The 143,416-nt window shown below is 44.1% G+C and overlaps 7 protein-coding genes across 12 annotated transcripts; 3 read left to right on the forward strand and 4 right to left on the reverse strand.

Annotated features, from left to right (window-relative positions):
* Positions 1 to 16,587: 16,587 nt before the first annotated feature.
* LOC106640666 (apoptosis-resistant E3 ubiquitin protein ligase 1) lies at positions 16,588 to 39,027 on the forward strand. Of its 3 annotated transcripts, XM_014354761.2 has the most exons (15): positions 23,033 to 23,454; positions 30,274 to 30,515; positions 31,858 to 32,014; positions 32,973 to 33,178; positions 34,269 to 34,468; positions 35,142 to 35,379; positions 35,443 to 35,612; positions 35,674 to 35,854; positions 35,934 to 36,145; positions 36,220 to 36,486; positions 36,573 to 36,648; positions 36,714 to 37,132; positions 37,220 to 37,408; positions 37,475 to 37,737; positions 37,815 to 39,026. In XM_014354761.2, exons 2-15 carry the CDS (start codon positions 30,404 to 30,406, stop codon positions 37,915 to 37,917), a joined length of 2,793 nt encoding a protein of 930 aa, XP_014210247.1. In that variant the 5' UTR covers positions 23,033 to 23,454; positions 30,274 to 30,403; the 3' UTR covers positions 37,918 to 39,026. The 3 variants fall into 3 exon arrangements, with proteins under 3 accessions (XP_023246827.2, XP_014210245.2, XP_014210247.1); XM_023391059.2 differs by lacking the exons at positions 23,033 to 23,454; positions 30,274 to 30,515 and adding an exon at positions 16,588 to 16,843 and having other exon boundaries at positions 35,674 to 35,890; positions 37,815 to 39,027; XM_014354759.2 differs by lacking the exons at positions 23,033 to 23,454; positions 30,274 to 30,515 and adding an exon at positions 16,588 to 16,843 and having other exon boundaries at positions 37,815 to 39,027.
* Positions 39,028 to 39,211: 184 nt separating this feature from the next.
* LOC106640661 (uncharacterized) lies at positions 39,212 to 43,072 on the reverse strand. The gene is made up of 6 exons (XM_014354753.2): positions 42,759 to 43,072; positions 42,301 to 42,688; positions 42,046 to 42,237; positions 40,398 to 40,540; positions 40,119 to 40,325; positions 39,212 to 39,371 (listed from the first exon to the last, which is right to left on the reverse strand). Exons 1-6 carry the CDS (start codon positions 43,070 to 43,072, stop codon positions 39,212 to 39,214), a joined length of 1,404 nt encoding a protein of 467 aa, XP_014210239.2.
* A 3,466-nt stretch (positions 43,073 to 46,538) lies between these two features.
* On the forward strand, positions 46,539 to 57,383 carry Dl (dorsal). Of its 2 annotated transcripts, XM_089591109.1 has the most exons (12): positions 46,539 to 46,644; positions 47,616 to 47,745; positions 49,711 to 49,970; positions 50,090 to 50,351; positions 50,441 to 50,584; positions 50,672 to 50,862; positions 51,273 to 51,411; positions 53,822 to 53,914; positions 55,447 to 55,594; positions 55,727 to 55,917; positions 56,003 to 56,148; positions 56,231 to 57,383. In XM_089591109.1, the coding sequence occupies exons 2-12, from the start codon at positions 47,697 to 47,699 to the stop codon at positions 56,348 to 56,350; spliced, it is 1,743 nt and encodes a 580-aa protein (XP_089447235.1). In that variant the 5' UTR covers positions 46,539 to 46,644; positions 47,616 to 47,696; the 3' UTR covers positions 56,351 to 57,383. The 2 variants fall into 2 exon arrangements, with proteins under 2 accessions (XP_089447235.1, XP_089447234.1); XM_089591108.1 differs by lacking the exons at positions 55,447 to 55,594; positions 55,727 to 55,917; positions 56,003 to 56,148; positions 56,231 to 57,383 and having other exon boundaries at positions 51,273 to 53,889.
* A 1,185-nt stretch (positions 57,384 to 58,568) lies between these two features.
* LOC106640658 (NF-kappa-B inhibitor cactus-like) lies at positions 58,569 to 60,311 on the forward strand. The gene is made up of 3 exons (XM_089591506.1): positions 58,569 to 58,993; positions 59,500 to 59,858; positions 59,954 to 60,311. The coding sequence occupies exons 1-3, from the start codon at positions 58,848 to 58,850 to the stop codon at positions 60,298 to 60,300; spliced, it is 852 nt and encodes a 283-aa protein (XP_089447632.1). The 5' UTR covers positions 58,569 to 58,847; the 3' UTR covers positions 60,301 to 60,311.
* A 725-nt stretch (positions 60,312 to 61,036) lies between these two features.
* LOC106640657 (tubulin beta chain-like) lies at positions 61,037 to 62,894 on the reverse strand. The gene is made up of 4 exons (XM_089590784.1): positions 62,838 to 62,894; positions 62,001 to 62,673; positions 61,720 to 61,915; positions 61,037 to 61,490 (listed from the first exon to the last, which is right to left on the reverse strand). The coding sequence occupies exons 1-4, from the start codon at positions 62,892 to 62,894 to the stop codon at positions 61,037 to 61,039; spliced, it is 1,380 nt and encodes a 459-aa protein (XP_089446910.1).
* Positions 62,895 to 68,496: 5,602 nt separating this feature from the next.
* Positions 68,497 to 69,726, reverse strand: LOC149374989 (uncharacterized). The gene has a single exon (XM_089590785.1). The coding sequence runs from the start codon at positions 69,640 to 69,642 to the stop codon at positions 68,668 to 68,670; it is 975 nt and encodes a 324-aa protein (XP_089446911.1). The 5' UTR covers positions 69,643 to 69,726; the 3' UTR covers positions 68,497 to 68,667.
* Positions 69,727 to 69,735: 9 nt separating this feature from the next.
* Positions 69,736 to 103,621, reverse strand: ed (hemicentin protein echinoid). 3 transcript variants are annotated; one of them, XM_014354841.2, is made up of 9 exons: positions 103,551 to 103,621; positions 78,202 to 79,185; positions 77,537 to 78,017; positions 75,924 to 76,797; positions 75,466 to 75,826; positions 74,988 to 75,135; positions 71,912 to 72,102; positions 70,917 to 71,222; positions 69,736 to 69,896 (listed from the first exon to the last, which is right to left on the reverse strand). In XM_014354841.2, the coding sequence occupies exons 1-9, from the start codon at positions 103,606 to 103,608 to the stop codon at positions 69,736 to 69,738; spliced, it is 3,564 nt and encodes a 1,187-aa protein (XP_014210327.1). In that variant the 5' UTR covers positions 103,609 to 103,621. The 3 variants fall into 3 exon arrangements, with proteins under 3 accessions (XP_014210327.1, XP_014210326.1, XP_014210325.1); XM_014354840.2 differs by having other exon boundaries at positions 71,924 to 72,102; positions 74,988 to 75,153; XM_014354839.2 differs by having other exon boundaries at positions 74,988 to 75,153.
* Positions 103,622 to 143,416: the final 39,795 nt, after the last annotated feature.

Raw genomic sequence — 143,416 nt, forward strand, 5'->3', positions numbered from 1 at the left:
TATTTTTGTTTAAGTAATTCAAAGTTTATTTTTCAAAATAAAATTTTAATTTAATCTTATTTCTGCTTTTATATTTGAGGCCTAAAATTACTTTTTTTTTGAACGATCATTTGATATTTTTCCCCTGGACCCCGCACAACCTTCCTTGCGAATCATCAACGTACTTATTTTTTTTTCTTACACTTATTGTGAATAATCTTGTAGGCAACTCGTGCGGGACAATTTCTCACACTCGTGTGATATACTCGCACTCGTGATTGGTGACGGTAACTCGTGCCTTGCGATCACACTCATACTCATGCTACGCACTCGTGCGAGTCAATCATGACTCGTGCGGGGAATCGTCTTTTCCGCACTTGTTACGTGAATAACTATGTTACAAGAAGTTTCGTCGTAACAATTAATTGATAAATGTGTTTAAAATCCTTTATTTATCGCACTTAAAATGTAAATTAAAATGTTCAAAGTAATTGTATTTATTTAATTGAATATTTATAGCTTTTATCTAAGCGTCTAAAGCTTTCGATAATACGTAATTGTATACACAGGTGTCTAAGGGAAAAAAGTTATTCTTTACTATCTAATACAACGTATAGAATAGCAGTTTCTTCAAAGAATTTTCAAAACAGCAATTTTTGTCCTTACGTTCAGAGGATATTCATGCAGGCAACAGATAACACGGCAGGATCTCTCGATCACTGGACTTGGAGATTTTCAAAAACACGTGCGCGGGAAAGACGATGACGATGATTGACTCGTGAGCCGACCTGTTTTATTTTTTGAGTAAAAAAGAAAGAGAAAGGGCTTTCGCTCGCCACGCACGTGTATACCAAGCTAGGGGGGAGCAACAGGGAGAAGAGGGGCACGGTTAAACAGGTACACGCTTGATTTGCTTGCCTCTTCGTTCGTAAATAGGTTTTTCGCACAGCCAAGTTGATGGGGAACGCACATGCATGCACGGGCACCTTTTACCGCTGGATTGACAATTTAATGACGAACACGGGATACCCTACAAAACCGGATGGTTTTTCACGACCGTGCGCGCCCCTCAAAGTGACGGGAAAGTGCAATTTCAACTCGATTAGCAGTCTCGGCGATATGTTCAGTTTCTCTTAATTGAATCATCGCGGATAAATGGTCAGCCACCTCATTCAAATTGACATTTGCAATAATTATCTCGTACACAAAACCTTTTTCCATTTGCCAAGCGTTTTTTGTTTGCCAATCGAGGTGAACTTTATACAGATAAACCTTGATGTTCTTGATACCATCACAGCACCTGAATTAACTCGTTAATCTTTCGATATTACTTTTTTTTCTTCTAAACTGAAATTATACGTTCATTCATACAGATATTTTACGTGAACATCGATAATCTCGTTTTTATCGATTTCGATTTCCAACTTCTCGATAAAAGATCGTCTGTGTGTCCTATGTATTTATAGTCGATTCATCTCAAGTCCAAGTGCGAACGAAAAACAATGCTCGAAGGGCCTTCCATATCCTTGGCACACCAATCATGGCACGTCCTATAAATAGCAACTTTTTCATTAAAATTCATCCACACTTCCCTAAGTCTAGCGCACAGGCGCCAACACTATCTCTCTCTCTTTGGGAGCGCTGCGTCAAAGTGTCGACGGCGGGGCGCACTCAATATGTCCGTAAGGAGATAACGTCCGCAAACATTTACGCAGCTCCGCCATGGGCTTACGATAACGGGACGCATCTACTGGCGACCTTGCCACATGACAACTCTCGCATGACAAACTTCGACTGATTGCTCTCCCGCTTGCACTTATAAACGAGCACGCCTAGTTATTCAACGCCGTCAATTCCAGAGATCCTGGTATTTCCAAATGCGTTTCTTGGTAATTTTTTTTATTCTCCTCACGGTCGTGATGGTAGTGAAAACCATCGACGCGTGCAACGTGTCCTTGAGTTACACGCGGAATCGACGGAGCGCGAAGTGATTGCCAATTTGACATACATAATCCTCGATGAAACAGAGTGTATTTACATATAGGTCTTTCTTTTTCCTCGGGACTTTCCACCGCTTGAGAAAATTGAATTTGAATACGTTGTCCCTGTGCGCCCGACTGGTTAGGGAAACCCACCTACATCCCACCGGGGGAAACGTATGTTTATCGCGTTTGAGTCATTTACGATGGGAAAAAACGAGCGAGAGAGAATAACAAGAGCGAAATCCTCGTTATGCTCGAGCGAAATTACCGTTCACGCGTAATGAAACCCTTCGGACAAAAACGCTGGACTCGAGAGAAACTGTTACACAGAGAGAGAGAGAGAGAGAGAAATGCGAGCGTGTGTGCAAAGCGTGTCGTCGCACCATTGAAGAAAAAAAAAAAAAAAAAAAAAAAAAAGAGCCAGCCCCGGTAATTTTTGTACTTTCACCGGCGTGCCATAAAGTGGAGCCGTGCGAAAATACACCCAAACGAAACGTCCGCGCACGTATTACTTAATAAATGCGCGCATTCGCGCGAGTCGAAAGGCAGGTAATGTAACGCGGTGTTTAAGGACAAGCGTTTCCTCCTTAAAAATCGTCCGAAGGGGAACGAAGACGAGCCGTGCAATTACGGCTCTCCCTCCTCCCTTTTGTCCGTCACGCTGAGTGTATACCCTCTATAACACTCATGGCCCCGAAAACCCATTCGCAAGAGACAAACGAACGAAAAATTGCGAATAAATGATGAATGAACGAGGAAAGGGAGGAGGGAAGGAGAAATCTCTCGTTATACGGCCCACGCGCGTCAAGGCATCCTCCTTCGCTCCTCGATTTCCAATGAGCCAGGGGAAACTATCTCCTTTCTCCTCTCGAAGCGCTCAAAAATGCTTAGAAAGTGCGACCTGCAATCTAAAATAAACACGCGCGCACTCCGCAGAGATACATGCAGGTGCACACCGGCGTCGCCCCCGATTGAAACCCCTTTCGCCGGGGCCCACCGCGATCATCTGCGCGGGGAATCGCTCGTCAAGATCGAGAGCCCGTCGAGCACTCGCCATTAACCCACTTGCGCTGCAACCAAAAAGGACTCAGGGGGGGACCCCCGCATGTATACACAAGTGAGCTCCTTTACGTCGTCGTCGAGTTACATGCACTTGCATGCAGGCAACGTGCCATTTGTATCGAAATCTCCTCGGAAAGCGAAGAGAGAGAGTGAGCGGTCGAGTTCATTGTATTTTTTTTTTTTTTTTTTTTTTTTCCCTCTTTATTTGCCCTGGAATCGGTGCAGCCGCAAATTGTGCATGTTTGCGGTTAAAGCAGATGAGATTCTCCGGTATCGAAAAAATCGAGATGTGTGTTTGGATTTTTTAACGATTGGCTTACTCGTAAACGCGCGAAAGTATCGAGTATAAAATCAGATTGATTTCAGATAATCGAGGAACCATCAATTGACTTGGAAACTAAATTTTCGTACTTTTCAACCGGTCACATATTTGATCTGAAAAAAACAAAAAAAATCGGCATGTAATTCGCTTAGAATCTAATTGAATAACATAATGTTATGTGTATGCAACTCGAAGCTCGACTTTCATCGGTGTTTTCACAAATTAGAAACTGTACAGCGTCGCATCGTTGAAAATAAATTGCCCATTGACGCACTAACAAACAACCAATCATCATCATCGTTGACGAACCAACAGCTGCCCCATCGATTCGTAGAGTCGAGAGGAAAAGAAAATTATACGTGTACGTATCCCCCTTTCGAAATAATTAGTGACATCGTTATCGACAACGCGCCAGCCTAAAGTAGAGCGACCACTAGCGCTTGGCAACATTTTTTTTTCGAGATATACAACAAAATAAAATTGGAAAAAAAAAAACACGCCTGTGCTCCGCTAATGAAGAGTACAAAGCGAGCCACGGAGAGAAAGAGAGAGAAACGCGAAAGCCAGTAGCCGATGATAGTCGAGAGTCGTGCGCTAAAACTTTTGCTCGAATCTAATTAAGCTTATGCAAATCTGGCGCTCTTGTCTATACATTTATACACATATGTGTGTGCATTTGTGTGTGTACGATATATACGGACACATGTACAAACTGGAGCGCGCGTGCGTTAATCTAAAATTAGATCGACCGAGAGAGAGAGAGAAGGAGAGGAAAGACCCCTTTGACTATATCATATCGCTCGCGTTCGACTTGCCGGTGCTATAATTTGTGGCTATATGCACGGGGAGCACACGTCTGTTTCATCTGTGTGTTTATTATAAAATTTGTGTCACGTCTCAAACTGACGTGCGGGCCCTCGAAGTAATAATCGTGATGCTGATGGTTGCATCCCCCTCTCCCCCCTTTCACCTTCGATAATAATACTCATTGGATTATCTTGTGCTCTATATTTTTGGTACGGACGTTTTGTGGGTACTTGCACGTTGCTTGATTTTCTGCACGTGTGGGTCTCGTGCATTTTTTTTTTTTTTTTTAATGGATCGAAAGTGTGTCGAAACGTGCTTTCTTTCGCTCTAAAAGGCGTATTTTGCAAAGTGTTATTACTAAGACATCGGATATCGACGATTAACTTTATGCCTGAAACTATAATGATTGTGTTGTGAGCCTTATGCCTATCCAATGGGTTTTAAGGCAATAGCAATTTTATTTATTATTGGATGTATTACGAATGCATTTAACTCGAAATGTATATGTGCTGCTGGCTTGATATTCGCAAAAATGGTCCTTTTAGTTTTGAGCCCTTCCAAGATCAGCGACAAAATAGTAAATGGCACATGGCAAATTAGCAACAAATTATCGACAAATTGCCCATGGATATAGAAATAGGAGTTATTACTTGATGCTTCTAACTTGATATACGTGGAAAATTTTAGAAACGGCCACGTCAACCGCCACCCCTGACTCAAGCATAGGTAACGAAATCCCTTCCCGGAAACAATACCATCTCGTGTGCATGTAGGTATGAAAACAAAGTCAATCATTCCTATGGAAGAGTGCAAGACTCTTAAATTAAAAGTCACGATCGTCCGATCTATTGTTTACATTCCTGTCTGTATAATATACCAAAGACATTATTGGTTACCGCAGCAGTACGAACTTTTTTGGCCGGTGCAACGGTAGTTGTACGTTAAAAGAAATCGTTTTCACGCTGCATTCGTCCCTGCATCGAGATGCGTGTGTATTATAGCGCAGCTACCGGCGCTCGAGAAGCACACCATAGGTACATATATATATACATATACACCACGTGTACCCCTACAGCACCAGCACCGCAAGCTCGCGTGCGATTATCAAATAGCAACGCCAATACGAGAGCCAATAATTTTTTCCTTCCCCCCCCCCTCTTCTCTCGCCCATCCAACTGCTCGTTTTATATATTTATATACCCTCCGACTACAGGCTTGGCCAATGACCTCGCTCGCGATCCCTATCGACTTTCAATATCATTACGAAAAAAATCGGCCTCCGCTTCTCCCCAAGCTATATACATATGTATAAGTGCATACACACACACACGCGCACGGCTCGTGAGAAAAAGACACCGATGATCGTGTGAGATGAGAATATGCACCCGTGCAAATGTGTGTTTGTTTGCGCGCAGTATGTACGTGTGGTACCATAAGGAGCCGAGTCGGGCGCGCGTGCGAGGGATTAAGGATGCGAGAGTTATCACTTCTTTTGTTTCCTCCTACCTCGGGTGGGATCGAGTAGCATTCTTGGGTATTTATATACACTTCCTCTCTTTCTCTGCTACCCATATATGTATATACTCACCTATTTACATGCACGCGAAACTGGAAACAATTTATGAGCCATCTTTCTTGGGCGCGATAGAAACGAGTGCCGTATATTTCCTTTCTTCGGCAAACACGCGAATGGACGTATAATTGTCGTATTGATTGGAGGAGCGGTATCGGGGGGATCGAAAAATTGCCGGAGCTTGTATTTTCATTACTCGAGCGGAAGTAATCAACCACGGGGGGATTATATCACAGGTATATACGTGCGTATTCTCGATACAGTACATTGTACTTTTGGTAAACGTAAATCCAGAGTTGGAGCCGCGGGAAAGAGGGCCTTTCTCGGTCGAAGGAAGACGTGTTATAGAGGACTTTGATTGCTCGTGTACGAAGAATGAGGTAATTAGTCTGGAGAGCGATGGATCTGCAAGTATAAATTTTACGTTGCTTTTATTACATAAATAACGTAAATTCCTGTAAGGTGGCAAGAATATAATATATGCAGTCGTCGTCACAACACTTGGCATTTGCGTAAACAAAATTTACGACGGTCAAGTGGTGCGAAATCGCGTCACGGCGTTCAAAAGCGAGAGCTAGCCTCGTTTGCGAGGAGAAATTGAATTTGAACGAGCTTCCTCTCGCTAGATGTATACCGGAGGATTGGCTAACGAAGCATCCGCAGGAGCGTGCGCTTATCGTTAGGAGGCTCTTGTCGACGATGCGCGGAAAAACGTCCCAACTCGTCCTCGTAATATATATATATATCCTGCGGATCGAAAATACTTTTACCCGTAAATTCCCACCGTATGTTGCACGTGCAAGCTCGGAATTGCGTGTAACTCGATGTTATGATTTCAATTAGCTATGGTCTTTTGATTCCGATGCTTTTGATGTATCTTATTTGTTTTCATCGCGACACCGCGGCGTGTATTTTACTGCCGATGGGAATTGCGCGATTGAAAAGTAAAACTTTTATTGCGGACGAGCAGTTTACAGTTATCATCTTGGGTGGAGAGTAAAAAAAATAAAGGTCCGAGGCTGGCATTCTCTTCCAAGATAGCTTATCGTGAAGGCCATAAACTACATTCCCAATGGGATGCATAGGATTAGCCATTAGTCTGCTCGGGATATCGCGCGTACGTGTAAGCTTGTGCTCGCTGTGGTTTGCCGGTTTGGAAAAAAAAAAAAAAAAAAAAAATCACTAAAAAAAACTTGATACATGTACTACAGATAAGTTCGAACGATGATTATTAGCATGAATGAACTTTGGACGCACGAAAAGGCACAAAACGACGTTTCATAACGTAAGTTAAATATGATCCTTTGTGTTGGTGTGGTACAAAAGTATATCGTCGACACGTGCACGCATGGGTGGGTTGGGAGGAAGCATATTAAATGCGTACAATACAAGCCGATCACTTGCCGATAAAGACACACCTGAGCTCTTTTCTCTCGAGAGCTCGCGCGATTTTATTTTTACACGCGATAAAGCTGCCGAGACGCTCATTGGCGATGGTTAATAAAACCCGAGCAGTCCCTGTAATATATGCAGATGTTTTCTCCTTGGAAAGGAAAGTGTGCGCAGGAACGATCACTCACGGATGCAGTTTTCATCTTTGCAGTTGTATTTACCTGTACCAGCGTAGTGCAAGTAAAAGTCCATCAATTGGCATGGATCGTTGCTTCGGATAACTGTATACGATGTGTGTTATGATTCGCACAGATCTATATACCCGATCGCGTGGATCGAGATCGCAAAAGCTAAGGTTTTCCGTGTCGCGGACTCGCTCTCTCTCTATTCTAAAACTCTTTGCTCTTGGGAATAAAATATTCCCACTTTGAGTTCGTTGGCATCGGGTATACACAAAAATGTAATCCAAAGATTAGAAGACGAGCGAGATCAGCAATTTTATATTGGCATTTTACATTATAAAACTCTGATCGATTGATGTGTGTACAAGATAAAACACTCGGGTGAAATGTTATCCATCGTCTAGAGACACAAAGAAACGGAGCCAACCACATCAGAGGACAAAAGAAACAAATTGGTCTAGTTGGAAGTAAAAAAAAAAAAAAAAAAAAAAGAAAAGAAAAAAAAACCCCGCAATACATTTAACCTACATCGAAGGCTGCAGCACCGGTAGACGTATCACGCCGAGAGGGTGAGGGGGGAAGTGTATGGTTGGCAAGAAAAACCAACAAGCCCGGATTATTGAAACAGCTGCTCCGGCACGGGTGTACCATACGCGCGACGATAATGGCACATCACGTACAGGAACGCGGTTAAGTGCGTCGCGCTCGGGAATCCCGCGGCGCTTAGCGGTCCCGCGGAAATCTTTGGATGCCTTACGTACGCGCGAAACAAGAGACTCGAGGAGCAAGTTCTCTCCGTTGGAGCTCGAGAAATCTAGCTGCATGGCGGGGAGGGGAGCGGGAAAACGAGCGCTCCTGTGCACGCTCTTAATTTGATTGACACCTCTCTCTCTCTCTCGGGAAAGCAAGCCCCTGTGGCTTGCCGATCTCGGGGAGAAACGCCGTGACGAGTAAAATTGGCCCGATAGGACGCACCTCTCTTTTCGCTGCCGTACGCTTATCAACTGCAACGTGCCTCGTTAATTCTAACCGATGACGCGTACGTCTGAGCTGTCATTTGTCGTACACCACACTTGGCTGTGTTAATAACGTTTCAATAACAAACGATCGTACACAAAAATATGATGATGATGATGATGATGATGATGATGATAAATTGCCACGAGTGGTGGTTTTACCTGTAAATGTTGTGTACCATCTACATATACCTGTGTATCAAACGTACGTGCGGGTAAGATTATTATGTTTGAGAGAGACACCGCGAGCGTAAGGCGATACGGGATACGATCGAGTGATCAAACAACGCGGGCAAAATAATATGTCACGGCGGATGAAACAAATCCGTGGCAATTTGTTCGCTCGGACCTGAATTCAAAGCCCAAGCTTTTCCTCCTGCAGGTTTTTGCCCAAGTCCGTCCTGACCTACAACGGCATTTGTGTGTTTACTTACCTCGCGAGAGATGAGCGCGTACGTGTGCGCTTAGGTATATATATATATACTTGTACAGAAAAAGAAGAAGAAGAAGAAGAAGAAGAAGACGAGAGCTGGGGAAAAAGAGAGGAGAGAAGCCGAGTGTGCTCATACGTACGAGGCGTCATTGGGTGGTAGCAAATGAGGGTCTTTCCTTTTGAGCCGAGCCAATCTGTCAGAGAGCCGGTAGAAAGGAGAGAAAACATCGTCGCGCGTCTTTGACTTTGTGGGGCTCGGATGCGTGCACGTACAGCCAGCCGGGACATATTATTTATTATGTGTCAATCGAGCTCTTCCTTTTTTTTTTTTTTTTTTTTTTTGTACATTCCATACGTAGACGTTCAATTTTCACCGGTTAACATGATTGGGTATCCGCGCTCTTGCGCTCTTGTGCACGCATACCTGGTTATTTCCCGCTGGGGTATTTTCCGCTGATTTCACTGGCCAAGTGACCGTAAAAATTTGTTTCAGTTACCGTTTTTTTTTTTTTTTTTTTTTTTTTTCCAAGAGCTACCTGGGAAATTCTAAGGTTTCTGTTTTTTTGTACAACTGTTTCACCAACTCTATTAAATCCGGTAGTTTATTAACTTCTTATTTCGGAACACTAAACTGTATAAGGCCTAACACTTTCTGGATAATCAATGGCACCAATTTGTGACGCTCAACATAAGATTCGTAGACGTAGTTGTGTACCGATCATTAGTTTGATGAAAGTTTAAATTTAACAACCGAAAATATCAACCGTACGAGTATCGATGAAAAAAAAAGTGGAAAAGACGTAGATAGTACGATCTTGTTTTCATGTTCTCAATAACGTGAGCATCGACTTAAGTGTATCCTTTGTACCACAAGCCGATGAAAGTATACCTACACGCGATAGGGCGATCGATCGAATTTTATCGATGTGAAAGCGAGCCCGAGAAATAACGATGATCCGCGCGCGCAAGTGCACTCTCTCGCGCAGATCGGCCGAGATGTTTAATCCTTGGCCTGTCATTAGAGCTGTTCGCGGTACCGAGTATAGTAAATCGATATCGAGGCCTTACCAACTATGAAACAACAACCTTTGGTATTATGAAAAAAAAAAAAAAAAAAAATTATAAATTAAGTTATCTGGTAAGTCACGTTAGCAGACATGCGGCTGCGACAAATGTAGTATCAGTGGCACCCATCGTGACCCGTCTCCTCTTCCGTGACTCTATTAAAACAGAGACATCGGTAGGCGCACTTGGTTATTCCGCGGTCGCGCAAATATAAAAACATACAAGCCTCGGGTTTACGCGCGAAATACACGTAAATGTATATATACGTGCATTTCCACGCAGCAGAGCAAGAAAGCGAGAGAGGGGCATCAAGGTACGCGATCGAAATCTCTTCTTCGCGTATATGGTTGCCGGGAACCTGTGGCTGTGCAGCCGCGGGACCGTTAATGCAGCCTCCTTTGCTCGCACACACACGCACGCACGCGACCACGTCCACAGGTACACCTTTTTCGCATCCTTCTCTCCTCTTTGCTTATCTTGCGCCTTTTTTTTTTTTTCCTCCTCTATCGCGGCTCGACTCTCCAGCCTTGGATTTCCATTCTTTTCTTATCTACGAATTTTCGTTTATTTATCACTCGTGTATAGGGCACTGCACGGATATTTCGAATTCCCTTTTTTCTTCCTCCCTCCACTAAGTGTATCTCAATTTTCCGTTAGATAGTACTTGTGCGCGTGTGTGTAATGTGCGTGCTTGCCGTAAATCAATATATAGGCGAGCACTAATTTTTGAATTTGCAAAGCTTAACGGCAGCTTCGTGGATTATCTACGACTAATCCGGATCAAAGGCATTTTTCGATGATTATTACATGCCATGCATTCATCACTCTATAACCATACAACGCTGGACTCTGATCGTCATCACCATCATAAGTATACGGGAAAGTATTTCGCATAATGTAACATTGTTATCAATAATGATCCCCAACACGAGTAGTCCATTGGAGCTGCAGATTTTCCCACAAAGGCGCTTGATCGCTCCCGAGCTTATCACCTCCACTCCCCTGTATAGCGATCCACTCGATTTCCTCGGAATCCTTCTTCTTTCTCTTCCCATACATCACTCTCCTTACCACGGGTATCTCCTCCTTCCTCGCACTTTCAACCCTCTTTCCTCTCTCTCTCTCCCTTCCATCGGCATCTATTTCCATCCGAGAGGGAAAGAAAATATACGTGCACGAGACACGTACCTGCATATAATGCCCGTCAGAGCATATGGTACGAGACGTATCAGGAGACACAGAGCGAGAGAGAATAGGGCCAATCTTCATTATTCACCCGCGGCGAATTTACGTCTCCAGCATTCGCTCTGTTTGCTCCGCCGTGCGCAACTTTAGAGCGAGAGATTCGGAGCTGATGAGCGATGCGTTTCTCGCGCTCTCATATATAACGGTACACGTGCATCGTTAACATTTTATGATTATTAATTTTTTTTTTTTTTTTAGGGTTAAGGTACGGTCATAAGCCATACGAGTAAGTATACTGAGGGAAATCTTTTTACTTGGACCTTGGGACCATATTAATTTTAAGAGGATAAAGAAGACTGCACTTTTTTACTCATGCATGTAATTGTAACTTTAATGCAAATTTTCTTAAAAGACCTTTTGAAAGTTGATTGGAATTTTCTAATTTCTGTACATTAATTTATTTCTATACAAGATTTATTGTTTTACTTCGAAAGCAATAAATAAGCTTTTCAAATTTTATATGGATTTTTACAACTGTCAAGACACAACAGTATACATATATTTTGGAATGCAATGGTTTTCCTCTTGTCATTTATGACACGCATAATATATACTGTTTACTCTTTTTTTATTGTATCAATAACTAATTAGTTGGTACGTCGCTTTCTCATAATTTTGTATACAAACTATGTGTGTGTCTATTTCATTTTATAAGTTTGGGGTAATTTGTTTATTTTTTCTCTGGTGGGTGTCAAATCAAAAAGTCCCATTTAATAAGTTTTACAATCAGGAGTTAACATACGTTTTATTAGAATATAATTTACAGAACACTTAGTAATTTTTAGAAAATAATAATACACGGAAAAATTAGTCAGTTATCTCATTTTTTATTTTTACATCCATCCATTATATATTCTAATTATAGGCCAGCAACTAAAATGTAATATAGATTGAAGATTAAAGTTAGCAGCTAAATTCTTTTTAGTAATTTGAAAATATGTATGTATGTATATACACATATTAACTAGATGTTTTTTACTTTACCTCATTTATTATCTATTTATCACTTATATTTTCTGATGGTAGACCAACTGAAATGAAATATTTATTAGAAATTTAAATTGTTAGCTGATTTCTCTTTTAAATTAAAAAAAAAAATTTATTTTTTACTTTACCTCGTTTACCCTTGTAATAGCCTCTCATTCTTATTTTGGGAATTTCACTAGCAGCTAAATTGTAATATAAAAGATAAATTTAAACAAGCAGCTAAATTATATTTTTAAGCTTCGAAAAACAATTGTTTTTTTATTTTACCTTGTGTATTTTTGAGATAACCGCCCAGAAGATTTTCTGATTGTAGACCACCTGAAATGAAATATGCATTAGACATTTAAATAAATAGCTAAATTATATTTTTGAGTAAAAAAATAGTTTATTTTACTATTGTTCTTTTACTTGTAAAAGCTACCGATTATATTCTATGAATTCAAACCAGCAGTTGAAATATGATATGAATTAAAGATTAAAATTAGGAGCTAAATATTTTTTTATGATCCTTTAAAAAAAAGTTTATTTTTACTTTACCTCGTTTATTACTGGGATAACCACCCACAATATTTTCTGATTGTAGACCACCTGAAATAAAATATGCATTAGACATTTAAATAAATAGCTAAATTACATTTTGGAGTTAAAAAAATAGTTTATTTCACTTTAGTTCTTTTACTCGTAGTAGCTACTCTTTATATTCTATAAATTTAAGCCAGCAGTTGAATCATGATATGATTTAAAGATGAAAAACAGTAGCTAAATATTTTTTTATGATCTTTTAAAAAAAGTTTCTTTTTACTTTACCTCGTTTACCATTGTAATAGCCTCTCATTTTAATTATGGGAATTTCATCAGCAGCTAAATTGTAATATAAAAGATAAATTTAAACAAGCAGCTAAATTATATTTTTAAGCTTCGAAAAACAATTGCTTTTTTATTTTACCTTGTGTATTTTTGAGATAACCGCCCAGAATATTTTCTGATTGTAGACCACCTGAAATAAAATATGCATTAGACATTGAAATAAATAGCTAACTTATATTTTTGAGTAAAAAAAATATTTTATTTCACTTTTGTTCTTTTACTTGTAAAGCTACCCATTATATTCTATGAATTCAAACCAGCAGTTGAATCATGATATGATTTAAAGATTAAAATTAGGAGCTAAATATTTTTTTATGATCCTTTAAAAAAAAAGTTTCTTTTTACTTTACCTCGTTTACCATTGTAATAGCCTCTCATTTTAATTATGGGAATTTCACCAGCAGCTAAATTGTAATATAAAAGATAAATTTAAACAAGCAGCTAAATTATATTTTTAAGCTTCGAAAAACAATTGTTTTTTTATTTTACCTTGTGTATTTTTGAGATAACCGCCCAAAATATTTTCTGATTGTAGACTGCCTGAAATGAAATATAAATTAATAGCTTAAATTAATAGAAATATATAGCTACATTAAATTTTTGAGTAAAAAAAAATAAACTTTTTTCGCTTTAGTTAGTTTATTTGTAATAGCCACCCATTTTACTTTTCTAAATTTAATCAATCAGTTAAAATATGATTTGAATCAACAATACAAATCTATAGCCCAATTTTAATTTATGATTATTTAAAAAAAACTGTTTTTTTTTTTACTTTACCTCGTTTATTACTAATATTACCACCCACAATATTTTCTGATTGTAGACCAGCTGAAATACAGTATGAATTAGACACTAACATAAATACTTAAATTATATTTTGGAGTTGAAAAAAACAGTTTATTTTACTTTAGTTCTTTTACCTGTAGTAGCTACCCATTATATTCTATGAATTTAAACCAGCAGTTGAAGTATGATATAAATTAAAGATTAAAATTAGGAGCTAAATATTGTTTTATGATCCTTTAAAAAAAAAGTTTCTTTTTACTTTACCTCGTTTATTACTGGGATAACCACCCACAATATTTTCTGATTCTAGACCAGCTGAAATACAATATGAATTAGACATGTAATAAATAGCTAAAATTTTTTAGTTTTATTCTTACTTTTAACTTTACTTTGTTTACTATTGTAAAAGCCACCCATTATATTCTCTGAGTTTAGACCAGCAGCTTGAATACAAGATTAATGAGAGATTGAAGGAAACATCTTGAAATTTTTTTTAATTGTTAAAAAATACTGGATTTTTACCTCGTTTACCAGTGTAGTAGCCACCCATGATGTTGTCTGAATTTCGACCAGCAGTTGAAATTTGTTATACATAAGGGATTAAAATAGATTAGTTTAGTTTTATTTGTTTTATTAAAATAACGAGTGTCTCGTACAACCTTCGTTTTTTTTGCCATAACCACCCAGTATATTTTCTGGTTGTAGACCAGCAGCTGAAATATAATATTAATTAAGGATTCAAATTAACAGTTGATATATCTTTTTTAGTGGTATGATTAATCATTATTTTTCGTGTTAGATTCTTATATTAAATTTTATAGTAAAATAATTTTCATGTTATATCTTATAAATATATTTATAATAACTCACCAATGCTAATAAGTGCAAAAATAAATGCTAACAACGGTCGAAGAGCAGGCTTCATTTTGTAAATTTTTATTTCACAATTGTAACCTTATACTGTTCAGTTTTTCGTGCTCTCGTTGCTTTTATACTTCTAATCGATATCATTTAATTTATTCTTTCGTTACAATCTACGTAATTTCCAACCACCACTACCTTATTAGATCAAAAAACTAAAGATCTCTGTGTTAATCCAACCTATTCGAGAATGAAGATAACATTAATTTTTAACCGTTGTATCTTAGTAGAGTTATTTAATGTACTAGCAATGTAAATATGCCAGTAGTTCTTTACGTCAATTAAAGTGCTTAATAGTCTAGAAAGACGTACCATTATGAAGTAAAATTGTTTTGAGATATTATGTGCATTTTGAACCACGAAAATTTGATTAAAACGTATAAAACTGTTAGAAAACAATTTTGTTTTTTTACATTCGTTGTTACTACAATGTAGAAAAGTATAATAACATTCCTAGAAATATTTTTAGACTTATACATACACTGTATAGATTTCACTCATCAGCCGAAAGACTTGAAAAAAATAGAGTAATGAATTTTTAAATAATATTGAGCACTCAAAAAATTTAATCTATAAGTTCAATATTCAAACCGACCTATCAACTGTTCAAACAAATAAAAGTTTACACATTCAACTGAAATAAAGTGAACTCTTTTTCCTATAGCTAATAATACTTTCGGATATCGCGTAAAAAAATTTTTAAGTGACTATGGAACTAATGGCAAACTTAATATTTTAATTTGGCAACTAACAAAATAATGTAACATATTTTTAGCAGACATTACAATCGTAGTTTGCATTATCCATAAATGTAAAGATTTCATTGAAAACTTTTTACTTGAAAACACGTAATCATCGTTTAATATTATCTATTCGTAGCAGCTTTATAAAATATTATAATGTAATTAGTATGAACAAAGTATGAATTTAATTTTGTGTATAAAATAACTATAGTTGCTGGTTAGTAATCATTTTACTTCGTAACTGGATTGATTAGCCTCGATAAGAAGAATTCACGTTTACCCAAAGTTTTTGTCAGTAGAACAACAAGCTTATCGATAGAGTCGAGCGACTTTGATTGCTTTTCTATCCAGCCACTAGTTAGCGCTAGTAATACGATACATTTATGTACGGTGCATCAGCGTTGCACACATAATATAGGTATATAACAACTACACCCACACAGAAAGAGCGTCTGCTACTTTCTGTCATTGTATGGATGTAAAATATGATGTATCACGAGAGAAAAGGAGTTGCGAAGCTCATCGAAAAAATGTAATCGCATTTCTCCCGTGCGTTATTTTCTTTTGTCAATTAATAAACTGGTAAAGTGGCCTAATATTTAGTGCCAAAAATCGTAATTTATAATTATACAAGTATAATTAAAAAACTGATGGGATGACAAAAAGTACCGCCAGCGCAGTGGCGCTACAACTAAACATATCAAACAGTGCGTCTCAAGGTGCTATCATTATGAAAAGTGCGGTGCAGTGTAGCCAAAAAATAAGCAATTATTTTTAGTGGTTTTTCAGTGTCGGCATCAGATTTGTTTACATTCAAATCTCATAACCTTCTTATCTCGTCTTCACTGACCTAACCTAACATATTTCTGACGTCACACATATCAATGTCAAGTTATTATTTCTGACAAAGTAATTTAATGAGAGTCTACGTTGTAAAACCCAAGAACTATGACATAAAATTAACTTTGATTGTTTTATCGTATTAAATTTTTTCTGGCTGACCATTTCAAGAAGAGCCATGAAGATTCCTTGTGTAAATATAACAATGTGTTTTGTTTTAAGTGTTATGCATTAAATTCTGCATGCTGCTTCTTTTATTATCCAATGTATCGACAAATTTTAATTATTCTCACACGCAAATACAAGCCACAATTTTGTTGAGTTAAAACCAAATATTAAAAGTGATTTATGTTTTATTCAATGATGTTGAAATTTGGGTGTCTTTTGGTGCTTTTAACATAAACAAGCAAGAATAGATTTTCTTTTACTCAATCAAGGGAATTTATCCTCTACAGACAGCAAAATGACCAGATGGTCAACTGTGCTGTCAGGGGTCTGTCTGACCATATCAGTGGTCCTATCATTTAGCAAACTGTTAATGCTAGGCTCTGCTAATGGTAACAATGAAGATATCACAGAGGCAGACCAGTGGTTGTCTGAAAACGGACTCAAGCAGCTTAGGCCACTATTCAGAGAAAAAGGTATTTAAAACAATGTATTGAGATATCATATGTTTTGGAATAACATTTGTAATTAGATCCGAAAAACGATACATTGCCAATTTTTAATGGTTTAGCTACAAATGCAAACTTATTAATATTTCCTCTTGTGCATCAATAAATACTTATGAAATCGAATGCGGTGCGTTTAATGTATAATATTGTTTACACTTTTATAATATCTTTGCAAAAATAAATTTTTACAATCTCAATAGTTGAAATGATTGAAACCGTTGTGTAATAAAGATTTAGGTACTACAGTCTTATTAAATCTCAACCATTATCTTGGTCACAATTATATTCCACTAAACCTCTGGGAAAAGTTTCATCTACTGGCCTTTGTCCAAATTCTCACAAGACAAAGTACTCGTTGATTATACTATCTTACTTCTAGATTTTTATTCGCCACAGCAGTAGACTATAACTACTTTAGTAAGCATGATGTAGAGTTAACAATTTGAATGACAAACTATGCCAACTAATAATATCGTTTATTTTGATAATCCATACCTATTACCTAATAAATCTCGAATTCTTACAGTTATATCTTGTAGAACGACAATTTAATTGACAACCTTCAAAAATACATTTAAAAAACATACTTACCTAAAAAGTTGTATACATATAAACTTAAACCAATTATACATGCATGTATTTATATTTGGAAAACAAAATATGTATTTAACGTTTGTGGCATAACAAATAAAAGATCGTAAATGATGACTATTAAGAATTTTCGAATGGTTACTGTGTCCTTTCATTTTTAATAATTCAAAGAATGTTGCATCTTTAAACTAATTTCGGAAAAGTTTAAGGTTTTGAAAAATGTTCAGTGTCTATTCAACCATAAAGTACACACATTACAACTATTTTAATAGATATTATACCTCGTTGATAATGTATAAGAACTAAAATAAAAATAGGTGCAATTCCCGAGCCAGCTCCCCATAATTACTTTTTGTAAATCATTTGGTATACTTGAAGTAAATCAAGAGTTTACTTGAAAGCCAGTTTGATCAGAGGCTCAAAAGGGAATTTGTAACGAATTCAAACCTTTGGCAATACCGCCAGAATGTCACCAAGCCGGGCCCTTGCAGAGCTTAAAAGCTTATTCATTACAGGCCATGTAGTAAAGTGATTATATGTAAGTGTTATTACACAGTTGGATTATCCAGCTATGTTAGGTGAAATTAAAATAGCAGCTGCCAACACACGATCCAGGAGGAATTTTGATATTTTAATGAGATGTGACGAAATATTAGTGAATAAGGCACGTTATTCAACTATGGTATCTTGGTTTACGAACTGTCAGCATATATCCACGAACGGTGTAAGTAATCAATAAGCGATATTTGCTGGAGCTTTTAGCCGAGCTTCCTTTTTCCTACGTAATAAATGTCGTACCTCTAACCACATATACCTCTATGAAACATTTTTTTGAAGTCTTTCAAACAACGAACATACTAATAGACTTCTCGAAAACATATATGCGTCAGGTATAGGCCACATGTACGTGCTTCCTCGTGTATTTACATAATTTATAACTTGTACACTGATGTTCGAGTTTGCCTTGCGTCATAAGATGAGGTGTGAAAGTTCAAGTTACATATTACACCAATGATCGCTTAAGTATTTATTTCAATCTGATGGATGAAAGAAAATTGTTGAGAATCTTGATTTTCGAGATCTTGCTGAATAAATAATGCTTGTAAACAAAAGAGTGCATGTAATATGTATAAGCTGGTACTGATGAGAAAAGTCCTTTAATTCCAAGGTGTTGATCATAAAAAATGAAATCTGTCAAAGATTCCAATAAAAATCTAGCCCAACGAAATTTGGCATACTCAATGACGATCGATCCGCGCAAACGAGCCTATCCATCGCGTGTACAACAGTGAACGTATACAGGCCTACGATAGACGTGACGCAGAATCAGACGCGAGAGGAGCCTCGCAGTGGAGTGCACGTGTATAGGCGCATGAAGCATCAGCAAGACGGTGTATAGCGTACAATGGGTGTACAAGCGAGTTACATGCACACGTTCGTCCGACCAGCATAATGGAGCGCGTCCCTCGAGGGCTCATCCGAATAACGAATGCGCCCAGCGCGGCCTTTTGCGATCGGCCGATTTATTTATTTACTTAGTTACTTTGGCCACTGGCTTCCACAGTCTCTTTCACTACGTGTCCCGTAGCACTAATGATTTCCAACGTGGCTCTCCCTCGCTTGGTCCTTCACGTCATGCTTTTTTCATTGAAAATTACGGCTGATCGTGTCTAATGGAATTATGCGTCAAGTCAATGCAGGATTCATCGAGTCCAAGTTACGCTAGGGGTACAATTCAACGGTTCAATTTTGGTAAAAGACATTCGTTGATTGATAAAACGTGGCTACTATTTTCTTCGATAATTTCAATCAAAGAATGCTTTAACAAAATTCCTCGATTGTGTAGAGGGAGATATAAAACACTTGTAGTTGATATTCATAGGTAACAAAGTGACACAAACAGCGTGGATGAGTAGAAATCCCAAAACAGAAGGAAAAAAAAAAAACATTGTCGACCGACAGAGTTGGCAAAAGGGAGAGCGAGACGTAACAAGAGCACACACTTGACGTGCGGACACATGAAGTGTATGTGGACAGAAAGAGAAAAAAGAGACGAGGAACCAGGTCAAAGCACGAAAAGGGCGAGAGTCGAAATTAAAAACCTCGCGGGTGGTGGTAGGTGTGGAAGCCGAGCGAAGATGAAAAAAAAAGAAAAAAATATATGAAAGGAGAAGAAAATTAGGGAAGGAAGGTCAACCGCGTCGTATACGACGCAGCAATCGCACCCCACCGACCCTGCACGTGCCAGACTGCACTTCCGAATGAACGGAACGACCGAGAGGACGCTTTTGTACCGAGACAAAAAAGTGTGCTAGTCTGGAAGAATGGCTCGTTTTGGAACAGCCCTCACGCGTTGGCGAGCACTTTTTTTTGTCACTTTCTCAAGAATTGGGTTACGTCGTGTAAAAAAAAAAAAAAAAAAAAAAAAATACCCCAGCGGGTTAATGAGATTAGCCGTTCGGCTCGAATTGAGTTTTCTCCACGGGGTGCAGCTTTTAAGTATTACATGCGAAGCGAGTGTGAGCGGGATTTATTGGGTGATAAAATCTGTCGGATGGCTCGTAAAATGGAGTAACTTTTTCCCCCTTACTCCGGGCTCGTTACTCGCGCTGTAATTATACTCGTTGCGCCGATCTGTCGATCGCTCGATACCGCCTCGGTGCTTTCGTAGTATCCTGGAAAAGGAAAGTTTCGCTTCTTGCGGGAACTGCGGAGAGTAAAATTGAGTGATTCCTTTCGCTAATTGGGGACAAGCAAAGTTCATGCAAACAAAGAGTGCTATTGTTGAGTGAAGGAGTTACAAAAAGAGAGATGGTGCATGTACATTGTTTGTGAAGTCACCGTCGTTGCCAGAAAAAGTTATAATTGCATTCGAGAATTATACTTTCCAGTTTTTATTTTTATTACAGAGAGAAACAACATACAAATTTGTAAGCTGTAAAGCATTAAAAAAGCTCTTGGATAATATTTCCTCGAATATGAGAAATTTCGTATCGATTTGCGTTTTCTTGGTGAGTGCCAAAAAATGGAGTATAGACATCCATTGTTCTCGCATGAGGATGTTGTTAAATAAATTTCTGGTAAACACAGTGTAGGTAGTATATGATGAAATACGAATAAACGCCCCGGCTGGCAATAAAATACCGCAATAGCAAAATAAAAATTATGTTTTTCGCAAAGCGCATATTTAAAGCTCTTCCGCAACGGCAGGACGCGACGACTGCGTTATACAAAGAGAATGGCTCTTCATAAAAGTAAAATGCAATAAGTGCGGAGCAGAAACTTCTGGATGGCCAAGGGCTTTTCATGAAATGCGCGATATAAATTGTTTCCAGCGCTCGTAAAGTCTAATCACCGAAGAAATCGTCGAAAGAGAAGGAGCAGTGTGGGAACGTCGCAGACGATACAAATTCCGGCGCGGAGTGTGCGCCCTCGTGTATACGTCTCATGAAAAATCGATTACTCTTGGATAAGTAAAGTACCGGATGAGCCGTACATCTTGCGAGTGGACTCGAGAGTGAATTGGCTATAAACCTTCCGATACGCGGATAACACATTTGTCAAAGTTTTTTAATCAGTTGGATTATTTTTGGAGAAGATTTGCATAACATTACCGTAATTCATGAGGTGACTCAAGTTTTAATCTAATCGCGCTGTTAGTGTTTTCTGCATAAGCACAGCCTGACGTTTCGCGTACATTTTCAATTCGCCTTCAAAATCATTTTTTTTTTTTTTTTTAACAATTAATCGATTTTTTAAAATTTGTTTTTTTTAGCTTCCATTCTGAATCTCCAGATAATTTTCAATCACTATATTCAATTATTTAAAAAAATCATTGGTAGAAGTAGTTATTTCTAGCTGTGTGCAACGACTGAGGTCTTACCAAACTTTGACTGTATCTACTTAAAGTTGTTTGAAGTATACTTTTTGTATAAAAATATGAGGATTCCTAACGATTTCTACCAATAACATGGTATTAACGTACATATGTACGATGTTGTTTACGAAGCACAGCTATCTCATGTATGTTTTTATCATTTATCATCACGTTTTGTTATCTTTGTTGTTTGTGACGTTTTTTAAATAAACCGTGAGAATTTCGAATGTTTTGAAATAAAAATCTTTTTATATCAAATCAACGTTTTGTTTCGTTCGTAAGTTTCACAACTTTTCATCTGTACAATGTAAAAAAGTCAGATGTCTTGACAAGTTTTCCTTCATCATTTTCCAAATGACGAAAATTTATAACTTTCTCTTGAAAAACTGATTACTTTCGTACATATTTTATTTTATTTTTTTCTTGCTAATTCGAGCAAAAAGTACCCAATCCACTTAGGAGAAACACCCCATTTCAATATTGAAGTGAGATTTAGACGTGGTGTTTCCCTCTGTTTATGTGCGAGATGAGTGACTCGATAAAACAAGTAAGACGTGTATGTACCATTTATATTCCTGTCCATCTAACAAGATGAGAGAGAGAAGGAGGGATGAGCGCTCACGAGTAGCCAAGGGGACAAGCGATTCAGCAAGTAAATAAGAGCCACTTGGCAGTGGAAGAGCTACTTGACAACATCATACGTTTTTACATGCAAGTTTATTTGACAGCCATTACCTTTAAAAGGATTAAAAAACGCCTCTCAAAGTCGGCACCTAAAAAAATGCATAGTCAATAGATTCAACAATAACCCCTTATGATTAAACATGATAATTATGTTTAAACTTTTTTAAATGATTCGAATAAAGCAACAACAAAAAAAAACAACGGTAATGATGATAAAAACCCAAGTACTCCTCCGAAAGATTGGTAAAAGCCATGGGAAATCTCGGCCGGTATCCGAGACCCTTGGGAGCGCGAAACCTCGCCTAATCTTACGCTCAACTTTCCCACGTATCCTGTACAATCATTTTCCGAATGCCCCTCGAAAAGGTATAAATCATCCCCCGAGAGTCCTACACCCCTCGGCAAACTTTGTAGATACAAGCCCACACACACGCGTACGTACGAAACTCGGTTAACGACTCGGCCGCACCAGCCGTCCTCCTCGTCTCACCCGAAATATAAAACAGTCCATTACCCGCGCGGAACGAAGATTAATTTAAAGTCCCGGGTCGTGAGAGGGGCGCGCGGTTCATCGAAGAAACCTTATTGGTAATCCACCGGGCCACTCTGTTCCCGCGAACGGTTGACATTGGCTTTGTAAGGGGTGGGTGCAATGGCTATCCGGATTTCCGCTCTCGTGCCAAGTATCGCCGACCGTCATTTTTTTCTTTCGCTCTCTCGTGGTACATAAAGGGCATCCCTCGTGCCCTATACAGGAGATGCCAACATTTCGCGTACACGTATGGGTATATACACGAGTGCACCGGAGAAAGAGGTGCTGGCCAGGGGTTGGAGCCGATATATCGCTACTGTGTACGTGCGAGCTTCGGGCCATGGTGGGGTGGGTATCGTATGTGCCTCCCTTTTCAACACACTCACCCACATAGCCGAGGAAACGCGCGCATGCAAGCTTGCGATCCCAGCTGTGTACGACGGCAGTGGTAGTAGCAGTCGATTGCCGTGGCTCCGCACGGCCGGACCACAACGCGTCTGTATCTACTTGCCCGAGAAACACGGTGTATTTTACAACTATACTCGCGCTCCCGCTTTTTTTCACCGCGATCGTCACTCCCTTTGTAACCATTTTATTTATTTTTTGGTACTAGTTTCACCCTCTAATATTATTCTATGGTTTTTTTATTCTCAATCGCTGGAAACTCGAACAAGGAAGTTTGTTTTTTGCTACTTTAGTAACGATCAACACCAGAAAACTTGATCTAGTGATTGTTTTCGATATTGATAGAAATAAGGTTTTTCAACCTGCACCATAGGATGCCCATGAGATCGAGGGCATCGATCGTCACTGCGGGTGATCATCGAGAACTGCGTGTTGTCTCTGTTAATGCGGCCGAGACTGCAGCTGATTTATCGTCGCAAGTATAGATGCGTGGGTGTCTTTTTTAATTGGAAAATACGGTGCAAAGTATTGGGATTGATTGTCAATGCAAGAGCGTGTGTACGTACGTGTTTTTTTGCTGTAATGTGCTGTATAGGTCGTAAAGCGAGCGAGTGCATGCGAGTGGCGCTAGGGTGATTTAATGCGTGCGATTGGAAAGCGTGATGCGAATGATGAGTTATTGTTTGCTTTTGTACGTACGTGTGGGTGCGCATTTTTATTCTGTTGGGGGATTTTTAAAAAAAAATTATTTTCTTTGTTTTATTTATTTTGTTTTTGTATTATTATTTTTTTTTTTTTTTTTGATAGAGGGGGAGTGAAAAATTACATTATCACGTTTGAATGCGAACATGAATTGAATCTATCTTTACTTTTTATATTCAAATACTTTACGGTACAAACAAATTTGACGTTGCAAAAGTGATTTATTCCTCATCGCCACGTATTTAAAGATTCCTAATGATGAAAGCAGTGCGTTCAATCGGATTGAATAACCGCTCGTTTGTCAAAATTCAAATGCAATTAGGGTAAGTGCAGACAATAACATCCAATTTATTTCTTTGATTTCATCAACTTTCGCGTTATACATCGGAAACAATTATGCTAATACCGTGGGGTACACGAGTCGATAGAGAAGAATAAATGGGGCAGTCGTATTTCAAATTTTATTAACCGCCGTATGTTTGATATCTCAATCACGTCCAACCGAACGAATGAAGATTTATTTCCACAAATGGTACAAGCGTTATTACAAGTAAATTCAAAAGAGAGTTTGATCCACGCGTCCTTTCCATCCGCGGTTTGTTTGGTAAAAGGGGGAAAAAAATGAAATTGCTGGCCGTTTATTTCTGGACTTGTTGACATTAGTACGGTCTCTTTCACCGAGTGAAAAGCAGCTGCACTCGACTGTCAAAGCAAACGATTTATGGCGTCATCCACAGCCGGTAAGCCGATGGGCTGATTATTTATTTATTTTCTTTTCGATAAAAAGGGTACTGGAGACATCAGCGAATAAAAGGGATGAGGGAAAAAAAAAACAAGGGTCGAGATGGCCTGACCGCGACGTCACCCTACTTCCTTCCCCCTATCTCGGGTTTATCGAGTGGAAAAATAGACTTATCCTGTTGACAAATGGTAATCCTGTATTGTCCACGATTTGCTCGCTAAACGTCCTTGTGAAAAGGACAATCGTTAATTGCTATGAGCTTTAAATTTTGTGATTTTTTGTTTTGTTATGTCTACCGAGCCATTCAAGGCCTAACGTAAACATCGTTTAGGCACGAAAGCCGAGCTCCCTCGCAGTAATAACCTTTAGCGTGACTCGCATATTTCGTTCCCCGACGTCTCGGGCGTAAACCATAATATTATGCACGCACATTCCAAATCGGTCGTCCATCAATCGAAGAAGCTTCCAGAATCCCTTTTTACACTTAGACATGCGACAGGAAACGCCTAGGGCTCGCGCTCAGTTGAATAATTCAACGCTTTCCACTAAAAAAAAAAAAAAAAAAAATCACCTGCACGCGTTTCACAGCGAATAATTCCAGCCTTTACGGAGCCTCCTTGCTGTCAAAAGCGCCGTTTACGCTCTGTAAATATACGCGGGCTCATAAATCGCCTCCTCGCCTCTTATAAACCGCCCAAGCTTATAGCTGACTTTTTTTTTTGCCATGGACGAAGATAAATTAGCTCGATTGCCCTCGACAGGAGCGAGAAAGAAAAACAGCAGTGGCGTACGCACGCAAAAACTTGGCCGACTAGCTTGCGTGATCGGTGTTTTCGTTGGGTTATGCCAGGGGGGTAGGAGGGGGTAAGTTTTTCCGTTGCGCGGGACAGGCGCGTGCACGCGACGCGTTACCGATTCCGGGGGGGTTGTTCCGGCACGGGATCGGGCCGGGACAAAAGGAGCGAGAGAGGAGGTCACGGGTCGTGTCGGATTGACGTCACCCCTCCCTCCGCAGCCACGGCTATAGATCTAGCTGCACTTTTTTTTCACCCCCTTTCCAAAACGTGCCGGAAAAGTAGCACCTAAACTATCACAAGCGTTGCTTCACCTGATGTGCAAGGACTGCATGGAAAATCGTCGATCCCCACTATCTTTATTCTTGTTATTGTCGTAGTTGGAATTGTTCTTTTCTCTGTTTTACAATCCTTAGGATGATCTAGAGGTGGCTCGCAATGTGTTTCTACCACTTTTTAAATTATCTTTTCAATCGACGCGATTGCAAATAAAAAAAAAAGTATACTCGCGTGCGTACGGTGTGTCTGTTTTCAAATGGCATTTAATTAAGGCGCGGAGCTTGTAAGTCCACCGATCGATGCCATCTGTATCCCCGAGGAGACATCGTGCAGTTATAGTATTTATAAGTACCTATTTGAACTCTAGCTGCTGTTTACATTATTTCCGCGAAAATCGATAGGTGTACCGTCGTCAGTATATATAATACTCCCGACGAAAGATCGTTTTTCTTGCCCAAGTACTTGATTTCAATCCACCTACGACGCGGTTCTTCTCCGTAGCATGGGGACGTATGTATACGTGAATTTCTCAAACGACGCCCGGCGGTGCGAGTGACGAGGGGTAATCCGATTTAAGAGTCTCCGTGGAAAAGTTCCGAGCGGCTTATCTCTTTAACTCTCTTGTTGTGACTTTTCGCGGTGGATTCTTACGGGCAACGGGCAGATAAGGACTGACTGCTCTTGTTATCGTTACTTTCGCGCGCGTACAAGTTTTATCGTCGATCGTAAATTTTAAATTTGCACTGGCTTACGCAATAAGAGGCAATAGGTGGACGGGTATACTTTTCATTTGGACTCTCTGGTGAATCATAGGTCAGCCACGAGTAAGTATAGGCCTGGAAAATTCAAGAGTCATTCAAATCGTTGCACGAATGTTTCAGTCACGTGAAAATAGCTTTTTTTTGCTCCTCGAACGAAAATCAAATCATTTTTCATCAGTAGTCGTTTCCTCTGTATGTAATGTACGAGCAAAGTGGAGACCCAATTCGGTACTCCTTTATTAGCAGGTGGGTGTACCATCAATGTGATCGTGAGCCTTGATGTACAAAGGCACATCGATTAAATATTCCGTACCTCCTACAGTCATTTATCGAAAGAAAAGAAAAAAAGACCCATTTGCCAAAGGGAATGTAGCGATGTATTTTCCTCCACCTTGGAGGTACGCGATAGCGCGGTACAAAAAGATTTTAATTCTCGGGGGAGCGAAACAAAACCCACGGTAATTCCACCTTTGACCTCTTTTCCTTCCGATCACTTTTTCCTGTTTCAGGTACAGGTACGAGCTTGGCTCATAACGAAGGGGGTGGTGTGGAGCCAAAAAAAAAGAAAGAATAACCATTTGGGATCGATTTTTTTTGGACTTGCTAGTGTGTGGCTAAGGGAGGACGGGAAAAGTGCGAAAAATGAGAGCACATCTTCCACGAGTTTCATATTCTCTCGTACCCGAGATGATGAAACGCGAGAGCTCTTATCTGGGGTAGGGAGGTGCGCCCCTTTTGTACGATTCGAGGCCCTAATTTCGGGAAAACGAGGTGAAAGTGTCACCAGAGCTGATTGGAACGACCGGCTTGATGGATTACTTCGACGCGACGTCGTGCATTTTTCGATTTTAGAGCTCGTTTTTTTTTTTTTTTTTTTTTTTTTTTCAACCTCGAGAGAAAAAAAATGTATTGTCAGAGCAAAGCTCTGGAGCTCACCGTCAATTAAACAGCTACGTCCTCCAGTCGTTTGTCAAACGCAAATTACAAAGTAGAAAAAATTTTTACTTCCAAAGTTGCACAAGAGCAAACGAATATGTATATCCCCGATGCAAATCGACCCCAACTTTCGTCGCAAAAGCGCGCGTGAAACGAAATCACCGAGTCACCGGCCCGAGCAGTCCGTATGTATGTACATCAGAGCAGCAAAGAGCTCCTATCCTTATCGCGCTATCCTCGAGCTATCATGCACACACGAGCGCAGAGTATATGGCCGAGCCAAGAGCCCCAGCGGAAGTCCGGAGGGGGATGTACTCTTCCTTCCTTCCTCTCCCTCGTACACATGTGCCGCAGACTTGGCGACTCTCTACTCTTGTCCGTTGGAAATTGATTCGCCGTCGTCGTTGGTTAGCCTTGACTTTTTCGGAGCGAAAAGAAAGAACCCTCTTACACACCTATACGGTCGTACGTCTCGGTTGCTTTCCCCTGGCGAAAACATTTTACCACTCCGCTTGGCTTTCTTTTCCTTATCCACGCTTCCCTGTGTATATATGTACACCCCACACCCATACGTATACGTGGCACACTCGTACCCTACTTATTACACACGGCTGCACTGAAAATCGATTCTCGTGCACGAGCCAGCGCGGTATACCTACGTACCTGCAGTATTTGTGTTGAGGGGCGCAGAAAATACTTGCCGCGATAACTCTTTGGGAGAGCTGGTACTGTGGGAGTTTCGCGTGATTAGCGGGAAATTCGTGCCCGAGTTTTTTTTTTTTTTTCTTTTACGCGAAGAGCTTGCGAACAGTCGCTGATCGGCGATAGGGAGCTTGCGAGTTGATTATGACGCGAGGACAATGGAAAGGTCACTTTTGCAATTGCTTCGAGGCCGCCAAATTGTTGTTTTAATGAGCAGCTCCTTGTTTTTTTACTTCGCGATACAGATGGAAATCGAGTTGTACTGTACCAATCAAGACTCGGAGCTAACTTTTGCCATTAGAAACTTTCATTGAATTTTCTTTTTTTTTTTTTTTTTTGCTTTCTCCGGTCAATTGGAGAGACGCTGTGATTTTCATTCCGCACAACAGTTCGATATCGTTGAAACAAAGAAAAAGGACACGTTATCACCACCGATGATGTATGTAAACAGTTAAAAACAACCTGGCAGTGGTATATTAATATTCCATCGAGTACCGTACGCGGAGCCCTTTCCGACCCAATTGCGTTGACTTGGTGCAGAGAGACGCGCAAATCTCTATCGCGTCTCCGTTGAACGTGCACATGCAGTCGCACGGAGGAGGGAGCTAAAAATAAAGCCAGCGATTAAAAATGCGCATATTATTACGTGGAGCTCGCTTTTTTTTTCGATCGGACGCCCACGTGTCTTACACAGGTGATCGCGAGAAGATCATTCGGAAAAATAAGAGAAGCGAGCAGCAAAAGCTTACTCCTTTGGCCAGAAAATGAAAATTAAATGCCCCGAGCATCCAAAAAATTAGCCCCTCGTAAATCCAAAGTGTGCAATTTTCGGTCCTCTCGCAGTCTCATAAATAAGCCCCAAAGTGTAACCCAGCCCCCAAAGACAAAAGCTCCCGACCTTATTACCCACCCTCTCGGCAGATCGATCTCCTCTGCTTGCATTAGCGTAGGGCCTGTCTGGGCTCCTTTATCTCGGTGACATGTGTGCCACGTGCAGCTCCGTAACCCTCGCCGCGTTCATACACAGTGCACCGTACTTTACTTTGGTTGGCTCTTACTACCCGAGGCGTATGAAAAGGTCAAAAGTGTACATGATGTAGCGTGGTGACCAAACTTTTCTCGGTTCATCTGCGATCCATCTCTTTTCGAGGTCGTTTTTCTTAGTAGCGTCTCATCCTCCGGCGGAAGACGAATGGCCCAAGTTTTTGATTCATCGGACACGTTGCGTTGATGTAAATACACTAGGAGCCCAGGGGCTGAATTGTTAATCCTAGCGTGGGATGCGGACGGTGCGCAGGTGATTTAGAGTCGGTCTCCATCCAACGTCGTCGACGAGGGTCTCTTTATCTTTTACACGAAATGGGGGAATATTTTACACTCAAAGATATGACCGAAATTTCAAGAGATACGTACATGTATGTCATGATGAAAAACATAATGAATTTTGCGTCAAGCGAGGGTTTAGTAATGGGACGTTATGAGTACGCGGGCGTTCGTGGTCCCGTCAATTGGGATCGTAGAGTGGGTAAACACTCGGGTTGCGCAAAGTTTTGCTCGAGCCGGCAAGTGTTTGCGCGTTGCTGCTTTGACTCTCAAAAAGAAGCACTTGGCACGAAACTCGAGAAGAGTGGCTGTGGGGAAGAAAGGGAGGAGGTGAAAAAGATGAGAGAAACGCGAAATGAATATCGAAAGTCCGCTGCTGCTGTGCGACCTCGACTGTGGACTCTTGACCTAAAATCGGTGAAAAACTAAGCGTGAGATTGTTAAACATGTAAGCCTCTCGTGTCGCGTTGGAGCTTTTTTCTTTTTTTTTCGTTATTTTGTTTTTCCCTCGTTGTTGGAAAAACGAATAAACTCGCAATTGCGCGGTTATTGCTTCGTGATGCAAAATACGCGCGCGACCATTCCTGGCAAGCAGTAAAAAGAGACACTTAATAATCCATGCCTCGTGTCTTATGGAGCGGGCGAGTTTGTAAAAATAGATGGCACTCGTCCGGGGAATATTTCATTTTGTGCATTGTAAGGCCAGTTCGTATTTTTATATGTGACGACGCTCGTAAAAATTTGGTTTTTGGCAAATTTTGGAAGAAAAAAAATATCAAATGCCAGCAAAAGTGGTGGCGAAGGAATAAATCTTTTTCAACGCGTGATTTTGACAGGCTATGCACTTGAAAGTCTTGATAAAATGATCCGAAATATTTTCAAAACTTTTCTATAGTCTAACTAAAATTTTTTAGCGCAGCTCCTCGCGTGGGATTAGTAAAAATAAAAGTATAGTTTGGAAATTTTTCGTTTGAACGTGCAAATGCAAGAATGAGAGCTGCGTGAACGATTGACCGTATAGTTAAAATGGAAATTAGTCCCCTTCATTTGCGTTTAATTTCCTTAACAGGATCTAGTTGGGATTAAACGAGTGACAAAAGTTTCGATTTACACGGAAGAATAAAGTGCTCCAGGAAGCATGACTAATTCTTAATAATTGCTGTCTCGTTGAAAAAAAAAAAAAAATTTAAGAAGTAATTATGCCTGACAAGCCCGTGGGAAATCGATATGGACCAAGAGAAAGTGACTTCTTTGGAGAGGAGATATCCTCCATCGGCATGTCAGTGCGGCCGAGCGGTAGTGCCTCGTCTGGTGAGTTTATAAAAGTCATGCAAAGCCATTTGCACATTTTTTCAGGGGTAAATATTTTATTGTCATAATCTATTATTGCTTTTATATAGTACACATGACATGCACACCAAAGAACGTCAGAAAACAACAAAAAACAGTCATTTCACTATGTGCACTTCCGCAAATAAGTAACCTCGCATTTCTCCGACATTCATGCGGCACTAATAAATTAAAAAAAAAAAAAAAAAACTTTCATGATCTACAGTCGCACACAAACCTATAGCCTCGCTTTGTCACATACACCAGTTCACGTAAAAGCGCTTTGCGTGACCGTGCAAATAAATCTCAAGATTAATATTCGATAAATTTTGCGCGTCCCGTGTAAAACAACACTATATGTGCTCATGAAAATTTACCAAAGTGCACATCAACTTTTACACGCCAACGCTTGCGAGTATCGAATTTCAGTAGTCATTTAGTTAATATACATGCAACGGAGGTGACTGCGATTGACGCATTGAAAAAAAAAAAAAAAAAGCTTTCGGCCGTGCATTGTTCGGCCATCCGATTTCTTTGAGCGAATAAGCTTGTATTCAAGCTCACGCTGCAGTTGAAGCAAACAACCAGCGACTACGTGTCCGTGGGAGAGCTTTTGAATACATTTACTCGGTGTCGCTCGAACGTCCGCGGTCGTAATTACCCGACAATACCGCTTTGTTTGCCCACGGTGACATTTTCCGCCATTGTACCAGCTTCTAAAACGTGTCGTGCATCTACATACACATACACGTATGCTTATGACAATGTTTTTGCACGTAAAGGTGCAATTTATTATTGATGCACAAGAGAAAATTTTACAAGCATTGAAGAATTAGTGAAATAATTATCATGCAACGGGGGTACACAGCAGGTGCCTTACGATCCTTTTTAATTTGCCATGTACATGTAATTTACGTACTTAAATTCTACTTTGTAACTTTGATACATGCCAACCTTTCAAAGAAAAAAAAGATGCCGAGTTTCCTTCAAGCGAACCTCAACCCCACCTATATAGAGGTCGATTTCATTAGCGCTCAAAAGCACCCACCGGATTAATTACAAAAACACTCCTCTGGCCCTCTAACGTTAACCATTACTTCCCCCCCCACCATTCCCGTCTCCTTTCTCGGTATAAGGCGATGACTTCCAGCCAAGGCAAAAAGCACAGCGCGCGAATATTTGAGCAGGGCAAATAACTGAAAGCTCTAATCACCGTCACGATACCGCGCAATTTTCTCCCCCACCCCCCCCTGAATAACTGACATACATGTATACGTATATGATGTATACGTAACGTTCGCGTGTGCAAATTGCCTGTACGCAGGTATATCGAGCTTGGCGAGTTGCGGCGAAGTCGAGGCGCTGCCGGAGCTACCGCCCCAGGACGAGGAGCGCCTACAAAGAGCGGCCCGATCGCTTCAGCAGCGACTGGTGTTGCGCCAGTGGCTGGCTGATCATGGCCTCCACAACCACTACCAGAGGTACGTACCACTGACCACGTGTCCTTTTTTTTATTATTTTTTTTTTATTTATACGTTCAATCGTGGCTTTTGTCGTTACAATATCATGTGTATGTAAACGTGAGCTTTTTTGCCCGTCTCTTTTTGGGCGCCGCGATGGGAGCTCGTGTTTATTGGTTTTGGCCCGAAGCTATATACGCCACGGTGCAAGTGAAAGAGCGAGCTTTGCGAAAACCCCTCGCGTAATGGCGCGTCTGTAACTCGGTGCGAGGACGTTTTCCCTCGCGGTCTGGTCTCCGTTTGCAGCAGCGAAAGCTTTGGTTTTTTTATTTTGGGGTTACCGGAAGAGGTTATAGTCACCGCTGCTTGGGAGCTTTTTATGTACGACACCTTTGTCTTCCCAAAAACTAACATCTCTCCGAAAAATGGCACAAGCTTTTGTACCGCGTCGCGTGTGATTAATCAGTTTGGACTCTGTGCTCGGGATGGCGAAACTTTTTTACTTGTTTGCACGAGCGAAAATTTAGTTTCGTTGGCGTCAAAATGAGCCGCGATTTCCACCTGCATGCAGTTTTTGCGAATAAGATCTTGCTTGCTTCCCGGACGAATATTTTTCTAGAGCTATTATGCAATATACACTTAATCCATTTGGGGGGCATTATTTAACAGTCGCGAATCTTGGTGATAAAATAATTCGCGGCGTACCCATATCGGGCTATTTATTTCTTTTTACTTTAAAGACGGGCAATGAATACTATAGAGACATGCGTGGACTCATAATCAGCGAGAATCGCAATTACATTTGCGCGCCTCTCGAAGAGGAAGAGGGGGGAAAGAGATCGTGAGTCACGGGACGCAAATATACCGCGGTTCACTCGTTTCTCGGCACTGGATGGGAAAAAAAGTAAAATTTTTTTAAAAGAAAACACGAAAAACAAACGAATGAATAAATTAAAAAAAAAAGAAAAAAATATGTCAGGTTGATGCAACTGGAGGTGATGTCGCTCGAGGACGTCTACTGGGTGGAGGACAACTCGGTGCGGGCGGCGCTCGGCAAGGACCTGGGTCGCTGGATCCAGGCGCGCCAGACGCTGCCCACCTCGAAGGAGGACCTGGACGTGCTCAAGGCCGACCTCTGGAGCAACGTGGTCAAAAACAGCCATCACCAGGACGCTTGGACCTGGGGTACAAACACGAGAGAGGCTCTTTTGTTTTACCTTTTAGTTCTTTTAAAATTGATGCCTCGGCTTCAGTCCGGCTGATGAGAGGGGGCAGTAGCACCTTTTGCTTGGTTTTTCATTCACATGAATGGCTCTCGTTACGCGCGAGAGTACCTTGTAATTGAGATTTAAAAGTAGAGAGGCCGCAGATGCGCGATTTTTTTTATTATCTTTGTCTTGTTTAATTATTGACACGTATTTGATGAAATAAGTGGTCAATTTAGTTTTTTTTTTTTTTTTTTTTTTTTTTTAATTATCACGAAACGCGTTACTTACATAAATATGCTCTTAATTGTGACGATTAATACAATTAAATTTTCGAGATGTACGTGCACAAGGGCAATTATTGATAACGTGGCTCGACGACTCTTGCCAATCGGGTAAATTCCTTTCTTCGTACAGTATGCATTTTGCGAGCAGCAATTTCGTGCAAGTGACAATTTACTTCAAACAAGTGAGCAATGAGTAGGTATTGCTCGTAACGTAAACGCTTTTATTTCGCGTGACGAGAGGGTTATCGCTGAAAAAATGAAACTCGTGTCCGCCACAGCTTGTACATGTACTACACATCCCGGCAATTTGAAAGAAAGGAAGACACTGATACGTCCATCACGCGTTATCTCGAATAAACATTCATTAGCTTAATTGTACGAAGCTCGATTAACCTAATTATGTTGAAAATTTGCGAGCAGAAAACAAAAAAGAAAAATAATAACACAACAGAGGCATGAAAAAAAAAAAAAAATTTAATTAATCGATTTTTCGCGTTGGCTCTATATCAAGCCCAGCCATCGCTTACGTCATCCGTGTTCATGTACATGTACGTACGTACATAGCTTGCAGCAAACTGACAATTGTCAAGTATGGAATCGATGCATACGATATTTCGCTTAGTGTCGGCTCAGTCATTATTTATGCCTTTGCCTGATACGGAACGCGGACATCGATACACCTAACTCGCTTTTTCGCTGGCGATGCTTGCGCATTGTAAATCCCTACGAAAAAAAAAAAAAATAATGATGACGATAACCCATAACAATGTACTGTTCTCGCAGGCGGTATGCTGGTGGTCTCGGTATCGGTCGCGGGGTTGGTTACCCTAGCGGCGATGACGCAGCCATCCCTAGCCCCCGAGGCCAAGCACTCGCTTCTCCAGTACGTCACCGGAAAGTACCTGCTTCCCGGCAATTGTCGAGTGCACTTTGAATGGGACGAGCCCCAGCTCGTTGGCGAGACCATGACGTTCAACGTTAAGGTGAGCACTCCCACCGTTTCTTTCTTTCTTTTATTTATTTGTTTTTTTATATTTCCTCTTCTTCTCTGTTGTTGATGGCTCTCTTTGTATGCATACATAAAACAAAGGAAGGAGCTTTCATCGGAGGGACGTCGAAAGTTGTGTTAAAATATTAAGGACCAATTGAAAAGTTGGCAAACTCATTCAGGGCAATTTGTGAGATATACCTATATACATACGTGTGTACGAGTTTTGCGATTCGCTTTTAATTTTACGCCCAGCGGAAGAACCACCGGGGAACGGGGCTATTGTGGGTTTTGGCAAGTTTCTTGCGAAAGCTCTTTTACCTTCTCGGAGTTATTTTCTCGGTTGGGATGATGCACTTTCCTAATTGTTCTGAAATTTTAATAGCCCAACCTGCACCTCCTCTCGAAGGTTCTTTTTTTTTTTGTCTACCTCCCACGCTTGAGCTTCGTAAAAAAGTTTTTAACGACGCGCAATCGTCTCTTGAATAAAAAATGTTATCTCGAATGAGAGACTTGAAATAAAAAAAAAAGCCCGAATGAACCTACATTTTTGATTATATACAAACACGATACAGTCGTCAAGTCATCCTCAAACTCTTCCCAATCGACAACGAACACAGAGAACTTGCGTACACGGCAGATTGCGATTAACGGCGCGTTTGTTGCAGTTTTACCAGAGGAACGGTCAGCCGTACCCCATTTGCGACAAGGATAACCTGATAGTCGAGGTGACGGAGGGCACCCGGCAAGTGGCCACCGTCATCCAACTGGGGGGCACCGATCCCCTCGCGGCCAACACTGCGGTCGTCAAGTTCACCGTGCGCCACGCGGGACAGTACAGGATCGCCGTCCTCATCGGCTCCTGCCACGTGCACGGCAGTCCATTTCTGAAAAACTTCCTCCCCGGTAGGTATACATATAATATACACAACGAGGTGGCCGTGTATTTTTAACCGTTTGGACGTCCAGGGCCACCGGATGCGAACAAAACGGTGTTTGTCCGGCACAGTTCGACCGTCGTGTGCACGGCTGGGATCGCCCACGTCATGACGATCGAGCCCCGGGACGAGTACAACAACCTCTGCGCTTTCGGGATCAACGACAAGCCCGTCGACGGATACATTGTAAATATAACCCAGGTGAGTGTTTCGTCATCTAAAAACTCTGTGCGTGAAAATTGAGGACTCGGGTGTCGCACAGATCGGTAGTTCGTCGGGGGACAAATCGCCGGTCCAGTGCACCGTACAGCTGGAATACGACGCTCCGAACCAGCGGATTCGGTTGAGGGTGAGCTTTCCAAAGGGCGGCTGCTACCACGCGACCGTCAGCCTCTGCGGGCTTCAGCTCCACAACGGGGACTTTGACATCATAGTGCTGGAAAGTGAGCACCCATTGTTCGATTTCACGATGGTATTTTGTATACAAAACGGCTGGAATATGAATTGTGGTGTGGTTCAAAGGTGCGGTGGCGCGAGCGGTTCACAACAACGTCGCATCCAAGGACCCGGACACGTGCTACGCCGCCAAGTTGCTGGGCATGCAGGGCGAAAGGTTTTCCAAACCGAAAAAGGTCTTTTGCTTCATCTCCCCCAAGCAGCTGACCATCAAGGAGTACCTCCTCAAATTTATCCCCAAGCGGCTGGTCACCTTTAGGCTCTGTCCGTCTACCAAGGTACACCGAGGCCGACAATACCTGTACTTGGGTAGAAAAAAAAACAACAAATTTAAATCCTCGTTTGGTTCAAGTTTCACTTTGATAGTCCGAACAACCAGTACGAGGGCTACGACTCGTTCACGATCGACGACGGCTGTCAGCCCCCGGTCGAGCTGATATCCCACTACCGTGACATCATCGCCGCGACCTTCACCCTGTTTCTCCTGAAGAACATCGGCGGCAGCGAGACCTTCGCCGATAAACAGGACTTTTTCTACCACGAGGTCAGGAAACACCACCAAAAGCACTACCACGAGAAACTGTCCATGAAGGTCCAGCGCGACAAGTTGCTCGAATCGGTAGGCTGGAGTTTGTACCTTTCCCCCTCCCCCCCCACCCTATCGCTAGACACACAGAGTGACATGTGAAATCCCTTCTTTTGCAGTCGATGAAGGCCACGAAAGGCTTCTCGGTGAGCGACTGGTGCCGGAACTTTGAGATAACGTTCCAAGGGGAGCAAGGTAAGCCTGCAGTCGCAAACGTCGTAAACACACGTGTAACCCGTATAGCTCTCTTTTGGCGGCAGGTGTGGATTGGGGCGGGGTGCGCCGGGAGTGGTTCGAGCTGATCTGCGCGTCGCTCTTCGACCCGGGAAACGGACTGTTTGCCTCGTTCGGCGAGTCCCACCAGGCCCTCGTCCACCCGAACAGCAGACGCCGACCGGGCCACCTGAAGCTCAAGCACTACGAGTTCGCCGGCCGCATAGTCGGCAAGTGCCTCTACGAATCGGCCCTCGGCGGCTCCTACCGGCAACTCGTGCGCGCCAGGTTCACCCGGTCCTTCCTCGCCCAGATAATCGGCCTGCGCGTCCACTACAAGTACTTTGAGCAAGACGACCCGGATCTCTACCTCAGCAAGGTCAAGTACATCCTGGAGAACGACGTCGAGGAGATGGAGCTTTACTTTGTCGAGGAGGAGTACGACAAGGACGGCCAGCTCTGCAAGGTTGGCGATTAACCTGTCCTGCTTCGCTTGTACACGCGCCGTTGCTCCTCGTATTGTCATTTGTTTTTTTTTTTTTTGGAAACGCAGGTAGCCGAACTGATACCCGGTGGAAGCAAGGTCCGCGTGACGAACGACATGAAACTCCGGTACCTGGACGCCCTGGCCCAGCACAGGCTGGCCAGCTCGATTCGCAGCGAGGTCGATCACTTCCTCAGGGGACTCAACGAGCTCATACCCGACAACTTGCTCGGCATCTTTGACGAGAACGAGCTCGAGGTAGGATCATACATACCTACCTCTCCAGAAGATGGTGCAACATTAACAATGTCCTTTGGTTTTCAGTTGCTCCTTTGCGGTACCGGGGAGTACAGCGTGGCGGATTTGCGGGCCCATCACATAGCGAACGGCAGTTCACCCGAGTTCCTGAGGGTCCTCGACTGGTTCTGGACGGCGGTGAGCAACTTCACCCAGGAGGAGATGGCGCGGCTGCTCCAGTTCACCACAGGCTGCTCCCAACTGCCCCCGGGTGGTTTCCAGCAGCTCAGTCCTCGCTTCCAGATCACCGCGGCCCCCACCTTCGAGAATCTCCCGACCGCCCACACGTGGTGAGTGTACACATGATTTTTCTCTTCACTTCTGGTTGACCGGCATTGATGATCCTGTACTTTCGTGTTTCTCACAGCTTCAATCAGCTCTGTTTGCCCGACTACGAGTGTTACGATCACTTTGAGAAGGCGCTGCTTTTGGCCATCAGCGAAGGCACCGAAGGCTTCGGGATGATCTAAGCGCCACGAAATCAGTTATATCTTCTAGTCTGAACGAAAAGAAAAAAGAGAAATTCCTAGCTCAACTGTATTGTTAACTACGCGCGGACGTCGATTGCCGATGGGCCGATTTTTTTTTTCTCCTTCGCTCGCTATACACGCAAACTGTACACACGATAAACGGTTGGATGCAAATTACTGGTCCTAACCGTCTAGTGGTTCTGTTGGAACTACGAGGTTTAGATCCTCGTCCTTTTTTATACGGCAAACAAGAGTATGATCTGTTTTTTATAACAAAAAAAAAATACATCAACATTTGATTCGCAATAGTAACTTGTTAGAATTCATTTCGAAGCGCATGGGCTGGGCTTTTGTGATCGACAAAGTAGTTAGCGATCCACCGTAGCCGCAACGATTTTGTAAATATTTCTTTTTCTTGTTTTTTAAATAGCGCACCAATTTCGTTGCTTTTGAAGCTCTGGTTTCCAGTGAATGAGCTTTTTTTACGCGAAAAAGCCAGCCCTTACTATGACAAATAACGAGGAACAACTTTATTTTTTATCGATACGCTTATAAACAAAAATCAACGGGTTTGTAAATTCCAAAGAACTATATCGTAGATTAAAACGTTGACAAAACTGTAACTATGTACTTGTAGTTGGTAAGGCAATTCATAGACTGCTCATTATTTAGAGGGAAGAAGGAAAAATTGTGTACATTGCATTTACGCCGCGAGTTAGCGGCAAATGTAAATTTATCGAGTGCAAGATAACGAATACTATATACAAAAATGAGGAGCGATCGGTGGTGCGTTGAATCAAAGCAAAAGTTTTATTTCCTCAAATCTACGAATATAAAGATATAAATTATAACGTATATATATATTTCAAATTCACGAATGTATATTTACTCGACGAATCAGACGCAAAGTATGAGTCGTCTCCTCATCGATCTCTAAACCGACACATCACTCGTTACAATAATTAAACAGAGACAAAAAAAAAATTATATCAAAAATAAAAGTTACTACAATAATAATGATGGTGTTGACTGTGGTTTTTCATTATTTCACTTATTCAATTTAAAATACGTAAAAATACTTGAAACCACGTCCCTTCGCTACTTAATTACAGTACAAAAAAAAAAAAATCTTCGTCTCACTCGTTCCAACATCGACAACCCAAGCTTCTCCTCGTTTGCTCTAAAAGTAAACTGAAAACGAGTAAATTTTAGTGATGTAGCAAAAGCTGTCCGAGAAACATTTATACGCGTACATCATTTATACAAGTAAGTGCCTATATAAACAGCGTACTTTTTAAAAAATCAGGGTCGTACTGCTGGAAAAGAAGGACAGGGTCCGTAGGAGCATGGTGGGCGCGCGAACGAAGCTACCGGCAAGTTGAAGGACCCGGTCGCTCCAGCCGCACTCCTGGGACTGGCGGAGCACGCGCTCCCGCAGGTCGTTCAGCTCGGCCCTGAAATTGGGATTTGCGGTGCGGGAGATTGCGAGAAAAAATGCCAGCTAGAGCTCTCCCGAGGCTTTACACTATATTATTATTATTATGTTTCGAGGCGCACTTTTGGCTCAAGAATGTTTATTGCGTGAGAAAGCTTGCGAACGTAAACCGAGTAACGTGTGACACACGTCTTTTGCCGTGGGTCCCCTGGCTTATTTGGGAAATGCAAGCTTAAATTTCTTCCTCCACCGAATAGTTTTTAACCCGATGCTTTTTTTCTTTTCAAAAATCATACAGTGGCAGTATCATCTGTTTTATTTTACTTTCAATCGTCACATCAATTAGAAAAGTAAAAAAGACTCGATCATCAGAAAAAGAAATCGTTTGCATATCGTATTACACTTCCGCTTTGTTCATTTTTTGCCACAAGTAAATGCTCCTTTGGATGATAAAATCCTTCGTTCATCCCCACGATCGATGTGATGATTAAAAGCCTGTGCCATTTAAATTTTGAATTTCCAACAACACAACAGACAGTACTGCCACTACAATATTTTAAGAAAAAAAAAAAAAAATTCCCTCCAAATTCCTTGATATTGCAAATTTTTTCCTACGATTGGCGCACAGTTTATCCATATAAAACCGAAAAAGACCGAAAAAACGTACATCAACGTAGATTCACGAGTTTTTTTCCCCAAATGGCTTAAAATGGCACGTGAGGCAAATACACCAATAATCCCGAAAGTGAGTCGGACGGGCTCTTACATCTGGGCGTTGCACTCGGCCTGGATGCGTCGGATCTTCATCTCCTGGTGGACGAGTTGGCTCTCGAGGTACTCGGCCCGCGAGCCCAGCGTCCGCTCAGTTTCCTCGCCCAGCCGCAGTCGCTCGTCCAGCCTCGTGTTCTCCTTCTCCAGCCTCAGCACCGTATCCTCCAGCTCGGCCTTTTGCTCCTCCCGGTCTCTCATTTGACTGGCGTGAATCGGGAGATCAATGCTTTACCATCGCAACTATCATCTTTGGACCATTTTAATGCAAAATTACCTCAAGCATCTCTGGACTTCCTCCTGCAGGGAATTGGTGACGGCGAGCTGAGTGGCCAGCTGCATCTGCGTGTCCTCGAGAGACAGCTCGGCCTTCGTGGCGCGAGCGTTCCTCTCCTCGGCCAAAGCCTCGCTCGCCGAGAGCTACGCGCATCGTAAACACGTGAGTGGTATTGTGGAAAGTTAATTTTAAAACGCAGAGTAAAGACAGTTAATTAGTACGAATCCCTTTTAACTTTTCAAACCATCCCCTGATAAGTTTAAAACTCTTGCGAGCATTTAGCAAAAACAGACATTTCAATTGTACGCTTTAAAAACGCGGTACTCCAATGTATGAACCATTTCCACGAAATAAGCTCGGAAAGCACGCGTTTTCGTCAATTGGAAGCACACTTTTTTAGTTTCAAGTACTTTTACTTCAGTAAGAACTGTCAAAAGAGAAAAAAAAGCGTCGAGTTTGTCGTGTTAACTCATGCTCGGTGATGCAAAACATAGTCCAACTCCCCAAGAGCGCACCTTGCAACATCGATCCTCTATATTCTCGGCTTATAGCTCTTCTTACTCGCGTGCGAGCTATATGACACACTGCAAAAGTACGGTACACGCGAGAGATAGGGCTATTATGTGACATTGAGTCAGCGTACGCGTAAATACTCCTGAAGCTCAGCCGCCTGAGCCATGCACGCGAGAAAGTTGACTCAGCCTTTGGCTATACATAGGTACTACGGCTCGCGCAAAGGGATCGTTGACTCCGAAAGCTTTGCCCTTTGCAAACGCGGGTATTGTACTTGTTAAAAGGGGCGGAGGTAGGTCTACACTTTGAGCTTCTCGTTTTGGCGGACGAAAATGGGACCGTAAGCCCCCCTGCGAAGATTCACAGCTAAGGGGAGAGACGCGCGAGCTGTTTTTAAACAACGATGCGCTCGGGAGCTTGCGGGCACCAGCTGCTGGATCTCCCTTGTTTTGCTTTTTATTTCAACTTGACGCCCGTCACGGTGACAAATGGGCGCGCGTTGCTGGAAATCTGGTGCTCTTGACACGCGCAAGCGAGAGCTCGTTTCTGATACTTTCGCACTTTCCACGACCCCCGTTGATACGCGAAAAGAGGAGATCGAGGCTCATTTGAAAAAATGTAGTCACCTCCAACTAAACCAACGATCGCGCGTACACGCAGAGGGTGGCGGACTTAGGAGGGAGAAGGTTGAATCACCGGGTACATTCGCGGAAAGGATAATCATTTCGTGGGGGCCGCGACCCCGTTCGGGTCGGCTGACTCATCCACCCACCCCCTGTACGGATCAATTCCCACCCGTCCTCGGGTTGTACACCATCGCGACCAAAGAAGAGCGACCTGATGTGTGTATCGTGTGCCTACACGTGTGCGCGTACGTTGCGCATTGCAGTATTGTACTGCAGCGTCGAGAGGGTACAACAACCCCCACTGTATACAGGTGGGGCTATATGCAACTCGAGCGAAATGAGCTGACTCGTTGTACGGGGTTGAGTTTGGGGTGTTGTTAAGAGGCTTACTTTTTCGCCCTGAGCTTTCTTGCGCTTATGTGTTGATTTTCTCGTATGGATAGGCGTGTAAAAGGTATATTCGTCGAGCGTGATAATGGTAAGTAAATGGAGAAAAACAAAAAATGGACCTTTTCGAGCAGAGCTTTCCTCTCCTCCCTGACTCTGAGCAGCTTTTCCCGGTCCCTCGCGATCTGCTTGTCGAGCGTGTCGATCTGGTCCCGCGCGCTGCGCAGCTCGTTCCGCAGATTCTCCACCGTCACCGACTGCTCCTCGACGATCTCGTGCTCCTTGCGCGCCTCCATCTCGGCCCCCTCTTTCGCCTAAAGACGAACAAACACAAATAAGACCATCCAATGTCTCTGCTTTTACGTAGGGCCACTCACGATTCTGAGCTGGTCCCGTTCCTGGGCAGTCTCGTCCGCCTGGGCCTTGGCGCGGTGGAGCTCCCCCGCGAGGCTCGCCACGCGCGAGTTCTCCTTGTCGAGGAGCTTCCTCAGCACGACTATCTGCAGCTGGAGGTGGTCGACCTGTTGGGTGACGCCGGCCAGGGCGGCCCGCAGCTCGCCCGACTCTACCCTCCTGCGCCTCCAAGCGTTCACCACGAGCACACGGCAGACGAGGCTCGCCGCCCTCGAGTCCCGCTGTGCCCCTTCGTCCCTACGAAGGACCGCTGGCCAGCGCATCGGTGCGCACCCACCCGCAACCTCCACCTCGGCCTCGGTCTTTGGGTCGACCAGTCGAGCCGACACTGAGCCGCTACTGGTGTCCTGTCTACACGTGTATCATACGGGTCTTGTTGAGCGTCATTGAGGGGGACACGCCGATCGTTGGTTTCACTCACCGCGTGCCAACTGGCTCCCGAGTGCCCCTTTTCCGAACGGCCGACGACAGGTCGATCATCGAGGTGCTCTTCTTCTTGCCGCTTTCCGGCAGCTGTTGCTTGTCGGAGGGCCGCTTGACGGGGAACTTCTTCAGCGAGCCGACCAGTTGGATCGTCGATTTCTTGCCGGCGCAGGGGATCGGTAGCTGGGAGTTGTACTGGAGCTTGCGCCGGGTGTTTTGGACGGTAGGCGACTCGGTGACGGCCGAAGCGGGCGCACCGGTGAAGGGGCTCGACCGACCGAGCAGTGGAGTCGTTGGGGTTTTCTTCGGCATTTTCGGGCTGACCGACGAGTTTTGGTTTGGCTGATGCTGCTGATCGTTTCGAGAGTACGAGTCGCTTGGAAAAGGGCTGATATCCAGTTGGGGGGTTCGGGTTGTCAACCACTGACTGGAAGTTTGGTGCGCTCGGCGGCTGGTGTTTCGACGATCGCCGTTTGTTTTTTGTTTCTTTTTCGTTTGAAGGTATACTTGCGACTACAATGTTATTTTTGCACCGGTACTTTCATCCTTTTAGACCATACACGAGTGCGTGCCAACAATGCCCCTGTAATTAGGTGATTTTATCTGCACGGAAGGATTTTAGCTGTTTTTTTCAAATGGCTTCACGTTGTCGATGATGGATGAGATATTTTCCAATAATTTCCCTCTTTGATATGTTAACCCAAAAGTTTTTGGGGACTATAAAAGTTGCTATGAAAATAATGCAATCGAAATAATTTATTATTAATCAACTCTTTATAAATCATCAGCAGTATCGATGTCAATATCGTTGAATACGTTTTAATGACATTTATTTTTTTTTTTGTAACGTCTGCTTGAATATTTATAATATATTTGGTACTCAACCTACACCCATACGCTTGTTACTTTGATGTTCGATTTATTGGAATGGTAACCAATAGGAAGATAAAGGGCTAAATGGCTTCTCGAAAAGTTGCGCGAAAGATCCGCTCCGTACGACTTGGTCGTATCTCATGGGCTTGTTCCTCATTTCTCTCCCTCTTACCACTCCTTTCTCCTCGCGGGTGAGTGTATACGGGCGAACAGCAGCATATATAGCCCTCGAGCGAGCCCAAAATACCACCCCTTAAGTGCACGTGTCACATATACACGTATACGGTAAATACCGCGCGAGTCTCGGTCTTATTCAGCGCTTCTGCGCCGACGAGAAAAGGAGAGGAAAATAAAAGAGCGCTCGGTATAGAAAAGGGGGAGAAAAGCTCGAGGTGACAAAGAGGGCTCTATCCTTCCATCGCGGCTGCGGTCATTCTCTCCGTTTCACCGCGAGCCCGAAATAAACCTCTCTTTGCTCTCTACGAAACCCCCCACCTCCCTATATCGAGCTTAATGCTGCTGCATCCTCGTTTTTTGGGAACTTTTGTTTTTTCTCTAAAGACGAGAGAGGGTAAACAGAAAGAAGCGATATCGAGTATCTTGCCCCGAGTAATCGCTTTGTTGATAACCGTGTTTGCTCTCGTCGCATTTTTGTCGCTGCGCTTGAAACACCCGTAACCACGTAGAAAAACCGGTAAGCGAGTATATATCATGGCATTCATCCTCGCAAGCTCGGTTTGGCGCGAAACTCAAAAATCCCCAGTCTCGTAGTTGTAGTTCGAAGGCTATAGCAAATCACCTCCGATCGATCATTCCCCGCGGAACAGGCGATAAGCCCGTCCGATCGTCAGCTGTTGTTTCGCACACGCAGCAAAAACATACTTACGCCAAGTCTCGGGAGTATCGAGTTGGGCCTCTCACATATCTGTGCAATCGGCGCAAGCGCTCTCTGCACCGATTCGATTGTGGTAGAGGCACCGCTCGTATCTTACGTTCCACGCTCCACTCGGCGCTTGCAATCGGTAACATATTGCGCGCGCGCGCAACTCCTCGGCACCACTGCGTCGTACGAAACACACATATATATATATATATATACACGTATACCGATATATTGTTATGCGCGTTATACCTATATAGGGGAAGAAAACCAGGAGGTGGAGGAGAACCAGTGCGTAGGTAATATATATGTATATGTGTGGTACAAAACATATCGTGTTCCTGTGCGCGCTTGTGTACATGTGGGTATTATGGGTTGGTTGGCGGCGCCCGGCGGTCGGTCGGTCGGGACGAGACTTTGGCCGATCAGTCGTGTTCCGTGAAAGCCAGAGGGAACAGCGGCACACACATATAAAACACCGACTCGCAAAACTTTTGTTGTACTCTCGGACGCGACTCCACCGCCGTGTCCCCTTACGCTTTTTGCGTAACAATCGAAGTGCATCCGGAGTATATCCAGTCACCTCCTCGTCTTTTCTTTTTTTTTTTTTTTTTTTTTCTTTTTTTTTGTTCCGAATAACAATAAATACCAAGACGAGAGCATTATTGCGTGCTCCGTCGCACGCGCGCGCGTGTGTGCGTGTGCTTGCGTGGGTGGTGGTAGTGGGAGGCTCCGTGTGGGTTGGACGGCACCCCGTGTCGCACCACCCGTTCGTATAATCCGCCCGACCCGAGCGAGCGAGGAAAACGACGTTTCCCTGGACTTTGGAGCACCGCGTATAGCCTTTGGCTCGTCGTTTTAAAACCGGCTGGATCGTATACTTGTAATACATATTGTGATAACCGAGCTGCAAGATATAGGACAATCCGCACTCGTAGGGCACCTTTCGTCCGGGAAAAATTGCAGTGCGCGCGCGCGCGCCCGTGTCTCTCAGTGTGTGTGTGCGTGTGTGTGTGTGTGTGTGCGCGCACTGTTTGCTATATTATAATATACGCACAGGGCTGGCTACACGAGCATCACCTAGAGAGTCGCTGAAACAACATCCTCATCTGGTACGCGCAGGCAAGTCTCATCAGCGGGCAGTACCTACCTGCTATATTTATGTACACTCATTACCTCTGGGACGGCTCCTATTGTCTTTGCGCTATATAAGGATGTACTTGTATTAGAAAATCGTTAAGCCGCAGGGAGAGAAATAGCACGCATATATATACCTGGCTGCCGATGTTTTGTTCCTGATGCTTGGCTCTCCTATATACACACTCTTCCTCTGGTTATTCTTCCTTCTCACGACACTTTCGAACGCCTCTATACGTATATATAGGTACTGTCTTTCTTTTATTTGCTGGAGCACAAGTGTGACGCATATAATATACGATACGAGCTTATTTTTCGAGGTTATATGGACGTGATGCAGCAGAGAGGAGAAAGCTGAAAGAAAAAACAACACATCCGGGGCCCCGTGCATCGATTTCGCTTACTTTTACTCATACAGCTGTATTATAGTTTGTCTTATGTATATAGACGCGATCGATTTTTTTCGAGCTCCTCGGCTCGTTGAATTATTCATCATCTTCGGGTGGAATCGCGGGGTTCCCGGGCTTAATGATTCAACGCGAAAAACGCGAGGATCTTTAAGTTTTTCCCTCAAACAAAGCACCACAGAGTTTGCGCCAAACTTTAAATATTAAGAGGGTGATAAAGGCGGCCACTTCTGGGTACACTGCAATTTTTTCGTTGCATAAGCGCCGATTTTATCTCTCGCGTTAGCTATAATTCAATGTATTATATACATACATCGGCACTTGCTGCTCGAGTGATTATCGAGAGATAATCGTTAAGTGATTTTAAATCGTTTTGTCGTATCAGCCAATTTTTTTTTTTTTGATCCGAGCGATAGCCAAATCATAATTAGTGGCAGATAGTATTTTTTTTTTTTTTTTTCTTTATATCGCATCGTGAGTCTCTACATGTTTACCACCAGCTTTGGATTTTGGAGCTTGCAGTACGTTGTTGAACTTTACCAAGCATCGACGGATTATTGAGATCGGCTGCATCGCTGTGGAGATCGGTAAAGTTGTTACATTAATTTTATAACCATTAAATGGGCCATTCGTCACACGAAACACGTAAGAATACGCGAGTGAGTAGCTGCACTTTCGAGTGGCAATAGGTGTAACAAGTACTCCTCTGCTCGAGCGCGCCGATTTCGTGAATTTTTCTTTTCACAGAGATCCAGAGGTGTTTAATTATAGACGAGACTCGGAAACGCCGGGAGTAGAGACCTATAGGGGAGCTCCCTTGCCCGAAATAATGCGATTGGATTAGCAACATACGCCACTGTCCAGAGAAAGAGATACATAGACAGGGCACGGCGTCATTTTCTCTACTTTGTTGTTTCACTTTGCTCATCCTCATTTTCTCCTTCTTCTTCTTTGGACCATCTGGTCCAGCCGAGCTTTCTCCACATTTCTCTCTAATTGCGCGTTTTCGCCCACCCCCTCCTATACCTAAGCTCCAGAGCTTTCGACACGCGAACGCGAGCAAACACTAGAATCCCTTTTGTCTACACGCGGCTCCTCGGACATCTTCCGATAATCATAACATTGACACACGTTGGAAGTTTTATTTTTCTGTTTCGTCATTTCGCTGACAACTATGTCAACGGCAATTAAATCTCATGACTCTCATTATTGTTGCATCACCGAGTGCTTGAAAAGACAAAAATCGGTAATCAATTTTTTACGAGCACCAACAACTTCGATAGGCCAATGCGAAATTGATTGATTAGGTGTTTAAAAAGAGATACTGAGCTTGATTGTTTCACGCGAATACGCTAAAGAATCAGAGGCAAAGACAGGAAGAGAAGAATAAAATTGTGTTTGATTATACTAGACAAATCTGCGATTTTTCTCACAATCAGTGGTCGTCGCGAAAAAAAAAACAAAATATCCCAGGGATAAATTTTCAGTCGAATCGTTGGCGTGTTATCTTTCATCTGTATAAGGTAAATAACGTTGAAACTGCATGAATTTGTTGCAGCGAGTGATGCCATGAGAAGCAGCTACAGTATCGACGGACAGTGATATTAAAAAAAAAAAAAAAAAAAAAAAAAAAAAAAGTATGGAGCCCAACAACATTAGCGAGGGAGGCGTCAGTATAACGGACGTGTGTAAGTATTTTTTTTTTATTATTTTTTTTTTTCCACCAAATTATATACTTATTCTTGTTTCCGTGTATCATACGATGATGCACGATGATATAAAACATGAGGTTGTTGAAGCGCACGGAAGATGCCTCTGGCGCCGTTTTTCTTCGAAAAATACCATTTGGAATTTTCGAAACTTAGAAATAGACACATTGCGCGCTCATAAATAATACCCAGTGCACGTATGCATCACACATAGTGCATGTATATTATGCGTATAAAATATTTTTCTGCATTCCATCGTCATTTAATTTTACTGACTCAGCGGGAATTGCAAAGTGGTACGTTTCCAAAATAAACCGTCAAAAGCGAGAGTTTAATCACGAATCAAGTTTTGAATATGGAAACCAAATACACACGACTAGATTTAATTTTCGTATGCTGACTTATTTGTTCCCGTTAAAAATATAAGTAAACGGCAAAATAAATTTTTCACGTCACTTGTACTATTGGTCCACATTTATTGACACAATGCTGGAGTTGTTTTTAAAATGAATACATCACCAAAACATTAAACGATAACGATAATCATTTCTTCTTCCATTTACAAACAGATTACCTTTAACCTGACTTATTTAAAATCGTGACCCACTAATTTTTCAGTCTATATCTCGTGAGATAATTGTCGCTCCTCCAAATAATCAAGGTTAATTATCACGAGATGATACGACAAAACACCGAAACACATTATGCGTCGGAAAAGTGACAGAAAATATTACAAAACTTTGAAAGAACCAAGGATAACTTCATCATTGTTGCGTAGATTTGCTCGCATCGTATAGGAAATTATTTTTAAATTAAGATACAATTAAAACAGTATGTGATAAACGTCCGATTTTTCGTAGTTATCGACGAAAACGAATATTTTCAAGGTACCCTTGGTCATGAAAAAATGCCGTTTACTAAAATGTGTCGATTCGAAGTTGAATATACAGAGAAAGGCAAACCGAATCTTCATAAAACTTTTTCCACTTGCTTTTTCGGCTGGCTTTTGAAGTTTCAACATTTTTCTTTGGGAAGAAAACTACTTTTCGTATAAATTATACCTCAAAACGTCGATGGGCCACGATGATTGTACACTTTGCTCTTCGTTTGGACTGATATCGCGCTTACTTTGAAGCTGATAATTCAAAAAGTGCAACTCTAAGAGCTGATAAAAAAAAATCAATGTATGTTTATTGGTTAAAATTATCTCTTTTTATAATTATTATTGTAATTTTTTTTTTTTTTCATCCAGACATGATGATATTTAAAAAAACTTGAAGAAAATACATTTCATTCATGTTTAACTTCAGCGTATACAAATGTACAATCAAGTTTACAGTTAAATGCAAATAATATGACTGTATACATACGTAAATGTAGGAGAACGTTAATTTTCGTTGGTAAATAGGCCCAGCTGATTCCACGCATACGTTCTACTTCATTATACGTATACATATGTTAGATAACTTCAGTTTCGTCTCAATTTGGGTCGAGACAGCTTCACAGCAGAGCTTTACCGTTCACCACCGTACGTGTACACTTACCTACCTCAACTTTCACGTAAAACTCTCGAAGTGAGCCTCGCGTTAAAAAAGCATCGTGGAGCAAAAAGTTTAATCGTAACGCGAGAATTGAAAAACGAAAAAAATCGAACGAAATGAAATAAAATCTAAAAAAAGAAGAAAAAAAAAAAAAAAAGGTCCCCTCGGTTGGTCCGTGTCCGTGCGTAGAACAATGATAACGAGCCCAAAACTATAAACGACGTCATCTCTTACAGTCTCCCCCCCTCCTCTCCACTGTACTTTATCCTCTTGCGCTCACCTCCGGGGAAAAACGTGCATCTGGTCTTCCGTGCGCTTTCGACACACGCACACAATAGCGCGCGCACTTACACCTCACCCGGCGCATCGTCAACAACAGTGATTCATAAAAAGCGCATTGCAGGGGACGCCATCAACAAGGCGGATCCTACGTTTTCCGAGAAAACGAGGCCCGACGTGGAAATGCAATCAACGGGGAGGAGTACTGGAACCAACATTGGTCAGGCCATCGGGGAAATCAGCTCAGGGACGCCCTACGTCAAAATAATCGAGCAACCGGCGAGCAAGGCTTTGCGCTTCAGGTACGAGTGCGAGAGCAGAACGGCCGGCAGTATACCCGGTATCAGCAGCACACCCGAGAACAAGACCTATCCGACCATACAGGTGAGCTGGAAAAACACCCATACTCTATGTATATGTATTCACTCATCCCTCGGACTTTGGTGATGCAGGTTTTTTCTTTTTTCATTATTATTATTAATATTTTTTTTTTTTTTTTGTAGATCGTAGGGTTCAGGGGTCGAGCGATCGTCGTGGTGTCATGCGTGACGAGGGACTCGTCCTCGAGGAGCTCGTCCTATCTACCGCATCCGCACCATCTGGTTGGCAAGGAGACCTGCAGCCGGGGCGTTTGTACGGTCGAGGTTTCCGTGGAGGACAACATGACGGTCGTTTTTAACAAACTCGGCGTCCAGTGCGTCAAGCGAAGGGATATCGAGGACTCGCTCAGACAGAGGGAAGAAATGCGGGTCGATCCCTTTCGAAGTGCGTTTCGTTACTACCGCTTTTATTAATTTTTTTGGTGAAACTTTAACAACTGTGAACGTTTTTTTTTTTTTTTTTCGTTGCTTCAGCCGGTTTTGATCACAAGCGTCAGCCGACGAGTATAGACTTGAACGCCGTGAGGTTGTGCTTCCAGGCGTTTCTGGAGGGTCCGGTCACGGGCGAGTTTAGGATCCCCCTTATGCCAGTCGTTTCGACGCCGGTTTACGACAAAAGTTAGTTTTATCTTCAAATAACCAAACGAGATTGAAAAAAAAAAAAAAAAAAAAAAAAAAAAAGAATTATTTTACGACTCGTTGCAGAGGCCATGTGCGACCTCGTGATATGCAAACTCAGTCACTGCAGCGCTTCGGTCGCCGGAGGCATGGAGATGGTGTTGCTCTGCGAAAAAGTCACGAAGGAGGACATCCAGGTGAGGTTCTTCGAGGAAAAGGACGATCACATCCTCTGGGAGGCACTGGGGGATTTCCAGCCGACGCAGGTTCACAAACAGGTGCGCTCATCTAGATTATAGACCGACAATATCCGCGAACCAAACACATTTAGCCAAAAAGAACGATCTTTTACGCATTATCAGTCGCGCTTTTGATACAACAATGACGAGCAGCTCGAGGGGCCGCTCTTGAGCGTAGTCCGACTCACCGATTGTCCTTTCCCTCACTGAGAGAAGGACTTGACAATATAACTTACGTATAATATGTTTCCCACGTGGTGCAATCTGACGTAAATATGGCATGTTGAATATTAACATGCCGTCTGTCCGCAGTTAAAATTTAAAAAGTTATAAAGAACGTGTAAAGTAATTTTCCTTTAACATACTTGTACGTTGAAAGTAAACAAATCTTTCTCTCAGTGCTCGCCGATCGATGTATCAAAAAAATGAGAAAAGCCATCGTTTCGTAGGTGGCGATATCCTTCCGGACGCCGAGCTACAGGACCCAACAGGTCGACCAGCCAGTCCAGGTGTTCATCCAGCTGCGACGGCCATCGGACAACGCGACGAGCGAGCCCCTGCCCTTCCAGCTCCTGCCGTTGGGATTAGGTAGGCCCAGCCATCTCCTGTCGTTGCGCAAGACTCTCGCCCGTAAGAAGGCCGCCTACGAGCTGGCAGCCGCGTTTTCCCCGACAACTCTCGATAGGTGTAACAACAACAACGGTTACGACAAAATTAACATCGGTAGCGATAGGCTGTCCACCCTCCGCGCTCTCGGTGACATTTACACCAACGCCCAACGAAACGGTCACGAGCAGCGGCTCGCGGACCCACAACCGTCGCCCTACGTGAACAGTAGCCGTGTGGCGCCAGAGCGCGACAACGTCGAGGTGATTGTAGTGGACGACGACAAAACCATCGTGCCCGACAAGACCGACGAGCAGGTGATGGACGTCGTCGATGCCACACCAGAGGCCAAAACCGATTGGTTCGATTACGACCAAGTCGGCAAGTGGGTCCAAAAAGTACACGAGTCCGCAAACGCGACACCTGTTCCTGGCAGTGACCACAACAGTTGCAAAAGCAATGGCATTATGGCTGATCTCGCTGTAGTGGGCAACGGTGATAAGGTGCTCAACGAGATACTCGACGAGGTAGTCGAAATCGACACGAAAAACGGCAACGCGTTAAAAACAGAGCAGTACCACGGGGATTTCCAGGTCTGGGACTGTCCGGAAGATTTGCCAGACCCAGAGCCGGTGGTCCTCAGCCCGATAATATCCATAGTCGGAGAGGTGCCCCCGCCCAGACCGCCCCCACCGGCCCCTCGGGTCAAGCGGGACGTGTTGTCGTCGGAGGTGGAGGGACCGGTGCCCCCGTTGCCCCCGAAACGGATTCGCAAGACCCCGTCCATGCCGACGCTGGTACGTGCCCCGTCCCAGCAGACCCTGGGCACGGAGAAGCAGCAGCAATCGAAGGCTCTTCCTACCTTGCCGGGGATAAGTGGCTCGCCAAAGCCAAGCAAGCCAAGCCTCTTCTCCAAGCTGTTCTCGAGGAGGGCCAAGCCGAGGGAGGACCGGCGATCGTCGACCGCCAGTCTGCCCGAAGCTACGAGTGGGGCACCATTGGCCGCAGAGTGCGGAGGCTTGGACGTCGACGGGGATGCGACACCCCCGTACGGCGCCGATCTCACCGAGGCCGAGAATTACGCGCTCTACATGGCCATGGCACCCCACGCCACGGCCTCGGAGTTCGACGAGATGTCGTTTTATTACAGCCCCGTCGAGGGAGGGAAGATCTTAGAAAGCAAGGATGGCACTTGAGCGCCCTCTCGGTTTTCAATTATGCTCTGACGTTCATCTTCACGTCTGGCCCTATCTGTGTTTTTCTCTTTTTCTTGTGTCCTTTTGCCGATTGGAGGATGGATCATGATGATCGTTACGGCATCCATTGTTACATCCTGCAAGTGTATTTTTACGAAACGCTTGTTGGGCTCTTTGAGCGTTTCTCCTTTGATTATCGGTGAATCCGCGACCCTTTGTACTTATTTTTTTGAGATTTTTGTAACATCATTGTCAATTTGTTCAAACAGCGCGTTTTGTTCTCTACTGCCACTGGATGAGTGTGTGTCTTTGGATACTCAGATTTTTTTCTGATTATAAATATTTCATTGTCAGTATGTCATTTTACGGTACGAAAGAATTTATTCTTTTCGTATGATTTATACTAAAGATTCTTGTATGTAGCACTAATACTTCATGGAATTTAAAAGAAAAAAATGATGAAATTTTAAAAAGCTGAATCAAATAAGATTTCTCATCTCCTGAATGCATCGTTTCGCTCACTTCAACTTCATCATGCCAATGATTTAGATAAAAAAAAGGTTCTCAGAAATGGTTGTATAGTTTATCGATCAGCGTCGTGTTCGTTTTTCAGACACTCTTCAACGACAGAGGCTCACATCGTTTAACTTGAATTTACAAAGTATTGACTCGAACACTTTTCGTACTTTGGTAACCTAAAAATGAAATCTCGAAATGAATATAAATTTTTGTGCTAGTCTTAATCCCAAATATTCAATTGCGCCTACAACAATATACTTAATCAAATTTAAGTTTATAATAACCTCGTAGCCTTAAAGTGCCTATTTACAAAGCTTTAGTCTAGTCAAGTTTAAGCTTTAAATTATCCTATTGGAATCGACTTATATTAATGCGTTAGATAATAATTAGGAAAGTAAAAATAAGGTTGATTATTTTTGTCGATTTTACTGATGATTTCTATATTTAGGCAAATCCCACTTTTATTTTGTTTTTACCGAGAAGTATCGGCTAGAATTACAAAACCCAAGTACGACAGTAATTTACGCCAAAGCTAATTACACCTAACACAGATTTTTTTCAGATTTTTTTTAAACGCCGTATGAGACAATGAGTCAATTAATTATTAGATAGTATTAAAGTTTAAGATTGTTTGAGATGGTTGGCTTATAATGTTGCTTTGTAAATCGTGCCCGTAGATGATCCCGATGCGTTAAAGCGAAAAAGACAGAAATTCAATAACAGCCCAAATGCGTATCTATTGAAACACATGCAACACGAGGCTGAAAAACGTGAGTATTTGCAACATAAAGTACTTAACAATATTGTTATGGATTATTCTTCTCTACTGTTTTTCACTTTTCTCTATTATCTACGTCTACAAACGGTTCATCTTTGACTTGGGTTTAAAGGTGTTGGCAAAGCGCTTTCTGTCATTTATCCATCTCATTTTTCGATTGTAATTGTTATACCTATACATATTTGAGGATCAATGTCATGACTTTCACTGCACGAACTGTCCTTTTTTTTTTTTTTTTTTTTTTTCAAAGATTAAGGGTGCACGAAAACATTACTTCTAGATATTCAACATACTTTTGTTGGATATTTACTCAAAAATTTTCAGTTTGATCTATTTTTCAAAATTAATTTATGTCTAGATGTTGATTCTCATGTCAATTCTGTGGTACATAAGACACGTTATCACTGTGTGAAAATACTCTGAAAATTGTACTGGAATGGTAGAATGAGACATTGTTGTGGTTTGAATGCAAATTATATATTATTATATTTGTGAAAACTGAATGCTAACTATATTGTTGTGACACTGTCAATGGTGTACCGTATCTTACTAAAACTTTGATATTTTGTACTTTTTTAAAAAAAGCATTTTTACAAATGATGAAGCAAAAGAAATTTTTGTGCATTAATGTTGTGATTTGGGAAGATACTTTGTGTAATATCTTCCATATTTTTTTAAGACCAAAAAAACTAGCGGCTTAAAAAGCATACAGTAGCAACAAACTTTTTGCCATTCAATGAAATTGAGTGCCTTCTAACTCTCGAGTATGGTTTAATTTTTGACTTCAAGTGCTTCCTTCCGATCGAAAATATTTTGAAATAACGAGTACTCTCGTTAATAATACATTGGGAAAAAAAACAAGCATTGCAATATACCGAAGTGCAGTTGTGCCATATTTTTGAGAGACGATTTTCTACGATGAAATTATAAATTAAGTCGTCGACTTTTCACGAAAGATATATTATTATTATATATATTGATGAGTATTGTACCGAGTGATTATATACACAATATATGTACATATGTATACATGTGAACTTTTGGATCTTTTTATTTATCTGATACTTGAGTGTTCCCCAAAATTTCTGTTTGTTTTTGTAAACCGATAACTTTCAGATTCACCAATTCGCACAATCGGATCTTCAGGTATGATGCAATAATGTGGTTTTCGTACTTGTTTGTGAAAACCTAGGTTTTAAGTTGATTTTTTCGAGAGAGTTTTCATTGACTGTGTAACTAAAAGCTTTTTGTTTTGTATATGTTAAATGTCGTAGAATACAAGTTTGGCAACAATCATTTTTTTTCCCATTTGCTTTTTAATCTTTTTTATTTTTGGTCTATTCCAAATAACGCTGCACGCTTCACCATTCACTGTTTTAATTATACAAATGATGGTACATCTATACTGTTTTTCCAACTGCTGGGTATCATTTTCTGTCCTATGCTTATATATTATGATAACATTTTTTAAAGATCTAAAAGTATTTTTCAAAAATATTTACTCATAAGTATCTGCACTTGCAGAGCCTGGACGAGGATACAAGTTCCCACAGTACAATATCGTTAAAACTGAGCCCACGGATGGACGATCGCCGTACGGTGGAGCTCAGATGCCGGCTACACCCTCGCTTCAGATGTTTAACGTTGAAAACCCACCAAACATGGGGTTTCTGTAAGGATGTTTTCAGTAATACCCGTAAATCATTTTCGAAATAAAAAAGCCGCACCTCTTGGAAAAACTCAAATGTTACAAGTTATATGGTACTTTGTTGAAAGTAAATGTTTTTTTAAATCTAATTTTCAGGCCGATACCTTCGCCAAGTTGTACCCAATCCCCCCCGGAATACTCCATGTACGACATTTCTCCTGCACAGCAGCAACCACGAAATATATTGCAGCCAGTCAACGTACCGCAGGGCTCACCATCTCCCATGTACACACCGTATTCTTCTACAATTAATCAACTAGACAATAATTTCCAGCCTTTTAGTTCGAGTGCGTAATACTTACCGTTACTTTACTTTGATGATGTCCAAATGTGTCAACAATTTTTCAAATAAAATATAAATTCTCGTTCCAGATGATGCAGAGAGCAGTATTGAAACCGCAATTAAAAGTGTGTTGAATACCGGCATTGATAACCAACATCCGTCGCAATTCGATTTAAACTTTTCGCCATTCGACAATGGTGACCTGAATAGTCCCAGTATCTCTGACATTGTGAAGGCAATTAATTTTGATACTCTAAGTTAAGACACGACATTGTCACATTGAGCAGATAATTGAATAAATCATGGGTACTTTGCAGGAAGCAGAAGGAATGAATGGAGAACAAGCAGCTGGTACTGGTAATGACATAGGTGCTCTTGACAGTTTTACCAAAATGTGTATACTCAATGACTTTTACAAATCATCTGGTAACAACTGAAGACTGGAAATAAATGAAAGCAAGTAAAAAATATTTAGTTGAAAAATAATTGTAAGCAAGTACGCTCGAATAGCGTAAAAATCTAAGGACTACCGTGCAAATATGTGAATTCCTCGTTTTTGGCTATGTGATACTCAAAAATCAAATTGTATGAAATTTCGGCTGGTAATCGAAAACTTTTTCGACGAGGAATATTAATTTAATGACACAGTGAGGTGTCTTAAACGAAGGTTATGAATAAAAAAAGTCTTACGTAGGAGCATCTAATCTTATGGATGGCATGAATTTCAGTTCACTGTTTCATCAAGATCTGAAAGCTTCTGACGTAAAACGGACAAGGCAAGCAACATTTGCTTGGTTTCTACAAGAATTTTGTCACTTTTATAATCTGTTGAGATTCATTACTGAATCTTAAACTCATGCTTTTACATTATATCGATTTATATAGCATATCGTAAATTCGCGTCATCGTCGTGTTTACATAAATCTTTTCGTGATGTTTAAGTCTTTTTTTTTTTTTTTTTTTATAAGAAGCAGAAATTAGTGTTATCTTTGTGATTGCATGTACATTTTATGTCTTTCTACCGGTCAAATTTGTATCACCGCTTATTATAGACAGTCTATTACAACTTTGTTTTATAATAGACACCATGACTATATAATGAGTTTCCGTATGAAAAATTTGTTGAGTTTGTAATAAATACTATTGTTATCAGACAAGTCTTTATAAAATGTTTTACAGCATTTATATCGTTAATTATAACTATTATTATCAGAATGTGCCTTTTAAGAAAACTTTCAAAGTACAACGAATTTAATGCAATAGTAGTCGTCAGACAACACATTTACGGAGTTACATGAGCATATTTATTTTCAACCAACCCGAGTGAAAATATTTTTTATACAAAGGCATTATTCTAGCCTACAGATATGTATATATTTTTGTTTCAATGGACTTTTACAAAAGCGCTAAGAATAAAATAAATGTTCTACTCGTGTGTTTCAAAAAAAAAAAAAAAAAAAAAATGAACAATATTTTATCTCTCGTGAAAATTTATTACAAAAAAAAAAATAAAAATTTTTGAATTTATAATAGTGTTTTTATATTTAATATCCATACATGTAGTTATAAAATTGTTGTAAGTACAAATAAATCATGTTCATTTGTATATGTTTTAATTTAGTTACAAAATACAAAGTCAATCTCTTAATTGTGAACTTTTTGTGAAATCCTTACTCTACTCCACTTCCAAACAGAGACTTTTTCATGGGTAACTATTCAAAGTCAAATCGTTTTTACCTATGGTAAAAAATCTGTAAAGATTCGTACATTAAAGACAGAAAAAGTATGTTATCTATGAAAAACGTTAAAGTAATCAATTGAATAAAGTAAAATTATTATTCAAATGAATTAAGTATAGCACATCTGTTGACTTTCGTATTTTAACGTACGGATTGACGACACACTATACACATTTTTACGGTCCGTACGTGAATTCCCAGGGTTGAGGAGAAAAATTAGTTACAGGTACTAGTTGAGAAGTACGATTTTCTTCTTCTGGACATGATTTGACACCAAAACCGCGGCTGCGAGTGGAAAATTATCAAAGCCCCACTTTCTTCCAGACCTGCGGATGCAACAACTAATATAGTCCCTGCTTATTAGGGGAGTACTTTTGTACTCTCCACTGGAAAATGATATCCTTTGAAGCTGAAAGTGAGGAAAGTACTCTTTGTAACTGAAAGGAAATTTCCTTAAAAACTTTTTTAATAAATAAAAAAAAATGTGATTTTACAAGAAATGTTATAAAACTAGAGAAAAGTGTTGAATTTTTAGCGGATGAAGGTAAAAATTACACTTATAAGCGGCTCTTGACAAAAGTACACGTAGTTATTAGTCCTAATCTCGTTCTCAATAGTCTAATACTTGAACTAATACTGATATCTGAAATTTTATTTTTGATGAGATTTGTTTTAACATTAACGTGACAGAAAACTACTAGCCACCTTGGATTTTCCAACCAATCGGTACGCGAACGTATAATTTTAACAGATGCTCTCCGAGTATTTAAAATAAGGTACTCTACACTGAAAGTTTGAGCAAGTATGGAAAATGTCAAGTAAATTGGCCCTCACCTGAACTATCTTAATCCACATTTCGAAAAATTGTAACTCGATTAATGCGATACTTGAGTCATAACGTTCCGGACACTCGTCAGCGTTTCTCTCTCGTAGTTTCGTTTATACCTTCTCCCCTCCGTTGTCCTTTACTGTCCCATACGCCTGTAGGTCTAAGTAGTAGCTGATCACCCGGTTGGCTCTATCCTACCAATCGCTCTCAATCCGCGTATATACTGAGTACCTCGAAGTTCCCTTCGTTTCTATTAAGTGCATAAAAAATGGGTATCAATATCCAAGGGCTAATAACGCAGCTTCGATAAGCTTGACTGAGATTAACGAAGTGAGAAAAAGTATTAAGGACATAGACGACGTGGACATGGAGATTTTTTCCTCGCAGCTTGAGAAGGATATTGACAAGGTTGTTGCGGCGAACAATAAAAAAATTTGGGAGTGGATCCATAAAATACGTGCAAAAGGAGTGCCCATCGAAGAATTTTTCAAGCAGGATGACGACGGAAATACGTGAGTCAATTTTTCGTACTCAAGTGTACGCATTTTGTTTGTTGCGCGCATTAAATAAATTAAATAAAATAAAAATAAAAATTGCCTTAACATCGTAATTGTGAAAATCAATCAAATGCTACATTTTTCTTGATTTGAAACTATTTACTCGTGGATTTGTGATGTACGGGCACTATTGACATCAGATCGAGAGTCAGCGTAGCGTCGCGTTTGTTTTTATTTTCATTCTTGTTATCGCCACGCACTGTCACATTTATACTTATCGCCCAACAATTCATTGAAGTCGCATTGAAGTAAACTCTTCATTACCAGGAACATAAACAAGTAATCTTAATTTTCAAGCGTTAAATTGGAAAATCAGACTATTATTCCTAAAAAATTCATAAACGCCCTTAGGCAAATGAATGTACTTAACATTGCAATAAAAAGAAGTAAATATTGTATCGTCGTGCAGAAAAAAAAAAAAAAAAAACAATAACAATCGCTTCAATCCTAATTTTTTCCAGAGAACTGACCAGAGTCATTCAACGGGGATTAGAAAGCGCCGCCGTGTGGCTCATCGAGGCCATAGGCGGGAGGAGCGATCTCCTGGATCTGTATAACTCGGACGTGCACACGGCGCTGCACCTGTCCACCCTGTCGGGCAGCTCATCCGTCACCCGCCAACTCGTGCTCTCCGGCGCAAACGCCAAGCTGCAAACCGAGGACGGCAACACTCCCCTGCACTTGGCTTGCATGAGCAACGACCTCGACTGCCTCGCAGCCCTCACGTCGCCCTTTACTCCGGAAGAACTGCCCACGCTGCACGAGGACACGCAAAATCGGTCGAGGCCGGATTTCAACCTCGAGACGAAAAATTGCCAAGGTCGGTATACCGATACCACGAGATCCCCGGCTGTCACGGTACAATTTGCAACGCGCCTCGAGTCACACTGTAACAGTATAGTTTTTATTTCGCAGGGAAAACTTGCCTGCACATAGCTGTGAAGAATGGAAACGAGGCGGTGGTCCATTATCTGCTGCGGTCCGGTGCGAGTGTAAAGACGACGGAAATCCTCACCGGCAAGACGGCCTTGCATTTGGCGGCCGAGGATGGCTCTCTGGGCTTGGTTCGCCTTTTGGTGCAGAGTGGAAACTGCGATTTGGACCAGGAGAATTACTCGAGATCTACGGCTTACATGGTAGCGTTGAATAACGCTCACGCAGATGTGTGCGATTACCTCCGTGGTTTGGGGGCGGACACGAGGTACCGCGAGGAAGAGGAACATGAAGAAGAAGAAGATGAAGATGAACAAGAAGAACAGTGATGCGTGCATGTACGGTGTATATTTGATATATATATATATATACTTCGATGCAAGGAGTATTGCTTGTTTGTACTTTGACAAGTATGGAATGTTCTTACCGATACTCGTGTTATAAAAATTTACGTTGACAAAGGAAGGAGTAACGTAAGATTTTCTTGATTGTTTGAAGTGTTTTTATTTTATTTTATTTTTTATTTTTTTTTTTTTTTAGATAGTTTGCGTAAAAATATGGCAAGAAAACAAAAAAATTTTCGTACCCTAGATATTTTGCACATAAGGTATTTATATACGAATCATTACAAATTTTGTTAAAGAATAAAAAGTATTCATTTGAAATTTTTTTTTTTTTTTTTTTTTTTTTCTTCACTGAAGAAGGAAAAAACATGTTCGATTGTAAATTTGATTTTTTGTTTTGTTTTTTGGTTTTTTGCTTGTTGCACTCTGATCACACATGACAAAATTAACGACGGGTTATGCAAGAAAACCAATGATCAGTGATAATTGAGGTAAAATGTATATTTCCGTGAGAAAGGAGGCGTCAGATGTACAAAAACACACATTGCAATTTCACGCAGAGCCAAAATAAGTATCAAAAACACTCACATAGATTTGAATACTCCCAAAATGGTACGAATAAAGGATAAAAAAAAAAGCCATAATTGTAAAAATGAGGGTAAACTCTGAGAAAAATTTAAAAAGCAGACCAAATGTGGCGAAATAAACGCCCCCATCCCAGTCAATCCTGTACAATGACCTCCTCGTCCGTCTCCTCCTCGATGGCACTCATGTCGCCGATGTTAGCCACACTAGAATCGTTTGCCTCGGAGCCGCTGGATGTCTCGTATTGCTGATACTCAGCTATCAAATCGAGCAGGTCGGCGTGCGCGTCGGTAAACTCGTTCTCTTCCATACCCTCGCTGGTGAACCAGTGGAGGAAGGCCTTGCGCTTGAACATGACCGCGAATTGCTCGGACACGCGTTTGAAGACCTCGTGGATGACGGTGCTGTTCCCGAGGAAGGTACCCGATATCTGGAGCCCCTTGGGCGGTATGTCGCACACGGCGGTCTTCACGTTGTTCGGTATCCAGTCGACAAAGTACGGACTGTTTTTATTCTGGACGTTCAACATCTCGTCGTCCACCTCCTTCATCGACATTTGCCCCCGGAAAATCGCTGCCACGGTCAGGTATCTGATGAAGATTTTCACGCTCAAAGCAACCATAAAACACAATCATAATTGATAACAGTGAGAGAGAAAAAAGAAAAACTACTTTAAATTCCTGTGCTACAACGGTAATCCAGGGAATTTTTAATTTTTATTCTCAATGTAATTTGCACCATTTAAATGGCTGGACGGTACAAATAACACCAGATGACAATTGTAGCACACGAATTGTAAGAATTTTCTGTTATAGGGACCTTCCGTTGCGAGGATCGCACGCGGCCATAACGTTTCTCGAGTCGAACATTTGGTGGGCCAACTCGGGCACTGTGAGCCCATTGAAGCCTTTGTTGGCTTGGGATATCAGGGGCGCGAAACCGGACAGGAAAAAGTGGAGTCGCGGGAAAGGCACCATGTTGACAGCTAGCTTGCGCAGATCGGCGTTCAGTTGACCTGATTCGCGTGGGATGGACCGTTAAAAGTTAATAAAAAAAAAAAAAAAAAAAAACATGCGTGCAATCCCACTTGATAGACCCACCTGGGAACCTCAGACAAGTTGTGACGCCCGACATGGTGAGCGAGACGAGGTGGTTGAGGTCCGAGTAGCTCGGGCTGGGCATCTCGAGGGAGCGCACGCAGATCTCGTAGAGCGCCTGGTTGTCGATGCAGAAGGTCGAGTCGGTGAGATTGACGAGCTGCTGGAGCGAGAGGAGCACGTTGTACGGGCCGACCACGGTGTCCTGGACCTTAGGCGAGGGGAGGATCGAGTAGGCGTTGATTATCCGATCGGGGTACTCGTCCCTGATTTTCGACAGCAAGAGGGTGCCCATCCCGGAGCCGGTGCCACCCCCGAGGGAGTGGGTCAGCTGGAAGCCCTGGATGCAGTCGCAGTTTTCCGCCTCGCGGCGCACCACGTCGAGCACCTGGTCGACTATCTCGACACCCTCGGTGTAGTGACCCTTGGCCCAATTGTTGCTCGAGCCGTTTTGCCCGAAGATGAAGTTGTCGGGCCGGTATATGTCACCGAAGGTGCTCGCCCGGATCGCGTCTATGGTCCCTGGCTCGAGGTCGACGATCACGGCTCGAGGCACGTAGCGCTTGTATATCGTCTCATTGAAGAAGACGTTTATCTTGTCCAGCTGGATCTCGTTCGTCCCCTTGTACGAGCCGTCCGTGTGGATCCCGTGCTCGCCGGATATCAACTCCCAGAACTGTCATTTGGTGGGCATTTTTTGGATAATTTTTTTTTTTCCTCATATTTACTTTTGCTCTTCGTTTAGGTAAGGTATATTTACTACTGGCGAGTACTGACGCGTCAAATTGCGGTCACTGTTTTTTTTTTTTTTTTTTTTTTCTTTTGCATCTCACGACTTACCCGAGATCCAATCTGGTTGCCACACTGGCCTGCTTGAATGTTCACAATTTCGCGCATTTTGTAGTTTTTATTTATTATTCGTGGGCGGTTGTTACTTGTGAATTTTTATTACGAAAAATTTTGACGAATTTCGCGAAACGTTAACTTAAAATTTAAAAAAGGTTAGCCATCAACAAACGTCCATGGCTGAAAATTGGGATTGATCAACCAAACAGTTGACAATCCATTTTTTTTTTTAAATGTTTTTTCAAATAATGGCGCTCGGAGTATGGAACTTTTTTTTTTTTTGGCTAATCACTTCGAAGATATTATTTATCATTTACGTTTCTTGTACCATTTCATTGTCGAAGAAATAAAGGGAAAAATTACGGACACTGTAAAATATGTAACTGGGATTTCATTGTTTATTTAAAAATTGTAACATTAATTTTTGTACAAATAATAATGACGATACGACATAATTACCACAACAACTAATCGTAATCATAATAATTAAGATGAGCAATAATGATAACAATTTATTACACTCGAAAAATGTGTCATACGTGCGCACGACGCTCTTTCTTACTGTATGTATAACTATATAAAGCGTATTTACAAAATCACGCGATCCTCGCATGAAAATTGGGGTCGTTGTACAATTTGACTGCGAAGCGGAATTCCCAATTGAAAACCAAGTCAAAATGAACGAAAAAAAACTTTACTTTGATACAATAATTATAATCACAATGCAAATCTCTGTTTGGACATTTATGTGATGTACAAGTGGCTTTTTACTTCCATTTCGTGTGTATGTATTCGAGTGTGCGTGTATGTGTGTTTTACACATGTGTTCTCCTTGTGTTGGAAAACTCTTATACTATACATATTTTCTTTATCTTTCATTTATTATTTTATATTAATATGTATATACTTAAAATTGAAAGAATTGCGTTTCATTGACGGGACAACATTTTTCTTCTTTCTGGGCCCTTTTTAGTATTTCCCCACTTACTTACGCACACACAAATATAGTTAGTTATCTTCTTATCGATACATATTAAAAGTCATTAAATATTTGCACGAGTCAATTTTTTTCTTCATTTATTTTTAAATTTCTTATGTACACAATTCAGCGCTCCCCTTTTTTCCCTCTTCTTTTTTTATTTTTTTTTTTTATTTTTATTTTTTTACAAGTGACAGCGAGTCGATTTTAGTACGATGATATTAATATTTATGCGAGAATAAAAATGAATCTGGACTCGGCTTTTTCTCCCTCGCAAATGCCGCTCGCGCTTAAAAAGCCCGACTTTGGCGATGCTCGGCTAGAGTATTTTCCCTCTAAAATCACGCCCTTGTACTCCTAACTTTTTTTTCTTTTATTTTTTCTAGCTTCCCTTTTCAAATGCTTCTTTTTTCCCCTATATTTTCTCACAATGAAAAAATATGACGTTTTCTGTTTTGTACATACACTTAATACACGTCCCTTAAGGATAAACATTTTCTCGTGCACCTACGCACGTGATATATATATATATATGTATGTATATTTATATAAATTTATAATCATACATCGGCAGCTCGCCTGGCAGTATATACTTAAGTCACACACGCAAAGTCTGGCAGAACTACGTAATTGGTCACAGCGCGTTTCGCCTCATTTTTTCAATGCGCTTACGAATCAAAAGTTTTGCTATGAGTGTATCTATAAGTATATTATTTATATTCATCTACAAATGAGTCGATCGTTTATTGCTACCAGATTTTTTTTTTTTTTTTTTTTCAGTTCGACTGCAAAATTAAAAAGGCTCGCCAGGATACAGCCTTCAAAATTCACATTTTAATGAACATACTTGGAGTTAGAATGATAATAGTTGAGAAAAAAAAGCAGCATCGAGATGTGTTTACATGCACGCTGTATAACTATATTCAGAGCGTACGTTACAATCGCATGGATCGTTTGCTACTTTGTCCCCGCATTCTTCGGCTATTCTACTGTAAACGTGCTTGTGACTTTTATGGGTGATTTTTATGATGGTACCGTTTGAAAGAACGCGTGTAGGTGAGTGGTCCGAGGCGAGGGTAACAATTAACACACCCTCTTTTTTTTTCCAAGGGGCCAAGGACCATTTTACTTCGGTGAAGCGTGATTTTGCTTTTTTTTATTTACTCTACGATGCTTTTGCGCTATACGAGCTCTGGAAATGAGTGAGATCACATCGAAGTGGTACAAAAATAATAAATTCAATAACGTTAGTTTAACTATTTTACCATTACGATGTCGTATCGTTACTATACACATGTATAATTATTTCTGTTGCAGTGCGCGTCTCTTCGGCCATTAGATGAATATCAAGTGACAAAGGTGGGTAATGATGAAAAAAAGTTCCAAGAGCTACTGTTTTTAGTACTGGCTCATTACTATTGTTTTTGATTCACCATAAAGGTTCAAATTTCTGACATTGAGTATAGTTTTGTTTTAATTTTATCAATGAAACTCGTTAATTGCCAGTTTGGATGTGTATGAATTCGGAACTGAGTCGAGTTCTCAGTGAAAAATAATCTCGTTGAATAATATAATAACGGTGAATTAGTGCATGTGTCGTTTGAAGGTTAGAGAAATAAAAGGTGTCTCAGTACGTTTTTTTATAGTTGATAATAGCCCTAGACTTTATTTGATCAAAAAATGCATTATATAACAACGCTTAATTGACTTGATGTCTTTTGTTTTTTTTTTTTTTTATTATTATTTATTACACTTACATCGACAATAAATCTAGATAACAATTTCATTTTTTTTATTCTCACAATTGCCGTGTTCTTAATGTACACGTAATATAATAATTATATAACAACAAAGTGGCCGACGAATATCAATCATCTGGCGAAGAGTCGCGACTCCCGGACTTTTGCGCGTGTAGTCTCGTCGAGCGAAAATACAAGTATATTTCATCAACACGAATCATCACGAGCTTTTTTGTTTTGCTCCCCGTGACGTTCAAGTTGGAGTTGCGGAAGTTGAATTGAAACAAATTTCCTCAAAAAAAAAGGAAAAATTGTGAGATTCGCTTAGTGGATTATAAAAAAGTGATGACAATAATAATGATAATGATAATTATAACTGATAATAATAAAGAACAACATACATGAAATCGGCGACGCGCGAAGAAGTACAATCTATCATTTCCTGTACAATGCGCCGTATATCTCGGACTGAAATCGACTTTTGCACGCACTCCTCGCAGGAGAGTACAATTGGCGATCGCTAATGATGAAAAAAAAAAAAAAAAAAAAAATGCTTACCAACTAATATTTACACTCGGCCAATCGATACGACACGCGTGAGAAAGCAAAGGTTTTTCGCAGGTGGGACAGACACGCCGATTTCAGCGCGAAATTCACACTCGAGAGGAGAGTACAATCTACATCCGTCGCTAACTCGCTCACGCATATCAGTCCAGTATACTTTGCTTGTCCCCCGATACAATAATATATATATTTATAATATTCATTTATGCTCGCTCGTACATATAGATTTCTCCTCCTACGCGCACATAAAGGCTATTGTTACTCTTCACTATATATCAATCACACACACACACACACGTCACATCGATAAATATAAATCTTGGATCACAATTTCACACACGCTTGCAATACTTTCGCGATCGTCTTACAGCTTAGCTTGTACATCTCACGCAATACAATGATAATAACGACAACGTGGCGTTCGCACGCGCAAGTGTGTATACATATAAAAGTATAAAATAAGGATCGAGGACACGTCCGGCCGAGGATTCGCTTTACTGTTTAAGAAAGAAAAAAAAAAAAAAAATGGAAGCTGAGTCATTTGCAGTGTCTTGGGGAGGGTCCTTTTGCAGAATCGAATACTGGCAGAGGCAGACCGTCGTGGGGACGTTGGCTAAAATTAGGTATGCGTCCTCGCCACTTTGAAAATTCTCAAAGCGAATTATTGATGGAAACGCAGCAAGGACGCGCGCGATAAATAAGAATTTCCGTACGACGTTCCGTTAGAGCCAGTAGTCCTTGTCGTCGATTCTGCAAGGACCTCGTGGGTATGTAATGAAATTAAAAAAGTCCGCAATGTAACGAGACGAGGGCGCGAGTCGTTGCCTCGATTCAAAAGCGGAAACTCAAGGAGTAGTCGAGTTGGTAAAGCGTATCCTGCCGACCGGGCCCTCGATCTTTCGTCCTTGAATAGCTCTGGTTTTAAAATTTTTGTTTTTTTTTTGTTTTTCAGTAAACAATGATGAAAGTAATATTATCAGTAATAATAGTACAGTAACGATGAATAATCAAAAAAATAATCGTTAATGAAGAAAGACGTGCCTTACACTTAAATACACTTTAATTAAGTATCGACGCTGCCGCGCGGCAGTCTCTTATTCGTAATCTGGATGCTGTTAGGTACTTAAATACTTTATATGCATGTATATATATATATATTTTTTTTTTCCTTTGTTCGTTCATCACCTTAGAAAAAAGTAGTCGATCACGTGCTCACAGTATACAACATGTACATTTACACACTTACGTAAGTAATAATATTTAAACCTAATATTTTCATATTTTTGAGAGCTCGTGCGCGAGCTCGATAATTTATGTATATATAATATATCTGTCTCTTTTATCCGCTTCGTTTTTGTATACATATATAAAAAAAAAAAAAAAAAAAGGATTCTCCGAAACTTTGAGATTCAGAGTCAATGGCCTCATTTCGTTTTTCTTCTTTTTTCATTAGTGTTGCCTTGCGCTTCGTCTACGTCGGTTGCGAGAGGTAGAGCAAAAAAAAATTTATCCATACATTATGCGTTTTTCCCTTCATTCTCATCTTCTTCAATAATTACAATATAATACACGTGTTTGTTATTAACCATTTTGAGTAAAAACAAGAAAATAAACTAAAAGTTCACGATTGATCTCGCAAACGAGAAAAGACACGTACAAAGTACGTCAGTGGGTGTGTATTTGAGTTTGAGAAAATTTATCGAGCACGAAAAATCGCAAAGGTCACGCTTATAATTACAGGCACACGCTCAGCATCGGATGTCCGTGGGTCAGGTCACCGCACGAGCTCAGGTGGCTCGTCACTCCCCTAATGTAATACATAAAAAAAGAGCACTCGTAGTTGTCGCGTGTAAAAACCGCGACGACTTACTTGACGCCGATGCGCTTCTTGTGTGTATGTCTGTAGTCTCGGGCTCTGCCGAAAAAATCCAAGCTCTTTATAAGAACATTTAAAGCATTTTTATAGCTGTCTTTTTGTTTCGTGGTTTTTTTATTTTTTCATTGTTTTTTTTTTTTTTTTTTTTTTTTCCTACAAAAATAAATTATCGGATTTGTCTATAAAAAGTTTGGTCTTTTCGACGAGATGGTCACACCGGGTATTGCAGCTCATCGCTTTGAAACCCAGGCCATTCACACTTTTTATCTTCCCCCCCTAAAAATAAATAAAAATTATAAAGTACTAGTACAGGTACGCGTTTTCATCGAAAATTGCACACCAGATGCATTCGAAGGATCAAAAATAAAATACCCCCTTCTTTTTTTCCGAGCAAAAAAAAAAAAAAAAAAAAAAAAAATCCTCCCTCTTCCGTTAGGGACGATCGACCACACCCGAAACAGAATAAATAAATAAATAAATGAAAAAAAACACCGAGAGTGCAAAAGGCCGTCAGCTTCAAAGCGCAAGCGTATAATCCAGGTAAAAAGGCAGCCGCTTCCATCTCGCCCCCACCCCGCAAAGTACATTACGTATACGCAGCCCCTATCATTAAAATGGTCCACTGCTACATCAACTCTCGCCCGCCACCGATTGACCGGACCGGCCTCACAACTGCTCGGACAGTATGATCACGTGGACGGCCTGTATGTTGTCGTTGTGGCCCACCTTGGCGGCGGCAGTAGATCCCTTCTGGGACCTCGACTCGGCCTCGATGACCGTGTGCTCGCACCCCTCGGCCTCCGCTCGCTCACCCTCGGGCGCCTCGACGCTCGGCGAAGCTGCCATGGTCACCGACGCGTCGGCCCCGCTCGAGAGGCTGCTGTTGTGCGCCTCGATGACGTCGGGTATGCGGTGCGAGAGGCTGGCCTGCCGGGAGCTCGGCCTACTCCTCGCGGGCACTGCCTCCCGGATCTCGTCGAGACTCTCGTCCGTGAACTTGACCCTCGGGCCGCTCCTGGCGGACGAAGGGGCCGGCGGGGGCGGCGGACAGCTCGACTCTACGCTCTCGGGGTGCATGGACGCGCCGCTGGTGATGTTGTTGGACGTAGAGCTGGCTGCGAAGGCGCGTCGCCGGAGGAGCGCCGCCTCGAGGAGGCCGTTGGTCTCGGCGCCGAGGAGGTGGTGCTGGCGCTCGACCATGGACCTGGCGGTGGCCGCGGCGGCGAGTAGCTCGTCCGAGGCGAGGCCGGTGCGGTGGCACTGGTGCTCCTCAGGGACCGCCTCGAGCAGTCCCGAGCGGTCTAGCCGCCTGGACAGGGTAGCGGAGGAAGCTGGCGGTGTCGTTGTGTGGCTTCGGGCTCCGATGGGCTCGACGTCCACGATCTCGAGGAGACCGGATTTGTCGACGCGTCGGACAGCGCTGGTGGTGGGGGCACCGGCTGGAGCCTCGATGACAACGGGGGTCCGGGGGGTGGTGGTGGTGGTGGACGTTGAGGCACCACCGCCCCGGGGTAGGGTGGCGTAGTAAAAGGCGGTGTTAGTGCCGATGTGGGGCTGGGCGGCGACGGGGGAGCGCAGGTACGTGGGCCCGGGACTGGTGCTCGAGGGTCTGTAGGGGTCGCTCTCGATGACGATTTCCATCGGTGGTTGCTGCTGATGCTGCTGGTAGTGGGGGGCCTGCTGCTAGAGCCACGTGGTGCGCGATTTTCCGGCTCGCGAGCCGGTGGGCTGGTCTCAGACAATTATCTCGCGGATGATGCGCCGACCCCGGCTGTTGGGGGTCGAGTAGCCAGACTCCAGCGACTCGTCGTACGCTAGGCTCACCTGTTGCGGTGGCTTCGCGTCCTCGTCGTAGTTTTCTTGATACGGGAGACCCGACACGTCGTACGGCGAATCTGGAAATTACAAAATTGACCATCAACATACGTGTCGCATGAGTTACCGAGCGAGATTTTGGATTTTTGTAGCCCAATGTGATTGTTTATCACGGTATCGAGTTGGTGAAAAAAAAAAAAATAAAAAAAAATTTCACGGTACGCGTTAGTACGAGCGAGCACGTTCATTCGATTTGTCGAGAGAAAGAGAGTACGCGCACGCGATCCTTTGTGTGGATGTTTTCGCTTGTGCGTATAGGTATATCGGCTGTTAAGCGAATTGGCCAGAGTATTTGTTTTGGGGGGTTGAATTTTAAAGTGATTTCAAACGACCACCGACGACAACCTCGCGCCGAGGCTACTTTACCAAACTCTCAATCAGCTTAATGGGCAAACACGGCTCTGCAATTAAACACGATTACGTCGGTACGGGTGATCCCCCCAACTTTAATGAAATCCGTCATTTGGTCTCCTGCAGCAACTACCCAAGTCTCGAGTATGTCATACTTTGAAACGTTGCGGTACTTGGTTGGATTACTGTGTAGGTGCGTGTTTCAGATAAAAAAGGAAGAAGAAAAAAACTGTGCGCGAGTCTCTGTCGATAATCCCGGCGTTTAAAATCACGTCAGCGCAGCGAGCCCGGATTCTTCTCGGCACGATTGACTTTCCAACGAAGCCGTGTCTCTGAGTATTCCCCCCCCCCCTCGTTCCTCCGCTCCTGCTACACGGAGAGCAGCTCTTAATCAAGTCCAGAAGAGAAGGAGGAGCCAGTGCAGCGCTGATTTTCCGGAGAGGCACGCCTGCCTCTTTGTTGGCTTTTTTTTTTTTTGTTTTTTTTCTTCATTGTTCCCGCGTACGTCTCTCTAACTGCAGCCACCCCTTCTCTCCCGGCTAAGTACCATTACCGTCCACTTTTCAAGAAAAAAGAGAGGAAAAAAAAAAAAAAAAAACGAAACTACCCCCGAGGGAAAATAAACTGGTCGCCTACAGCTATAAGGGCAATGTAAGGAAAAAAAGAAAAAAATAGTGGTAAATACTGACCGACGTGCTTTTGCGTCTTGACGACGGGGGCGAAGGGCTCGCAGAACTGCTGCCTGCTCAAGTTGTGGCTCTCCCTGTAGTCGTCGCGCTGCGGCAGGTAGTGCGGATGGGTCGGGTAGTCGGACTCGGTGGTGCCGTACCCACCCATGTCGTACGGGGTGCCGATCATACCGACGTTGGGCCCGTTGACGCCCACGCCGTTGGCCACAGCCGCCGATTTCATCTGCCAAATCGAGTCCTGCGAGTTCACCGATCCGCCGTTGTTCGAGTTCGAGTAGCTGTTCTCCATGTAGCCCATGTTCACGCCTTGGTAACAAAAAAATAATGCGTGGTTTCATCACTCGTGCACAGCACCGATCGAACCGCGGACGAGTGCATTTTTTTTTTCTCAACTTCCAAGATCCTTCCCGGGAAGCAACCGAGTAAGAGCAAAAAAAAAGTTCTCAAGGAACAATTTTTCGATAATTACTCGGGTTCCCGGGGATTTTTCGCACCCCGAGGCGGCTTTTATATTCAAGCGTCTTCTCCCTCGCTTGCACCCGATGCGAGTTTTTCCATCCGACGTAAAACTTCTCCGGTCGTTTTTATTCATCGGTGCAGCTTAGAGACGGAGAGCCGGTACTACGGAGTTTTGATTGATGTTGCCCGCCGATCGCGGCTCTAATGTATACACCCGTGCGTTTCAGCCCGAATATTGTCTCGTTCGACTCGAAACTGATCCGCGACGATTTATTATTCGCGAGCACCCAGGTACATGGGTATACATATATTATAACGTATCTATCGGAGTGCACTTGTATTTTAAAGGACGTCTTGGAGCTTGAAAAACTTTTTTGCATCGGACACAAGGTACCACACTGGGAAAGGTACAGGGTGCGTAATATAACCAACACCAAAAATTAGTGGGGGGGAGGGAGGGGTAAAATGGAACACACACACACAACTGTACCACATCACATGAAGTATAATTAGTAAAACCCAAAATCCTGCATTACCATTGTTCTCACCGTTCATGTTGTGGTTCGGCTGGTGGTAGCCGTAACCCGATTGCCCGTAGGCCGGCGTCTTCGAGTCCTCGAGGGCCAGAGCGTGGTCCAGACTGTGCTCCAGGGCCTTGTTCTCGGCGTAGTAGGGCGGCGGCGCCTGGGTCTGCTGGCCGTTCGCCGTTACCAGGCTCGGTCGGACGCTGCGTTTCGCATGCAACGGAAGACACACAAGTTATATCGTATACGTTGGTCATCGATGAGTTACCGTACGTTTCCTACGTGGCTGGAAATTACGCTCTCTCGGCGAGATGCGAGTGAGTCAAGCTTCTTTTTTTTTTTCCAGCATAACATCATGCGTACACGAAGAGACTCGCCGATATAATGAGTAACGCCGATGTTTCCGGCGGACGCGTTGCGTCACGTAAACGATGGTTGGTACTCTTGGCGAGCCAAATAACGATTCAATTAACGGCGTTCCATAGTCGCGCGAGATACGCTAATCCCGTTAAAAGTCGAAGAATGGAGGAAAGCTCGTGTAAACTGTAGGGCGAAAAAAGCTCGCGACGGAAGGAAACGCTGGAGTGGAGGGAGCGCGTTGTATATACGCAAAACGTATACTCCGAAGAGTCTTTGGACTCATTGGCCGGTCTCTCTCCTCCAACTGCGAAAATATATGTACAAAGTAGATACTGGGTTTTTGTTATCGCAGCGAAATCGCGAAAATTTGCCAACTGGAACAACGAACGAAACTTAACGGAGCAAAGATACTTGACCTTAGTTTGGGGACTCCTATGTTTTATTTTATCCATAATGTAAAAATAATCCATACATTCCAAAGTGTAAAAGCACCAACGGACGAGATGCCGAAAGCACCCGCACACCTCTAATCACTGTAACGCCGCGTCTCAACGGAGTATATTTGTGCATCAGCCGAGCTGCAGAAATACATCCAGACGAGAAAGAAGCCACGGGCAGAGACCCCGAATCACCGAGTTAGGTATTTCGCTCCCGGGCCTGGCGCCCAAACTGTTTGCTCGGTATATATTTATACAGCGCGGATTCTTTGCCAAACCGATCCTCGGAGCGCGCCTTTGCATCAAACGGTTGGCGGGAGGGGGGGGGGCGAGCTACTCGTCGTTTGGATGAAATAAAAGAGCGCTTATCCTCCGCTCAAAGGACCGGCGGGGGTGAAATTGTTTTTCTCGGCGGATTTCCACGAGCATTAAACCGTCGTGTGGACTGTCGGTACGTGGTTTGATTAAAAATAACTCGAGATCATCGTGTCCGGGCTACCGCGTCTATTCAGCCCCTCGTACGTATGTCGTGGAGATAAGCTGATCCGTCGTCGTTGCGCGTTAAAATACCGTGACACGTGCACTATGTATGACATTGCGACGCGTAGCGAAGAAAATTAAACATTAGAGCGCGGGAGGAGAGAACAACGTTAGAAAAGAAACGAGGCGAACGAAGCGAAGAAGGAAATCCATTTTTGCGTTCAGCAGCAAAAAAAGGGGGGGGGGGAGGAGCGGAGCTTTGACTCCACTGCTGATCGCCGAAAAAGGGAGTAAAAACAGCATCGCTTGCGTACACGTATACCTGTAGCTCGTGATTATCTGCAGATTTTGTCGAAAACCGAATTTTCCTTCCCGTATACAATCCGCACTATACGACATCTCTGCTTTGCAAGTAAGTATAATACCTTGGTGCGCATTTAATACTTTGAGGAGATGCAGCGCCTCTGGCCGCGCGCGGCGGATCGCTCCCGAGGAATGCAAGCCTCTCTCTTTACCAACACGCGCGCGAGGAGAGACGTTCCATGGACCCGAGCCCATCGAGTCTGCCTCTCTTTTTCCTTCTCCGCGAGAGCATCTTCTTACCCGCGCAGCTGCTTTTATTTGCCCCTTCGTGTTTTATAGATCAGCTCCGGACATCCATCACCCTTATATATATATATACGTTTATCGGCATGCGATCGTAATGAGCGTTTATCGATCGGTACGGCACAACGATGCTAATTTGAAGCGGAAAGAAGAAGGAAAAGTGACGTCGATTCATCATTTGTACCAATAGCGTATGCGCGAGTATTACAAAACTGGATGAGCACCTGCAAATAGGGTCCGGGTGATTTAAAACGCGGAAGTCGCCAAAGTATATTACATTCATGTACATGTATTAACATAAACCAGTTTTTCGCACAACGCTCATACCATCGGCTCGTCGTCCCGTGCGTGTACATCCTGTAACTCGTAAAATAAAATCCTCGACTCGAGGCTCGCGAGTCACTTCCTCCGGAGCTGTCCCTCTTTATCTCTTTTATACACATATATGTATACAATATACCTGCTCTTTGTCCTCTCGGTCGACGTCTTCGCGTAGTGTATATATTATATATACTTGGAGCCTCGATGAGACTTCCATTTCACGCTTTACGAGTCAGCGCGGATTAAGAGGCCAGAGAGAGGCAGCACCTATATATATACAAGATGGGGGGAGGCGAAAGAGCTGCACTTAGGGATCGTCGGCCGATCTGACTTTGAAATTTTTTTCATATCGCGCTCGGCTTGAGCTCCGAGGCCACCTCGGCTCCTCTTCTCCGTCTATATAATACACTTTTACTTAACCGCGAGAACGAAAGGGCGGTCGCTAATTCCTTCATGTACTCCCGGGGGAGCTATAGGCCCCGGGACCAAGTTATGATTGAATCGAGGAAAATCGCCGAGGTCGCGATGCTCCGCCCGAAGAGACAGGGAAGAAGGTGCTTTAAACTTGGACTCTTTTTTTCTTTCATTTCCCCCCCCCCCCTCTACCCTTCGGAACTTTACCGTCCGTTTCTTCTCCGTATAGATATGAAAGGTAAACGTTGGGAGAGTCGTGGGTAAGTGTATGACGTGCTGGACGCGAGCGAATTCCGGGCACCCATATCCTGTGAAACCTCAAGCGCTGCTCGGAGAGTCCGAAACGGTTCATTACACCGCGCTGTGATACTTACAAAGGGCTGTGGATGGCGTCGCGTAATTTCCAGCCAAGAGGAGTACATTGCAAAATGTATCGCAGGTATATAATATGTGTATGTATGTATACTTACGCGTTGGAGTCCATCTCGTAGTCTTTGGCTTTGGTGGTGCGCTTACGGCAACGGCAGAACAGGAAGAACAGCGCCCCAAAGAGGACGGACACCGAGCCGCTCACCAGGAAGGCTATCGTCGTCGGGCTGGCGAACGCACCGGCTTGAGCTACGTACGAAGGACCGACTACAAAATTCGGTTGTTAGCGCCATGTGCCTACCGGTTTTTCCCCCTTTTTTCTCACAGCTTCGAGGCCCGGGAAAATGGAAAGTGCCCAACCGGCTGGTGAATTACCGTTACCACGATGCAATCGCGGCGCTTTCGAGGTATACGAATGAAATATTGCTGCGAGGGGCAAAGAAAACGTGACCCAACCGTACGCGCATCTTCGAATCCCACCAAATTCTTTCCATTTTCTCCTCACAACCGCTGTACTTCGGGACCCACAAGTTGAAGAGCAGAGAGAAAAAAAAAAAAAAAAAAAAAGCATCCACTCACTCTCAGCCTCGGTGTACTCGCCGCACCGCTGCCTGTCGGCCTTCAGACACAGCCTGACGCGTATCCTCGGATCGGCGCTGGTCGCCGCTGGATCCCTGAGCCTGTCCTCGCGCAGAGTCGGCCCACTACCGCGTACCTCGAGGCCCCAGTCGTCGACGATGCGCCAAGTGTTGTCCGACCCAGAGTCCGATTTTTCGATCGAGGCCACGAGCCCGAGGCAAGTCGCGTCCACGTTCACGGCCAGCATGCCGCTCTCCGGGTCGAAGCTCACCCGCTGGGGCGACGGGATCCTGGCCACCGCCGTTGTCGCCATCACCTCGTCCGAGTAGTCCGAGTGGTTGTTCGTGTTGTACACTTTCACCTAACCGAGGAAAACAAAAAAAAAAGACATGTAGTTTTGCGCACATATAGCGGTACCAAAAGCAACAACCCGAGGAGGTCCGTTTGAGTGGACTTACCTTGAAAGTGTAGGTCTGGTGCTGCTCGAGGTCGGAGACGTTGCAGGGGTTGGACCTGCGACAGTCGATCTCCGACCACTGGCCGGCTGGTCCACGGGGCGGGGCGCAGCCGGCTGCTACGACCTCGTCACCGCTAGCCACCCGCCTGTAGGAGACAAAGTACTTGGTGATGGGTAGACCGCCGTCGAAGCCGAGGTCCCAAACGAGGGCCACGTGGGTCGGCCCGACGTCCATGGGCCTGACGTTGTTGGGCCGCTCGGGGGCGCCCTTTGGCTGCAACTTTATGGACGAGACGATACTCCCGTGGATGTTGATAGCGCGACAACTGTAGTCCCCGTAATCCGTCTCGCGGATGTTGGTTATCTTGAGGACGGAGGTGTAAAGGTCGTAATCGTTGTTGCTGGTGGTCGATATCTCGTAGTGGCCGTCGCTCGACGAGCCCTGAAGAGGCGCCAGGTTGGTCCCGAAGCTCCACTGGAACTCGGGCTTGGGCCAGGCTTGGACCTTGCACGTCACGTTGGCGGTCTCGTGGAGGTTGTTGGCCACCTTGTCGTAGAGGTTTAGGTTGATGGGCGAGTGCTCGACTTTGAGCATCATCTGCGACTCGACGGCGTTCTTCACCTCGTTGTCGAAGACGCAGGTGTACTTGCCCCGGTCGTTGGCCACTATCTTGTCGGTCTCGGGCCGAGCGTTGCCCAGAAAACTCAGGGTCGAGTTGACCGTGACGACGCGCCCGTGGCCTTCCAGGGGAGTCGTCGTCACCTTGTACAAACTCTGATCGCTCGTCAGCTCGGTGTCGTCCTTGAGCCAGCGAACCGAGGGCCGGGGCTTGCCCTGAGCTACGCACGACACTTGGAACGAGGACTCACCAACCCTGCAAAGAACGGAGTTTTTTTTTTTCTTCTCTTACTACAATCCACAGGAAATCGCTACTCATTCACAGAGCAATTTAAACCCAACGCAGAGCCAATCTCTCCTGCTTCGTCTCCTCCTCTTTTTTTTTTTTTTTTTTTTTCACGAGGTACTTATAATTACGGACAATTCGTACAATTGATGGCCCTCTCGTTCTCCATGTAAAGCCGCTATCGAGTTTATTTATAACAACACCGCAGGTACACCCACACAATATGCGTATACAGAAGCAAGAGAGGGAAGATTCAATTCGAAAAGGGTTAACTATAGCAACGTGCAGATTCCCTTGGGGACCTCGAAAACAATTACGCGCTGGAGGGAAAGAAAAGACACCCATATTAAACAATAGGATATATACATAATACGTATGCACGGGTGTGCCGCAACGTGTCATTAAAATGCATAACCGAATTGCACTTGTTGGCCCAAGAAAGTTAGATCACGGATGCTCCCAGGGGAGACACGAAGGCTAATAAGCGTTTCTCTCTCTCTGCCTATTCCATTGTCTCACGGTAGTTAGATATCATTAGACCGCGCTGGAGGTGCACTCATCGTCGTTTTGAGATGCAGCGAGAGAAGGAGGAGGAGGAGGAGGAGGAGAGCTAAATGGCTCTTGATTGGAGTGCGTTGTTAATTTGTAATGCACGTACACATAAACGATGAGATAAATTGTTTGAGGGGGGGAAAAGAAAAGAGCTTACTTTCTGGTGAGGTGGGGCTGGAGCTTGGTGAGTATGTTGGGTGGTTTGTGCACGGTGAGGTTGACGGAGGCGGACTCCCCGTTGCCGATCTCGTTGAAGGCGTGGCACTTGTAGGTGCCCTCGTCCGCCAGATGGACCGAGTTGATCTCGTACTTGGAGCCGGAGAGCTCGCTGGGCTTGATGCCGGCGTCGACCTGGTGGGACCAGCGGAACTGGGGCTCCGGGTAGCCGGGCGGGTTGGCGACGCACGTCAGGATGACCTTGTTGCCCTCGGTGGCGATCGGCGAGTCCGGGGTTATACGAGCCGGGCCGGGCTTGTGACGGACCCGGAGCTCGACGCGCGCGCTCGCCGAATAATTCTTACGCTCACCACCCGACGGGTGGATCGTGTTGGTCGCCCGACACGTGTAGTTGCCCACGTGCTCGGCCGTCACCCTGTTCATGCGCAATATCGGCCCATCGATGCGGAACTCGGGTCGACCTGTCAAAAATTTCATTATTGAAACCCCTTAATCGATTGTCGTGCATATTGATTGGCACTTTGGGCCAATCTCACTTTGGGTTATCAAAATGATCCCTTGTTGATTGAAACAGCGATGGAGTATATGAAAAAAAAAAAAAAAAAAAAAAAAAAAAAAGTAAGTAGGAGGGATGAGGATATTTACCTTCGCGCAGCCACTCGATGGTCGTGGGCGGTGGGTTAGAGGAGACGTTGCAGTGGGCGGTGAAGGGATCCTCGACCTCGGCGGTTCTCACGCGCTCGCCCTCTATGGACACGGTGGGGGCGTACTGGACGTCGAGGAAGAGGAAACTCTCGCCCTTCTTGCTCAGCCCGTTGTCTGCCTGGCAGGTGTACTTGCCCGCGTCCTGCAGCGTGACCGTCTGTATCTCGTGGTTAAAGGTCATGGCGACGAACCGCTCGTCCTTGATCCACTTGACCTTGCCGACCTCGGGCTTGGAGTCGACGTTGCACTTGAGGACCGCCTGCGAGTTGAGCTCGACCCTCAGTGGGTTCTCCGAGCCGATGGACACTCTAGGGGAGTAGCTCACGTCGAGGGTCAGCCTGTCCGAGAGGGTCTCCCCGGCTTTCATGGCCCGGTTGCGCACGACGCAGCGCAAGGTCTGCCGGTCGTCGTCCTTGGTCGGGGTGAACTCGTACGTCTTGCCCGTGTGGATGACTGAGTTGGAGTTGCCACGGTACCACTTGACCTCGGGCTCGGGGCTGCCGCCTTGGGTGTTGCACTGGAGCTTCATGCGCTCGCCCTCCTTGGCACTGGGCGAGTCCGAGGATATGTAAGGCGGACTCGGGGCGCGCAGGACCGTCAGCGTCACGTTCTTGTGGTAGATGTTCTCCCCGGTGCCGCTCACCTTCACCCTGCACTCGTACTTGCCGTTGTCCCGCTCGTACGACACGTTGCGGATCTCGAGGTCGTACCTGCCCTCCTCGGGTTTCATGTACACGGTGTAGTAGGGCGCCAGGGGCGTTTGCTCGACCGCGGCGCTGTCGTGCCGGTCGTTCGTGTGGGTCAGCCAGTAGTAGGTCGCGTTGACCCGTGGGGCGCCGAATCGGCATTGCAGCTTGACCGTCGAGCCCTCGTGGGTGTCTATCTGCGTTTCTTCGACCCCGACTCCCAGAGCTTGGCTCACTCCTGAAACATTCGAGGCAAAGGTACTCGTTACACCAAAGTCCATACGCATAGTGCGGTTTTGTTTATTCATTTGTTCGATTCAATCAGCATCATGAGTATTACTGGTTGTCAAAATAATCTTGGGTAGTATTTTGGGCACAATTTCATTGGCGAGTTTCAAAGACCCATTCCATTGCATTTTAATTTTAAATTTGAAAAAAAAAGTAAACAATGCCAATGTGAAATTCAATGTAGATCTACGTCACAGGAAAATAAATTCCAAACGCTCCGCTTGTATCGCCTAGAGCTCCAGTTTACGCTCTACCTCAGCAGCTGTATATAAATATCTATACCGTGTACAAAACGATATTACGCACGGCAGCGAAATAACGTTACCTGGTACTTTAATGATCGACAAGTGAAAAGAGCCTTGTAGCACAGTTGCGCAAGTATTGTTACGAGGCAAAAGGACTGTGACGTCTTTTCCGTCCTCGTTTTCTATCTCTCCTTTCTTTTTTGTTTGCAAAAACCCTTTATCGAAGGAGCATTGTCGGTTATACCTATATATAATCCTCCGTCTCGTAGGAAACGGAACTGCCTGTGCATATATATATATTTTCCAACTCTGGCCTTTTCTCGTCGGTCAAAAAACTAATCGGACAAAGCCACGCTTATTTTTGTACGTACCAGCGGCAAAGTACGGGTGTCTACGACTGATAAGCCCTCATTTGCCTCAATGACAGAGAAAAACAGTATACTTTGTCCGGGCGCAAAGAAAAATGGAGAGAACTTTCATACACGTTCCGGTGGATGTTTGTCTTGCGAACTGGTCGAGTTTTATGTACATATAGGATCGCGCCTTCGAAGGATGTTTGGAAGGGCGCCAGACGATTTAGTTTTTTTCCTTCGTACCAACGGGTGTTGGCTGATTGTTGTTTTTTTTCGCTCCGTCCACGCGAAAGGTTTAAAAATGATTGTGACAAATACCCACAGTTTAACGAGCAATGTGGTTTAATCATCTTTTTTTTTTTCCTCGTAAAAGGGTGCATGTAAATGTGTTTGATGAATTTTATTACGACTCGCGTAGCAAAAGGACGTTTATTAAGCTTGACTGATTCCCTCGACTAAGGAAATTCGTTACGGAAGCACCATGGAGATTATAACGAGAATTTGCTCTCTAGCGATGAGTATAGAGGAATAAAATTAAAAACAAAAAAAAAAGGTAAGATTCTCGCAATTTTAGCTACTCCCTTTGACGACGACGGTCAATACACTTTTTTTCCTCAAAGCTAATGCGCGTCTCGAAGCAATCAAACACACCCATGCACACACAGAGCAAAGCTCTATAATGAACATTTTTGAAGGTAAAAGGTAAAATTTTCTTATTAAACGAGCCGTAATTTCTTTCTGTCGAATAATTCACGCAGCCTGTCTAGCTCGGCTAGCTCCTATTAATAATCGCTAATTGAATTCTCGAAGGATTTTTAATTTTTCCCCGTTTTTCCCTGCATTTTTCCGAATCACCAATTCAATAGATTTTCACCCGATAACCTTTGTTACAAACAATTGTTATTCGGACGGGGAAAAGAAAAGCCGCATTGTAATGTAAGCAATAAGTGGACAGAAAAATTGGAAAACAAGCGAAGAAGGGATATACAATGGAAAACAACACCCGCAACCTACAAAATATTCCCTTTGGCGATTCTCGACAAACGCGAATAAAATCGCGACCCACATGCTCACACGTGCATCTTCGCCTCCAAAACCTGCATAATTCAAATTTCGCGTCCTCATACCACCGGACTCGGCGCAAAACTCGACCGAAAATACTTTAGCTGCCACTGCAAAATCCTTCAACTCTGGCTTCTCTCTTTTTTTTTTTTTTTTTTTTTTACAGTATTCACCGATTATTAATCGAGTGGGTGCATCTGCCGGCGGTGCACGCATCGACAACCGTTTTCCCCTCTACATGCATGTATATATGCCAGTTACAGGCGATAACAATACACATCGGATCGGCAGCTTCTTCTCTTTCTGGCACGGGGAACTGTTATGTTCGCCGAGAAGTTCAACGGGACGCGAGTGCACGGGTACATGTAAGCGCCTACATTCAAGCCACTCGTACACACACGTTGCTGAGAACGTGTAACGCCGCGATGGAGACGCGAGAGAAAAAAATCACATCGTGTACATGTACCCGCGACAACTGACGCCGGAGGGAGAAGGGGAGTGCGTGAGTACCGTTGCGTCGTACCTTTCTCGTATACGCAGCAAGACACACTCGTCTTCTTAATAACCCGCCCAACGGGACTCTATACCGATTTTATCTTTGCCTGTCGTCCGGATGGATATTGGGGGCTTTTTTATGCGTGTACAATAATGTTTTTTTTTTTTTTTTCTTTCTTTTTTGTTTTATCGAGTGAGCATAAAAGACAGATCTTACGTGATGGCCAGTTGACGTTTATTCGTGTGGTTGTTGTCGGGACGACGGGATTCCAGAGATTTTGTTTGCGACGTCTCTCGGTTTATTCGTAAGATTTAATTGTAGGTAAAAGTGTTACGGAAACAGAGAGTTGGAAAGTATATTTTTGCGGAGGGGTAATCAGCTGATTAATTCGAGTCACAGTCATTTAATACACTTCCAACTCGCGTTATTAACATCATGTGGGTATGATATAGTATACGAGTGTGCCTCGTTCTATGATGGATCAAACGAGTCGATTCATTAGCCGATCTTCATTGGGCATAATTATACGTACGGTGGCAAACCCAAGCAGGCAAAGGCAATAAAAGTGCACGCAACAACCAAGTTTCGTTATCTGCTTCGTGGATCACTGCCATTATCGTTAATTACACGCGGTAGGTACGTGTATCATAATGCCATGCGACTCGATCGAATCACCGACGTATCCGAGAGCTCTGTTTCGAAACAAACGACAATGTTGTAATAAAATTCTGGGTAAAAGTGTGCTCGACACGCAACCTTTTGTGATTTATCTTGGGGTCTCGATGATAAACAAAAAAAAACAAAAAAAGGAAAAGAAGAAAAAAAACAAATTTCATCGCGGCACGTATACCCGTGTACGACGATCGAAAGAGACACTCGCTCGGTTATTGGAGCGTGTACGCGCGCCTGCGACAATCACGGGCCAACTCGATTTACTCCCGAGCAAAAACGTATAAATGCAGATCAGTTCAATCATAAGAGCATTGAATACGGTACATATATATATAAAAATGAAGAGAAAAAAAAAAATTGATGTCAAACAATGCTACTTATTCTGCCACTTATAGCTCGGAGCCGTACACCTATACTGTACTGTATAGGAGAAAAGTGATAAATGGTTCGGTGGTACGCTTTTTCCTAACACCGAGAAACGACGTGTACACAAAAGTAGGTATAAGGTATAAGCGCAAACCGCGAGGAGAAAGGGACATAACAAGACGGAGACCCGCGTCTCGAATGTGCCGAGTGTCTCTCTCTCTCTCCTCGTAACTCGCGGCTGAATGTGGGTCGACCGATGGGTCGCGTAACGGTAAGTCGACGTGTTGCCAATCGCCTTTCTCTTTTTCTCTCTCTCTCTGTGCCAGTCGACTTGTATGCACGTTCAATAGAGTATTCCAATACACGTGAACGCATGCGTTTTAAGGACAAATAATTTTCATACCGGTAAATTGGCATGGAATTTCATACGATTGTCGAGAGGGAACAAAAATCGCAATACGTGGTCGATGGCCCATCTTCGAGGATGACCTCTCAAGTTCTCCAATTGCTCGGTAAAAGTTTATGAATGGACCCGTACACGTGTGATCGGGGGTGTTTTCGAGCAACTTTCTAGAGTGAAAGGGCAACTTTCAGCGCAACGCGCGGAAGCAGTGATACTATATACTTTTTGGCTTGCGATGGCGTGTATGTATACCGATAATAACCGGGTTCTCGTGTGATAATAGTTGTTTTTGCCTGTCGTTGGTCATACCGATTGCTCTGGCGATGGCGTACACCGAGACAGATTTCTATCAAAGTATCGGCAAACGAGTGGTTTGCCGATCTCCTCCCAAATTACACGGGATCGAAAAGAAAGTCGATACCGGACGTACACTTTCCTCTCAACATCGGTATATATACATATACATCATCGCGCCAAAGTGGCCGCGAAATGTCTCGCCACTTTTCGAATGCTAGTTCCCACTTTGCCCGCCCACTTTCACCCCACCGGGATTATTTTTGTCGCCCCGCGTTTTCTCCAACCTAGCAGGTGAATTTCAGCGGCTCGACGAATCGCAAACGGGTTTGATTTGTTTTCAACCGCGGCATATGTTATTAGGCGTTTGAAAATGGAGCGCCTGCGTGGGTATGCAAGATCGGCGCACCGCGGGCGGTTTTCAAAAGCGATCGAGTGCCCTCGGGCCGGGTCGCGGCTAATTATTTCCCCGCGGAATCGAAGCCGATGGGATTGTTCAAGCAACGCTCTCATCGCGAGCGGGGAAAAAATAGGCGATAGTGAGTATACACGGAGAAGAGAGCGAAAGGAAAATTACGTAGACACATACACACATGCAGGTGTGCACGTTGAAAGTATCGCGATCCGCTTGGCTTGGCGCGAGTGACACGATTTCGCGGCTTGACTTCTTTTATTTCGCTACTTGAGCGTGTGTTCCACACATACACGTGTATATAGGCGCATACAGAGGCGCGCCTTGCATTTTCAGTGAAATGTGCTCTTTGCGAGTCGCTGATGCGCTTCAGGGACGAATATACAGCATACGCGGAGCAGATAATCGGTTTACGCGACGCTGTGGGCGCGACGATTTATTGAATTTCACGAGCAAACTCGCACGGCTGTCTATGTATGTATAATTTTGCGCGTTTGAGCATTTTTGCGCACACACAGAGGAGGGAGAATGTTGTTTTGGGCCCTTTTGCGCGAGATCGGCTTGCCGGTAATTTTCGCCGGCACATCATCGGAGGGGGGTAAATACCGAGGTAAATACCAACCCCGAAACGCGCGCAAATAATCAGCTTTGACTGGAATTTTCGGGGCTCCGGTTTTCCCGGAAATTTCCTCGGATGATTATCAGCAGCTTGACAGGAGCTTTTTTTAAAAAAAAACTCCATTCATCTACATGGACCGCGTGAATGGAACGTATGCATGTACGAATCGCGATCGAATTTACATAAAATGGCCCGGCGCACTTGAAAAAGGCACCGCTGTGCACGGAGAACTTTTTCTTTTTTCATCTTCAGATGTGGGTTTACGTCCGCGTTATCGCAGAGTGGCCGAGCGCTTGCAACGAAAAAAAGTACACGGTAAACTGGAAAAGGAGACGAGCAGACTTGCGTGTGTATACGACTCGGGCGCGGAGAAAGAAAAACGTCACATGTATGTACATACACGGGCGAGCCTCTTTTACTGCTGCAGGTGTGTTTTTACCTGTGCTACGCGAAGAAAAACAAAGTTTTACCGAGACAACGGCGTATAAGTGCACGGCATGAAATTTGTACGTGTGTATATATGCGCGACGGAAGAACAAGGGAGACAAGAAGAAGGAGAAGAGGAAAATAAGTCTAAATAATTCCTAGGGCGAAAAGTTTGCGATCGGCCATCGGTACGCCGCACGCGCGCGGAATACGCGACAAGGCTAGCCTACATATTATATAATACCCGCGTGTCATCCTCCATTTTTGTCCTCCATCGATATGTTTCCTCAACCCACCCTCCTCCCCTGTAAATGCGTGTGTCTTACCACGCTTCTGGCGACGACGCGCGGAACATGTTTTCCCGTCTGCGGACCCTTTTTTTTTTTATTTTATGTTCCACATACATATACTTGTACGCGGCCGTAGGTGTGTACAGCATCGCTCGTATTTCTGGGATATACGTAGAGATCGGGGGTCGAGATATACGCCAAGCGGAGACGCCGGTGGGTGGAGTCGGGGCACGTGACCGGGCTCCGGGAAGCCGAATATCCTTCGGAGCAATGAATTTTCATACGGGACGAGATTCTACTTTACGATTGCCCTTCCCGGGTATATGTGTGCACATATTACACGGCAGTGGATATTTCGGGGGGGGGGAGTTGAAAACTTTATGCGGGGTGTATACGTGTCCGTGAATTATTGCCAGTCGATGAGCCGCGTGTGTGTGTACATGGACAAAAAATGTAGGATTCGCGTGGTCCTACATTATGATATGTTCGGTGTCTCTTGAAACTCGAACGTGTATTTCTTTGGGCTCCCCCTCGCAACGATTACAGCTGTCTTCATTGACTCGGGCCCGGAATGTGTATTATTGATCGAGCGCCACCGAGACGCGTCTGGTTCATGTTTGTTTAGAGAAATTTTCACACAGCTGCGTACATCATTTTCCATCGTCTTTCGCAGGGCATAGGAAAAAAATCGTACCAATCCGAGCGACTGTTTCTCTGCACCACTGTATACCCGCAGCGTACATGGGTACGAGGAGGGAGAGACGAGGGACAATGTATTCCTTTGATTCGGTATCCGCGGAGTATGCACATGGAGACGAGGCAGTGTCGCTCCAGACCAATCGATTTTCGCGCCCATGTGAAACCAAATGAGCGAGAACGGGGCCAAAGGTGTCGGGCGTGGATTTTCCCTCTCTGGAAAACACTGGTATTATCCGCGACAATGACCGTAATACTCGCGTTGGCCATTATCGACGAGGGTCTTTCGTTCCACCGAAGGAGGGTGGGGTGGGGGAGACTCAATTAAAAGCCGCGTGGAGGGGCTTTTATAATTTTTCGCCTCGTCGAGGATTTTTAAGGAAAGGGGTCAAGTTGTTTATTGAAAGGATCGACCGGCGTATACAGCGAGGAAACGAGCGTCAATACAGTAGGCACGGAAATAGCGAAGAAAGCTGCAGCGCTCCCTCGAAAGCTTGTTAAATCGGAATCGGTATATACACGGGAGATGCGGTGCTTAAAATTTCAAGACTCTCTCTCTCGCCGGGGCCAAGTAAATGTAGCTCGTTTCCCTCTTTGCCGGTGCAGTTTTATTCGACGAAACTTTGCTCGAAGCTCCGAGGCAAATTTTTCAAGACAAAAAAAACCATCGAGTCGATCGAACGGGCCGAGGTGGAAAAAGAAAAGCTAGGGGGAGGGGGATGGAAAATAATCCCTTCCCGCTCGCTTCGCTGAGCCTCGCAAGGATAAATCCACCCCGTCCTCATTCGCGCTCCTCTTTTCACTGGGCTGCAGCCTCCCGATCCGTCTTTGGCTGCGATTACGCGCTCTGACGATCATGTCCTCCGCTCCGGATCCCTCTTTCGCCGAGCGAAGCTGTAAATGCGTTTTAATGGTGGCTTTCGGGGCACGCGAATACACTCGACGGGGGATGACGGCGGAGCGCGAGTAAACCGGCAAAGGACGCGGGAGGACTTGGAACAAAAATGCGCGTGCAAGCACGGGAGGCTCGTGGGAGTGGAATTTTGCGCTACGTCAATCTGCATGGCTACAGATTTGCGCTTCGCAGCTCTTTGGCCCGTGAAATTTCAACGTAGCTGTCGTCGTCGTGGTTGCCCGATTTCTTCAATTATACGACATCGTTGCTCTCGCGAAACTCTTCCGCACCCCGCCATTGGATTTAATTTCCTATACTGCTTGAATGCTCTACGCGGAATTTGTGTAAGCTCACACACACACAAAAGAAACATCCAGCTATTGGAAAAAAAAGAAGAGTATAAGTATAGTGGCTCAGCACGAGCATGCAGTCTTTGTCGCATGAGCACACTCTTATGCGAGCTTGTGAACCGTGCCTGCATGTATGCTCGGGCTCGGCAATCGTACCTGCGTCCTCGACCCAAACTCCTACCAACCACCTACGAGCACACACACACACACACACACACGTGTCTAATTACTTGCACAGCAAACAAATACACAAGTGCATGCTAGTAGCTAATATCCTTGGAGGCACGTAATGTCAAAAGCGTCGAACGCGGCTGACGAGAGCTTAAATATAGCTACCGTGTGCGGTTGTTCTCGTGAACATCGGAATCACGTGTATGACTACACGTAACTCTTAACATTTATGTTTAAGCGTATCATCAGGGATGCGGTTGACCCGTAACTTTTCATCGTAGGTATAAGTAGGTAAATGCGAGGTACGCATATGCAGGGAAAAAAAAAAAGTGTGGCCGTCAAGGATTATAAGTATATATACGTGTGTGCACGGAAGAGAAATAGTTACGTGCGCTCGGGCAATTATAAAATGAGCTCTGCTGGGCACACATGCATTAAAGTACGTTCATACGTTATAAAATGCGAGCGTTGTACATCGCTGTACATACACAGGGAACCAAATACTTGGTGGTGTATATGCATGTGCACACCATTTCTTGCATATTATCATACGTACGTTTCGTGCGGTTAAGGAGTTTTGTAATTCCAAGTTGGTTGCCAAGGGAAAAAGGGCAGATCGCAAAAGAGCCAAATTGTTTTTTCACTCGTTTGTAAATTGTTAGCTCGGCTCGACCCCAATCTCGACTAGGGATCTATCGAAATTAGAAAAAAAAAAAAAAAACAATCGACACGCAGCGAAGGGGGGTGCACACAACCGATAAGCTCTAAATCTCATTTTGTACACAATGTGCATGTGTAAATACAACAACAACAACAACAACAACAACAGATGAAGAAAAGACGGAGGGTGGGAGGGGAGACTGCGTGTAATGGCCTACCTATACACCCCGGCCATTTCTGCCAGGTCGCGGGCGCATTAAAATTCAAGCGCGGCTGCTCCCGCGGAATCGACGCGAGCATTAGCCATTAAAGCGCTGCAGCTTGCATCAAACTCGATTAAAGCTTCAACAACGAAAACAAAGTAGCGCGCGCGCATCAATCTTGTTTGGTATATACGGTGTTGCTCGTAAATAAATCGCTAACGGTGTACATGTCATACTTGTTTGCGTATATCGAAAAGCGGGGAAATGCTTACTAGGTACTATATTTATAATATGTGGCGATTCATTGTAGTTCTCTCTCTCTATATATTATATGCGCCGTTTGAGTAATTGGCTCGTCAGCTTGGAACAAGTGAAAACGCAAGCGTCGCTGTTATAGTATGCGCGACAAGTGCATTACATTTCGTTGCAAGTCCAAATTGCACGAGTAGTTGCAAGCTCTGCCGATTCGAGTCTTCTTCGCGAAGCCCACCGTTGATGTGTCAGAGCGACTAGTTTGCGTGGCCCTCGACTGACGGCAACTTTCTGCGGCAAAACTTTTTACGCTTCCTACTTCTCTTTCGATTACTTTTTTCCGGCTCCTTCGCGAGATACAATCCATACGTACACCAAGGTACAAGCGCACACGCGATTGTTTCGAGCTACTTTGCGTATACGGAGTTCTTTATTCGCCGAGAGTTGTATATTACTTATGTGCATCGCACGGGTTGACCATCGTGTGATCCTATTGCTCGGTTGGTTCCTCATACGCAGCGTAGCTGCCTACACGTAGGGCATTTCCTTTGAAACGCAATTACAATCCAAAGAGCCTCTCTATGGGTACCGTGTAATTTGTAACACGTCACACGCGCGACGGCCATTCAAAGCGGCCCGTCTATTCTCAATGAAATTACCGCGTCGATTGATTCCCTCGCACCCCACACGTACGTGTACATTATTATATTATATGTACACACGGCCCGTATATACCCAATGCGCCTAAAGTCTGTTCGTATATACTATATATGGACCCTCGATCATCGCGAGCTCTCAGAAGCAGCAGCTCGTCATCCCTCCCACCGGCGCACACTGCAGTGGGTAATAAACCCTCGTGCGCGCAAATTAACGCCGGCTCTACACACTTCGGCCTCCTCTTACTGGGGTAAATATCGACTTTCGCTACCCCCCACCCCACCCCTTTTATTTCTATGCCCCCGAGCTTTTGCAGACGCGCGGCTCCACTTGAATAAGGTCGCATCGATTGCGCGGGAGTATACACGAGGGGCGGTGCACGACGACGCGGATTCTTATTTATAACCCACGGTCGAGTTGGCTTCGAATTATCGACTTACCCGGGCTAAAGAGGAGAAAACGAGGCGCCGTGCACGCGAAAAGAAGAAAAAAAAAAGGGAGGATGCTGCATATAGGAGGAGGGCGGGGTTTAGCGAGGGGTGCACTGTTGCGAGCATTAATCCTTCGAGACAGGCTCCCGGATAGTTTAGCGGATAGTTTAGCGCGCGCGAGTATGTATATATACGCTTCCGCCCCGCGTTTCGCGTCGCGTAATATAGAGGACAGTAGTTTTACAAAAGGGGGAGAGGGCATCTTTGGCGCCATTAGGGAACAAAGTTCCTCTCTCCCTGTTGATTAATCAGTCCGTGAGGGAGTGGGAGGACGAATGAATTGGACGGCAGCTGCTGGTGGGATCCGTGACGGAGATACATCGGTGATTTGGGAGAAAACGGTGCAGCAAACGCTCGCTATACTTCTTGTCGATGTGCCCCGGTTTCGGCTAAAAGCTCGGATGCGTATATCCGAATGCACATCAAAGTTGCGATGTGTACGTGCGTCGGTCTTTGCCTCTACTAATGTTGTCGGTGACAAACTTATTGAAATCCGCGCCATTACGTTATATTATAAGTGGGGAGCTCGAAGGATATATACATTCCATGTTCCATTAAGCGGATCGCCACTCGAGCTCGTATCGACGGGAGTAATTAATTTTCGCCATCACCGCGAGCGACGAGCCAAGCCGATAATCAATTATTTCGCGATGAAAGTTTCAAAAGTCGCGCCCTAGGATATAATGCCCGTCCTATATTTATGAGCCAAAAAAAAAAAAAAAAAGGAGAAAGAAAAGCGTATTCTAACGCGGCCTCATTAATTCCGAAATCAGCCATCAGCCGGGGGGATCGATCAGCGGCCCACCGAAGCGCGCCACTCGAAAAGCACGCATCGCCTATATATGGCGAGGAAGGAACAAAAAAAAATCGTCGATAAATCGCGATGCAGTTAATCCGCGGTAAATTAACCGCCCCAAAATTCCTCCCGGTTGCGTGTCGGCCGACTGACCCGGACTCGCTCGCCTCGCGATTTTGCATTTTCACCCGAAAAAATTGCCCCCCCCCAATATACCCTATCCGTCTCCCCCACCCCCCCGCCAAACTACCGATGTATACGTATACACGCTGTTGTCATCTTGAGCGTGTAAATTCAGTGAATTTTAAATCACGCGCATGCATAGCCCAGCAAATCGCCGAACCGTCAGCTTTGCGGTCAAACGAGAACTACAGAGGGTGGAATAATTTCGTGATTTATGGTTGTTTCGGTGTTGCTATAACATCTGCAGAGACTCCTGATTTTGTTTGAATTTCATTACGACTTTATCGCGTCATGCTCTGCGCTTTTGAAACATTTTACTTTGGCGAAACGAGCTGCATCCGCGTATCCGATGGATCATCGACAAACAACTGAATTCGAGAGTCAATGTAGCGCTTCCGCGCTTTGAGTTATCAAACGGGGGGGCTCCCGCAAAACGGGATGTATATATTTTGCTAACGTGCGAGCAACCGACCGTAAAACCGATAAAAAATATACTCCGTGCAAACAAACAAAATACTCGTATACTTTTGTGACAAGTAATTTTGAGCGTAAGCTATTGTGAGAAGAAAGAAGGAGAATATACAACCCGACGTATGCTAAATTCAAGCGGTGGAGAGACGCTGGAATCGATTTCTGAAGACGTGCAAGTTATACCCAAAGTAAGCGCCTGTGTACGACCATGTACACGTGCGCTGCCCTCGTCTCGGGAGTTATTTATAAACAGCGAGAGAAAAGAGACTATTTACTCGGCTGATCAAAGTAAACCATCGCGTCATTTCGTGTACAGTGTACGTGTATATATTATACACGGGTGGAGGCGACATCGGAGGAAAAGATGTAGAGACAATGGGGCGGATAAGCCCAGCCGCTTCCGGAAATAAATCGCGCCTCGTTCGAAAATCGATTTTGGCCGAACTGAAAAACAGAAACGGCAGACTATACGGGGAAAAAGGACGACTCTCCTTTTGCGAGTATTTTTTAAGGAATCGCTATTCCTCCCTCGTCCAACACTTGTCTCTTTTCCTCTTCTTGTGTACGCGAGAATACACCCTCATCCCCCGAAAAGCAAGGGAGATAGGACGATCTGGAGGATTATTTTGTTCATTTGGCTTTTTATGTACACACCTATACACTTCCTTCCTTTCTCCGCCTCCTCTAATCCTGTACATAGGCTCTTTTGTCGCCCAAAATGGAAATGTGCTCTGTTTGGATCAAGCACTCATTGATTTTTTTATTTACTCACTCACTTTATCGTTTTGTTGTTCATTTATTGTGCTAAAAAACACAAGCCTGGAGATGACGGAAAATCAAAAAAACCAAAGTTGGGGCTGCAAGTACTTTTTCATTAAAAACATTTATTGTTATTCATTTTAATTCTCTCGTTTGCGTAGTATTTGCAAATATTTGACGTTTCAATTGAAGTTGAGTCAAAAATTGGAATAAACAAAATTGTTTGTTTTTTTTATCTTTTTGTTTCCAAACAAAATCCACGTAAAACTCATGACTCGTCGATTTGGAAATTCGTACATGCTTTGTAAATAAAATAAAGTGTCCGGGTCAAGTTTTCAGGTGAAATACAATTTCAAAAGTAAAGTTACGGTATGGTTAACAATATTTTTGCAAAAACATTGACGCAGTTTATTTTTAAATTTCATGTTTACGTACACGGACACGTATAATAAATTTTGTAAAAATCAAGCGAGCAAATTCTATAAATCATCCATTCAAACGGCCAACGTAAAACCCAAAAAACAATCCTGTGAACGTGATATTGTCGCAAGGGCTCGAGTGAGAAAAACATGCAATCCATTAATTTCCAAGCCACAAAAATTCGCCCGTCTACTGCTCGGCTATATGGTAACACCTGCAGCGCACGTCTTCTCCTTTATCGCAATACAACTACATCATCTGTACCAGCCAGCACACACACACACACATGTCCTTTGGCACTCCCAGCGTCGTTTCAAATTGGGCTACAAAGGAAGAAAGAAAAAAGGTGAACACAGAAGGAGCCCGGGCTTTCGGAAGACACATCCCATGTCCGCAGCTTGATAAACTCCTCCCGCTTTCCGTGGACCATTTTCAAGAGCCACGTACCATTTTTCTTCCCATACGTATGTATATATATACAACACGTCCCGCGGTCTTATTTCGTAACTCATCTGCCGTCTCAATCTTCCCCCGAGTTTTTCCCCCGTTGTTTTCCTTTAATTGCGCTTTTTCAACCACCGAGATAACCCACCGCTGCTGGAATAATTGATGATCGGTCGCAGATTAGATGATGGCCGATAGCGACCGGTTTTTCCATCCCTCCGTTGTCCTTTTGTTGGGTATACAAAATGCCTCATCGATAGATCGCCACGCGATACCCGTTGGCTCTCGAGGCTGCGTGAAATATCGAGAAAAGGCTCATCACAGTGCCCATATGTACAGGGAAAACGAGGGGAGGGGGTGAGAGTGCGAAGCAAGTATACGACTGATGATTTGAATACGCGGGCTTTTCGAGCATTAAAAATTCAGAGATAACTCTATATACAGGGCTCGTCTAATAGCTCATAATATATACCCACACGTGTAAGTAGACGTGTAACACAAAAGTGCGCATCGCGTGCTACGAGCCACGCCAACGCGGTGTATGTTTCTCTAATGGCTCCGGGGGCTTTATAAACATTTACGTTGGACATTACCTCAGTTTTTCTTTTTCAAACAATTCCTTCCCCCCCCCTCCCCTATAATTGTTGGGTGTTTTTCACCCCGTGACCTTGATAATTTATTGTTTCGGGCTAAACGTCCACGTATCTATTTTTGCTTTGACCCTCATTGCCATTGATTTATATTCGTGTACTTGAAAAAGTGTAACGTAAAAAATCAACGTGGATCTATGCTTTTTAGCGTTTGTGATGGTGTTTTGCGTGTAGTGGCATTAATAATATATTATTTGAAATGAAGAGTAATTTGCGACACGCGCCGATGAATTTTACTCGCATGCATCAATGGCTCGTAGCTTCGTGCCCAATTCCGATAATGCCACGGTTGATTTCAACAATCAAACAGCTGCCGTTTGCGCAAAATTAAAAGTTCGTGCGTCGATCAGTGCACGCTGTTCGAGCGATCGAGTTTCGAGGAATGAGATTTCATTGTTAAAAGGAAAACAATAAAAGAAAGAAGAATTCAAACCTCCGCTGAACAGGGAATATTCAATTACACAGTCCAACAAAAAACAAAGGCTCTCAGGAATTTCTCATTGCAAAACCACCTCCTGTGCAAGCAAAAAGGTCGGAAGAGCGAATAGAGGAAAAAGAAAAGTGGTAAAAGTGTACATATAGGTATAAGTATTTGAAAAAAAAAAAAAAAGAATAAATAAAAAAGATCCAGTACAGTGTCCCACAAGCCTATGTGTTCCATTTATCTCCAGCTAACAAAACGCTACATGGCACAGTCCAGAGCCGCGCCCGCTCGCTTAATAGCGATGTTGTATATGGTAGCCGCAGTCTCGTTTCGCGTGTTACGTTATAATATACTATGTATAAGTACATGCAGACAAAGTCGCGACGACGACGACTGTAGATTTACGCAACAGCTTGCAGAGCTGCAGTGTGTATATATACGTGTACACTTATGCTACCATTTTTCTCCATATCTCTCGACTCGACCCGCGTTTCTCGTTAGAAAACTGAGGAACAAAACCGCCATCGCTTACTTACTCTTCGTGTCTCTCAGCACTACCAATCACGTATACATGTATACTTTTGCTTTGTGGATGACAGTACGGGTGTCGATGCATAAGTTGGAAATTCGAGCACGCGCGTCTCGCAGCCGTATACTCGCGAGTACAAGGCAGATATGCTCGTTGGAATAATTTTTCTTTTCCTCCTTATCACCGAACGCTGCTACTTGCTCTACTTTTGTGAGGCCGTGTGTTACGTACACAAACGGAGCCAATTACATTGGCGACGATAAACATATGCGTGAAACGTAGAATAAAGACCATCGGAGCTGGAAATATTATCCCCCTCGTCACGAGTCTCTGGTAAATCATAATTAAGTACCGTACGTACAAATCCCGAGGAGAAGAAAAAAACTCCTGGGAACCGAGCGTAAATACTTACCAGAGCGAGGCCAGTGGGAAAAAAAAAAAAAAAAAAAAACCCTTTCGACCTTTCCCTTCTCCGTGTCCCGGAAAATGAAACACACGCGGACGTGCAGTGTGCATCGCTCCAAAACGACGTTTTCAATGTCAAGCCGAAGAAGCCGCGTATATGGGTATACTCCGGTTACGCGGCGCCGATGCGTATCTCGACTCGTTTTTCCTTTCTCGCGTCGAGTGAGCTGTACGTAATAAGTACACGTATACCCCTTTTTGGCCCTCGCGAGAGAGTCAGTGGCCTCCTCCTCCTTATTCTCGGCGCGACTCTAATGAGGCACCGTCCTCCCTCACGTATATATTCACACACATGAACCCGCGCACAGTGTAAGGATGTACATATATATACATATACACTACTCATGTGCTACAAGTATACATATAAAGTAAGCGTGCGTCTCTGCAGTTCGTTGGCTTTTTAACGCCTGTGGGAATTAGATAATGCAAGCGGCTGGATGGCTGGCTGAGTCCACGCTGTGTTGTAATTACACCGAGGGAGCAGCGTATACATATTGTAAGGCGCGGAGCTGAGTTTGTCTGTGAAACGTTATTACGCCTACGTGTATACCCCTACGTACCATAGGTGGGTCGGATATATATATATATATATATATATACGCGTATCCATAAAGGCTGTCTTATAACGCGCTGGTTGGGAATCTTCATTTTTTTTTTTTCTTTTTTTCATTTTTAGTACTGCTTGGGAACTTTCCTGATGTATACACGAAACGCACGCTTATGATGTATCTGTACTTATAAGCACAAAAGGGGGAGTACGTAATTACATAATTGGATGATAAATGTATACATATGTATTGTTCGCGGAGATTCACAAGGAGGCTCATTTCGTTGTTTTCGAGAATTATAAATTTACCGCTTGTTTCGATTGCGTTGCTCTGCGCCTATAGACGTTACGGCCATTTACCTTTTGGTTATACGTTTTTCTCTCCCTAATTTTTAAACACTAATGCATGTGTGTCGGTTTTTTTAACGCATAATACATATTTTACTGAAAAAAAAAAAAAAAAAAAAAAAAAAACCCCTCATCCCGAGTTGAACAGTGAAGGTTTATGTTTTCCTGAAAATACAGCCATTGAGAGGTGGGCATTGTTGTGCTTTTGGCTTTTGTAATCCGTACGTTGGGCGAGTGTGTGCTGCGTCAATTCCATTAAGTGGCGCGTTGACATTTGATGGTAATAACAACCGTCCACAAAAGGGAACGAAAATAGTTATTAATCTAATTGAGTGCATCGGTGCTTGGGGACGCTCGTTAGGTGTTAGGGATCCTCCAAACGTATTGTACGTCACTGCACGTTGATTAATTAAATTGGGGGATTTTTTTTATTCCATTTTTTGTCGATTGTTATTTATTGATTCGGTAAAAATAAAATAAATATCGTCAATTTTTGATAACCCGTCAAAATACATGAATGACCTAAAAAACTTGTGTCGGATCTAAAATATTAAAGCACCACTTTTCTCCGCACTGGGCAAAGGTCTGTTATTAAAAAAAATTAATTAAAGCCACGAACAAAGGTCCCCCCGTCTCTTATTAGACCTTCCCTGGCTACTAATATCGCGAGGAGGATGAAATCTCTTTAAGCACCTACCTCTTACCGAACAAAACCCACCGCTTTTGCCCGCACCCACACACACCAGCAGTCCCTCCCTCGCTTTTCCTTTTTCCCATTCGGGCCGCGTATATATTTTAATCACATATGTACAATAATCCGTGCATACGAGGGGGGGGGGTGAAGATTATACGTCAACGTCCTTTTATCCTTCCCTCGTCCCCTTTCACTGCACACATCCTGCACTCGCGTGTCTTTGTACTCGGCTTTGGCTCCGCGGTTCTTTGGCCAACCATCCCTGCTCATCCCTCCCACGCGGTGTCGCCGATCCCTCCTTTACGACTCAACTCCCCTCCTAAGCTCGCGAGGTGCATGTAACGAGCGCGCCGCAACTGCTGGGCTTTTCTTTCAGTGCACGCGCTCTCGCACCCCCTCCCCCTTTTGGCCCACATATTGTCTGGCGAATTCCGTGCCACCGCGACTGCCGCGCGAGAGCGTGCAACTTTTGGAAAATACGCAGCCGGCGATTTATTGTATTATGCATCATTATACGTCCCTGCGTGGAATTCCTGCGTCCGGCCAAAAATGCTAATACCACCCCCGATAACTTTGAAATACTGCCAGATTCGACGACGAGCTCTTAAAATCCTCTTTTTTTTTTCACCGGGAAAGCACGAAAAGTCTCGTTAGGGAGCTTTTTCGCGGGGCTCTATAAATTATTTAAACGTTGGAAGGTCGATTGTTTGTGCTTCCGGGGATATAGGAGATTTGGTGAGTTTCGTGCCATCTATGTATCGATAATTGTACATGGGGTTTTAATTAACGTGCATAAACGAGAGCAAAAGTGGCCCAAGCGTCTCATGAATAATGCACTCGTGCTTTTTCGTTCTTTTAATTTTCAAGGGGAGCAAAGAAGGGGTGAAAAAGTTGTTTCGGGGTGTACAACCGGAGCTGCTAATGATAAAAACTTGACGGGGGCGAGAGTGGTTATAGGCTAAAACGATACAAACTTTTCCGTGTGGAGGGTGGGTGTAGGAGCAGCGGCAAGAATTCCAGCTGACTTGCATTGTTTCGAGCTCATTAACGAGCTCGGGGTGTGTGTTTGCTTCGGGAATAGTTCATCCATCCTCGAGGTTGGAGATCTGTTTTAATTGACAAACACGCGCACGCTCACGCGATGCATCGTGCAGGTGATGATGTTAGCATCAATATCGCCGAATAAAACCTCATTGATGAGCTCTTGCGAAGCGCCAAGCTCTTGGGAAGTTTTGCAACATCGCGCTCGTGAAACAAGCAACCACGTGATTCTCGTCCTCCCACGAGGGAACAACGCGATTACGAACAGCGAAACTCTCGGTGCTTTTTATTTTCTGTTTTCGCCGTGAGAACATTTCAACTCGTCAATTAAACAATGGCTTAATTTCAAGTTGCAACCGTGTCACTTGGGTACACCCCTCCTGCTCAACAGTGTCGTTCCCTCTCTTTATTAACTCTTTTGTTTATATATACCGATCGCATACGTTGTTTTTTTTTACTCGCCAGTATGAAAATCGGTAATAACAGTTAAAGGTGATCATCAAGTCTATTCTTGTAGGGGGGGAAAAAAAAAACATGAATACGTCACATAAATAATGTTTATATGTTTTAAAAAGGAAGCTCGCCGAATCCAGTAAATTACAAATCCACCGGTCCGATTCGGACAGGGATGAATATATACACGAAGCCAAACATTTGTACAATCATCATCGATTGTTCACTTGCTTCCGAAACGAATTCTTTCAATCGCACTCATTGACTCGCGAGCAATTGCTATGTCCCAAAAATCGGTAAAAAATACTCGATATGTGTCCCATTTATCCAGTGGGCTCGTTTCATCGGCGAGTATATAATACACACTCGGAGCGATCGTACGCGGCCGGTGACGGTACACGCAAGAATATAATGGGTTTGATTTTTGATTGCACTGGAAAAGCACAGCTACGGAGAAAAAAAGGGGGGGGGTGTTCAGGGTGGTGATTTTATTCGCTTTATGAAGCCTGTAAAATATTTAGGCGGCTCCCCGGGCTCCATCGGAGTCGGAATTTAACGATTACGCGACTCCATTCTCTGTAATGGATGACGAGTATTATTTAACGAAAGACGTATATACCTCCCCCCACTCCACTACCGACTCGCGATTTTCAGAGCAAAAGCGAGCTTGTTTAACGTTTGTTACCTACACGCTCCGATGATTCATTTATTCGAGTATTTGCATACGCGCGCGCTCGTGCATGTGTATACGAACGGGCTCTGCTAGAGTTACTCGAGAGAGAGGTTTTTATCGCTATCGCTGAACAAACGATAATTACTTTCGATAAGCTGCCCGCAAGATGTGACGAAGCTTTTTTTTTTTTTTGTACTTTTGTGGAAAGCTCGAACGAGCAGTCGAGTTGTTCGATTGGACAACGAAGCGGTAAGATTTTTTTTTTTTTTCTGTATTTCATGGTAGCGGGGAAAAAACTGTGGCTGAGCAAAAAGTCAAAGAGAAAAGAAGAAAAAAAGCTTCTTCGTTTGCGCAATGTAGCAGCGGCAGCAGTTTAATTAGCATCAATCGTATAATTATCGAGCATCGAGGGCGCGCTCGCAATTACATCATCCCGTGTAATTTCGTTCGTTCGACCGTAGTTTATCGAAACATTTGCGCGAAACGATCGTACAAACGGGGTCACGGTGAGGCTGCGCTTCATCGGGCGCTTGGACGTTTCAAATGTCAATAAAACGCGATGTATTGTTTATGCCGTCGAAACGACGATTCTTCGAGGTGTATCGAGTTTAATGGGAATTTTGCTTGCAAGCGCCAAAAGTTGCCCGTACACCCGTGCATGCACTCGATTATCTCGGTTTATGTATACTTATAAGTACTTGGGCAGAGGAAAAACTTTTCCCGCTCTTCTTACACCCCTGACGCGAAAAAGCGTTTATAGGTAGTTTCCGAGCTTGGTCGCTCAAAAGGGATGATGAGGTACTCGACGCAAAAAATCGTCAACTAAATGTTAGCGGCTACCATATCCTGTACACGCGATTCTTCCATACGTATACGCGTAGGAGACAAAGTAACTGTAGCCAAACTAATTAAATTCAGTCTTTGCCCCCTTCCAAAGGTCAGCAAATAATACGTGAAGCGTTTAGTATACGCACGAGCCAAGACGAGAAAACGAATGAAGGAAGGTATCTGTTATAACGAGAAAAGTCAGCGAACCCGAAAGTTTCGGCAGAGGTGTGTGTGTGCATAATTTAACAGCACATTAGCGAATTTTGGCTCATCGATAGCACATATACTAGGCATCGCGTAAGTACACGAGAGATGCTGCGCCGCAGAGAGCGATGGCGACTCTCTGCCTCTGCGACTCTCCCCTTCTCCATCTCTTTAAAATATACAATGTGTATAACTATATACGTGCAGGTGAAAGCCTACTCTCGGGTTTCTCGAGGCCTCGGAAGCAACAACAGCACATATATGCACCTCTTACTCGGCACACACACACACACACACAACTTTGCCTACCTGGATTTTCCAAGGCTACTATAAAACATGTATTCCTTCTCGATGCGTTGTGCTGACGTTACACTGACTCTAAGGCTTGTGGCACACGATGGTGTAAGCATATGGGTACATATTTTTCGAGGTGCCAGGAGGAGGAGGATTTTTCGTCTTGTCGCTCGAGAGACTCGTGTATTATCTGATGTTACATCTCGATTCAGTTTGCGCGCCTCATCTCACGTGAACGAGTTTATCCGTGTGGGTGGGTGGGTGTGTGCATTTGCATGTAAAGGTTTTTCTATGGCTCGTTGTTTGCGCGATGGAATAATATTTGAATGGAAAACAGTTTTGGCTCGAAATTGCTTCTACACCAACGATTCGATGATCGATTCTTCTCCCACTTTTCCTCTCGGTTTTCTTTTTCCTTTTTTTCTCCCCCCTCCCCCCTGCAGCGCGTTTGAATGGAAAGTCGAGCCAAGGAAAAAAAGAAAAAAAAGAAAAAGAATGCCCTCATCCCTTGCGAGCGCAAAAGCGCATAAAATTAGGAGCTTAGGAAAAAAAAGTTTACGAAACGTGCAGTACGTGCTGTTGAAAAAAAGGAAGATCTCGAGCAAGTCGCTCAAAGTTTTACGAAATTAACTGCGACATGGGACTGCTGGTGCTGCACGTCGGAAATTTGATTTCATGCATCCAATGGCAGAAAAGTTTTTCAAACTCTCCGAGCGAAAAGGACCTCCAACGTCGAAACTCTGGGAGTACAGGAAAAAAAAAAAAATTTGGTTCACCCCTTTTTGTTTACCCCACCCGCAGTCATCAAAAATGATCTCAAACACCCGAGATGATTATGTAGGTACGCGACAAAATTCAGACCCACTTGAACTGAATTGTATAAATACGAGGATGATGATAGTAATGTATGTTCCAACACGAAGCGAAATTCCGAGTCTCGCTTTCGCATGTGGCAAACGCGAAATTAATTCAACTTTTCGTCTGACAGCAGCAACTATGACCAAACAAATCGCTTTCGAAAGCTCGGCGTTTAAAATGTAGAGTTTTTTTTTTTTTTAAACAAGTGTTCGCTCGACTTAGCATTTTTTCCCCGTGTGTCGGGGTACGGTAAAACCACTCTGTGAGCTGGCGCCTCTGGCGACAGTCGCTGCAACCTGTCCGAGTCACGAATATAGGTATACAGCCTCGCGTACCACAACGGGGCACAGGGGCAAGGCTGAACTTTTCAAAAGTTACGCGCTTAGCACGTGTATATACGAGTGTCGCTCTAACTGCTGGCTTATGTTTTTTTTTTTTTTCCCTCCTTTCATTTCTACATTTGACCAACATTGCACTCGGCTGAATCAGTTTCTTTTTTTTTTGCACTCCTTTTTTCTTTCGCAACTCAAAAGCAATAACGCAAACGAGTACGCATTGTCCAACGGGTTATCGTACAGCAGCGCATGGACGCGGAGAGCTCTGCAGTTGTTTAATCAGTTTGCGATGCCCCGTATCGGTGGACGCGTAACTAATCGAATAGCAAAGTCGACTTTATTCATTACTCGCGGAGCAGCCACTCGTATACACTCGATGGAAAGTTTGGGGGTGTCAACGCGCGTTTGTAATTGTTTCTTCACAGCCAAAGTTTGTTGGGATGTTCACGGTACGGACCAAGCAACGCGACGCATGCAAAGGAGCTTTTTTCACAAACAAAACACAAAAAAAAAAAAAAAAAAAAAAAAAAATGAAAAAAAAAGAAGCTGAAGGGATAATCATGAGTAGAAAGGCAGGCTTTTTTCAGTAAATATCGTCGTCCCCGGCAATATGTGGAGGTTCGATGAAAATAAGCGCTCTCGGTGTAGTACGATCGTTGAAAAAGCCAGTTGGCTGTAGCCGGACGGTGCTACACTTACGGCAAGTCTCGCAGCAGCTGCAATAGGTAGTTTGCGCAGAAAAGGACGGACTCGCGGAACCGGAGATGGAGGAGAAAAATGAAATAACGAGCACTGCATGCAGGTAACACGTACACTAGGAAACGTACCTACACACACACTTGCACACTATAGGTGGCCCCGAGGAACTTGTATTTGCTGCAGCAGCTCTCGTAATTTCTCTTAGTGGAGGAAGGGTATACCGGTTTCTCCGGTATCCCGCCCCTGGATCTCTCTACGACGCTTTTTTTCTTTTTTTTCCCTCAGCGCAGTGGCAAAAATGGAAAATCGACGCGAGGCAATATCGTGCGCGCCAGTAAAAATTGACCCGGGAAAGCTCGACACCGCTCTGATACCTATATATATAATATACTGTACCCCGTGTCGCCGGAAGAGATTAAGATGATAGCTGAGAAGCCGGAGTGGGTGGAGCCCGGGGGATTTGAATTAAGATGGGATGATATTAATACCTTGATCAAGACTTCATTGCACGGCAGAGCTGCTCGCGCGGAGACGAGAGGGATGAGCTTTTAATTTTCGAAAACTCGCGTCCGAGACTATGGATGTTGTTTATTCTCTGACTGTGTGTGCTGAGTTTTCCGAAAATTTCAAGCCTCTTGCACGTATAGGTATTACGTATAGCGATGCTCATCATGATTACATACAAATACAATAATTTGTTACATGCGGTTGAGATAACAATGACGTGGATGGTATTTTTCTTTGGAGATTCGAGTTCATAGTGATGCGTCATAAGTATGCGTAATGTAATTTTTAGGAATTCACTTACGGACCCGTTTTATGAAATATAGAATGGAAAATCCGGTTCCGCGCAAGTGGCTCAAAGCTGATCGGCCACGAAATACCAGTTTCGCAACTATACAGGTATTTCGACTTGATGATGCTTAAGCAAGAATATTGAGGTGAATAAAAACAACGTAAGGTTTGTTAACTCGAGGGAGCTCAATAAATTCCATTTCGAAAAAAAGCTCCACTCTGCTTTTCCTAACGAAGACCCCTAATTTACGCTTCCCCCCCCCTTTGCCTTAAATCACAAGCTCGTATATCTAACTGAATGGAAAAAAGGGGGAAAAAGGACAGAGAGAGAGAGAGAGCCAGGCACAATGGCACTGCGGCTGCAAATAAAATCCGATAGCTCGATCGCCTCTGCGCACCGCAGCGAAACAAATGCGCACTTATCGCCTTTCGCATTTGTATTCTTCCAACACGCACACTCGCGACCGCACAACACGAGGCTCGCCACAGCGGCGTCGATTGCGCGACTCATTGTCGATTTCCTACGCTTATGCAGCCGCGCAATTATATTCGGTAGTTTGGCTTGTTCAGCAAAGACTTTTTCTATTCATCCTTGGAACCGTCAAGTACGGAAAATTGGAACCGAGGCTTCCACCGGAGTGCACATCCATCTCTCGGATGCAGCGCTTTCGCAAGCGGCGATTTCAATGTTTATTACGCGGTTTCGGAATCGCTGGGTTGGATGTGTACATCCCGCTTATAAACCTCGTTGGCCTTGTCTATACACCACAGTCTACGACGCGATCAGCTTCCACGATAAACCCGAGTTTTTCGCAACGCAACTCGCGAGTGGCTGTTCATTTGTGAAAATTCATTTTTTCAACGAGGTAAAAATACCATTCGTTAGCACGAAAATGATAGGGTTTCGGAAAAGTGTCGGCACCTCCAAGTCTCAGGTATATATATTATTTCTCGAGTCGCGAGGTCCGCGTCAACGGGAGAGGCACACGCAAAGCGCGCCAAAGTTGCCACTGTTTTCAATTAAACTTTCAAGTTTACGAAATTAAGCTCCGCGAACTCCAAAGGGCGGGAGAAAAGTTTCGAAGGGAGAAAATTAGTTTCCAACGAATCATCCCCCAGAAAAGAAAAAAAAAAGGCTACCCAGTCTTCGTTTGGAAAACCTCTCGGTATTCCTTCCGCGGTCCTCCATCGCAAACGAAGGAACCAGCACACGCTCGGAAAGGGGGTGAAAAACCCGTTGTCCTAATTACAAACGAAATCTTTAAAAATCCAGCCGTAATTTTCAAGCCACTCGAGAGCTTTTTCACGAGAGACAGCGAAGGGTATAACATTCCAAGCGCAGCTCGTACACACTTGTAATATACATGTAGGTGATCCTAGCACTCAACTCACCGAGGCAGAGAACGACGAGCGCGGCAGCGCGCATCGCTGCATCCATCCTGAATCCCATGCTCCTTTTTTTTTTTTTTTTTTCTTCTTCACCTGCGGGTCGTTAGATTTCGCTCTCCTCGGATCTGCCCGTGGCACACATGCAATTCATCCGCGCACTTATTCCTCGTACTTGTTTCGAACCAAAAAAAAAAGACTCTGTTCCCGCGCACTTGATCCTTGCACGTATCCGTGTCAAACAAAAAAGAAACAAAAAACCAGCAAAGGAAAAAAACCGACACTTGGACCGCTCGTTCAGCGGGTCATCGTCTCATCTCGAGCTGGGCGCCGTTATATCGCAACGAGGCGCCTCGGGCTCTCCTGATGCACCACGGCCGATCAACGTCATTTAAACCACTTGCACGACGACGAAGGGGGTGTTTTCCAAGAAATCGCACGCGCACCTTTTTTTTTTTTTTTTTACTCCCACGAGCGCACGAAACGATTTTTCTTGGACGCTCGGTCGGCTGAGCAGAGGCCAACGGCCGACTTTTCCCTTTTACTCGATCTCCTCTCCGCCGCGGAACAAACTCGAGCTCCTTGCACAACACAATGCCTTGTCGATCCCAATAAACCGGACGGCTGTGTACTGCAATATTACAAACTCACACGACACATATGAGGCACATCGTCGAACCGGAGCACACGAAAAAATACACTTTGAGCCAACGATCGGTATGGAGATCGATCGGCACACACATCAGCTCGTACCGCAGCGACGCACGTATCAAACGATGATTTGCAATTGTATCGATGGATTTTTCAAAAAACACAAGAAAAAAAATAATACAAAACACCCCCGCATGAAACGCAACTCCACAGTTCGCGTCTACACAACGTATGCGTGTGTATGTATACGTATCGAGGGAAGTGAGGAGAGGGGGGGTAGGGGGAAAGAGATCGTTAAAAAAGCTTTCGGACAAAAGTCGCTTGCGCACCTTTCAACGGCCGCGCGGCAACTGAGCGCGAAGATGGAAGGGAAGCGGCGCCGAGTGTGTGTACCCAGTTGGTGAACGCGCGCGCGCGCTCTTTCGCTCCCATGTACTTTAACCACCCGCCCCCTTGTCCCTCCACCGTCGCTCGCTCTCTCTCTCTCTCTCTCTCGGGCCGTTGGGTATATACATCTGTACGTTACGGCGGCTCCAAAGTGTTTTCGCTCTCTCGCTCGCTCGTTCGTTCGTTCGTTGGTACCTTTTTTTCTCTCTTCTCTCGGCACACCGTACATATATATATACACGTAGCGCAGAGGTACGGTGTATACGCAACGGCCGGATGGTCGTGGTGTGGCGGTACACCCGAGACGGGTATAGAGAGAGAGACAGACAGAGAGGAAGACTGCAGCGTGTATAAGGTACTCGTGGAGAGAGAGAAAGGATCTCAAGGGGTATCCACAACGCGTTAGAGGGTGCAGATGCGTGCTGTTGGACGAGGGGAGTTTTTCGACTTTTTGAATCGATGAATTTTCGTCAAATGTACCTACACGTATATAGTGTGGCAGAAGTGGCGGATGTACGATGATTTACTCTAAAGTTTTTTTTTTTTATACCATTACGCGCGATGGAGAAATATGTACGTGTGCGAGTGCAGCCTGCACTGTTAGTGTCCAAATGGCACTTGTAAAGGCGGCACTTGAGGCGTTTCGGAGGGTTGGTCGTAAGGGGAGAGACGCTTCAAGTATTACATTATATGTGTATACACCAATGGCACTCGCTGGGTTATTTCTAGACATTTTTGCGAGCATCGGGCCTCTTCCACCGCGCGCTCTCGGACGTGTTATTTTAGACGGGAAAGAATAACACGATAATACGGGGGCTCTCTCTATCTCTTTGACGGTGCACTTGCAGTGCACCAAGTCGGCGAAAAGACGCGCGGAGGCTTCCCGTGAGTGGCGGTGTGCCGTTGGCCCAAGAAAAAGTGCACCGCTGTAAAATTTTATCACAGTTTCCTCCAGAGATGCACAGCTATTTGGATGTTTATCTCCTTCCTCTTGCCTTTTTGTCCCTTTGCCAGTACATCATGTAGATCACATTGTTTTACGCTTGTAACTTGCAAGCTTACGAGGAGTTACAAAAACCACCTTGGCCCCGGAAGAAATGACAAACATCGTCCCGAGGATTATAAGGGAGGGAGCTTACGTGAAGGGTGGAAAAAAAACCACGGCTCCCTAATTCGTGGTGGGCGTATACATCTAGAGTAAAGCCGGGGAAGAACGTCAACCGTGGGGTTGTAGCCTATACAGCTATCACTTAATCCACGTACTGCCCCAGCCGGACCGTACTCATAATTACTGCCTCTCTCTGCCAAGCTACCGTATACATGTATATGCGCACAGGTAGGTCGGACAGCTTGCAAAAATTTCAGTCCAAACAATCGCCAATGTATGTATTAAGTGATGATTTTGAATAAACTCCCTTGCCTACTTTAGGTTTGGAGTTTGCCATCGTAAAATAATAAGGAAAAGAAGCGCATCCTCGCGCTGCTTCGTTTTTTCGTCCCACCAAAGTATATCCTCCGCGTATCCGATGTTCCGGTGAACCCGCAAGCTCTAATTACTAGAGCGACTCAGCGGAAATCCGATATCACTTACCGGGCGCTGAGTCGCCGTCTCCGAAACACCGCTTGGTTTTCCAAGCTCTCTTGATTGCCGGTAGGTCCGTTTATGCACGGTAGCAGGTGAAAAGAAACAGTTGCTCAAACGGAGGCTGGTTGTTACACGGCACGAGAGTTTGTTACTTGTTTTTTTGCTTTCTTTCAGATCATCATTTCGGTAAATCAAAGTGTCGCTACCGGCGTGTGTACAGTCATTACGCGTGTACCGCTACGTATAATTGATCGAAAAACCATCCGGGCAATTATACCACTCGAGGTTCTGTGTTTTAAGCGCGAGCCAGCCACTTTGAAAAACGTGAAATCCAAATCCTCGCATCTCGTAGGAAAAGAAGAAACTCGAGAGTAACGTTGTGGAGTTACCCTGCAGGCGTCGAGTCGAGCTTGGCGGGAAGGAGACGAGAAAAAAAGTCCCTCTATCCTCTTCTTCTCTCTGGCGACATGGAGGTAATATACAGCCCGTGCCCCCACACCGATCGCCGATCCCTACGGCAGGTGGTTCTCTCTCGGCACACGCGCTCGTTCGTTTCAGGGTCGAGCCGATCCATACGCTTATTTATCCCGTACTTATAGCGAGGAATAAACGAACGAGCGTTTGTTTCAGCATCCTTTTGTATATATATATATACACGCACGCGCTTCGTAATAGATCGAATCGCGGAGGTCCGAAGCTCCTTATAACCTTTAGCTCGTCGCATGTTCCCATCGATTTTTTCGATCGGCCCCTTCATCGGTACACGGTTAATTCCCCGATAGAACATACGTGTACAAAAGTCGATGTGTGCGTACAAGAGTCCTCGAGAGTGATGCGTGCGGAAAGAGTTACGTAGCGAATGAAAAGACCGAGCGGAGAGTGCTCTCGTCTCGGGTGATTAGAGTTTACGCTCGAAGGTTGGCGAAGGAGGGGGGGGGGGACCTCGATGATGTATCAAGGAGCTTTTAATCCGACCGAGGGAGGATATAGGGATATAAATAAGCCCGCCAGAGTTTTATGATTCGTAAAAGTAATTTATCGAATAGTGAGCGCACCCCCCTCTCCTCGCCCTGGTGCAGGATCGATCCTCGATGGCTTGGGCACCTAGAGAGAGTGATACGGTACGGCTGCGCGGGTCTTTGGTGGAGCGGTCCAAGGATGGAATTCCCGTTGTCGAGGAAGGGAGGAGAAAGTCGTACACACAATGGGGCCCGAAAGGTGCCCCTCACCTTTTATATTTATACACGAGGTTGATTGCACTTGGGCTTTTTCTAGCCGTGCGGGCTTCCCTCTGCCCATCTCTCTTTTCCCTCTCTCGTCTCCGACTCGCGTGCACGTGTATATATGTATACATGTACCTACCTCGTTGTGGAAGTGAAATATAATCCTGGAGGGGACCTCGTGAAACATAAATTATCGAGGGGAGGGAGAATTTTTCTTTCAACGCGAAAAAAAACAAAAAACAAAAGCAGGGAATGGGTCGTGAAACGGGAAACATTAGAGCGTGATCGTTGCGAGAGTTTAGCATTTGTCGAGGAATAAGTCACCCCTACTGTATTAGCCTAGTAACTTGGAGTTGGACTAATTTGAAAACGAAAAGTCTTTCTTTGCATTGTAAATTTGTTATCTCTATGTTGTGGCACGCGAATTTTCACTTTTTCATGGATCATTTGCTAAACTCGAGTTCAACTATTTGAAACTGCTAATGGGAGAAAAAAAGGCAACATAATATAAATCGAGAGCACCCCCATGGCATGCTATGATTTCCGTACAGTTGGAAAAGCGTTAATTTTTCGAATAAACGAGTCGAGCGCAAAAGAGTTGATTATTTGAATCGATAAAAGGGGGCAAGGAAAAATAAAGGAAAGAACAAAAGGTAACCCAATATTTGGAACAATTTGTTCAACTTCCGCCCCAATGTTCCTCTGGGGCGCAAACACACGTGGCCTCGTCAAAGTACCCGGGCCACATAATATTCTCGGCAGCGCATTTATACCTCCTCTATAGGTATAACGTACACACACACGTGCACGGCTCCCGTCCCTCTAATCGGAAGGTTTTCGAAGAGTGTATTAGTCGCTGCCTACGCATACACAACCACAAGGTAGAGAGGAAAAGCATAGCTCGCCACACACCTGCCGGCTACTCTCCTCCGCTCGAAAGAGCCTCCTTCTTCTTATATTCCTTCGCTACTTTTACCATGTATACGCACCACTGACGGCTCGTGGCTACGCATGAAAATATCGCATTAGCATCCAGCCCGTGGGGCTCTCTTTGCGCAACGTGTATGTACACCCCGAGAGAATCCGAGCAAGCTCACCTCTCTCGTTCTCACTCCATCTGCCCACTTCTTTTCCACTTATACATATTCTGCCGGCTGATGTACACGGTGTACGGTCACGTACGCGTGCCCCTTGCTCTCTTTCGCTCGTGCATTTTTTTTTTCTCCCCCTCCCAGAAGCTCCGGGAGGAAGACGCGGGCGCGTGGCCCTACGAAAAAGTGCTGTACACGCCCGGTATACCTTGGGCGATCTGTATAATATTGTATGTACACGGGGCACGCGACATATGGCCCTCTGGTACGCGCGTTGACTTTTTGGGGCTTCCTACGTCATATACACTTACGCGTTGTGCGTTTTCAAGCCCGTGTCCCTGCTGCTGCAGCGTACCATACAAGTTTTTTCATGATCAGGTAGTACCTATACCCGATAACCTTTGATGAAATATATTACCCATGTGGCATCCAAACGGAGGTGCCATATTTTCCTTTCGTCCAGATGGGCCCCTCTTTTGTGTATACGGCGTTTGTTATTGATATTGGTTCTTTGGCACGTGTGTGCGGGACGAGAAATATTTTCCGTATCAAGAGTATGCTAATGGGCCATAAATTCGGGTCAAACTCTCTCGGTGTAGGTATAGCAAAATTTGCCATTGTGTATACTTACTGAGTCTATATTGAATGGAGAATGGTAATGGATAGAGGGGCGTTTTACGCGGGTGACGTATACGGGAGCTCGATTTATTTTTACACGACCATGTAGGAGTGTACGGTGGCGCGATGAGTTTCTAACGAAAGTATGAATAAATTCGTACGTACAGGCGTGCGTAATTTGATTGATATGTTTATCCCGTGATACCAGAGGGATAACCATTACAGGGGCTTTATTTGATCTCACTGATTACCATACGAAATTTATTTGAAACACCAGCTTTTGACACGAGTACCGTACATGAAGTCAACGTGATTTAAGGGGCGTTGATAAAAAGTAAAAACCAAAAACTCCGGAGGGCTACCGCAAAGTCCCAGCTTTCCATTATTATAATGAAGATGAGGATCGGGAAGAGGAAGAGAGAGAGCTCTTGCGCGATACATCACTTGAAATCTGTAAAGCCGATTTAACGCACAAATTACAAGGTGGCAGTGAAAAAACTCTTCGCTCCCGGCCCTGGGGCTACATATTATACTGTATAAAGGTGAAGTGCACCTTTGGCCAAGGAGTAGCAAACAAAAAAAAAAAAAAAAAAAAGACACATCCCGAAAAATGGCCAGACGAGCCTCACATGCTGGCGCACCGCGGGCCAAAAGGTGCTGATTTAAGGAGCCGGCTGATTGAGATTTGATTGTCACAGAAGGCGATACTCGACGTAAAACACGGAGAAAGGAAGGAAAAAAAAAAAAAAAAACAGAAACGAGCGCCTGCTGCGAGCGCACGTATATATATATACAACGCAGAGACTCTGCAGTAGATCATTTAAAAAGAGCCCACAGTCGAGGATGAAAAAAAAAAAAAAAAAAAAAAGAAAAAAGGAGGGGAGGAGTGCCGGCCGCACCGGGCTCCTCTGCACATTGTGTATAGGAAACGAGAGCCGGAGAGAGCAGGTGTCCGGCGTATCTCTCCCTCATCCTCCTCGAGGCGCTTGCCTCCAAACTGTTGGCTACGCATCTGCCGCGCTCTCCTCCCCGTTACACTGTACGCACTCTCGGCACAAGCCGAGCCAAACGAGGCTTCGGACTCGAAAAAATGAGTATCGGCAGGAGCGAGGAGAGATAATAAGAATAATAAAAAAAAGGGCCATAAGCGGGGGACGAGAGGCCGGAGGTGTATATATATATACGTATGGCTGGTTGCGAAGACACGCGCCGGCGTGCCAAGATTTTTTTTCGTTCGTCCCGATTCTTTACTCGCGCGCTGAATAGAGACGAGCGCACGTATATGTGTGCCCCAGCCCTTTTTTTCTTCCTTCAAGAGTCGAGAAGAAGGAGGCTTACCGAGGCGCAATACGTACACACACGGGGTTTGTATGATAATAAGCGAGGAATCGCTGTTTCATGCGCCTCTCTCCGTGTGTCTTCTTCGCCGTGGCCAGAGATTATCACGCAAACGACTGTATATTTCTCTCCTCCTCCATATATATAACTTACGTGCCTGCAAACACACCTATAACTACATACACGACGGCGTGTAGATGCGCGAGGGTGGTTATTACCATCGCACGCGTCGGGGTTGGCGCCCCGTATAACTCGCCTCGAGATTTCGATGCTCATGTACGCGGGGGTGGGGGAGACGGAGCGTAAGGGTGAGAAGTGTTAAGCTCTTCGGAATACGATTTTCTTCGCAGGCATTTTATCGATATCTCCATTCAGGGGGAGATTTTTTTTTTTTCCCCACCCTCGGTGCGAGGGTGTCGTCGCGTTGAAGCCAATCCCCTCCTGTTTAGCTACTCGAAAATTTATGCGATAGCAATTGACTTGGCTATTCGAGAACTAATGATACGGATGGTGGGGAAAAAAAGGGGGCTGTACGTAATTATTATACTTACATTTATTTGTCTTTCGTCACTGAAAAAAAAAAAAGATGAAGGAATTACGATGAATGCCAAACAAGTGCTACCAAAGCACTTTCAATCGATCTTGAGTACTATGAAAAAGCAACGTCATCGCTAAACGTAATTTCCGTGGGGTGTATGGAAGAAACAGTGCTCGATGCGTGGTCTCGGTGACCGACTGAACAATCGACCCGCCACGTACAAGTACAGAGGTGAAAACCCTCCGGTGCACAGCGCCACGCATATATGTAAGACACGAGTAAAAGAGAAAAAAAAAAAAGAAAATATGGAAGAGGAGGGCACGGGAGCGTACACTCCCCTCGGTGCATTATTAACGCCGCGTACACCATGTGCTCGATAGTGTACGTAACGGGGAAGATGTCGACGGCGATGTTGGCAGATGCGGTGGCGTCTTCCACAGCTAGCTCGCGTATACGCTCGTTCGAGGGTGAAAATCGTTGATGACTTACTTAGTCCTCGAGAAAGCGCTCGGAGAGCCACGGCTCTCCAGCTCAACGGAGCAAGCCACCCAGCCGCTTAACATTTCATGATACGTAAACGTAAGGCGATCCCCCCTCTAGCCGGCTGTCTCTACGCGGCTACACGCGAAAGAGAGAGCAAAGTGAACTTCCTTTTCGAGGGAGCGCTATCTTCCTCCCTCCCTCTCTTGCTTCGTGCAAAAGTTGCGTCGGCTCTTCGTGGTGGAAATCCGAGGGGAGATAGCGGCCGGGCGGGAAGGAGCCAAAGATAAATTGATTGATGTATTTATGCGGTTTGCGCCGGCCTGCCTTTGAGAAAGAAAAATTCGGTCCGATGCACGCGCGGAGGGGGAAAGTTTTTTTTTTTATTTCAGCCCTGATTTTCCACCCAGCGCGGCGTTTAATCCGGTGCCGTGGAACTTTCGATGGACCTTTTTTTTTTCTCCATTCCCAGCCAACGATCGAATTTCTAGTGTTTCGAGTGCCCTGTAGCACTCAACGGGTGCGAGTGTGAATTCATAATTGCGTGTAGTGTACTCGAGTATAGGAGTTTTTAAAGTAAAAGGAGAAAAGGCAGTGCTTCGGTGGAGAGGAGAATAAAAAAAATCGATGAGAAATATTTCACGTGCCACTTTGTCGAATGATCAAAACGGGTTACAGCGTTATAATTATACGTTGATAAGTTGATTTAGTTTGGATATTAATATTAGCGTTTGTACTCTTTGTATTATGTTATCTTTTTTTTTTTTTTTTTTTTACTTTTATATAGGGGCCATTCTATTATTGCGATCCGTTCTATAGAGAGTGCAAAATGCGGGAGCTCAAAGCTATGCAAAAATTTAATGAGCAGCTCGTAGTACTCGCGGCCTGGAGTTGTGCCGAGATTATTTTACGAATAATTGAAGCTCGTGCAGAAAAGGTTCAATTATGGCAAAAAAGAGTCACTTTTATATGTACAATGTACAAACTTTAGAGGTACGGGCGTATAGTGTGCTCGTTAAGCCGTGCCTTTTTTTCCAGCCAATCCAACAATGATACGCATTGATGAGCACACTTTTGCGTTACGTTACAACTATTGTAAAAAATTTTTAAGAGCCATCATCGATGCGTTTGGATCAATCGAGAATATCCCAAGTAGGACTCGAGCAGTTTTCCGTAAACATTTGCACAACAATCTCTGCACCGGTACATCCACGCGCTAAAAATACAAATCCGCAGCGCAACATCGTACATCCGGCCCGAGGGCTCTGTCCAATTATTTTCTTTCCATCAGCGAGCCAAAAAAAAAAAACACTGTTACGCCATGCCCCTTTTTTCCTCTCTCTCCTTCATCCGCCGTAGATAAAACCCACGGCCAAGCGATCGGATACCCATGAATCAATAAAAAGCAAAAGACCCTCTTTAAATTAATCACCGACGCACGTAGGCGAATAATTGGTCGATCACTAGCTATGCCTCATGTACAATGGCACCTCTGTTTACTCGACGCCACGTAAAGTCTTACGCGAATCAGAAACGATGGATACTAAACAGCTTGAAAAAAAGAAAAAAAGCCGATATCGAGTTGGCATGAAGCATCCGATCTCCCGAGCAACGCAACTGTTGATATTTGTTTGGATTCGCTAGAACTCGGGGGGGTCTCGGGAGCTATCTCGCGCTAATGGAGTCCCGAGAGATAATAAAGTCGAAAATCGGAGATACACGTTCCCCGTGGCGTACAACGAGAATTTCCGGCCACATACATACACATGTAACCCCGTTGTTGGTATTGTATACAGTATGGTCTTTTGCTTGGTACGCATATACCCCTGTATATTTTTCCTATGTATACCTCCATATTATGTAGGTGGAGTATGTTACTATACACTGCAGCCGGCGGCTCGGATGTTAACTGGAATGGATTATCATTACAATTTCAATGATTAAACGGGGCAGCGATTAAGCACTACGCTCCCTCTGTTGCTGCTTATGTGCGCATCCTGCGGCTAAATGTGGTTCAAATTTTATAATTACATGCGCCTCGCGTGGCCCCAACAACTCCCGCGGATGAAATATACATATAAACGGGTGCGCGTATGCAAATCTGATTGTATCGCGGTTTCAATTACTCGTCGGTGAATTTGGACTGATTTCATTTATAATTGAATGTTGTTTTTCACAACTATGGAAGGGTCGAATAGTAAAACAGCTTATCACCCACTGGTATTGGTACCACATATCGGATATGGTAAATGAAAACAGTGTATAGTGTGGGTAAGTGTAAAAAAAAAAAAAAATGTAAACCTCCGCATTATATGAGTTCAAATTGGCTGACACAGAGACGATTATTACCTTCACCGCAAAAAACTATGATTGTCCCCTTTCCGTTCGACTGACCGCGATGCGAGTAGGAAAATAATAAACACGCACGCTTCACCACGTACGAATGCATTATACTTACGCGTGTGCAATAAAGAGAAACACATCACAAATTGTGGATGCAACTTTGACGTTACACACACACACACAGGTGAGCGATTGAATTCAAAAGGTGCTAGAGCGCAGGAGGGTGGATATGGGGGGGGGGGGAACGCGCCGCTAGTGGTTATAAAAGCTCACGAGCCACCGGTCAACGAGCCGTGCAGCGCTCCCGGGCTGCGTGTATATCACGTCCGCGAGGAAATTAGTACGTGGGTATTGTATAGACGCGCAAAGTTAAACCGCATTACCGCCCTTCTCTCTCTGTTCCGCGGGCAAGTGTACTCGTGTGCGACCGATACCATGTACGGCTTTATACCCTTTCGCGGATTACGAACTTTTGTCGCTCCGTGTAAGCTCGTCTTCTGGAAAAGTTTTTGTCGTCGAAAAAATTTACAAAGTTGTTTCAACAACTGATACTACGAATTAAAAGTACAACTAATCCCATGTACATACGTATACGAGTGTTACAGGCACTCGTTTATAAATTATGCCTCCAGGATGTGGAATGACTTACCCGTGGCGATATTTTCTTTGAGCGTTACCTGTGATAGCTGTTTTTACACTTTCAACGCTTGTACAACAATGTATCTGCTGTAATTCATCATGTCAAGCACTAAACAGGACCTCTGAGTCCTTAGTGCCAAATAAAGACTTACTTACTTACTATACAGAGAAATTCATCCTCGACACGAGAGGGCAATCATTATAATTAGACGCGCTAATTGGTATCTCGTTCATTTGCTAGGAGCATTGCACCGACCGTTGGATGCAATTTAATTGCGCGTTGTTAATTATTACATTGTTGTTTCAGTGATACTGTGTATCGTGCTCGCGAGTTGACGACAAAAGAAAAAGGAAACTTTTGATCGCGAAATTTACGTTTCTCCGGTAATAAACACCCACTCCATCCTTGATTTATCTTAGCACCTCCATCCCTTCGTTACTGCTCCTGTATAGTCTGTGTATATAATCAACCCTCGTTCTCACCCATATCCACAATACATAAACGCACAGGTGTATATGCGTAAACTCCAGTAGCGCGTTACCCTATACAACGTAGCTCCCATGCAGCGGAGCAGTTTGCTTGTACAGGCTCTGCTCTCTCATTGTTATTCCGTGCGACGACAGAGAGGGAGGTAGACGCTCAAGTAGCAACGACCGGCAGCTCGTTCGTTCCTTCATTTTCGCGCCTCCTCCCCTCCTCCTCTCACGAACTCCTAACGATACACTGTACTGTTATAGGGCACGCGTGACCAGCCCGAAAATACCGGGGGACAGAGATTGTGCAAGGGGGTATATGTGCGTATACCTGTGTGGCTCAAGCGAGAGAATTTCGCGATATTTGATCCAACGAAATTTGCTCGTGGGCTTAAATTACCACCCCCCCCCCATCCCCGTGGACAATTTCGATCGGTTGGCGTGAAGTATGTGACTTTGGGTTTCGGAAGGGAATTTTCGCTCGGCGCCTGATTGAATAAGTTTTTGGAATTAAGCCGCCACGTGTGAGGCAAAGGAGGAAGGAAGCCGGTCCTCGCGACGTATGATGGAGCACTCTGGTGCTTGCCCGTGGGAGTTTATGGGGTTTTTAACCCACCGGCTCGACGCTGGATTTTGAAATTTCGATGAAAGCTCCTTGCATATTACGCCGCCGGTGGGTGCTCAAAGCTCGATTTTAACTTTGACCCCGTGGCTGTTTGGTCAAAAGTAATTATCGCGATCATCAGCTTACAACTTTGAAATTACGCTGCGTCGCTGGTTTTCAAACCAGGAAGATTGACGATTTATGTCAAGCTCCAAAGAGACGTGTTTATTGTTTTCACGCGACCACTTTATTACGAAATTTGCATATTTCCTTGTCAGCGTCCACCACGTGTCATCCGATATGAAAATTTTATACATAAATGTGGATACTTATACAGCTTGAATGGGAATTCTAATTGAGGAGAGACTTTTGTTCAATCAACTACTGTTACCTGCACCACCGGTATCATTGGCTTAAAAACTTGCGTACTTTTATTTCGGATGTGGGATTGCTAGATAGGTATGTATACATTGTCATACGGATTCGCTTTAAATCACTTTAATTGCATACTCAGAGACACGCACTCAATTGAATTGTGGACATTTTCCCCAAAGTGTTGAATATCCGTATGCCTAACATCACACAAATGGTGTTAACACGTGTGTGTAATATGCTCTGGTGGTCGACTCGAGTTCTCCACCCCCTCCGCCCCTTTATACTGTACACTACAGAGTAAGCTTTGATCACCAAAACACCCCCGTCCGCCGTATGTAAACAGCGCGATATATTTGCATTTTACAGAGCGTATTCCATCATGAGCCCACCCACTTGTATGTACGTATATATTCACGTACTATATTCGAGGTACCCGTACACAACTATAGCCAGCATCTCGCGCGCATTACGAGGCCTGAATCATTGATGTTGGGTAACGTCGTCGCCGTCACCGTCGTCGTCGCGCTTTACCCATACCTGTGTATACAGTCGCAGCTTTCATCGTACGTATATATACACGCTATAATACACACTCAACGTTGCAACTGCATCGATGCTAATTGTGCTTCTGCTGAAACAGCTGGGTCTAATGGTCCGGTGGTCCAGTCTATTCAATTCCAAGAATCGATCGCGTTTGTCCCTTGTATCCCTCCTACACCTGTACACAACGCGTTTGCTGTGAGCCCGCTCTCTTGAAATGTATACCATAACGGGCCTTTGATCGGCCGCGATTGGACGTTCTCTTCGTCCTCTTTTCTTCGTTTATCCCTCGTTATGGGTGGACCACAACGCGTACTTTCAACCTCGACTGCACGCATGGGTACACATTAGGCAGGAATTTTTTTTTTTTTTTTTTTAATGATACTTGCCAGGATGGAAGACACGTAGGATAAAGTTTCAGAGAGAAATTAGGTGTTTTACACTCTGTCGCAATTATTTATATATTTTTGGGGGGACGTTTTGAATAAATCATTCGGTAATTTTGAAAATTTATGCCACGCTCCAAAGCTGATCACCAATGTGTGTATCCTGTTTTTTTTTTTTTTTTTTTGTTTTTTTTCCTATGCTCGAATTCCCAAGCTATGCACACCTTTTATCGATGCAAAACTTGCCTCTTAAACCTTGGAATTCGTAGGCATTCAATTATTCGTCAACACCTACTTTCGCGTAAAATCCGTGCCATCGATAATGAAACCTAATGCTCTGTATCCCTTGCGCGAGTGCGAAACAAATTTTCGGATCTCAACTCGGCGATTCGGTTGATTCCTTATTAACAAAAATCCCAAGCTTACAGTAGCGAAAACAGTTGGAGTAAGCGTCAAGCGAGCCAAGTCGTGATTCGCGTTTCGCCAACTCCGAGCCCGGAATCACTAATAACGTGGCGTACACATACACATACTGCACCACTCGAAGTCAAACTTTGCTCGTAATACAGAAGCACATAGCAGCATCAACCGTGGCCCCCGGGGGAGTTGATGGTATGTGCAGTAGGTATACCCTCTCTCTCCGGGCGCCGGTAATTGGTATTTGTTTTTGGGGAGGGACGTATAGGGGGATGGATCCTCGAGCGAAGCGCGCGAGCGATGCTCGATTGCCAGGAAGGCTCGATTGGGAGGAAGAGAGCTAGGTCTCTCTCGTATACATATCTCAGGGCGCCATGCATGATGCATGCATGCCGTTGCCCTCGGCAGACGTGACATTTAATGGACAGCTCGATAAGCTCGTGTTTGCCATGTGTGTGGGTATACGTGTCTTATATACATATACATAGAGGTACGGGGTTGCTGTGTACCATCGGTACAATGCGCGCAGCCGATGCTGCTCTCGCCGCCGAGATCACTGCACAAAGTGTATGCAAGGTATGTAGGTACGCACGGGAGGACTGTGCAATACACGCGACGCGTATAAACACACCCACACGTGCAGAGAAAGCGAGTTGAAGTAGGGGGTGTTGGAGCAAGAGAGAGAGAGAGAGACTGATGGAGCTCTGCCGGGGCTATCAAAGAGAGAACAGGTAGAGACAGAGACAAATAGCGGGAATGATGGCTGCTGCCGGGCTGACGGATGAACGACGCGTAAGCGCTCCTTCCCATCCCTCTTTCGATTGGAAACTCGGGAGAGATGGGTAATGGGTGAAGGAGGAGAAGGGGGATTATGATGGCACAACATGGGCATCAACAACAACAATGATGGGGTACAACGGCGTATGTGAGAGACTTTGTGAGAGCGACGATTATGTATTAATAGAGATGCAGAGGGACGAGATGAATGCGATGATTCTTTCGATCGATTATTGTACAGGATGACTAGTCGCGACTTTACGAGTACCTCGTTGTGTGACTGTTTCTGTGTGTAATGATGCGTGCACGCGGTGAAGACAATACCATGGACGATTGTCCGAAATTTGGGACTTGGAGGGGCCTCCCTGGAGTTTTCATGATGAACGCTTTTGTGTGCGATATTTCCCTTCGCAAGAGGATCACAAGGAAGGTATTGTCTTTGATCGAACGTGGTGTTACTACATTTACACGAGGTAGGTTTGTTGCTTGAGAAAAAAAGGGTCCGCGGAGCTCGTTTACATGCGTATGCTCTCGAAACGTAATTTTACAACTTACATGCGGAAATTCGCGCAGTGGGAAAAGGGGTAAATTGAGTCGGACGAGCGGGAGGGCTGAAACAGGAGGACGAGGGCGGGGATCACCCCGACGCATATTTCGCGTTATAACTTGCGGTCGCCGACGGTACGGCGTGGAAGTTGAAATAAACGGCGCTTGGCCCCATGGCGTTGGCCATTTCCATATTTATGTGTACAGAGGTGGTGAAGGGACAAGGGGGTGACGTTGTCGAAAATAAGAGCCAGACGACGCGGGGCCGTGCAACTGCGTCCAAAGTCCGCGCAAATTGAGCGGCCCAATTTGGCGGGGATTGTGATGGTAAGCGCGAAGAATTTCGCCCAAGTCGCCGGACGCCGTGCGATTTGGTACGTGTCGTATAGGGGAAAGCTTGTTTCGTGCCTTCGACGGTGCGCGAAATAAGGGAGCAAAGTGAATTTTCCAGGCAAATCACGGATGCTTCGAGAGAGCGAGTTGTTGCCGCGGGAGAAAAGATTTCGCTAGGGACAATCGGGACTGTGGCTGCGAAATCGATTTGCGCCCTGGATTTTCGAAATTTCAATTTATTTGTCAACTCGCGACAAATAACGCAAAGAGGCCGGGAAGATGGCACTTTGTGATTTCTTGCAATTCTCGTTTTTGTACTTTTACCATTTGTTGGCTCTTGGGATGTTACGAACATTGGCAGAGAAAAGAATGCCATTTTATTCCCTGACAACGATACTCAACAAGGGGGTGCAAAGTAAATAAAAAATATGTTTTTTTCACGTAAAACGTCAACACAAGTATGTAGCACACACGTAAGTATTTGTTAATAGCTTCTGCACGTATCCACTCCATTTTGGAGAAAAACAGGTAAAACAGCACTAAAAGCTCCGAAGAAAAAAAAAAGAAGACGTTACGGTACATCTGCTTAAAGCTTTTAGGCGAACTTCTGAAAGCTAATAGCGGGAGAGGAGAGGGAGCCAGAGAGTCTTGTTTTCACTGCGAGGGTTGTATAAAGTTGTTTTGAAGCTCGCGGCTTGTTATGACGGGTAATTGATTCCGCATGAAAATTAATTGAGATCGAGCGAATATAGCCGTCGTCGCGAGGGTGCATATAGATCGAGCGCAAATTGGGGATATCGATATGGCGGGTAATGCCAGCTCCGCACGGCCTAATTTGGCAGGGATAATATTAGAAATTAACGAGCTGATGTAGCCCCCTTTTCTTTGTTTTTTTTTTTTTAGGAACGTGCTCGTTGTATTTATTTTGGAAGTATGAATTCTGGAGTTTTCTGGTTGGAGTGGAAAATTTTTATGAAAATGGACACGCTGCTGCCATAAAATTTAAAGTTTATTTACAATGATGGACAGTCACCAATGGCACTTTGTTAATATTCATACTCTCGTTTTATTGATACTCTTTTTTTTGTTTATATTTCTGAAAATACACGAGTTAAATGCTATTTAAACAGGATCACTGCGAGAAAGTTATTTAATATTCTCCCATTTGATTCGTCTCGAAAAAATATGAAATGAAGCGCTCCGAGAAATTAAATATAAAAATCCCGAGGTGAAGAGGGATTCGTCCAAAAAAAAAGAAAAATGGAAATAAATATCACGTAAAGCTGGAAAATAAAACATCCGACAACTGACGAGGGTAGCACCATCCTGCCTAGTACAGGCAAATCTCCCAAGCGTCGATGCATCCACAAGGGAGGTAAAACGCGAATGCCAGACAGATTCAATCGCGTGTAAAGAGGTCAAGGGTCGCGAGGCCCATCGACACACCTGGATTTACATCGAGTCCCAATTCCTCAGACCACGATAACCCCCACCCCAGAGGTGGCAAAGTTCAGGATGCACAGCAGCTTTGTATTGCTCAAAAGTAGTCGAAAGGAGGGTTATTGTCGAATTTTTTTTTTTTCTTCAACAACCCCTAAATATTAATACATGCAAACTTTTGCTTGGTGCTTTTGATAACCGCGCAAAAGTGCCGATTGATGGGCACACACGATGATTTGACAAACTTTCGTTTGCACGACATCGAAATGACATTTTCCGGATGCCGTGCTCATCCCGCATGGCTTGTATAAATATCAGCTTGTTTGCCGTTGACCCGTCACCCGCGTGATACGTCCGTCGTGCGACCGATACTTTTCGCCACAACCGAGTCTGCAATCGAATTTTGCTCGACTTGCGGGTACTCGAATTCTTTTCCACGCGAGCACTGCTGTACTTTTAAAAAATCCACAATGCAAGAGGAGGGAAAACAGGAGGAGAGAGTTTTCTCATCAAATAAAAATCTTTGTTTTTTTTTTTTATCAGCTGTAGGCGTCCGTGGGGAAATAAAAAAAATCCAGAGCGTAACCCGATAATCGCGCTGTAAGTGGCCAATCGATGAAAAATATAAAAACACTCATGACCCGAGGACAGAGATCAATGTCTCGCTCGCTGTTGAAGACACGCATCGCCTATGTGAACCCTGTGCACTGGTAATCCATTTTTTCAAGCCCTTCTCCCACGGCATATATCTCTTGGCTCGAATACGTATATACGGGCTGGTTGATGAACGGAGGGAAGAGCAAAAGCACGCGCAGCGATGTCCTCGAAGGTACTTGGGTGTCACCGTTGGGTTGGCCACCCGTTTCTAGGCTCCTTAAAGACTCTGCGCTCCCACGGCGCTCGTCTGCTAAACATCATCCAGCCCTGCTCTCGATGCTCGAGTGCTCCTGGAAGTACCGAGCTCTTGTTTCACAGAGCCTGCATTGTGTGTACCATCTGCATATAGGTACACAGCCACGGATCACTTTCGACCTGCCTGTACTTAGCGTCGAGGATGTCCTCGTACACCCCATGTAATTTTCAGCTTTTCCACACCCTGGCATCCCGCAATCTAAATCAATATCTTTGATTTTTTCCAATTGGTCCCCTACCACGAGCTCAAAATTACTCAGTAAAAACTTTGGTTCCGTCAAGTGATTGCTATCCAAGTTTTCGTTGACTTGTACATTTCTCATCGATAACCAAAGGCACTGCCTAACACGTATACAGGCAATAGCTAAGCAGCAGCTTTTTCTTCGAAAACTTTTTCCGTACGAGCACATACGCGCGCGCCACGTAGAGGGGGGTAGACTCGAAACTGTTTACCGAGCAGTCCGCGCCTGAATTATTCAACTTGCGTTGTAAACTCTCTCGTCGGATTCCTCGGCGTCGCGAGCTATTAAATTGTTCCCGGCTCGCGCCATCACGCGCTGCTATTGACTTCTGTTCAGCCGTGAACTAGTATACTGGTGGTGCACGCGAACGGAGGAGAAAGAAGTTTTTTTTTCGATCGCGGGGATGACCCTCGCCCCGAAATATTCTCGACCGATTGGCTGACCTTATTTCTTCGAGTGCACCCATTGGATGGTTTTTGTACTTTTTTGTTCTCTTTTTGATTGGCGAGCGAATCGGAAAATTCAACCACACTTTTCATTTTACTAATACTCCGAGCTTCATTGGAATTGGAAATAACTTGGCTTAAGTATATTTTAAGCAACTCGCCAAAGTGTGAACTTGATTGAAACGAAATGTTTATAACTGTACAAAAAAATGTGCTCTGTAAAAGCTACAAACCGGAATAAAAGAGGCACGTGCTTGTTCCAGAAACACACAGTCTTTACTTCCCCTCCCATATCGATGCGGCTCGGAAATATGTTCGAACCAATAAAAGACCCGTACGAAAACCAAAAGAAAAACCTCAAACAATAAAAAAGCGAAACTACGATTAGGGCAATCAGCCTAAAACAAAACAAAAAAAAAAAAATTTCCTAGACCCTGCACGTACGCGCAATACCCGTCGAAGCTGCGATGGGCAAGCGGCTTAAAAAAAAAAGGGCCGGCTGTTCTCATTTTAACAGCCCCTCGTAAATATCACGGTCGGTGCAATTCACGCCCGCAGACAACGTGCGTGGGGGCAAACGGTATCGCAGCTCTCTCCGGAGAAACACCGTATACCCACATATCCAGCACCGAGCGCACGCGAGCAAACAACCAAACAGCTTTTTCTGGCAAATATACATGTATATATATGTATATAAACGACACAGGCGCAGGGGGTATTCAAACGAGGCGAGAAATGAAAAAAAAAGGAAAAATCAACACGTGCAGCGAAAGAGAGGGAGACGAGAGTAACTGTGCAGATGGATGGAGGCGTGGGCGGTAGTAAAAACACGGCCACGGAGAAAAGAAGCTCCGGAACCGCGGCAGCTTCCAATATATCACACGGGTCCTAAGCGGCGCGCCCTTTTTTCCGTACACCATATAATATACACTCGCAACTGCTGCCGTTGCGGCAAAAATAACCTCTGCCACTCGGAACGGCGCGCAAATCAAGTTCGGTTAGCTTCTTCTACCTACCTTCGGCGTGAACATGTATACGTATACGCACGTACAACCGATAAACGTGGGCAAAATGCACGGGCGGGCGGATCCTTGTACAGCCCGAAGCGGAGATAACAAATTGACAATTCCCCGAACGCGCAGAAATAAAGCCGTCCCCGCTTGCTTTTCCCTCGCTTCATTTTGCCGCTGACGTTCGATTCTCTTTCGCGTGCTAGGGGGAAAGAGAGAGCTGAAATTGAATTTCGAGGCCGATTTTCGCTCGCCGAGCAAACGCAAACACACCCATACACACAATGTAGCTCGATCGCAAAGAGCCGAAGGAAAACTTTGGGGGGGGCTTTTTCTTTTTCCCTCCCTTTTATCCTCTTTTCCGCTCATCGGCTCGGCCATCCGTCCTCATTTCGCGATGGCTCGAGAATTTGTGTACCGCAGTTTTCTCGGTCGAGCTGGCCCTGCATCATTACGTGGAGAGAAATTTTGCTGACAAGTGAAAGAAAAAAACAACAATTTCGCCGATTTTCGCTCGATTCGTGATTCATGCACGATTATCGGAATGAGCTATGGAAACAAACAGGACTCTATACCTTAGCTCGATCATTGCTCCACCCTCAGCCTCGATTGCACTTGCTGAAAGATCCAAACGAGTGACTAATTTCCGGAGCCAATAGCGTAGAAATAGTACGGCTCTTTCTCTCGTGCAATCCAAGAAGGAACGAAACGCTAGAAGTCTCTGTAATTTTTCTTTGGCTGTAGCCACTTGAAGTGTGTGTGTGTGGTGTGTGGATACGCGAGAAAAGTGCGGAGTAGCGCATATGTTATATATACACGGCGAGTCGATTTCATCGAAGACACTGGGCACCTATATATGTACCGCAACGACGACTGCGTCGGTATAACGGACGAATCCATTAACGGAGAGTTTGTGTGGCGATGCACCTCAAGCCGGGGACATCGCGTAGGTATATAATCCCACGCGACGACGCGTGAGAGCCCTCTCGGTACGGCGGCAGTGGCCCGTCGGCCTATACACGGGACTATCATTACCCGTGTATATATATTGTGGTAGAGCCGGCTCTTCCGACTGTACATGTACATGTGAGCTACCTTACCTTCCTGCAAACGAGTAAGTATACAGGAGGTGGAGGATTGAGTGCGCGACGATGTTGCACGGCTCGATCTGCTTCCTCGCTTGGTGCAAGTAATCCGATCGGTATATATGTATACATAGCCCGCGGACGATCGGATGCATTTAACCAAAGTAAAGAGAGAGGAGGCACCAAGTGCGTATATGTGTACAAAGTAGAAATGCAATACGAGGTGTCTAACTGTACCAAAGTAGAAGACTGGCGGCGGTAGCCAAGGGGGAGGGGGGGATTTTTTTTGCGATTGATGGTGCACCGGTGAATAGCATGTGGGTCGTGGATTACAGTAGCGGTCGAGGGTTGCTTTTCACTGTTATATATGTACCTCACCGTGGATGGGAAAATTACGCGAGCGATGCTCTCTCTTGGTACGGGTGTATATGGTATATATATATATGTACACACAGGCAACTTGTAGATTCGGTTCGTGCAGCGTTGGGTCGTGGGAGCGCGTCTTTTGTATGTGTATGCGGTCTGAAATCGCGGTCGCGAGGATGTGCCTTTTGCGCGTGCGAACATTACGTGAGCTCTGAGAATTGCGCTCTACGGGAGTTGTGTGCCGTGCGGTGTTACGGATAGGGACGATTTGCGGCAATTTTTTTTTTTTTTTTCCACATCTGATGATTCTACTTTGGCTTTGTGAGAAGTCGGAAAACGATTTTTGCGTGTTTCATATAGCACAGGGGCTCGAAGTGTACACGCACTTCTCAAATGATTACTTTCAGATATACGTCCGTATTTTTAGCGTTGGTTTAAGGATTCGTATTACTCTCTCCGCTGATTTGAAGAAAAAGAAAAATGTGTAGGTGTTTCATATTTTCTTTCAACACGAGGTGAGCTCTCGAGAGAAAGAATAAGAAAAAGATCTGAAAGAAAAGCACCGTGACTTTGCATCGGCTAAATTCTATTTCCGATAAGTTTCAATTTCTCTTCCGAGGGAGTACTCATGTAAAAGGAAACTCGACGACTTCCGAAGTGTGGCGCCTCGAGCTTAGCCCCAACTCCGATTCATCTGTGCTCCGTGCAAAAAAAAAAAAAAAAAAAAAAAAAATCTAATTTCCAGCTGTACCTATGTACTTTCCGACAAACAAAAAAGACCCTCAAACAAAACCAAAGAGTTGATTTTCCATTGTGCACAGCTATCCTCCAAGATACCAACGCGAAAATCAAAACGACGACAACCACGAGTCAAATAATTAGTTCCCCGTTAATTGATGGCGTGCCAATTAATGGCACGGCAAAGCGCAGGCTTTGGTCTGTACACTGTCTCTTCAAACGGCGCAAACGCACAGTACATTCCACGCATAAATACACGCGAAACTCCGCCAATTACATACAATTATCTCTCCCTTCTACGAGCTTTAGTCTCGTGCGTCCCCCTGTTTTCCCGATCGGACACAATACTTATTTCCATGCACAGGTATATTACTTGCGCGAGAGAAAGTGTACATGCATGCGACAGAGAAACCGACGAGAGGGAAATAAGGCCACGCCACGGCGTCGATTTCACGGGACGCACGCGTGTACACGGTTTTTGTGGTGTATAAATAAAGAGGCGGGACCAGAACGATAGGAAAATCGCGATTGTCTTTCGTATCATCGCTCGAGTGGCCATTATAGCCACTCTCTCTCTCTCTCTCTGCGGCCGTGCTCACGAGCCTCCGTTGCCATTATGCGTGTACATGCAGTGTGATTTTCTCTCTTTGCAAATGTGCAACTAATGTGTGCGGGTCTATGGATGGCTAATCGAGCGTACCTCGACGCCGAGCAACCGCGGTCGGGCCCCATATAAACACACGTACAGGGCGATTGTGTGCCAAGGGCACAAAGCCAAATCGCAACTCTGCCGGCTGGATAGCTGCAGCTACTCCACCTTCTCTGTAGCGTATAGTGCCATTATTGCTGTACGTATATAGCCGTTCGAACGTCTGGAAGGGGACGATGAGAGAGACAAGCTTAGATGCACTGTCTTGGCTATATATACTGAATACTCGACTGATTTCTGCGGTCAATTTTTCTCGCCGCAGCTCTTTAAATCCGAGTCACGTACACCCTACAGGACCGTCTCGCCAAAAAATGGCCCTTTAAACGTTTCTGATTTCTCATTTTCCTTTTCGTTGTTTCGTTTGCTCTCTTGGCCACGATTGCGCAAAGAACGGAACGGAGTGTTGGAACAGAGACGTCGCAAAGGGAGTTGCTCACATCAGCAGAGACGGAGAGCGGTATATGTAATCTCGTTACACTGGCGTTCCCGGCGGAAATGGCACGGCTCTCCACATCTTCCTCCGACCCATACCCGTGTACACTGATGACATATAATATACTATATGATGTATACCCTCGGACGATACAACCCTTGTGTGTATACTATCACTATACCCGTGATCATCCAAATAAACGCGCATGCACCGATCACGTTTATACCCAGTGATAAGGGGAAGGGGGGGGGGAGTGACAACCGGGCAAATCACGCGGATGCGCGGATCTTAGCGCCTTCGGCATTATATGCAAAATGGTCTTGTTTTGCGGGGTAGTTAATTATCGAGGCAACTTCTGGCGCTTGCAATCGCACGCAGGGGTGGCCAGCTCCCGGTGATGGATAGCCGCCGTGTATATACCGCGTCCGTGTGGATTCTGCTGCGCTTGCACGCATCACCTATACGCAATCGTGATATGCAAACCACGTGGTTAGCTGGAGCCGTTTGTTCATAAATTATGGGGCACGCGAATCTCGCTATGGAAAGATGTATGTGTATTTATAAAATCCAATCGTTTTTACTATTATAATATGTATATATGCTTGTAAGTATCTTACGCAAATATGGGGTTGAACGTTCGATCGGTGTTTGCCGATACGTATCATTTCTGCTCGTTTTTTTTTTTTTTTTTTTTCTCTCTTTGACGATGAAACAGATATGGCGAACGAGTGTAGAGTTTTTTTTCAGATAAACACTCTTTCCATATCAGTTCCAAAACGTACGAACCGTTTCCCGGAAAGAGCTTTCGCGCGCAGCTGCAATCAAAGAGAATTTTTTTTTTTTCGTACAGGACGCACAACCTGTGTATATAAAAACATCACACTGAAACCTGAAAATTCCGAGTCGATCGAGAGTTATAAAGGTGTATATAAATACATGATCGGAGCGATGATGAAAATAAAAATGCGTCCAAGCGATTGATCAATTGACTCGGGCGATGGCCCTATCGAAATTGAAATGACGCGCGTCCCCAGGTGTATTTTATTATACTCATATATACACACGAGAGCGTGGCTTGAATATTGAAAGGCGTGAGCGATATGGTTGGTTTATTTATTTATTTTTCAACCCCCAAGCAAGGGGACAAGTAAATAAATTGATAAAAAAAAAAAAAAAAAAAAAAAAAAGAACTGATACTGTACATGAGCGAAAATAATAAAATTGCAACGAGGGAGTTGAGGGTGATTCGATCGAACGGGCGGTCGAGTTGGATTACACGAGAGCAAGTTGCTATACGTGGATTACAGGAGACCCTATGGGTCTTCCAACGGGGGGGGGTAAGCAAGCCCCCTCTTGATAATGATATTAGTTGACGCGTATCAGCCGATTGGCGGTGTATTCCTTTTTTTCCTAGCGGTCGTCTTTGCTCATTCGAGACGACGGGCCTGTCTCGTAATCCAAGTGGATGTGAAACAGCTTGATTATTGTTTCTCGTATACGAGCGATTGGCTCGGTGGTGCGGGTACACAACTGCGCGAGAGAGTAGAGGTACAGTATACGGGATTACGGGGTTGGAGGGAAAAGTAAGCTGTCGCGCTTGACTCCGGAGGTAAACGGTAAATATAGAAATCGATGAATATTCATCATCGGGCGATGGATTTATGTTGGGTAAATATATATACATATATCTCTCTCTCTGGGCTATCGGATTTCGCGCGCACTGCAGATTCGTACACCGAAAGCCAATCTCATTCATTGTGATGTGCACGTCACTTTCGGTGGCTATTTTTTTTTGTACCTTCTCTGTGCGTGCACGGAGCAGCGTAAATTCGAGGGTGACCCTGAGGACGGGAAAGCTCGATTTTTAAGTATAGCAACGAATAACCTTGAGCTTGACTCAACAGAGTAAATATCTACTCGATGGAGAATCACAAAGCAAGCGAGCGAGGCATTTTAAATGAGCCGGCCCGTCGAGATGAAACTGCCAATGTCCTCGAATCCCCTAATTGACGCGGAAGCGCGAGGCGTCGAAAGCCTTCTATATTTAAAACCTACGCGTTTCACATGTATACACGTGCACGAGGGATAAGCCAGTCCAAGTGCCGTATAACGTAACTTTGGCGCAATATCGACTTGTCAAAATCGATCGACGGTGGTGTATAGCGCAATGGTTCAACGAACCCCTTCCTTTCTCCCTTTATTTAATTCAGCAGCGACGAGGCTATAGCTCCCCAACGACATTTGTATACCGCACTCGTACGTGCAGCTTATTAGGTGAGCGCAACAACTGCTGCTTCTTCTTCTTTTTTCCGTGCGGTGTACATGATGCGATGCAAGTATCATATGGAGCGAGTCGATGGATACCTGGTGTAAGTATACACACACACAGACACGAGGACATCCAACTCTTACAGCTTATTACCGGGTGATTGCGCGCTGCGGATGATACGCTCTTTGTGTGCATGAGCATCAGCTCGGAAAGTTCTGCCGGGAAAAAATAATATCTTCGTGTATACGGATGACATTATAGTATTTACTAGCTGGTGCATTATCGATGGTCGCGTTAATGCACGGTACTTTATTTTTCTCTCCTCCCGTGGGTTGGATGTGTATGCCCATGGCTCGTTGCGCGTTAACAATTTACGCGAGAGACGTATACCTTGTATACCTATACGTGCAACGGCCGCTTTGCGAAACGAAACATTGTTTGCTCGTTGATGAAGCAAGTGTTGTTTTTTTTAATTATTTTTTTTTTTTTTTTTTTTGCAACTGTATTTTGCAGTGTTGTAAGGGGCACGTGTACTTTCAATTCAATGCCATTAAATTGCTCACAAGCGAATGGCCATCAGTTCTCGAGTCGCTTTGGTATTTAAAAAATTGCTTTTTAAGATGTCGATGGAAAATATCGATTTTTCGTACATACCTTCACTGAATAACATGAAAATAATTTCATACAACGGAAAGGACTTCATCAGTGCACAATGTTATGATAGCCGTGAGCCACGACAGTGGCTGTAATTTTCATCGAGTTTCTAGCTCGAACGAGCTTTGTTCGGGGCACACCGCACCAAGGAAAAAATGCACCAGCAGCGAGAAAGAAAAAAAAAAAACTAAAAAAAAAAAAGCTTATCAGAGCCAGTGGCTTGAAGCTGCCTGCCAAAGTTCTCCATCAGCGGCGCTTTCTTCCTTTTCTCGGGCGGAAAACCCAAAGCACCTTATCACACCAGCGAATTTTTTTTAGAAAAAGTTGGCGTCCCGCTAGAGCCACGTACAACAGTTTACCGCTCACTCGTACAAACACGCGTCGATGGTACTTATCGGCACCTCGTGCCCTTCACTCGGCAATGGTAACTTTTTCCTTGTTACCAAAGAGTTTCATTTCTGATTAGTGGAGGTATAGAGGTGTCTACTCGAGTTCTCGATGAGACTGCTAATTTTTTTTTTTTCTCGTATACATACGTATAAAATGCTGCTGGCTTGTACGCGCAATTGTCAAGATTGGCCATGTAGGCCAACCTGCCTCTCTTTCGCCTCGTATATAGGTACATAATATGCACTCGTCGTGAGCTGCCGGCGTCACGACTTGGAGTTTCATTATCGCCACAGTCGCGCTTCATTAGCCGGCTCTTTCCGTGCCACCTTTTCTCCCACCTCGCTGCTTCTTGGTCGCTTTTAAATTTTAGCTTTTCGCTTGCTCATTCCCCCCCTCCACCCCCGCCTTACGGATGTGAGTGTACTTTTAATCTGATTGTTCTTGTGGTTTCGCGGGTTTCTCGTGTAGCAAGCGATGAGTAAGCATTAGATGAATTTTTACCTGTACACAGGGATCAATTGGTAAGATAATTTACGAAAATCAATCAGACATTTCAACCAAAGTGGAAAAATTACTGGGTTTAATTTCATACAGATTATTTAAATGCTTTCATCACAATACCATTATCAACGAACGTGCTTTTACTTCTTCTTTGGACGATGTTTCGCAAGGAATACATTTTCCCTCGATGAATAATTTACATTGTTATTCATGAAAGATGATGTTGGTCGTAGTATTATTCGTTGTATCCAAAATAGCGTTGCAGATGGAGCATTAAATTTTATGTGCATTTACTCAAAGCTCTTATAAAGAGATTGAAATATGGTTTAGCAAATAATGTATTGTAAAAATAATTACACACAACAGTACAATTTTATTTTTAAACCAGATCCTTTCATCAAATCGAAAAGGTGTAGTGAATTTCGTTGTAACTACGTTTTATAGGAAAAATAGACAAATAAACAAACAAACAAACAAACCCAATTCCACGAAAATCAAAACAATTCCATCCGCAGTAAAACCCTCTTCCTGTCGGCAATCTCATTTTTCAAAAAATACTTTTTCCCCCCCGGATTCTCTTCTTCTTTCATTGGCCACATTTTCCATATCTATATGTACCTGCTGCTACCCGCTGTACAACTTCTTTTCAATCGACACGCGCTTCCCTCCCTTCCTTCGCTTACACGCAATGTGCGTTCGTCGCCACCACTTTCCACGAGAGCCTTGCATGCGCACGTCTGCTCCGACAATTGCGTTAACCGACGACGAGAATACAAGGGACTCGATATTACTGCCGGATGTCGTGCACCTACGCGACGTGTAACGCACGCCAGTCAACCAAGAATGGAATAATATGAAAAGCAAGAGCAGGAGAAAAGAGACTCGAGGGAAGGAGAGAGCGTTCACCCCTGCTTGCACGGCCCGTGCTATTTCGAAATTTATACCAATGTTTGTTTTCTTCCCCCCCTTCACAGTTTGAAGTAGCACAATGCGGTTCTACCTCCCGATCGAAGGAACAAGCTGTTAAAGTTTCTTTTCTTTTTTTTTTTTTTTTTCATTTTTCGCTACAAACTATACTGTTTTGTAGACAATTTTTTTATTTAATCGAGCGCCACATTACTTCCAAAAATATGCATTACTTCTGGTCTTTCGGAAAATATTAAACTTGAATTTTTTTTTTTATTTGTTCTTACACGTAAACAAGGACTGACAAAGATAAAAAAAAGAGATTCGCAACTTTTGTTACACGACTACACGCCACCCACGCCCAAACTTTGTCGTGCTCTGTCTCTGTCAGTTTTTGCTCGTGGAAAAGAAAAAACATGCATCCCTTTTATTTTTTGATAATCTTCGCGATTGGCCTGAGTAATGGATTTTTTGGTCTTGAGTTGCGATCGACGTTAGCATATTGGTGGAGCTTATGCATTACTCCAAGGAAAAATTCCTCAAAAGTTTTTTGTAGTAGACGCGCAAAAAACAATTTTTCCAGCATTCAAGGTCCAAGTTATACATTTTTGAGGAACTCGCAGTACTTTGGACACACGTAATTCAGTCACCCAAGGGCAATCCAAAAGAGCCGTCTCAATCGCTGTTCCCTGAAAAGAGCTCGCGTCTAGGAGAAATTCCACAACCATCCGTCCAGAAAATTTAATGCACGGCCACCATAACCAGACAAGACGTCCGGGCATTGACCGGTTGACACCACCCTGCTCGTGTCGGCTCTTATCGCGAAAGGCTTATTAAATTTGTCAGAGAGCGGCGGGGCGCGAACCCAGGAGATGCGGATGCTCCCTCCCCCCCACACGCCGAGGGGCTAGAGAAGAAAACGAACGAGGCGAAAAAAGCCTCGTGAGATTCCTCTCCGGCTCTTGTTCGCTCGGGGCCGATAACGAGTGTCCTGCAGAGCTGCACAGTCACGAAACGTGTCCGCTGCACACACGCTCTCCTTCTCTCTCTCCCGCATTCGAGTCTCGTTTCGTTTACACGTACACATGCAGTGTTTTTCCGTACTACTCGCGAGAGAGAGACGCTATAGGCATCTGCTTCTCGGGGACCACGAGGTATACAACAGCCCACCACGGGATCAACAGGAAGCAAAGGTATAGAGGACAAAAAATCACCTCTTTTTCTTTCTTTTCTCCAGCTCTCTGTAATTTTCACGTTGCTCCGTCTTCTTTCTCTGCACGATCTCAACTCCGAGGGGTTGCGCATTTTTTCCCCAAAGTTCTAATCTGGAGTGCCCGGGAAACTTATCTGCCCTCCCGCACTTTTGCCGCGCGCGGTGTGCGGGTCTTGATATTGCTCTCTCCGCGCGAAAATGGGACGGGCATCAAAAAATAAGGCGTGGAAGTAAAAAAGGGGGTTAACCTTCCGCCGTTGGGCTTTGAAAATAATTACGCGAGATAGGGCTGTAGGGCGAGGACAAAGGATGCTGGTACTGCTCGCTGCGCTGTCAGAGATTATTTTTTTCGACAACTTTTTGACAGAATTTTGTTTTGTCTTGGATCCGACTTTGTGGGACAACCGTTTTTTTTTCACTCGCAAGTTTTGTCGCAATTTTTTCTGTAAAAACTCTGTCAGTGTTTCTTTATTTGTTTGTTTTTTTTTTTTTTTTCTGGCAAGAGACTTCGTATTTGCGGCAGCTCGTACTTTTAATGATCCTCGCGTACATAATTCAACGCGAACGAATACCAGACATATAGAAGATATAAAAAAAAATGTATGAAAAATTATTTTTGTTTACAAAGAAAAAAATATAAAATATTTGCTCATCTTACGTATGACTGTAACAATACAGCTCCTCCCTTTCAAGTATTTGACTTCTAACCTGATAGTGTATCGCTTATAAAATTAAGTAGAAACAGTCGAATAGAGTAAGACTGGAGAAGAAATTAAAGCGGCCTAATCTGTAGTGACAGTGTATCGCTTATAAAATTAAGTAAAAACAGTCGAATAGAGTAAGACTGGCGAAGAAATTCAAGCGACCTAATCTATAGTGACAGTGTATCGCTTATAAAATTAAGTAGAAACAGTCGAATAGAGTAAGACTGGCGAAGAAATTAAAGCGGCCTAATCTACAGTGACAGTGTATCGCTTATAAAATTAAGTAGAAACAGTCGAATAGAGTAAGACTGGCGAAGAAATTCAAGCGACCTAATCTATAGTGACAGTGTATCGCTTATAAAATTAAGTAGAAACAGTCGAATAGAGTAAGACTGGCGAAGAAATTCAAGCGACCTAATCTATAGTGACAGTGTATCGCTCATAAAATTAAGTAGAAACAGTCGAATAGAGTAAGACTGGCGAAGAAATTGAAGCGGCCTAATCTATAGTGACAGTGTATCGCTTATAAAATTAAGTAGAAACAGTCAAATGGAGTAAGACTGGCGAAGAAATTAAAGCGGCCTAATCTATAGTGACTGTGTATCGCTTATAAAATTAAGTAGAAACAGTCGAATAAAGTAAGACTGGCGAAGAAATCAAAGCGGCCTAATCTATGGTGATATATAATATATAATGATAGTGTATAGGTTATAAAATTAAGTAGAAACAGTCGAATAAGATAAGACGGGCGAATAAATTAAAGTGACCTAATCTAATCCATGAGTAAAGTCCATTTCATTTTTAATTTGCAAAAACTGATAAAAAAAAAAAAAAATCACTTTGTAGAGTACGCTCATATCACAGAGGATTGTCATCCATGATAAATATATTCAGATATAGTACGCATTATGTAAAATCGTATAAAAATAATATCAACACAGGATTGCTCGATATACATTGAAAAGACACTCCACAAGTTAATCAGTTCACCAGCTGCAATTTCTTCGGGTGCAACTCCTATACAATCCAAGCTTGTTTTTCCACACCCCACACGATTCAACCCCACCTTTAAAGTCGGCTCGGAAAGCTCCCCAGGAAGATATAGCTGATAATTAACGCAGGGGCAATCTCAAAGAGCCGTAAGCACCCAATGGCCGAAAAATGCCCCTAAAAGCTCCGCCAAGGCCCTTCGCGAACTTCCCTCTCTGCACCCTCCGTATACACCCGCCGCCGAGCATTAATCGAGGCTCTTCTCTCCTTTGTGTCAAAGTTCGTCGACTCCGAAAGTGTGTATATACCAGCAGAAAAGCTCACTCCCGAAACCGTTTCCAAGCCGCGGAACACAAGTATCTCGTTAAGTATCCGCTTCTTCGCTTCCTTCAACTTTTTTTTCCCATTTAATCCGCGATTGGTGCAGCCAGCCCACGAAGTAGCTCGACTTTTTTTTCCATCCCAGCGAGCCCTCGGGCCTGCCGTGAAAAGTTACGGCCAGCGTGTCCTTTGCGCAAATAATCAACCGAGCGCGACAGCCCTTTCCCCCGCATCGAAGGGATCAAAAACTTTTTGCCCGCAACGCCCCGTGTCTCCCAGGAGCTTCCCTGCACAGACGCGAACACAATCAAGTGCCAAGAAAGAAAAGGACGCCCCACCGGTAGAGAAGAGCTCGGGGAAAATCTTTCGTGACGAGTCTTTCCAATTAGTCGAGCTGAAAGTCGAGAAGTTGTCGCCTCTGGTGGGACTGATGGTACATACTCGTCGAGTGGAAGATAACGCACGAGGGGGATACTTAAATAATGGCTGTAGAGGAAAGGATGTCCGCTTACCCGGTGATTCAGAATCTTCGTGTATTTGTTTTTTAGGGAAACTCGAAGTGAAGGAGGGGATTAATATACTCATCGAAGATGTGAATGCCTGTAATGGATGTGCCGTACGTTGGACGCTCCGGATAATTCATGAAATGCCAGGACGATGGCTTGATTGTGCATTCAGTGCTCATTTGTTGCCCTCCAACGTATATATACATATTGACGGATGGCGATTCTCGCGTGCCTTTTGTTTTCCCCTCGTGTACGTTTAATCGTTGTACATTACGCGTCTCGAAATTTGGCTGTTTGTCTACCGATCGAGCGTTAACTTGTCAAATATATTACTGCTCATGATGAAACGAGCAAGTACTCGAATCGTACATTATCGTGCAAGGGTTGTTATTGTTGAAGTCTACGAGAATTATCGACTCGAGTGATTGTTTGTTGATTTTCCAGTGACACCAGTGGGCATAACTCATTTGTCGTTAAAGCTTCAAATGAATAAATGTCCGACTCAAAAAAACGAGCAATAATTTGACGAACGTGAAAATTGATTTTCGTACTACTGTGTGGACTCGTAAAACTTGCTGGCCCCGCAGCTAAACGGTTCTCGCAGCCACTGGTCCAGCAGATGACGCGCAACTTTAAGTGATTTCGCACGCAAGTTCGACCCTCAACCTAATAGCCCAACGATTAATCAGACGTTATTTGTCTCGAGAGTCCAAAATCAGTTCTACCAAGAATAGTGCGATACGGGAGTGTGGTCGGAACACTTGGAGAATTTATGCCACGATTTGTCACTTTCTCGCACGCACCCCTCGCATCTGTTAGCTTATCTCACACAGCCGCGAGCGTTTTCGCGTATTCGCGCCTTCGATGCTTGTATCGGAGCCAGGAGATGAATTTGGGGTCTTGGGGGGATGTATATACAACGTAAGTTGGAGTGAGGTTTCAGACGAGAGCGCGGTTTCGCTTCATGTCTGGGCCATTTTTGAGATGCTTCATTATTGAAAAGATGGATAAAACTTCTCTGTAGGAAATTTCAATTAAATGTACACGTCATACCGTTTTATGTCATTGAAGCAGCAATGCACATCAATATTAAAAGCTCAAGTCGAGATGGAGACTGATACATGAGCATTCCCGAAATATGGTACTTGATTTGCATGTAGGTTCAAATAAACGCCTGGAATTTTGTCATCCTATATTAAAATGATCTGCAATATTTAATCAGTTGTAACAATGGAGTTTATACAATCTATTTTAACTTACGTAGTTGGAGTGCATTCGGAATTATATGGATCGACTGCAAAACTCACCTGCAACATAAATAAAAAAAGAAACCATGTAAAATACAAGTATCAATGACGTAAACGTTAATGGCATGCATTTAAGATTCCAGAATAATACAAAACATTTGTTCCCATCCACGTAAAAGCACAAAAAGGCATATCGGTAAAAATAAAAACGGAAAAAAATGCACCAGTTCGTAATATCTAGGTATTTTTATTATTACTGGCATTCAGCACGCCATCGGTAGTTTTAACCAAGACTCCACAATCGCGTGACCACATCTATCGAAGCCATCCCCCTGTGCAAGTGTACCCACATGTCTATACATATATGTACGTTATTACGTTATGATCGAGTGTAACATCACGGGATTCCAGGTATTGTCCGTCCCTCCCCGAGTAATAATGAAATTCCAAAACAGCCGATCCCCACGACGGATAGTATCAAATTTTTTTTCATCATCGTCCCTCCAGTGGTCGGCAAAACACACCGATATCCCGTACTGAGTGACTCCCACATGTCCCAGGGAATGTTGCACGCGGAAAGCTGCACGGAATGTGTCCGCAAACCCAAACGATAATGTAGCGAACAAACGAAACAATCCAGTGTTCTTTGGTACAATTCGCACCCACCAGAGCCAGCGTGATTTCGAGAATGCCAATATTATCGCCAATTCCCCCAACCCGTGGGACTGCACTTTTGCTCGATTCTGGACGCTGACGCGTGAGTTGGTTTGGTAATCAAGTTCACGGGTATGTAGTCGTTAATTCCTCTGCGTGCCTGGGTCGCGTTTGAGTACGTGTGGCTTCATGGATCGCCAGTTGGGTGCAAAATTAGTTTACCTGAGAACCCATTGTAGAAAGAAGGGAGATCGCGTACAATCACCAAACCGAGTAAACATGCCGATTCGAAAGGATAATAAAATTGTACGTACTCTCCTCTGTGTCCCACTTTCCTCGGGCTCGCAAGGAGCTTCTTCGTTAATCTGACGCTTTATTAGCTTTCAGCACCGTTGTCACCGACGAGCTCAAGAAAGGGTGAGACGGGGGAACTGCGAAACAGAAACCACCGTCTGCTCATTGTCCGTCATCTCAACTTACACCAGCTGAACCTTTTTGTTCACGCGGAGATAAACAGACACACCAGAGAAGCTGATTAAGAGGACTCCAAGTTGTCTTCATTCGTCACTTCCACCAGATAGATCCTTTTTCTCTATAGGACTTTTCGACGCTCGCGATTATTTGTCTTTCTTTTCTTCTCGTTTTCTCTGGGTACAGTTGGCTCGTACAACTTTTTCTCTCTTCCGAGTTCCTCGGAGGGGGCATGACTCGCGATTATTGACGTTTTTACCGAAAGTTGCGAAATATTCGAGGATCAAGCCGAAGGGGCCGGCCCTTCTTTTTTTTCCTGGATGAAGGGGGTCTGCTGTATTTTTAACTCTAATTACTCTTGGAGAAAGAAGGCTCTTCCGCAAATTTTTTTTTTTCCCCACCGCAACCAGCGCACCATAAACTTAACGTGGCATCTTACGGCGCGGCTAATGCACATAGCACTGACATTTATTCCGCGAAAATTCGGTTACGCGATATTGATTTTATAAATGAGTTTACCGCACTCCCTTGCATCTTGAAAATCCAAAGAGACGCTGTTTGGCACTCGTGAAGGCGTAATTTCATTTCGACCCGACCTACTCTCTTGCTTTCCATCAAAAGGCAACCCTCGTTGTTTTTTATTCGACGCATCGCAAAATTAACCTGCAGGTGTTTGGAAAATATGATACAAAAAATAATGATTACTGACACTCGTATAAGAATTTTTTTTTTTTTTTTTTTTTTTTTTTTTTTTTGATTGAAAATAAAGGATAAACAACACGTACAAACTCTTTTTGATCGAAACGTTTTTTTACACTAGAGCTTGAAACGCCAGAGCAATCGATGGCCTCCACTTTGTGATTTTTGTATAAAACTGTATAGGATGGAAAAAAATACCTTTTAAAAGTTCATACAATTGTAAAAAAAACACAAACGCGCTTTTGCAAGCCAACCGCACACACGAATTCCAATTACACGTCACCTTATGCTATCATATCCAAAGCTCGTATGAAAGTATTCTTTTGTTGCGACGCGACCAAACAAACCCTCCACGAGTACCTGCATATATACAGTGCAAAAGCGAGCCTGAGAATGAAATCGATCTGTACGCATGCATGGAAAAAAAAGAAAAAAAAATGTGAGCAACGGAAATAGAGATTGGATTGCTGCTCACAGTAGTAGCGCATGTATAAATTTGCCCTAAAAAGAGTTACTCCGTACACATACCTGCATGTACGTAATACAGCTCTGAAAGGACGGCGTGTACAAGCCTCGGTGGCCGCGGCTGGCATTTCGATTTTCGTTAATAGACGTTTATTTCGGAAATTAATTTCTGTCCCTCGACGTGTACATATACCCGATGTTCCCCAGAGTGCAGCGATGCTCCTCCTGCCCCTCTCACTCGTCCCTCCATGAAAACAGTAATACGACGAGTTTATTGGTTATTGGCCTGTCGCATCGACTGTGGTTTTTTGCCTTCCCGGGAATCCCTTGCGCCGCTTCGATTCGCTTGGCCAGTTGATTTCGGATGCCTCGCTGTTTGCTCTGTGCATGCACAGGTACATGCCCAGCTTTTGGACCGTGAGTGGCTTATCCGGAATGCCTCTCAATTTGGACGCTCGCGAAATGGTGATTCTCTTCATCCAGAGTATTTTTACGGGCCACAGCGTATCATTGACTCACTTTTTTTTTTTTTTTTTTTTTTTTCTTTTTTTTTTCCACGTGTTGCACAAGTTGTCGGGGGATGCCAATGAATATACACAGAGGACCAGCAACCCTCGAGGGTTTATCGAATTATCGCCGATTTCGATTGCCCCGCATGCGAACACTTTTCTGATTTGATATCCGTCGAGGTGGAAAAAAAGAAGGAAAAAAAAAAAAAATAGTTTTACAAGCAACCAATGTCCCCTCGATACTTCAACGCGAAGAAATACGGCGACGGAAGGAAAGTCGAAGCAGCGGTAATGTAAAAAAAGGGGGAGACGATCGAAACGTGCGCCTCGTCGAAAATCCTACATCAGCCCGAGGCCGCGGAGAAGCTGTTTTTCACTCTCCACGGCCCGGCCGGCGTGATGAATATACATGTCAAAAATAATTCAGACGCACGTCCCAAACAACAACAACAGCGCAGATGCAACAACAACAACAACAACCTCTTGCGCTTTTTTTACGCCTCCGGCGCCTCGACCGCGCGAAATTTCAGAGCGGCAGCACTTAAAGTTTCAGGGCTCCCGCGAGGGATCCCGTGTGCACTGGATTTTCCATCCGCGCGTATGTGCACACACACACACAGTCTTACAGAGCCGCAGGCCATCGTGGCTTGTCTCCTGTCCTGCGGAGAAGCGAAGGATCTTGGCGACAACAACAACAACGGCGAAGGAGAAGAAGCGGAGAAAGAAGAGGAGACGAGGAATGGGCTACTTCAATTCCATCTTGCGGACGGAGCCTGGCTGGATGATGCTGCCGAGGCTGGCGACGAGTCACGCGAGCCATCAAAGATTCAAAGCCCTCGAGGGCAGCAGATGGTCCCCGACACCCGAGTATAGGTACACACACACACATGGCTCATGATCTTTCTCCTCGTCGTCATCGCCACCGCTGTGGGTATTATTGACTCCGGCGAGGTCCTTATTTTCTCTCGAATGGCCATCATTTTTGTACGTGGCCCTATTTATTTTATTTTTTTTTTTTTTTTTTTTCGCTCGCCCGTCGTGCATCATTGTGTATACTCTTGGTCGGAAGTTGAACGAGTTATTGGTCGATTATTGTTTCCGAGTTATCGTCCTCCTCCGATCGATGCTGTACTCCGACTCTATATATGTATGTTCCGCTCTCCGATGCATTATTCAGATTCCAGCTTGTTTTCCGCGAGTATAGCTTCGGCTCGCTTCTCCGAGGGCTTAACGTGTTCTTGCGAAATTTAGGGGGGAGCTGATTTTTGGGATGATTTATTGCTGTCGTTGGAACTATCATTGCTTTTTGGAGATTTTTTTTTCTTAGGAATTTTTATATGCTAGTAGGATTTGGTAGTTTATTTACTTGTATTGGGCTTCTTGATCTAAGGGAGCTTTCGTCGATATGAAAAATCTGGGAAAATTTCCAATGCAAAAAAAAGTTTGAGCTCGAAAGTGCCCTGAGGCTGTCAAAATATTGGCACGAATACAGGTAGCCCGTTCGAATTTTCAACACTTTTTTAGTGCTATTTGTTAAAAATGGAGAAAAATGTCTATTTACTCATCACGCACGAACTCTTAGCAAAAATTTCCTAAAAAGTCTGCTCTTTTACATGTTACAAGGTACACAGCTGTTGTATTTTCACCGATGAAGCAAAAAATTGAAATTAATTGTTTTGTTTGATTCCAAATTGACAAACAAACAAGTTCAGTATAGAAAAATTTGTTTTAAAAGAATTGTTAATGATTTTTTTTATCTTGAGAGTTTATCTGTATGGTTTTACATACATTTATGTATAGCTGTTTGAAACCACCGGCAGTTGACATTGATTTCGAAAGTTTCTTGTCCCACAAGTCATCACTAACATTTTCGAGTTTAAGCACAAGTGCACACAACAAAGGGACGGAAAATAAAAGAAGGAAGGGGGAAAAAAAAACATCAAACAAAATCGACGAGTCACTAATTTCCCTATACGTACGCTTGCTCGCACCTCAAAGTTTTTCGGCTCCAGACGGCACTGAGGGGGAACACCCGAGCATCTTCGTCCTTTTCCCCTTGCACCGCACGAATCTTTGCCCCCAGGGTGGCTCTTAAGAGGCTTCTAAAAAGTCGTTTAGAAGGACCCTGATTGACTCGGCTGATTTGCATTTTAAGGACTTTTCGGGGCTTTTGCATTTTGAAATGTCGCCTTTTTCACGATGCGCGAGGGCGTGTAATTCACCTTTCTTCCTCCATACTCTCGCTACTCTCGCAGAGGGGGACACACACACCTACACGCGAATTTCAATTACACTCGAGAATTTTTTTCGCTTTGAACGCGGCGCTCTCCAGCCAGGATCAAACGTTCCGTTATTATTATCCTTCATTCTTTTCTTTTCCGGCTGTGTAGTACGGTGGGGGGATTTTTTTTGTGTCCTTTCGTCCTTTTGAACTGCGATCCATCGACAGGGGGATGTACGAATTGACTGGTAATTAATTTATGGAGTACTCGTGCACCCTGCCAATGGCAAACGACTCGAGTCGTGGTTTACAATGAAACCATCGAAATATGTGTAATGAACTATCCCCGTCCGATATCCAAATGCATGGAAACCATACCAGAGCCGAGCAAAGATCAAATATGTATGTGTATAGGTACTATTGATAAAAACGGCATTAACTAGACGTAATAAAATTGAGGAGGAAGCGACACGTCTCAGCGGCACACAACACCAGGGACCTGACGTTTTTTTTCCTATAAAACGAGGGGACCCTCCAATGCCACTTCATACACGCGTACGTAAGAGGGATTGACAACCACTACAACGGAGGACGTGCTGGCGGTAGCCGATACAGAGAAAGGCTCATACACGCACAATACACGTATATGTATATACCCCCGTGCACAAACGAGACGAAAGAAAAGCACGCGCCCCGAGATTTAAATGTCTTTCTTCCGCGTGCGTTCGCGCCATTAGGCTCGGCCCTGGTAAACATTGCCATGTAGGTACGTATACACATATACATATATAATACCTGGTGAAGAAGATCGAGAGCCCTATAGCGAAAAATCCAAAGAGCACACGGTGCAGACGTGCCCGACAGCCTCCGCCGAGGTGTTATCGTTGCAGCGGAATACGTGCACACGATGGAGAAGAAAAAAGGGAAGAAAGGTAGGATATAAACATATGTATATGTGTGTAAGCCTCCACGTTGAAGCTCCACACGACGACGGGCCGTACATATATATTACGCTTGGCCTCGAAGCTCTGTACAAGTGTGCGTGTGTGTGGGTCCCAGGTACAAAGGTGTACGGTTACAGCGGGAGAAGGGGCCCTTGCCGGTGAGGTGGGGTGAAGCGAGGGCCCCTCGAGCAAACAAGAATACAGAGGTATAGGTATATACGGGACGACGAGGAGGATGAAACGGAGAGCTGGTACGTGTCGAGAACCGACTATACGTACGGTTTTACCTCGACTGTAATATGGTTGTATACCTATATACGGTTGGGCCCCGCGCTCCTCCAACGCCGCCATTGTCCGGGGGCCCCTTCTTTCTCTCCGACTTTGTACACGCGTACGTGTGTGTGTGTGTGCATACGTGTACATTGGCCATAGAAAGCGCGCGAAAGTCTCTGCAGTATATATATATACGCACCCAGGGTCCGGTTCTGCGCGACGAGGATGTTTGCTTCTCCTACATATACACGTATAGGACGTGTATCCTTTGGCAGGACTCGGAGGGGAAAAAAACAACTCACGGCATGGCGGAGGAGGCCCTATAAATGGCAAACAGATGAGCGAAAGGAGCGACAAAAACACACTGAGTAGGTATACATATAAGCAGCAGGACGTGCTCGCGCATTACGGCTGTGGCTCGGGGGTATATATATATATATATGTGTGTGTGCAGTTGTGCGCCCGTGCCATTATGCACGCTGAAAATCCATCGTTGGCGACGCCGCGGCTCCTTTGCTATGGTTTTCAGGGGTAACGCAAGTGGAGGAGGTATACAACAACTTGTATTATTATTATTATTATAATTGTACCTGATGCCTACGCCAACGCGTTTGCAACGGCAGCAACTTTTGCAGCAGCGTGACTTTTCAAAGGGTCGTCCCACTTCTCCTCTTGCCTCTCGATTGAAACGTCCGTAAGTATGTGTATATACATATACAGCAGAGCTGACTCGTCCCTTACGTGGAAACGACAACGCCGTGGGGTAATTATAGCATTGTGTGCGCAATGGGCGCGCGGGGGTCGTCGTCGCCCGCGAGGCAGGCGACGTTTGTTTGTTGAATATTTTATGGGCTAGCTGGAGGAGAAAAAAAAAGAAGTTTATCTTATGTACGAGTGTATGGATGTACGCAAATGCAAGTAGATACGTATACCCGTGAGTTGATGCTTCTTCGGGGGCCATTGTGTATACGCGCGCGTGTGTGTATAATATAAATATATAAATATAACGTGCACGTATACGGTGAATGTGAATAACCCTTTGCGACCCCGGTGCTTCTGGTGTGCAGCGGTAACCTCGGCCGCGTGTAAGACCACTCGTGACAACCATGACCAAGACGACGACAACGAAATCCGGCTTGTGGGTTTACTCCTTTTTTCCCCCTCCTCTTTCACGTGTACACACACACATACACTACTTAGGTGGGTGGT

The sequence above is a fragment of the Copidosoma floridanum genome, unplaced genomic scaffold (genome assembly GCF_036245765.1).
Source record: "Copidosoma floridanum isolate Cflo_tuat_1 unplaced genomic scaffold, Cflo_Japanese_pri ptg000013l, whole genome shotgun sequence".
Classification (NCBI taxonomy): Eukaryota; Metazoa; Arthropoda; class Insecta; order Hymenoptera; family Encyrtidae; genus Copidosoma; species Copidosoma floridanum.

What these genes read in the sequence shown, in the direction of transcription:
- LOC106640661 (XM_014354753.2), bottom strand. Translation starts at nt 43,072, where the DNA reads ATGCCGAAGAAAACCCCAACGACTCCACTGCTCGGTCGGTCGAGCCCC. An exon ending in AACGGGACCAGCTCAGAATC is followed by an intron (nt 42,238 to 42,300) that starts GTGAGTGGCCCT and finishes GTTCGTCTTTAG; the next exon opens with GCGAAAGAGGGGGCCGAGAT. An exon ending in GGAAAGCTCTGCTCGAAAAG is followed by an intron (nt 40,541 to 42,045) that starts GTCCATTTTTTG and finishes CGATGCGCGTAG; the next exon opens with CTCTCGGCGAGCGAGGCTTT.
- ed (XM_014354839.2), bottom strand. Translation starts at nt 103,608, where the DNA reads ATGGGATTCAGGATGGATGCAGCGATGCGCGCTGCCGCGCTCGTCGTT. An exon ending in CAGCCCCACCTCACCAGAAA is followed by an intron (nt 76,798 to 77,536) that starts GTAAGCTCTTTT and finishes CGTTCTTTGCAG; the next exon opens with GGTTGGTGAGTCCTCGTTCC. An exon ending in CAAGACGCAAAAGCACGTCG is followed by an intron (nt 69,897 to 70,916) that starts GTCAGTATTTAC and finishes TGTAATTTCCAG; the next exon opens with ATTCGCCGTACGACGTGTCG.
- LOC106640657 (XM_089590784.1), bottom strand. Translation starts at nt 62,894, where the DNA reads ATGCGCGAAATTGTGAACATTCAAGCAGGCCAGTGTGGCAACCAGATT. An exon ending in GCAACCAGATTGGATCTCGG is followed by an intron (nt 62,674 to 62,837) that starts GTAAGTCGTGAG and finishes ACCAAATGACAG; the next exon opens with TTCTGGGAGTTGATATCCGG. An exon ending in AACTTGTCTGAGGTTCCCAG is followed by an intron (nt 61,916 to 62,000) that starts GTGGGTCTATCA and finishes CACGCGAATCAG; the next exon opens with GTCAACTGAACGCCGATCTG.
- LOC106640666 (XM_023391059.2), top strand. Translation starts at nt 16,666, where the DNA reads ATGACCAGATGGTCAACTGTGCTGTCAGGGGTCTGTCTGACCATATCA. An exon ending in GCCACTATTCAGAGAAAAAG is followed by an intron (nt 16,844 to 31,857) that starts GTATTTAAAACA and finishes GCCTGTACGCAG; the next exon opens with GTATATCGAGCTTGGCGAGT. An exon ending in TTGACGAGAACGAGCTCGAG is followed by an intron (nt 37,409 to 37,474) that starts GTAGGATCATAC and finishes TTTGGTTTTCAG; the next exon opens with TTGCTCCTTTGCGGTACCGG.
- Dl (XM_089591108.1), top strand. Translation starts at nt 47,697, where the DNA reads ATGGAGCCCAACAACATTAGCGAGGGAGGCGTCAGTATAACGGACGTG. An exon ending in AGACCTATCCGACCATACAG is followed by an intron (nt 49,971 to 50,089) that starts GTGAGCTGGAAA and finishes TTTTTTTTGTAG; the next exon opens with ATCGTAGGGTTCAGGGGTCG. An exon ending in GCGGGTCGATCCCTTTCGAA is followed by an intron (nt 50,352 to 50,440) that starts GTGCGTTTCGTT and finishes TCGTTGCTTCAG; the next exon opens with CCGGTTTTGATCACAAGCGT.
- LOC149374989 (XM_089590785.1), bottom strand. Translation starts at nt 69,642, where the DNA reads ATGGAAATCGTCATCGAGAGCGACCCCTACAGACCCTCGAGCACCAGT.
- LOC106640658 (XM_089591506.1), top strand. Translation starts at nt 58,848, where the DNA reads ATGGAGATTTTTTCCTCGCAGCTTGAGAAGGATATTGACAAGGTTGTT. An exon ending in CAGGATGACGACGGAAATAC is followed by an intron (nt 58,994 to 59,499) that starts GTGAGTCAATTT and finishes AATTTTTTCCAG; the next exon opens with AGAACTGACCAGAGTCATTC. An exon ending in CGAGACGAAAAATTGCCAAG is followed by an intron (nt 59,859 to 59,953) that starts GTCGGTATACCG and finishes TTTATTTCGCAG; the next exon opens with GGAAAACTTGCCTGCACATA.